Raw genomic sequence first — 144179 nt, 5'->3', positions numbered from 1 at the left:
TAATAATTACATTACATTTTTTTTTATCATAATCTAGCTTTCTTTGTGTGTTGTTTTCTAAGCTTTCGGACATCATGTTTTAGATTCTTACACTTGGTTTGTTTCTGGTTTCATTCACTCACAACAGTAATAGAGCATACATAAAACATAAAAAATTAACAATAAAAATCAAATAGCATGAATTACAGTCAGCTGTGGCTGCTGAATGCATCAGTGGACTCTTGCCTACAGCTGTGGCTCACTGCTTTCCACCATGTTGTGTTTCTTTGTGTCTAATTAATATGAAACGGAGGTGCAAAGAAATTTCCTAAAACACCGTGCAACCTTGGTCCAACTTAAGTTGAATTGATCGGAATACGCTGTAGCTCACTGTTTGACCATGGCAACCATGCCTTTACTCAATAGTTGAGGGGAAGATAAAACAATGAAACACCATCCAGATATTCTGGTTTGTAGTAAAATATCTACGATTGCTGGGCTTCTCAGACACCAAAACACTGCACAGCACGTTATAATAGTATGAGAGAGGATTTTATAACTATGAATAGTTGTCTCAGCGATAATTGACTCCCATGAAACCTGTAAAAATGCCATTCGTGACATTAGTTAACCTACCAGGATCGTCGCACATTGATCAATGCATGATGACGTCACATTGTATTGTGGCAAAAGTTAAAGTCCCCCTCCACTGAAAAAAAATGTGTTTTTATTATGTTTATGTGCCCTAAAATGTCTTGATCTTCACTTTACTGACTTTGTCACTAGGGAGGCGTTTCCACATTCCTCTATTGAAGGGCGGAGATATCTTTGCACCCTGAAATCTGAGATTCAAACGTATCCCGTATCACAGATCCAAAAGCCAGTCGCTGTTAAATGTGCAAAAGCCATAAAAGAAACCTGAAACCTGCAGTGCAGAGCGGACTGTCAGTTCAGAGTGAAAACAGAGTCTCATTGTGGCTGTCAGCCACTGCCAGTTACAAGCTAACAAATCCTCATAGTCCACCTTTTTTAAAACAAAGGTGGTGTAATTGCCAGACTCCATAGCTGCGTTGGGATACCAGGCTAAGTTAGCAGATCAAAGAAAACGCCACTTAAAAAATAAGCTCAATCTTGTAGTTTTGTCTTTCCATGAAGACCTCAGAATAGAACGATGAGAAGGCCCATAACAATCCAACAGCAAACATTACAATAACCTCATAACTCTGCATCCTAAATGGCCATACTATGTCAGAAGCTTATTATCAAAACCACAAGATTTCCTACTGCTAATATGTTAAATAGCTGCCACTATCACCATCTAATATGTTGAATGTTTTGTAATTGTGTAATAAGTTTTTATTGTTTATTGTAAGAAATGACCAAAAAGAGACCCAACACGACTACAAAGAGACAAAATCCCACAAAGAGACAAAATGTATGGGGGAATTGTTTTAGTTTTTTTAAACTGAAAAACAACATTTTCTTAGGGAAGGATGCCTAAACTCCTTGCCAGATACGCGCATCTAAGTCTTCCACAAAGCAATTTTTATTTTTTTGTAATGTATTATTAATAGCACAGGAAAGGAGGGGGTATTTAGGATAGATAGAAGCCCCCTGTAAATACCAATTGGTTCCCTTTACTTTTAATTTCTACTGACTTTGTGATTTACTCCACGGCTTTATTCCCAGGAGCGTCTGAGAAAGAGAACAACCAGAAAAGTCGGCAGCGGAACCAGATCCTCGTCTTTTGATGGGCATTGTGGGTGATTGGATTGTCTGTATCAGCTTGTTGGCGGGCGAGAGCCGCGCGATGGAGACCCTGAAGCTGATTAAAGGCTGGCGTCGTCCGCCGCCCCCCTAAACAGCTTGTGACAGGCTGGAGTCCGGCGGGCTCCACGGAGGCTCCTGATGGAGACGGGAGGTGTCATCGCTGCTTAGACTGTGTGTGACAGGCGCAGCTTTACAGGAGGACGGACAAAACTCACACAAATCAATGGCTGCTCAGCAGCAGCAGCAGTGACACAGTTCTGGTTGGTTGCTGCTGTTGCGATGCGTGCTGGTTAGCAGCAGTCTGAAAGCTGATCTGATTGTTGTTAGCTGCTGGGTTTGAGAGAGAGGAGCAGGTATATATATTTATATATATATATATATATATATATATATATATATATATATATATATATATATGAAAACCAGCTCCCCAGAACGTCCTTTTCAACCTTAGAGGACTATCTGCGCCGTTGAATGGCAGACCCACAAATAGCCGCCTTGACGGCTACATGCAACAGTAAACTCAGAACAAGGGTGACTTTGCTCAGTACAACACACAAGTCCCTGAAAACAAGTAAGGTAATGGCTGCTAAAGATATCCAAAGGCAAAATATACCAGGTATTTCCCCAGAATCAAGGAGAAAACATAATTCAGAGCCAGTAACAACAAGAGATTACCGGGCCTTTACTTTTTGACCTTTCTGGGTTTTTTGTTTTGTTTTTTAGCTTCAGGAGCACTAATTGCCCCTATTGATATTCAAAAGAAAGCATGCAGCATTTTATCCTTTTCAACCACATCATAGAAAGCAAAATACTTTGCACTGTAGCAAGATAAATGGAGCCTGGCCATGTATTTTTTTCTTTGTCATATCGTCATATATTATGCACTGAGCCACCGGGACTAGTCGTGATTTTAACACTAATTTATGCTAACAGACGTTTGATACATCATGAGCCTTTAAATGTGTCTGTACACGTGTATCAGCTAAAAGTGCAATGTTACAAATTGGAAGTGTGCATATACAGTAGCATGAGCACTGCAGAGTAAACCTTGGTTTTGGTTGGTTTTCATACATCTGATATATGTACCATTCCAATACCAGCTAGTTTGATATTTATTCCAGCTGCAAAACACCTCTCCCATAATTACATGTAAGTATAAGGGCCCTATTTTAACAATCTGAAACGCAAGTATCAAACGTGAAACGCAAGTAGCTTTGTGGGCAGATCTCTGGGGCTGTTGCTATTATACCGGCGGGATAAATGACTCTTGCGCCTGACGCAAATCTAAAATGGGTTGGTCTGAAGTAGCTAGGTGTGGTTTGGGCGTAACGTGCAATAAACCAATCAGTAGTGCAAGATAGGGCCCTAAAAGTGTTATCCCTACAGGTAACACTGAGACAGAACATGTTTACATTTTCTGGTGGAAGAACTGTATAGTTCTTACTTTGAAAATGACATTGCAACATGGGTCATGCAGTATGAATCAATTAACCCTGCCACAACGGGACTGTGCCTATGTTCCTACAGTGCTATGTTCCCACATTTCAAAGATTTTTTTTCAAAATTAGACCCTATGTTCCCACAGTTCCTTTTTCATAAATTTGTATCAGATTTTATCCCCCTAACCCTAACCCTAAAAATGTTGTGGGAGGATAGGGCTTAAATTGAAGGGAAATGTAGGAACACAAGACCTAATTTATAAAATGTCCTAGAAATGTGGGAACATAGGGCTGTGGGAACATAGGGCCTAATTTTAATAAAAATCTTAGAAATGTGGGAACATAGGGCTGTGGGAACATAGGGTCTAATTTTAATAAAAATCTTAGAAATGTGGGAACATAGGGCTGTGGGAACATAGGGTCTAATTTTAATAAAAATCTTAGAAATGTGGGAACATAGGGCTGTGGGAACATAGGGCCTAATTTTCAGTGAAAAGAAAATTCTTAGAAATGTGGGAACATAGGGCTGACCCCGCCACGACACAACACCAGCAAACATACGCTAATGTTCCCAAACACAAAGCCTTGGTTGAATGCACCACTGATTCTGTGATCAACTAGCAAAGTTTATGGCAATAATGGTGTTTAAGATAAATGAGGCCTACATGACAGCAACTGCTATACAATGCAACATTAAGTAACTCTTGACCTCTCTGTTTTGAAGTCTGTGGCTGAGGGGGTAAATCAGTTAAATGCCAGATTTGAAGCCTGGCATTTGTATAGTGTGACGGTACGCTAAGCTAACGGTGGCATCTAGAACAAAGAAACACAGCAACTAAAGGCTAACCTAGCCAGTAACATTAATTATATTGTTTCCCTTCCCTGCTTGTTGCGTTTAACGTGAGAATGAGACCTAAACTTGCCTGGATGAGTGTATACTTTCCTACCTAAGATTGGTTGTGCTGTGTTAACTGACTCACCCAGCTGTTTCAGTTCACATTCCGAAGCCGGGCCTGCTAGCTTTTGGTACCTCCCTCATCGAGAGGGCCAGCATGCTCTGATGTGCCACTCCTGCGCCTTTCCTGTAGGGTCTGCACCCTGCTGTCGTCGTTCAGGTTTTAAAAGATGAATTTTAGGGCTGCACAATATGGGTAAAATATCTGTGATTATTTTTGACTGATATTGCGATTGCGACATGATTCACCATATTGGAAGAAATTATCATTTTTGTATCATGATTCTCATTTTCATTGAAAAATATTACAATATTTTTTCTTTTAAATGATTGTAGTGAGATTAGGATGTCTGTACCAAACAAAACATTCCTTTTAGTCTCTGGGATGTGATTTGTAGGCCGGGATGTCTCTGCAGCACCACAATACTTAAGCCAGAATGGTTTGACACATATTTTTCCTTTAACAAATATTGCCTCGCCCCCCTGTGATTTGGATATTGCACTAGTCCATTTTGCCATATTTCGATAAAATCGCAATTAATTGAGTAGCCCAAGTGAATTTCTTCGCTTTCCCAAAAAAATCAATCCCCCCGAATCTATCTTCACACCTGTAGGTGGCTGGGATAAATCAGCCTCCACAACCACACCCCCTCATGTGTATGCATGTCAGGACTGACCCTATCGGCGAACTACACTTCCTGAAAGATCTATCGTAACAATAGTGACTTGCGTGAGAGAGCGAGTTGCTTGCGCTCCCTCCTCCCGAGAATGTGCAAGGTGACAGTGCAGGCCAGGCCAGACAAATGACCATTTGCACATACACACACCCTTACGCTCAGGGTCAAGTGTTAGAGTGCCGCAGATCCATTATCGAGATCAGCCTGTAGAGGATCCAGGTGTCTAGACACAGAGCACATTACATGATTAAAGAGAGTTAAGATGCTGTGTGTGTGTGTGTGTGTGTGTGTGTGTGTGTGTGTGTGTGTGTGTGTGTGTGTGTGTGTGTGTGTTGCAGATGAGTAGTACAGAGCTCCCAGATGAATCAATCCCCCAGCCAACTGTGGGGAAAAGGGTGCATCGATACAGGCTTGGGGTTTTCCACACATGGTGGTACTCGCCCACTCGCGCTGCAACTTAGCCTGACAAGCCAGGTGGTTTGTTACACAGAACCATCTGAGAAGCCGTCATTGGAAACTGTTCGGTAAAAGGGAAGACACTTACCTTAAAAAATACCTGGCTGGTGATTGGATGAACCATCTGTCTTTCACGTTCGCCATTGTTGTTTTGAACATACAGTCGCACCTGTCACACTCACTTAAACCACGCCCCGGAGCTGCCAGTACCTTTTCACAGAATGCCGATTGGTTCAGTCCGCTGCTGTTCGCACACAAGCGCTTTTACTGAGAAGCCTGAGAAGATGCATTTTTGTGTGATATGTGATCTCGTGATATCGCAAGAATCCAGATGCCGTGGAAGGTAAGCTGCATCTGCCCCTGCAGCAATCTTTTTCATCCTGTTATGCACACTGTTCTTTTTCCTCTGTATTGTTTTCGCCACAGATGAATGTAAAGTGATGCTCAACAATAAGCAGTATCTCTCAGAAGAAGGTTTAACATCTGATCCTCTGTAAGTATTGTGTTCAGACTAAACGCAAAGGGAATTGTAGAGTTTCATTGATGCACTAAAATCAATAGAAAGACACAAGTGGACACAATAGACACAGAATGGTTCTCCGTGGCACAGACTGATGCCAAGATGCATCAATGCAAGTGTAATTTAATATTTCAAGTTCAGTGAAATATTCACACTTTTTCCAAGGCTGTATGGCTGTACTGTATGAAGCGGGGAATAACAAAAAGAAGTTAGTTAGTTTCTCTCAAGCACACACACAAACACACTGCATACACACAAATCAACCGCTTTGGCATGATACCCGGTTGAACTTTTAGTTACATTGGCTGTTTGTGGAGAAAAAACCCACACTGCACAGTCGGACGGTCAAATCAGTCAATCTGAACGCACTGCAACTGTAAGGGAGCATACGGTCCTGTGTGAAGTAGGTAAAGTGAAGCCAGCAATGTTATGTAGCCGAGGAGATAGTTTTATGTTCTGAGATATCCACCACTGACATTTGTGCTACCATCCACAGTACCCATCCCAATAAATGTCAATGGATTAGTTTGTTACTTAAAGTGCTCATATTATGCTCATTTTCAGGTTCATAATTGTATTTAGAGGTTGTACCAGAATAGGTTTATGTGGTTTAATTTTCAGAAAACACCATATATGTGTTGTGCTGCACATTGCTGCAGCTCCTCTTTTCACCCTGTGTGTTGAGATCTCTGTTTTAGCTACAGAGTGAGACATCTCACTTCTGTTCCATCTTTGTTGGGAGTCGCACATGCGCAGTAAGGACTACTAGCCAGTCAGAAGCAGAGTATGAGGGCGTGCCCTGACAGTGCCTAGGTATGGACTACTAGCCAATCAGAAGCAGAGTATGAGGGCGTGCCATACTAGCAGCTAGGCGACCATTATAACGTGTGTTACAAAGTGACCCACGTTTGTCTCTGAAGTAAAGGCTGGACTACAATAGAGCTGTTTGGAGCAGTTGGTGAACAGTGTTTTCTGTTGGAGATGGTAAGTCCCTTTGGGCTGGACTTTGGGCTTTTTCACTTTGTAAACCTATAACATGCACAAAAAAAGATATATAACACAATAAAGGAAAGGGGAAAAGCCAAAAAGCATAATATGAGCACTTTAAAACATCAGAAAGGGTCTTTTGAAAGAAATGGGGCTAAAAAATTCCAGCTGTTATCCAGTGTAAAGCTGGATTTACAAGAGGCAATTTGTATTTCTGCAAATTAATCAAAATGAGTCCACTCTGACCAACTTCTGTAAAGAAATGAGATGGAAAGAGGGGGACTGAAAGAGGAAGAGATTTAGGTAAACCTCAGAGAGGGGAGAGAATCTCAAGGACAGAGTGAGGAAAAGGAGAGGCAGATCCTCTAAAGAGATTTGGTTGAGCTCATCTCCCTTGTTGAGATGCCCCACATGCCTGCTCGAATAATGACAGAAAAATACTGCCTGGCAATCAAACCACATATAAACCTTTATCACTCTCAAGCTTTTGGCATTAAAAAAGCCCCTCAGAGTAAACATCACCCCATATAGCCAAAGCTCTGTGTTTATGGCCCTGTTGGTGCTGTATGTCTTACATGTTGATCACCACCAGATTGTCAGAAAAAAATCGATCTCAATCTGCGCCTCCCAAAGTCATCCGTCTTCGCACTCGCTCATTGGTGCATTTTACGACCGACTGCAAGGGTTTGAACCTGACCCCCGATTATTTCCCAATGAGCTACCAATGATCCATAACACGACAAAGCAAAAGATACCAACATCGCCATGTAACTTGAGCTGCAAAGATTAATCGATTAGTTGTCAACTATTATATTTATCGCCAACTATTTTGATAATAAAACAGTTTTTCTCAGTCGCTTTGGTGCATTTCTCACATCACTATTTACATTTGCACAACAGTTAATGCAGTTCTCAAAACAATTCGTACAAACTGCAAAACCTAGTTGATAACCTGCAAAAGCATGTCACTTGCTCAAAATGGATAGCTCATTCCTCAAAAGCAAGTATTAATGTCAATGAAAGTGTCTGTGTCATCAAGATGAAAAGTCCTGACACCATTGTTTATGAACAAGATAGTCAAATGGCTTTGTCATGTTTTCATTATGACAGTTTACTCTGTAAATGTTTTCCAATGCAAAAAAGTCAGATCTTGGTGACACTACCTGAAAATGCTCAAGACAGCACTATATACTATTTGCACAGCCATTTGAAAAATACAATAAAGTTAAACATTACTGTATTTAGTGAGGTAAATGAGTACAAGACACTGAATATGTATGTTTCACATTTTTACTGCATATGCTCTTTGCAATTCTAATTTGTGCACGGCATTGTGCAAAAGAAAAAATACACCCTTATTTATAACAAACATAAACTCCCTTTGGGTACAGCTGTGCACAACGGTAAACAATATTACAGTACATATTTGAACTGAATATACAACATACATAGTACTGTAATCATTCATGAACATCCAGACATTCCTTTCTGTCTGGCCACATATTTTCATCTACATCGCAGCGAATATCATCTCTTGCAATGCAGCGAGGAAAGTATCTCCTCGAGTGGCGAATCCACCCTCTGCAGGACTCTGCTGTGATGTCATCACATGCTGCATCCATGGCCGCTAGCAGGGCCATTTGGGTATGTGGATGCCGGTCATATACCTTCCACCTCCAGGAAGAGAAAAACTCCTCTATTGGATTTAGGAATGGTGAGTAGGGAGGGAGATATTCCACCAGCATCCTATTATGTGCTGCAAACCACTGTCTGACGACATCTGAGTGGTGAAAACGCACATTATCCAAAACAACAACATGCTTGTTCAGATGGTCCCCAGTTAGACCCCTCTCATTCTCAGGGATTATGTCCCTGTAAAGAGTGTCTAAAAAAGTCAGCAGATGTTGTGTGTTGTATGGACCAAGACGGGGGGATATGGGTGAGGACGCCGTTTTCTGAGATGGCGGCACACATAGTAATATTCCCTCCTCGTTGGTCTGGGACATCAATGGTTGCTCTCTGTCCAATGCGATTCCTTCCACGTCTTCTACCTTTTGCCAGATTGAAACCCGCCTCATCAAGGTATATGAATGTGTGCAGCGGTTCCCTGGCCTCTAGCTCCAGTACATGCTTTATTACAGAAGAGGGAGTGAGAAAAACTATGACAACTTTTCCTGTGTAACATAACGCATTTTGGACAACATATTGCACAGTATGCACTGTGAATACACATACACAGAACTGTCATGTAAGTGTAGTGCATGACACTACACAACGTAAACAGATTACAGCACTGAGCATTAGAATATGCATAGAACACATACATGTTTTACCTGTACATACTGGTGACGGATCTCCTTCACTCTGTCGCTGTTCCCTTCAAATGGCACATTGTACAATTGTTTCATGCGCATTTCATTCCTCCTGAGCACTCTGTCAATTGTAGCGACTGAAACAGATTCAATATTCCCAAAGACGTTGTCATCCTCTATAACAGCACTTTGTATCTCTCTCAACCTTTATGGCATTGTTTGCAATCACCATTGCACAAATGGCTTCCTCTTGTTGCAGAGTAAAAATACGCCCTCTTCCAATTACAGTAAATATGGCAAATCTTTACTGTAACACTACTGTACACTACAATACACTAAATGTGTGATGCAGTAAAGCTGTACGTCTAAATGTAAAATGTACAGTGACAAGTTATTGTCCCACTGCAAGCTTCATGTATGACACAATGACAGTAGTGCAGTGCAGATTGTTTAGTGCTGAATTACTGTCCATTTATACACACCTGTTCTCCCGACGAAATGTTTGAATAATTGAATTTACAGTGGTTCTCCCAACGTTTGGCTGCACCCTACGACCAGCCTCAGCCATTGTGAGGCCGTGATTGACAACATGATCCACAATTGTAGCCCTGATTTCATCAGGGATCCACCTATGTACTTGGCCTCTTCTTCCTCTTCCACTGTTTTGTCCCCTTGCCCTTCCTCCCCGCACCCTCACCCCTCTTCCACGAGGCTGACCTTCCATTTCTGTGTCACAGTATTGTAGAAATGGTACACACTATGTCCTGCTTGGTTCATATATGCTTGTAAAGTGGGGGTTTATGGGATTCAGCTCTGACAGTGAATGTCGAGAAGTGGCTTATCATTGGTTTCAACTAATGCTTCACACACGCCTTCTCATCAGTGAAAGCTGAGATTCACCTGAGAGAAATTGTTCAATTTAGGAGACATTTTCAGGAAAAAAAAGATTTTAAAAAATTTGTAAAATTTGCTTGACAGATTTTGACAACTAGTTCAACATTTTTGTATGTAATGACTCAAGCAATGAAATGAGGACTATTAGTTTTATATGGAATGACTATTCAGCATTCACAAGTATAGTTAATTTTGACTGACATGACATAAGCAAATGATAATGTTATAAAACAGCAGAGAGTTGTATGAAAGCAATTGATGCATGTCCTAAAGCATTTAGAATTTCCAGGAATCTATGATACCCATTAGCAGCATTAGATAGATAGATAGATAGATAGATAGATAGATAGATAGATAGATAGATAGATAGATAGATAGATAGATAGATAGATAGATAGATTTTTATTGATCCCAAAAAATGGGAAATAACTGTTGCAGCAGCAAAATACCAGACACACAGCACACATACACAGTATACATTAAATAATAGGAAACAATATACATGAAATAATAATTGAATACTACACGAGCAATATTTAAAGTATATACAAATTGGAAATAAAATGTACAACTGAAATTAGCAGCACCTGTGAGTTTATCATGTGACAGTGAAAACGCAAAAGACGGGGCAATATATCCTGTATGTCCCTTACCGGCTAACGTATTTCAAGATGTCGCATGAATATAGAGCATCTACCCCAGTTCATGCAAATGTAAATGTAAAATTTCAAGCCAATGGGAATACTTGGAATTGATGGTGGAGGTAAGTTTGTGAACGGGCAACACAGATTTTGATAATGGACAACTAAACACGTTACACACTGGACCTTTAAATGTGAATGTTTTCTAGTTTCTTCTCTCCTGTGGGACAGTGAACTGAATATCTTGGAGTTGTGGACAAAACAAGACATTTGAGGATGTCGTCTTGGCCTTTGAGAAACACTGATCAACATTTTAGAGACCAAAAAAACTAATCTATTAATCAAGAAAGTAATCAACAGATGAATCGACAATAAAAATAATCACAAGTTGCAGCCCTGCATGTAACTGTAGCATGACAGCATCCACTGCAGGTGTGTGTCCAACTGGCCACCTGTTTGAATCTGAAAAGTGATCACAACCCGCCTTTGTTTGTCACCACTGCCGAAGGCGAAAAAGCCTCCACTGATGGCAGAATGTATATCCCATCCCATTTTTTTTTCTTTCACAATGTCTTTATTGATTTAAGTTACACTCACAAGATAACGCTATTGTGTGTGCAATTCTTTTTTTCTAACAAAAAACTGTAGCAGCTCCCTGCATTTTTTTTTTATAAATTGGTTAGCTGTTAATAATTTTACCATCACTGACTCTGGACTCCTTGAGGTAACAGTTGCTAAGCAGCGGAATTGCTCCTTAAGGGATTTCCTTACACAGTGCCCTCTTTTCACACAATTTTGTTTAAAACCCTGTGAGGTCTAAGGGCATTTTCTCAATTTTTTCATATCTTCTTAAATTCATCTTTTAAGGGTATTTGCATAACAACTCAGCTTTCTGTAAGTGAGGCCCAAATTTGTCTTAGAACAATGTGTAAAGAGATAATTTGGCCCTTAAGCTGAAACGTTGAAGTCCACTTTTAGAAATTCTTCAAATCTCTTGTGAAAATACACCTTTACTCATGTGGACGAATTGTTTTTGGTGCTTGAAATGAGTTTCCCAAAGTCTTAAGTTTGCAAACGTAGTGTAATATATGAATAAAATAGTAGATACATGTATTATAAATGTCTAAAATGAAATTATGTAATATCACCTTCGTTGGGATCAATGGAACGCCAAAGATTAACTTAGGGTTAGGGTTAGGGTTCATGTGTTATGACACTGTCATGTGTTCATGTCACTCTTATGTAGATACCTTTGTTGAGGGTAAGATGTGGATGAGAAGTCGTGAGCAGATGTAAACACTGAGGAGGAGTCGGAGATGAGGTTGAAAAGATGGGATTTTTATTATTTACCACAATTAAGGCCTATAAGGCAAGAATAATAATATAAAAATTAACAAAATTAAAGAGAAAAAAAAATACTTTCACGAAAATAAAATAAATTGACATGAGAGTCAAAAATGGTCAAATTACACAAAGATACAGCTGTATAGAAATTTACTTTTGAAGTAGTCACATTCAACAGACTTATGTCCTCCTTCCTTCAGCTCTCTTGAGCAAATGAAACTGCTGGTCTATATGGGCCTGAAGCACGCCTGGAATTGGAACATACCAACTAAACAGTACAATACAGGGGTGGCACAGGTGAGTAGACAATAAAAGCTTAATACAGCCAAAATTAATAAGCTAGAAATTTACAGAATATTATTTATAGGATGCAATCTAACATTTGACTAAGCCACAATATATATTGACGGCTGATAAATTATTTAGTCAAACTCCGGGTCACTTCCTATTGCCCCGGAAGTCATAGCGTCATTTAAACCCGACAATCACGGCAAACTTTCCTTTATACACAAAGACAGAAGACGCCGGTAAGACACAAAAATGACACAAATTACACTATGTTACCTTTTAAACTCAATAAACAGACACGTAGTTAACAAAGACATATGTGTTGCGTGGTCATGTTTATGAAGTAAATGGCATGGTTTTAAACAATAAGAGAATGATGTATTGATGGTTGTAGCTATAGCATTTAAATCACCGCAGTATTGGATGTTAAATATGTGCACAAGTAAGCTACGGTATTACTGTGGGGGATTTGATGAATGGCTAGGTTAACAGAGGATTTGAAATCAGTGTGATAATTAACAGCACATATTGACACGCTAGATAAACATATACAGGCAACCTTTGCACTCAGTCTTTGTGAAATGAAATAGGTAGCGCATCTCTACCATGACGGAAGCTATGCGCCCCGTCACAACCTTCAAGTAAAGTGTTACCGTTTAATGTTCTATGGCATCCTAAAAATTGCTGTTGGTTCAAATCTCAGATGTTGGAGCATCTTCAGCGTTGTCATTGTTACAGGAGACTCTTGACAGACAGTTAGTGCCTACCAGACACTAGAAGACTTTATACAGACTTTAAAAAGACTACAGTCCGACACCATCTCACATCTTAAGACAATCATCTCACATCTAATGTTAAAGACTGTCATAATATGTAAAGACAAATTGCAAGACTACATCTAGATTAGTTATGAAAAATGTAACCAAGCTAGCTAGCTACCGCTGGCGTTTGCTGGTAACTTAAGGGAAGGTTTGCCAATTTTCTGTTCTGCCGTACATGCAGATGAATGGTGGCAGTATCCGCCGGTAAAATTCCCGCTAGATGAAGCGCTTTCAGAAGGGTTGAAAGCTGAGCGCGGCGCCATAGCAACCATACACAACACTGTCTCTAGCCATTTGCTGCTTCCTGTTTGGTGCTGGAGTCAGCGCACCCATTGGTTGTTGACAATGTTCACATGATTTAACTTCACTACCAAGACCTAAAACTTAGGATAATATCAAACACGTTTGATTTTGTCTGAACGACTGGGAGTAAGTTTTATGTCCACCTTACATCAAACGATTAAGACGACGGGAGCGCCCCCAACTCTAGCAAGACTCTCAGGATTTCATTCCGATATTGGAAATTAGTCTGGGACAGTGGAATCACTTGAAAAGTCGTTTGGTTCAAGGTCAGCATAAGATGCACAAGACAAGCGTCACACATAGCTGAGCTAGCACAGGTGTTAGCTTCTCTTCTTAACTGAACTCCTTTTGTACATTGTAGCCGTCCCTCAGGGGGTATCACGCATTGTTTCCAGCTGACCCCTGTTGCCCCCCCACACAACAAACATCCCAAACAAAGAGGCATCCATACAGAGATAAAATGTATGTTTGATGCTAAACACACAGCTGTGTATTTTTTTTTTTTACAGCTGTTACCTCCGGAAAACATGCTGGAGTTGCAGTCAGTCACAATTTATCACTACCAAACGAATCCCCCGTCGGCAGGTAAACTCCTGTGGTCTTTACATGTGAGCTTTCTGTTATTTGGAGTCATATTGCAGCCATTAGATGATACATCAAACGCATCACGGAGTACAAGAGTGGACAAGAATGCATATTAGTTTCCAGATTTCTCCATTTCACACCCAGCAGCTTATTGTCCTTGAGTTTCGATGCCTCCTGGAATCTTCGCCACAATCTGCTAAAAGAGATGAGGTTCATTTATCTTTTTAAGTGGGAGAAGCACGCTGAGATGTTTTGCCACTCGCGACAAACCACCACCTTTCCCCAAAACAAACTTGCCTGCAACATTTCCAAACCAATTAAGGACGTAATTAATGAAACCCAGCACCTGTAGTGCCAGAGCAATCACCGGAGAGGGGACAGTGAAAAATGTAGCAATCAAATTAATCAAGCAAAAGGCACAGGCCTATTACTCACACCCCATCTAGAGTGGGGCGCCGCACGCGGAGAACAGGTGATAGTTATCATTAAATTAGAGGGAGATCAGCGGCTCGGGCTGTTTCATCATTTGGGACCTAGATGAACTGCGGGGCGGGCGTCGCATTTGTTGCGGGCACAGTGGCAGACAAGGCAGCCCATATGTTTGATAGTCTAAGAGGAGCGGAGGTGAGGATGTTGGGATAATGATGGATGCAAATGTGAGTGACTCTGCAGCAGCAACACAACAACATCTGGTTCTGCATCGGGCTCTTGTGTACATCCAGGAGATCGGTGGCGGTCCCGTAGGTGAGAGCACACACACACACACACACACACACACAGACACACACACACACACACACACACACACACACAGCCTGCAGAGTTGGAGAAAGTTGTTGGAATTAGAGGAACATTTGTAGCTGTCTCTCTAATTCCCTCACCGCCAACAATGGCAGCAGAAGTGGTAAAATGAAATCTACATTCTTTACTTTCAATCTGGATTCCAGAGAGACGCGGCTGTGTTCACTGATGAAGAAACCTGTGAAACAACAACACAGAACACTGAAAACCAGTGCAACAGCCAAATCCTACACTGGATCTATCTATACCTGGTTACTGAAATGTCACCTGGAAGATCATATATCATGTGGAAAGTGTGGTGAGTACAAAATGGTACAAAATATGAAAATAAAGTACACTTAAACATCTTTCAGTGTTTTGAACTGATGCAAGAAAGACATTTAGGTCCAGATTTTACCCAAACAATATGTTGACCATAGGAAATGTAACAACTTTTTTGGAATAGTCTTTATTGTCATTGTACTTGCACAACAAAATTGGATGCAGTCCTTTCAGTGCAAAACATCAGCAAAAGTGCAAAACAGGTGAATAATTTTTTTTCTTAAAGGAAGTAAAGACACAAAAACACAGACATACCACTCATACAATACATTCTATACCTGGTGCCCAAAATGTCAACTAAGGCTACGTTCACACTTGGCGTTTTGGTTCCAAAAAGCAGCTGAGAGCCTCTTTTGTTGCTATAACAGCTACTGCTACAGTATCCTAGAGCGCTATGTGGAGTGGCGCTAACGTTAGATAAAACAAAGTGGTGGAGCGAGCTAGAGAAAGAACAGAGAGAGAGAGAGCGTGGTGCTAATGTTAGATAAAACAAAGTGGTGGAGCGAGCTAGAGAAATAACAGAGAGAGAGAGAGCGTGGTGCTAATGTAAGATAAAGTGGTAGAGCGAGCTAGAGAAAGAACAGAGAGAGAGAAGTGCTAACGTTAGATAAAACAAAGTGGTGGAGCGAGCTAGAGAAAGAACAGAGAGAGAGAGAGAGAGCGCGGTGTTAACGTTCGATAAAACAAAGTGGTGGAGCGAGCTAGAGAAAGAACAGAGAGAGAGAGAGAGAGAGAGAGAGCGGTGTTAACGTTCGATAAAACAAAGCGAGTTCCCTGTACAGGGAGCACCCGGTCATATCATATAACCTGCTGTGCTCCGACTCCATTTTTTCTTGTTGTTATGGAAACAACAGGTCTGGCTACTCTGCCTGTCATTGGTCGACTGTAAAAAAAGCACTTGATGTAGGGTGTTTTTTGGGCCTGGGGCCCAATTATTCTTATAGGACAGCTGAAGACACGAAAGGGGAGAGAGAGGGTGAATGACATGCAGCACAGGGCCGCAGGTCGGAGTCAAACCCGCGGCCGCTGTATCGAGTACTAAACCTCTGTATATGGGCGCGCACTCTACCAGGTGAGCTGCCCAGGCGCCCAATGAAGGGTGTTTTTTTTTTTCAGAAAAGATGAACTTTTTTCAACTTCCAAAAGACGTTTCTGAGCTGCAGAAAAAAACCCATCTGCGCTGGTTAGTCCATAGGATTATAATGTAAAAACAGACACTGGCAGCTTCAAAAAAGACGGCGAGTGTGAACATAGCGTAATAGAATATATACCATGTGGAAAGTTACACACCTTTCAGTTTTATCTGATGCAAGAAAAAGATTTGGGTCCAGATTTTTTACCAAAAACAATATAGATAATGTCACAGCTTCTTTTGATGCTGTAATTAAAAAGGTTTCCAAAATTGGTAACGTATTTTCCACACCAAAATGTTTGCTCGCTGCTGTTTATCATTCTGTCTTTAGTATTTTGTGTGTCACTCCAAAGAAACCAATTGTTCTGTGTGGACTAAATTTGATTGAAGCGTGTACTGCAATGGTAAATAAATGGTGGAAGGCTGCTGGGGCATGAAGTGAAAACAAAGGCTGGGCTAAGTGTACTGGAGTGTGAATAGGGTTGTGCATTTCAATTGAGTGAAGCGGTGTTGGAGCTGAGTGAAGCGTGAGGCGCAGCCCATGGTGTTGATTAGTCTGGACGTGTGTTACGGATCGGCTGAATGCAAACGGCTCTGATGGACTGTGTGTAATAAACCATGATGACCTCCTGCTAATCCACACGCTGGGGCTCCCAGAGTCACTAAAGCCTAGCCAAAGACTGGGAAGTGGCCCAGTCGCCACTCTGTACCTGCTTTGGTCATGTAAACTGTAGTCTCGCTTTGCCAGACCTTCCTCCGCAGCGCTGCGGAGGAAGGTCTGGCTAGTCCACACACCATTCCGGGATGGGAGAAAAACCCGCTCTGGTTTATTGGCATTTCTTTAAACAAAATCACACTCGTCTTCGGCGGCGCTAAGCACCGGACGGCGCCACGGCGCCTCTGCAAAATAGCCTTGGGAAGGAACTTGTTTTGGTGGAACATGTGTACGTTCAAAAGTAGTTTTAGTCGTGCAACAGAAAACTCAGATTGGACAGATAGTCTAGCTAGCTGTCTGGATTTACCCTGCAGAGATCTGAGGACCAGGTAACCATAGTCCTTCTGGAGTTTAAAATGCTAACACAAAGAAAGAGGAAGGCGACGGACACCCGGGCGAAATGAATGACATGCGGCGGAATTTCCGGTGGCACCGGAGCAATCCCGGAAGTGGAACGTCGTGGATATACTAAATAAACCATGATGACCTCCTGCTAATCCACACAGTGTGGCCCCGTGTCACTAAAGCCCAGTCAACGACTGGGAAGAGGCCCAGTCGCCACCCTCTACCTGCTTTGATCATAAAAACTGCTAAATTCTGCTTTATTTTTACAAAAAAACATAGGTTACTAAAAGAGACTTTTTTAGGCCACTGTGATAAAGTGGGTGATTGACTCACCACTTGTCCCTTGGTGCTTATGTAGATTTGGCCATATTTATTTTACACATTGCTTTAGTTATGGTATTCATTTCACACACAAAAAGGCAAACGTAAAAAGGCAGTGGCCTTTTGCTGCCTAAGGAGAGGGAAGCCGTGCTGATACAAATACGTGCTTAGGAAAGATTTGAGTGTTTAGGTGTACAAAGAGAAGGAAGGTACAAACACATGCTGTATTAACGTTTTGGTACAGCCTGTAGAAGAGAAGCCGTGTTGCCACAAAAACACGCTTTGTGTTCCCACAGCCTTATGTTCCCACAATTCTAAGAATTTTTCTTTTCACTGATAATTAGGCCCTATGTTCCCACAGCCCTGTGTTTCCACAGTTCCCACATTTCTAAGATTTATTTCGAAAATTAGGCCCTATGTTCCCACAGCCCTGTCTTTCTGTTTCTAAGATTTATTTCCAAAATATAGACCCTATGTTCCCACATTTCCTTTTTCATAAATTTGTATCTTGTAATTTATCCCCCTTTCTCCCAATTTGGAAGCCAATTACACCCAACCTATTATCCAGTAGCAATAGACTACAGATGGAATGTAACTCTAAAAATCTAGGGCCTAATTTTCAGTAAAAACAAAGGTTCTTAGAAATGTCGGAACATAGGGCTGACCCTCTTTGTTGTTTCAGTTGGTACAAGTAGATTTTGGAGTTTTGGCTCCAGTTTCTTTTGATATTTTCAAGTTTTGTATTTTTTAAATATTTATACTAGTTTGGCACCTGGCAAATCTGCGCTGTTTGGAATTTTAAGAAGTCTGCCTGCCTATCTTTGACACTCTGGCTGTCCACTGCCTCTAACACAAAGGGAAATAACAACAACCAAATTGCTATGAGGGTGGTATCTACATCCTTTCTGGCATAAAGGAAATAAGTTAGTGATTAGATGGCGAACACAGTACTGCATTTAGCTGCTAAAGAGTCCGAAATTTCCCTCAGGAGTTGACAAAAAGTATTAAAACTAAATTTGATGGGTTGCAAGAAATATACTGCATATACAAGCTCAAGGTTCTCTGTGTTGCATGTGTAATAAACAATGGTTTTCGAATAACTTTATAAGGTGCAATGTATTTTAAAAGACGGCACTCACCCTGTGTATGAACAGATTGAACTACTGTTGTATGGCTTTTTTTTATTGTTTTAATTTTTACTGATGTACTTTTCTAGATTGATTTCTAGATTGCATCCAGTGGTTTAATATATTGGTTTTAGATGTATACATATTTGATTTCATTCATGTCTTCATGATGTTTTACATGATGTTGTCCATAATATTGTCTGTTGTCTGTCTTAACCCTTCTGTTGTCCTGGGGTCAAATTTGACCCGTTTTCAAAAAGTTTCTTTATCAGACATTTGGGTTTCTTCCAACCAAAAATGCCCAAAAAATAACATGGATGGTTCCCTCCAACACAATACACATGTAAAATTAAGGATCACTTTTTTGGGGGGGAATTTGGGGTGTTTTATTCAATTTCATAGCATTTAAAAAAAATAAATAAAAAAAATGGTTAGGGTTAAGGCGCTGACTCATCATATTGGCATTATCGGCCATCGGATGTCGTCGGACAGTCTGGCGACTCGAGTCTGTTCGGTGTCCCGTGCCATCGTCAGTCGGAGGAGCCGCCGGCCTTCATTTCAGTGGGCAGTCGGACTCAATGACCAATCTGATTGGTGGAGTGCCAGCCCTTGAATAGTGAATTAGTGCGCGAGAAAACCGGAGCTGACAACGCCAGAATCTTCTTATTACTAGCCATCGTATTTACATCGTTCAGCGAGTAATGGCGGCAACAACCCTTCTTGACTACTATCACCTCTCTCTGATGAAAACAATGACTGACGACAGCGTGCTCTGTGTTTACTACGTCTAGAGAGATGCTCCCTCATTTCCATTTTTTGGGGCGACAATACAGATTAGCGCCGCCTGCTGTTATGGAGACGTATTACGTCTCGCACGCGCAGAACGTACACTCAAGTCGGCGTCGCTTCGGTGTGTTCTGAGGCACTTTTTTGGACCTCGGGGAGCCGCCTGATCAAATCACATCAATTGGTGTGTCAGAGCCTTTAGGGGCTAGGGTTAGGGTTAGGGTCAAAACATTATCCTGACTAAACTGTGATTATACATCAACATATGTTCCTCTGATCTTAACTATTAGTCAAAATGATGTATAACCCTTTGACTCAGAAACTAGATATTATTTCATAGAAATAAGGTTTATTGACAATGAATTCCAAGGAGAAGTGTAAAATTAGTGGTGCTGGTGAAAAGAAAGTGGCAAAAACGTCAAGCGTGTTAAAAGGTTGACCCGCGAGGACAACATGTGCATGGTCGACAAGACAACACAATGAATAATGTTGCAATAGTCCACACCACAGTGGACAATGGAGTTTATTTTTATTTTTAAAGGCTACTTTTAAATGCTTTCACACATTTAGTAAAGCCTCATTTGATGGTTCAGAGTAGCTGTAGGAAGCAGGCATCATCGCAGCAGCACATAAGGCAGGGGGAGGGAGAGGCTTCATCCGCAGATCTCTCATCAACACGGTCCACAAAGCTGTTTTACTTCACCAAAATGTCTTGCATAAATACTTAATCCATGCTGACAGGTACTCATCAAGGTGGGTATGTGCCTGTTCAGTGCCATTTTTGGGTGTTTGTGGTACAACATCATCTGCTCACAAGTCTGATGACTTTTTCATAGTAAAATACTGCAGTTGAATTTAACCCTCTGAGGACGAAAAACGCACCGGCACGTTCAATTGATGTTTAAAGCACCCATATTCTGCTCATTTTCAGGTTCATAATTGTATTTAGAGGTTATATCAGAATAGGTTTACATGGTTTAGTTTTCAAAAAACACCATATTTTTGTTGTACTGCACATTGCTGCAGCTCCTCTTTTCACCCTGTGTGTTGAGCTCTCTGTTTTAGCTACAGAGTGAGAAAAATTCAAAAAAAAAGCATAAAAGCATAATATGAGCGCTTTAACAAAACTCTCACTCAAAAAGCGATATTACAAAATTTCATTTCAGACATTTATTTACTCTTTTATTCATATTTATCGAAAACTTTGGTAAAGTCATTTCAAGCACCAAAACAATTCATACAACACATCATAAGTTAAGGTTTGTTTTCAAAAGAGATTTGAGGACTTTCAAAAAAGTGAACATCATCGTTTCAGCTTTAGTGGCGAATTATCTCTTTACTTAAATTTAAGAAGATATGTGAAAATGCCCCTAGATATCTGAGGGTTAAGCAAAGTATTTGTTCAAACAAATGGTCCTTTCAGAATCAGAAAAGGATTTATTGCCAGGCAAGTAGCACTTTCGAAGAATTTAACCCTAATTATAGAATGACCTATGTTTCTAAGTACTTCATGTATATACTTTGTAGGCAACAAACGAAATTGTGAGATGTTGTCTTTCTGATAGATATCTTATTGCCGCGGGGTCAGCCCTATGTTCCCACAGCCCAATGGTCCCACATTTCTAAGAATTTTTTTTTCACTGAAAATTAGGCCCTATGTTCCCACATTTCTAAGATTTTTCTTAAAATTAGGCCCTATGTTCCCACATATCTAAGATTTTTCTTAAAATTAGGCCCTATGTTCCCACATTTCTAGGACATTTTCAAAATTAGGTCTTGTGTTCCTACATTTCCCTTCAATTTAAGCCCTATCCTCCCGCAACATTTTTTAGGGTTATGGTTAGGGGGATAAAATCTGATACAAATTTATGAAAAAGGAAATGTGGGAACATAGGGCCTAATTTTGGAAAAAAATCTTAGAAATGTGGGAACTGTGGGAACATAGGGCTGTGGTAACATGGGCACGCTCCCATTGGCGCCACTTGAGTACAATAGAAGTAAATAGAATGGGCTTTTTTTTAAAGTACAGAACTGTGTGTTTGTTTTGTTGTAAACATGTTTGGCTTTTTATCCACTCCAATGGTTGGTTTTATCTCACAGTTGCTGCTCAACACAGATACCAAAATAACCAAATTCAGGCACCAAGCGGTTTCCATTTTGGTTTTGGATTAGTTTCTTATCTGTACTGTACAGATGGATACTACACTGCAGACACATTCAAATTTTTGTAATTTTTGATTCATGAGGTTCTCAAAATTGGCCCAGCTCGGACACCAGAGACCCACAATCCCATTATACTGAGTCGATGATTGTGAACTACATTTGGAAATATGACTAATTCCGTTCTTTTTCTAATGTTTTATTTCTCTTTTTGCAGCTTGACTGGCATAGGAACAAACACACATCATTAAATCACCAATGTCCCACTGTCGTCGTCATTATGAAACTCAGTTTGATGCCAACATCTTTCATTAAAAAAAACATGCAGCCATTCGGGGGCCCCGACTTCCCTCGGTACGGAAATATGAAGCTAATCACGGACACAGTGCACGCCAAGCCCGGGGAAAGCAGCTCTCTGCTTTAGGAGCGTTTTCAAATAATACCATTAAAAAATAATAATTGATGAAGTCGGCTCCGAGCAAAGGCACTAAGCACTTTAAAAGCCTTCCGTCGTCTTACAATACAATTTCCAAATCAATATTTCATTAACTGGATAGAGGTGCAATGTTCCTTGTTAATAAAGAAGGTTTGGCTCAGCACAGAGTTTAGCTTTAGTGAATTTAAGGCAGGGAGTGGGCAATTATGTTCCAACAGGCCTTCACACACACACACACACACACACACACACACACACACACACACACACATAAACACGCACACACACACACACACACAAACATTCAGTGTATTCCCTGCAGAAACACACACCCTCGTCCTCCCTTGATTATTTCTGCGTTTATGGGCCATTTTATGACTATAGAGTTTTTGATCTCCAGCGTTGTCGGGCATCAGGTGACTTTCCCCGCGGCAACAGCGAGAAACAAACATGAGCTCCTCTGACTTTGGACCTAATTCAAGTGACAGAGAAGGTGCAGCTGCCACTCCGACAACGCCGTAAATACAGAGTGAAATTCGGTACAGAATTGGCTCCCAAACAGACTGTGTACATCACATTTAAAGAGCTGATTTGAATCCGGACCGATTTATGACCACTAAGAACATTCAAATCTGATTGGCTGTAGGGAGTGCATCATTTTAACCTAACCATACAGCTGTGATGGCCTCATCAGCTGTCAAATGATATGTTTAAAGAGGAAAGATTACTTGTTTCAGCTGCTCTTAATTTGTTAGTTCTATCTGATTTGACGCGGGTCTTTTGTTACATTTGGATCGCGGATTGTGCCTTTAAAGACCTGCCGTCACTTCACACTCCACATTTGTCTATTGACTTTAGATAAAAGTGTTGCAGAGAACAACGTGGAATTTAGTATTCGTGTTTGTGAAGGCAGTGTCAATGTATCACATTTTCTAACACAAAGGAAGTGATAAAAATCTAAATTATATAACAACAAATAGATTGTGTAGGACAGTTAAGAAACCCCAAAGGGCTGATAGTAAAACCTCCCCTCCAGCATTTACAATGTATCCTAATACTATGGCTATTTGTTGCCTTAACATAATGAGATAAAAGAAAAGAAGAAGGGGCATTTTATCAGCATAGAAAATCTGCTTAGAAATATAGGAGATATTGGATAGGCTAGAACAACACAATGTATTTCTACTAAATAAAACACATCCCATGTATTATTAATTTATATATATATATATATATATATATATATATCCGAAAACAATACACATTTCCTATAGGCTCAGTCTGCCACTTAAAAAGAAAAATCCAGTGCTGGTTCCATGGAATCAGGATTTTGGATAGTCATCATCGAAACATTAATTGGTCATGTGACAAGGGAAAATTGGCAGAACAGGCAGCCAATCCAATTGTCAGATTGACAGCACTGTAGCCCAATGGATTGAGGGGTGGGGGACCAATCATATTTCAGGATGGAGGGATGAGGCGGTGCCACCCGGTGCCCTGCTTCTAGCCTCATCCCTGGCGCCTAGGAATTCATTTTCAAGGCGGGCAGGCGCGGGCAATCTGACAAACTGCCGCTGCAAGAGTTGAATTGTTTAACTTTTCCCTATGCGTGCAACGACAGATTTTTGCTGTTTGTGAGTTCCCTAAAACATAAAACTGTTTTCTAAACAGGACATAGACAGAGGCGCTTTTGCTTATCGACGGCAAAAGACTTGATTTATCAGGTAAAGCCACGTTTGAACATAAATTATGCTAATTTTGCTGACTTTAGCTTTCAATAATATGGTTAGGAAAAACTAGGATTGCTATTGTTTGTTATGAATAAACGTTGATACAGTTACTGCACAGAATGCTCATGGTTACCACACACTGATCGCCTTTACTCTCGGAGCGTCGTATGCCTGTCTGATCTAGAGCCTGACGGATAAAGGATTTTTAAGGCCGATATCGATACAAATATTTAGTGATTTAAAATTCCGATATTCCGATATATTGTATATCGGCCGATATACGGTATATAATTTTTGGGAAATCCAGAAACTCGTTACAAAACATAAACGGATTTCCCTAACAATAGTTATTTGTAGTTATTTATGAGTCCTCACAAAAATAATATGATAACGCAGTTTAAAAATAAACTTGTTGGTTTTATTGTCACAACAGAACATCAAAATATATTAAAGTTCTGATAAATAAAATGTATAAAAATACAAACTTAAGATATGAAAGTTAAAGTCCTTTGAACAAAAACACAATAGCAAAAAAAAAAAAATCAAACAGTGTTGCCAACAGGAATGTTGTAGAGCGCCCTCTGGTGGACAAACTATGCAACGCCAACACTCAGAACATGGTTGAAGGGTGTTTTGTCCGTTTTTATTAAATTTTTTAAATATTCATTTATCGGCCATTATAAATGCCGATACCGATAGTTTGTAAATGCTTACTATCGTCCCGCCAATATATATGGTCGGGCTCTAGTCTGTTCACCCGAGGAGCGCAGTGAGACACCGCGAATCCAAGCGAATACGCAGGCAAAGTGTCGCTCACCGTCTGAAAAGACCTTTATACAGTTTTACGGCAAACTGAGACTTTCTTGACTTGCAAAATGATCTTTCAAATTGAAGAACATCATATGTGTAATTCATGGCTCAATTCATGGATAAAAAATGAATACGTTTCTCCCCACTCACTACTGTACACATTTTTTTCCGAAATGAGGTCAAACTGGGGTCCACTGGAAAGGGAGGGACGCCTCTCTTTAGTGTCCTCTGTTGTGTGTTGATGCAAAAACTCCACTTTACTGTTTCCAGAAGGAATCCTGGTGGAGGTGAGGTGGAACAACTGCTTCAAACTTTTATTTTTATTTTCTTTTACTTTATGCCTATAGCACTCTGCAAAATTCATTTTACTTTGATTCAGCTTTAGATGGCTTTGTGTGGAGAGGGAATCACTGTGGGGTTTTGGCATCAATGCAAATGCAGTGGTGCTTGTCGTTAAGGGCCGTGTGCCTGGACATTTGATTAACTATTGTACATCTGTAATGAAATATTGGAATGCGAACACACACAGTATCAGAATTATAGAAAGGCAATTTTACTGTAACAGTCTTTAATAGCACTTTATTTCTCAGCCTGCTGCGCACCGTCCCTGCACGGCTCGGCTCCGAGCTGAGCGCTGCAGCATGCGTGACAGATTGAAATATTGAAATTCGTCTTGATGAATTGACAGACATGCGGTGCACATACCCCGGCAGGATTGTGCCTGATTGGTTTCTTTGTCTCTGGTTTCATGCGGGATGTGATCCGTTGGACGAGTCTGCAGACATGTTAAGGGAAAGCGTCCTCTGCGTCCTGTGAAATGTGACGCTCTCTGAGCTGCTGCTGCTGCTGCTGAAGCCTCTGACGTACAGTGTGGAGCAGGAGGATTCAGATGTGATGCAACAGTGACACCAAGTGCAGATAGAATGCAGGGCAGGGGTACATATCAACATGCATTTAAAGTATGCATATTATGCTTTTTTGCATGCAGAAATACAAATTGCCTCTTGTAAATCCAGCTTTACACTGGATAACAGCTGGAATTTTTAAGCCCCATTTCTTTCAAAAGACCTTTTCTGACGTTTTAAAGTGCTCATATTATGCTTTTTGGCTTTTCCCCTTTCCATTATTGTGTTATATATCTTTTTTGTGCATGTTATAGGTTTACAAAGTGAAAAAGCCCAAAGTCCCCCCCAAAGGGACTTACCATCTCCAACAGAAAACACTGTTCACCAACTGCTCCAAACAGCTCTGTTGTAGTCCAGCCTTTACTTCAGAGACAAACCTGGTCACTTTGGAACACACGTTATAATGCTCGCCTAGCTGCTAGCATGGCACGCCCTCATACTCTGCTTCTGAATGGCTAGTAGTCCTTACCTAGGTACTGTCAGGGCACGCCCTCATACTCTGCTTCTGACTGGCTAGTAGTCCTTACCTAGGTACTGTGCATGTGCAACTCCCAACAAAGATGCTACAGAAGTGAGATGTCTCACTCTGTAGCTAACAGAGAGAGCTCAACACACAGGGTGAAAAGAGGAGCTGCAGCAATGTGCGGTACAACAAAAATATGGTGTTTGAAAATTAAACCATGTAAACCTATTCTGGTACAACCTCTAAATACAATTATGAACCTGAAAATGAGCATAATATGAGCACTTTAATCATGCAATGAATATAAAAGGCACCACTAAAAAAATTAAATAAGAATGACATTTACAAATTACATTTTAAAGTGCCGTTTTCTGCCGATATTTTCATTCAACTATGTGTTTCTTGCGCCAGTTGAGATTGCGATGACGACAATGATACATTGTGCAGCCCTAATTTGTAGCATAATTTGTTCTGGTCTGAAAGGGTTTCATGTTGAAATGTTAACTTTATCTTAGTACCCTACTCTGTATTTTTATTTTTTTTTTGCCGAATTGTAAATTTTATACTTGTACCCTTTTATGTACATATTTTGTTTTGTGTCAGCACTAGGAAAGTGTTTATTTAAAGGTGCAGTAGGTAAGCCTTATACAACTAACTTTCTGTCATATTTGCTGAAACTGACCCTATGTTCCAGTAGAGCATACAGTAGCACCACCTACAGCCTGTAGTGTGATCTGCAAAAATCCACAACTCCCTGTTCAGATGCACCAATCAGGGCCAGGGGGGGTGTATAACTTCATTTCAATCACTGCTCATGCACACACATTCATTCTCCTTTGTGGGGGGAGGGGCTTAGGAGACCGTTTTGGGCTTTAGCAGAAAGGGGGGAGGGACTAAGAAGTTGTCGATGTTCAAATTTTTTGGCTAAGTCCTGGATCTTCACAATCCTACCTACGGCACCTTTAAATGTGTCTAAATAATTCCTATAATGTGTAAGTGGCCAGACACAAAAATAAACCATTCATTCATTCATACTCTGTGGTTTGTTACTGACAACATCTAAATGATCACTTATCAGTAATCTCAATGTTTTCCGATCTGAATATGGTGTGTTAGTGATTGTATGTATCCTGAGAGCGTGGAGCCAGGAGGCCTGCTGGATTGCGTTTGTTGTTTGTATCACCTCTGTCTCCCCATGATCAAAGTTTTTCATCCAAATGACATTTACCACCCGGCTCCAGACTTGCTGAATCCAATTACCTGCCAACAGTGTTTATTAAAGCTTCATCCTTTCTTCCTCATCAATCCTCACTTGTTGTGCCTTTTGGACATTTTAGAAATCTGATTTGAGACCTGCAAACTTCTACCCGTAATTGTGTTACATAATTGTATTTTACACTCTGGTTGTCCTAATTTCAATTCTCACGTATCTGCTGTCAGTAGTGTCTCCTCTCTGAGCTTCATTTGAGTTTCTACACCTAAAAGTAACGGCATACTTTTCTCTTTTTTCCTCTGCAGGGATGTCAGCCAGTCAATCAATGACAATTTTGAATTTTGGATTTAGAGACCAAAGCACACTAAGAAAAATAAATATGGATAAAATGTAGATAGTTCAAAATAAAAAAAACAATATTAATCATTATAAAATAAATAGAACTGTATAAATCGTTATAAAAATAAAAAAACTGTCTATTAAGACACTAAAATAAGCATAAACACTAAAACTATAACTGAATAAGTAGGTTTTTAGTCTACGTTTAAAGTTTCAATATTTCCAGCGAGTGCAGACAGTTAAGTGCTGCTCAGCACCCATGGGAGCTGCAGGATAGCACCCATGATGTGTGTTCTTGAACAAAGCGTTAAGCGAGGCAGAACAGGAAGGTATAGGGTTTAAACGCAGCTCTGCTGTTCTGCTGATCTATACCTACATACAGGGGCCTATCCAGCTCTAATAACAAGGAAACAGGATCCAATGATTTACTCCTTAAGTTGTTATGAGAAGACAGAAGCTCAGAGTAGAATGGTTTAGGTGGTCCAGCTACCCTGAGGAGGTATTCTGGACAAATCCAACTAGCAGGAGACCCTGGGTAAGACCCAGAACGCAGTGAAGAGATTGTATTCGGCTGTTGGAGTCCCCAAATTGTTCCCTGGCCATTTCTGTCTCTTATCGTACAGAAAGCCCAGATGAACTATTCCCAGGTGGAGATGGAGGATGTGGCCGAGGACGAAGATGTCTTGTAGAGCTGGGCAATATATCGATATTATATCGATATCGTGATATGAGACTAGATATCGTCTTAGATTTTGGATATCGTAATATGGCATAAGTGGTGTCTTTTCCTGGTTTTAAAGGCTGCGTTACAGTAAAGTGATGTCATTTTCTGAACTTACCAGACTGTTGTAACTGTTCTATTATTTGTCTTTACCCACTCAGTCATTAGATCCACATTACTGATGATTATTTATCAAAAATCTCAATATCTCGATATCGAGATATTTGGTCAAAAATATCGTGATATTTGATTTTCTCCATATCGCCCAGCTCTAATGTCTTGTAAAGAAATTAGTAGACAGTAACAGCGTCAGAAACATTGTTTTCAACAGTGAAATTGGGGGTCTGTGTCCGACAATTGTTGCAACTTTACGAAAACTGATCTGAATCTGAAACGCAGCCATTTGCCCGGCGTGCTGAGCTGTGAAGGACAGCATTGATTGCATGTCTTTCTCAAGGTTTCTTTTTCACTTTTGTGTGTGCGTACAACACCATGAAGGACAGGTATAAACCTGAATTAGTTTGTAGCCTTCTGAAACCTTGTGCTGAGCCACCAGCTCTGTGTGTTTTCGAGCCTGCCTTGCCTACCCCCACTCCTCCACTCCATTTGGATCACCACCCTCCTACGATGAATTACTAGATTTCTGTTCGGCTGAACTTACATTAAAAAACTGTTGTCAAATCCCAACCATCTAGTCTGTGTTCGCTCTTGGGTCCAAACCTCACCCTAACACATTGTTCAATATCTATTGCTCATTGAATATGATCACCACTATTGGGCAATATTCAAATAATGTGCAATAACCCAAACTGCATATCACACTGTATATAAAACCATATTATTTTTTTTTATACAGTACAGGCCAAAAGTTTGGACACACCTTCTCATTCAAATGCATTTGCTTTTATTTTTTATTTTTATTATTATTTAATTTTTTATTTTTTCCCTGATAGGCATCAAAACGGTATCGAACACATTGGCATTATGTAACTAAAGTGTGAAATAACTGAAAATATGTCTTATATTTTAGATTCTTCAAAGTAGCCACCCTTTGCTTTTTTATTAATAAGGAAAAAAATTCCACTAATTAACCCTGAGAAGGCACACCTGTGAAGGTAAAACCATTTCAGGTGACTACCTCATGAAGCTCATTGAGAGAACACCAAGGGTTTGAAGAGTTATCAAAAAAGCAAAGGGTGGCTACTTTGAAGAATCTAAAATATAAGACATGTTTTCAGTTATTTCACACTTTTTAGTTAAGTACATAATTCCATATGTGTTCATTTATAGTTTTGATGCCTTCAGTGAGAATCTACAATGTAAATAGTCATGAAAATAAAGAAACACATTGAATGAGAAGGTGTGTCCAAACTTTTGGCCTGTACTGTATATGTATATAGCGTTTCAGAACTGTGCACCTTACCCCCCCCCTTATATTGCACTACTATTCCACGTTGTTATATTTATTTTACGTACATTTTGGCACTGTACAAGTGTATGGTGACAATAAAAGGCATTCTATTCTATTCTTCTATCTTACAGTGTCTGGAAAGGTTGTGGTTGCCTCTGTTGAGAAGTATTTGATGCTCTGGTTGTGGGTACCTACTGTATAATGAACCCCACCTGTATTGTTAGAGATTGCCTGAGAAACACGCTGAAAATGGTCGTCTTGCCTGAAACGTGTGTGTACTTTTAAAAGATTTGGAGAATTGGAGTCCTGCCCTAATTGCCTTTATATATTATTATAGATAGAAGGATGAACATAGTACAGATGGACAGCGGAGAAGTGGTTCCTGCTGCAGTAGTGTTTTTAAGAAGTTTCTTTATTCCTGCTGTGAAAAACATTGGAATACATTGTAGCTGACGTGAATTCAAAGTGACCCCATTCGCTATAAACAAGAGGGCAACCTTTTACAGCCGTCTTTCAAGCCTGCAGGCCATGTTTGATACTCAAAAGATCTAAAAGATCAAACGCGTTTAGGTGGAGTATTGTGATGAAGCGTGGGATGAGGCAACTAAGTGTTAAAAAAAAGCCTCTCAGTTGTTATTTCCAAAAACCAAATCAACTGATATTATTGACCCGCAACAACAACAACAGACAAGCGCTTGAGTGCTTTTGTTTCTGTGACTTTCTTACTCTTCTTTAAAAAACACATCCCTTTCAGACAGATGAAGACTGTGAGCTTTTTCTTCTGGGAGGAAAAAAAAAAAAAGAGGTGTTTGGCTCTGTTGGAGGCTGTCCAAAGAGCTAACAAAGTGTTTTGTGTCTGGATTTGTTTTTTCTCAAGGGCAAAGCATCCAGTGGCGGCCAGCAGGCAGGCCTGCTCTGTGCCGTTTGTGCCGAAGATTTCATTTGGGAGCTAACACCATTTTGTGACAGCACACCGGCACCACGGAAAGACAGACAGAGAGAGAGAGAGAGAGAGAGAGAGAGAGAGAAAAGAAATGGAAAAGATAAAAGGAAATGAATAACACCCTGAGGCGCTCCGCACACAACTGGCTTCTGATTTCTATTTGTTTCTCGATCCGGGGCTCCGCCGGGCCGCCCCGGCGCGTTGACCGACAACTGACATTTAAAACAAATGAAAGGAAGCATCACGACATCCCCATTATTTCATCCCGGTGTGTGTGTGTGTGTGTGTACGTGTGTGTGGACGGCAAAGGTTGTGAGGCACACACGCTTGTGTTCAAAATGTTTTCTACGCACAATTTCACCCGTCATGAACGACAAAGGCCAGAGTATTTGAATTTTTCCTCCAGTGAATTCCCCAACACTGGTAGCATGTTTTCTGGTCTCGTTGCTCGGTGAGCTCATGCTTGGAATGAGACGATACATAATTCACTTCATGTAACCAACTGGCTCCCACTGCAGAGAGAAGCTGGCTGGCCGACGGAGAGGATAGGAGCTGGGTTTCTTATTTTGAATCAATTATTTATGGGACTTCTCATGAGATCCTCTCAGGAAAATAAATGTTTTACCAAACCGGTGACTCTTGACAAAAGACATTGGGATTCCAGTAATGATATGTTAGTTTTGCGCGTACTTGCAATATGTCTACGTATGTATGTACGGAAGGGTGTTGCTGCCACGCCGAAAAAGATAAACGTATCATATTACGTGACAGGTTTATTGTTAAAACAAGTTGTTTTTCACTTTTAAACAAGGTATTTTCACATTATAACAAGATATTTTCTTGTATGACACAATATGTTCACGTTTTTACAAGATATTTTCATGTTTTAACAAGATATTTTCACGTTATAACAAGATATTTTCTTGTATAACACGATATTTTCATGTTTTAACAAAATATTATCATGTTATAACAAGACATTTTCTTGTATAACATGATATTTTCATGTTTTTACAAGATATTTTCACGTCATAACAAGATATTTTCTTGTATAACACAATATGTTCATGTTTTTACAAGATATTTTCACATTTTAACAAGATATTTTCACGTTATAACAAGACATTTTCTTGTATAACACAATATTTTCATGTTTTTACAAGACATTTTCACGTCATAACAAGATATTTTCTTGTATAACACAATATGTTCATGTTTTTACAAGATATTTTCACATTTTAACAAGATATTTTCACGTTATAACAAGACATTTTCTTGTATAACACAATCTTTTCATGTTTTTACAAGATATTTTCACATTTTAACAAGATATTTTCACGTTATAACAAGATATTTTCTTGTATAACACAATATTTTCATGTTTTTACAAGATATTTTCACATTTTAACAAGATATTTTCAACGTATTACAACATACAAAAGTTATAACGAAAAAGTAATAAAGAAATAATTTCTTGTATTGGCCATGAGCCCCGTTCCCATTGGCTGGTTCAGCGGCTGACGGTGTAGTGGGGGTGGTTAATGGCAAGATAAAAGGAGCAATTGTCTCTTGTCCTGCTTACACACACAATCACACTCACCACCTGCCTGTCGGTCTCTCCATCTATTTGTTTGTGGACGCTAAAGACGACGAGAAGATCCACCATCTGAAGCTCTTGTTTGAAAATGTAAGTATGCACACACAGGCACACAAAAACATGACTAATCCTATTTAAGATAAGGTTAAGGGCTCTGCTTCTCAACAAGGGAAAGAGACATGCTGGGTAAACACACGTTGAATGACAAGGAACTAGTGTAGAACCAGGAGCAATGTTCATACGCTATGTTGTGCCATTTGAATATGCACTATGCCAGTAATTTGTATGGCAATATTGTTTCAATACATTCTAATTAATTAGAATGTAGTGCTGCAATAGCTTCATTCTATAATGTATGTCTTGTTCCTGTTTTGCACTTAACAAATAGGCTCATAAATGTTGCTGTATCTTTTCCTTAATCATTAATTTGTACCTCGATGTTGACGAGGTTTTATGAAACTGTCCTTTTGCACGTTGCATTATGAGAGAATGAGTTTTTAACGGTCTATACAGACTCTCAACTTGTTTTAGATGTAGAAATGTTTTTTGCTATCAAGCTTTTCTAATCCTGCAAGTCCATAAAGTGAAAAGAAACTAACCTATGATAAGACTGGCTAAATGTACTTCTGTTGAGCCAGACTAGGTCAGGGTCTCCCGCAGAAAATTTGTTAGTTGAGGTGGTAGGGTGGGGTTTGCCGTCAGATGGGAGGGGTTACTACAGACTCCGTACTAAATTGAACAATTATTTATTAAACAATCTCCACCGCATGTAAAAACTGATTATTTTCCAATTCATGGCACGTTTTTTTTTGGACAATGTAGTTAAGGCGGCAGGCGTGTGTTGCTTAGGCGGCCGCCTTAGCTGCAAAGTGCTGCGGGAAACCCTGCTAGTTCATCCATGGTTAAAGTCTTTTTTGGAGTGATAATTATCAAACACACAAGTCCTCACTTGGCATCGTTTTATTTGTATTTATTTTCATGACAAAAACAATATGCAACACATAAATGTGGCCGTTACCATGTTATCAGTTATCAGTTGGCATCATGATGCAACTCTTTCCTACCAGCGAGATCAAAGGTTACACACATTTTATGTAAGAAATCATGAAAAAGGTTGAGGTATGAAGTGTTTGTGTTCTGTATTCCAGTGGTGCCATGGATGCAGCAGAGTTTCGACGCAGAGGGAAGGAGATGGTAGACTACGTGGCCAACTACCTGGCGAACATCGAACAGCGGCCGGTCTACTCCGACGTGAAACCGGGGTATCTTCGTTCCCTGATCCCCACTGAAGCCCCACTGGAGCCTGAGAATTATGAAGATGTTATTAAAGATGTGGAGAGGGTCATAATGCCAGGGGTGAGCGTATACTTTTGTGGATGTTTTGATGCACACAATGGCGTTGTAGATGCACAGTTTCTCTTGTGCTCTTCTGACAGTGCAACTCCTTCAGATAAGTGTAGAGAAAATTAGCTCGGCTTGGTGAAATAAGGCAACTTTGTATTTAAAACGTATTACTCTCTAGAAAGACACCACAATGGCACAACAAAATGATTGCTGCATACAACAACGATGCCGCAGTGAAGGAATATGAACGATATTGAAGGGATTTTAAGAACGGCAACACACAGAGACCTGAAGGTGAGGGACGTCAGGTTTATCCCGGAAATGTACTTCCGTTGATCCAGACTACTCAAAAGTGCTTTATAAGTCAGTACACAGTACTGAAAAAAGCATGCTCTGAGAATTCGATCGCATTGTGTAAACAGGTTTGCGTCACAACCAAAAACAACAGCAGTGTATTTCACATACTAATTCTGTTGTTGCTAAAGAAGTGCCAGTCAGTGAACACCGGCTGTGGAGAGTGAGGAGAATCTTTCACTATTACTAAAACTGTAATAAAGTAATCAATAATTTTGGCAACCCTTTGTTCCGATTGACAAAATAAGGTTGTTTTAAAGCAGGGGTGTCACGATTTCGATTCGAAATCGAAAAACAATCAAAATGAGCTTTCAATTTCGATCATCGAAATCGAAAGCAGGATCGGCGATTCAGACTCAGTATATCTTTTTCTCTTCACCCTACTTGCGAGCATCCGAAGGGAAAAAAAAAACACACATAGACGATACAGTGTAGCTTCCTGGCGGAAGCATGCAGCTAAAGACACGGGGTAAAGTTAGCTTATCGGTAGCCTGCACCTGCACTTTTCCAAACTCCATAGCCAGTGCCGGAGTCGGAGATGACAACAGAACTGGAAAATCCTCCTGCGTGAGACAAAATTTTGCCTTCCCCGTGAGTTATGTAGAAAACAAACGGAAAACATGTGTGGCACGGGACTTCATGGTGCATTCAGGTGCACCTTGTAAACTCTGAGAAACTCAAACTGTTGCTGTAAACCCTTCTGCCATATAGTGGCTCTTATTGTGGCATAGCCATCAGTGCTGGAAAAATATTATAAATATTTAAATCGAAAATTGAATTGAATCGTGATCTCAAAATCTAAAGTCAAATCGAATCGTGGATTTAGAGAATTGTGACATCCATATTTTAAAGTATTGCTTGTTTTCTGTTTTTCCAGGTCACCCACTGGCACAGCCCATACTTTTATGCCTACTTTCCAACTGCTAGCTCTTACCCTGCCATGTTGGCCGACATGCTGTGTGGAGCCATTGGCGGAATGGGATTCACCTGGGTAACAAACACTTTGCTGTGTCTCCGTATCTGACTCTGTACTTTATTTATTTATACACAAACAGAACTTTTGAGATTAGTATTTTGGGTATGTGTTTCCAGGCTTCCAGCCCAGTCTGTACAGAGCTGGAGATAGTGATGTTAGATTGGCTGGGGAAGATGCTGAAGCTGCCTGAGCATTTTATAGCCGGGACTCATGGCCAAGGAGGAGGTGTAATTCAGGTGGGTGTCTTTGTGTCTTTATGCCTCCCCGCAAGCAGTCCAAGGAGTCAAACCCACTTCTGCTAACATACGTACCGTATCCTCTTCTGTGGTTTGAAACATTTGTAAAGCCAATTTTATAGACTTATATGAACTAGGACTCACAACTGAGTGCCCCAAAAACAATATTCATCAGCTGTTGATATAATAAGTAACTTTTTACTTTATTTCCAACATCGGTTCATCCATGGTGAAGTCTTTTTTGGATTGGTAATACATTAATAAACATGCAGGTCCGCACTTGGTTTCATTTTATTTTGTAATTTTTAAATGTGGGGGTGACAAAGATCAGAGATATCAGTTGGCAACATGCTGTACATGTAAAGCTGGTTAATAAGTGATCAACTCATTCCTACCAGTGAGATCAAAGGTTACGTGTGTGTGTGTGTGTGTGTGTGTGTGTGTGTGTGTGTGTGTGTGTGTGTGTGTGTGTGTGTGTGTGTGTGTGTGTGTGTGTGTGTGTGTGGCCTAAATTTTACTTTTTTGGCGACCAGCCACTGTGGCAGGTGGATTTTAAAATCCACTACACACACAGGCTTTTTACCAGCCAATATTTTTGACATCATAAAGATGAAATACAGGAAATGCACAAGAATCGCTCATGAACTTAAGAATACACATTTAAGTGATTTCAAGTTATTAACAAAATCAATACTGCACTATATAAAACAATATAAATAGAACTATAAAACAATATTGCACTGCAGTACATTTGTTCTGTACTGCTGTCGTAGATCAGCCACTCACAAGAATAGACCATGCAGTTTCTGAACCATGGTTTGAGTCATATCTACATAAGTTCACAAGATCATTTTGAACAGCCTATTGTAACAAATCAGAGTTGCTTGCTTCCTGAAATACTCTATGTATTTGATATTTTCGATTTTTTTAAATACATGCCATACAAGTATCTTACAAGAAAATTAACTTGGTAGAAGTCAAAGTCGCCTTTTAGGATATTACTTGAGTAAACGTCTTGAAATATCTGGCATTTACTGTATGAAAAGTAATTTTCTGATATTATATTAACTTAATTATTAGAAGTAAAAGTAAAAACCTTTGATTGTGAACTTTATTGTTGCTTCCTTAAGGAGTAATGAAGATGCTTAGGGGAAATGTAGTGGACTAAAAGTATTCATTTTATTTAGGAAATGTAATGGAGTAAAAGTAAAAGTTTTCAGAAATATAAATAACAAAGTAAAGTACAGATACCTGAACATTTTTATTTAAGTACAGTAGGGGGTTGGTTTTAGGAAGGAGGAACAATTGAGCATATGATAGTTTTAATTGTAAATTAGGTGTGACTGTGGTTGTAAATTTGTATATTTTAATGTTTTGTATTTCACTTGCATGGCATTTTTATTGTGTTAATGACCTGTTAAGGGACTACAGGCGGAAAATAGCACTTGTGCTACAACCTGGCACAATGCATCGCCCCTTGTTCTTATACAAGGTTAATGTGAACTTGTGCATTGTCCCTGTTTAAATAAAATTTATCTGAACAAAGTATTTGTAATTAGTTACATTACAACACTGATACAAGCAACATTCAAGTTTGTTTTGTATCCACAACAGTGGAGAGGCATTGCTTTACAAGTTCCCTCTTATTCTCCAACAGGGCACAGCCAGTGAGGCAACCCTGATGTCAGTGCTCGCTGCCCGCTGTAAAGCAATCCAACAAGTCCAGGCTTCCAACCCTGGACAATCAGAGGCTGAAATCCTCCCCAAACTGGTGGCGTACACCTCAGAGCAGGTTAGAACAAAAAGATAAATATTTCCAATTTTATGTATGTCCTATTTAATGCAGAACTTTACCCACACATCTGTGCTAAGCTAGGCTAGCGGTGGGTGCATCAGACAGAGTTACGACACGCACGGAGATGAGAAGGGTATGTATGGACTTGTCTAACTCTGGGGGATACGGTGAATAAGCTGAAGTCCCAATAAGTCGCCGTGTTCCTTTAACTATTTCAGTTAAAAAAGGCATACTTAGGCTTACTCAACAACTTGGCCATGTGAACTCAGATCATTAAAGGTAACATCAGCAACAGTGAAATAGTTTTCCAGTGATTTATTGAGACGGAGGCATTAGGTCTGATCAGGTTTAATACCAAGCTGACTCTGTGATTGGGTTAGGGAGTCGCCTGAGGGCCACACAGACCTTTACAGGGAGAGCAGTGTATTTAGTTTCTACTTAAGAACACCGTTCTAATATATCTGTGTTTACATGTCTAAAGTATATATGCATTTCGGTTTTCATAGTAATCTATTGTAGATGATCAGAAATATATCATTGATCATTCAATCTCTGAGGTCGGTGCAGACTCTTATTTCCCAGCAGTATTTTTTTTTTTTAATATGAGTATTTGCTAAAATTTGACAAAAAAGTCCTGACCATAATTTAAATGTTGTTTCACATTAAAAACTTACATTTTATGGTTTAAGGTTTGATAAGGTTTGACATGAACACTATCCCACCCTAACTAACAAATTCTAACAAATAATTTCACCATATAAAATCATACAGTATCCATGAATATAAAATTAGCCATTAAGATTAATCTTCTTACCGAAAGCGGGAGGCGATTTAATCCTGCATTCTGACAACTTGCTTAAATTGCGTTTCTCAGAAATGTTGCATATATTCCCTCATAAGGCTCATTGCTCAGTGGAGCGGGCTTCTCTGATTGGAGGAGTAATGATGAGGAAGGTTCCTACAGACGACAATTATGCTGTCAGAGGGGGCATGTTTAAGAAGATGCTGGAGGAGGACAAAGCAGCTGGACTCATCCCTTTCTATGTAAGAAAAAATAGCATCCATCCATCAAACCATCACAGTGGTAACACACAGACAGACAAATACATGTCCAACATTAGATATTGTAAATGTTTCCATTGAGTTACACGCATCTGTTATGCAATCTATATAATGCAATCATATAATATATATATATATAATCATATAATGCAATCATAGCAATCTATGTATGTACATTTTATACAACCACCTACACAACCGCTCACTTAACAGCTACAATGATAGAACGTGTGTGATGCCGCTGTGCACACCCCGAGGCTTCTGCTGAAGGATAACCTTGTTAGTGCTGAACCTAATGCATGTCTATCTGGTTAAGGACAATAATCCCTGTCTCAGCTGGACCCACAGATCACTATCAGGGAACAATATCCAGGAGGCTGCAATAGTCGTGCAGTTCTGAATAGTCTGTGTATCGAAAGTGATATCCAGATCTAAGTTTGAATAAAAAAATGACATCTGTGTCTGCTTGTATTAAAGCGATATGTTACAGTGGCTGTAATGACAATGACATAAAACTGTCATTGTTGTGACAGTGAAAATAGAAAAATGGCATGGCTTACAAAGCACTTCAGGGTGTTAGTAATTTGTCTATGTCTTTCAGTTGTGTGCGACCCTCGGCACGACGCCCTCATGTGGTTTTGATCACATCACCGAGCTGGGGCCCATATGTGAGTCTTCTGTCGCATCAACACACACTAGAGATTTATATATATTTTGTTTTACAACAAGAAAAGGATTGTAAAGCCCTATTGGCTTTATTAGCTGTACAACAAACACTTTGTTCTCACATTATACGGCTGATGCTATCCTGTTGTATGTCGATTTTAAGCCTGAGGAGACTGATACACTGACTTGTTTTTCTCAATTGTCTAACTGCTAAGGACTGGATGGAAAATAACTTTGAACAACTCAACGCAGATAAGACTTTGGTCTGTTGTATCATTATCATTCACGGTTTTATATCATCTCGGCTAGACTCCTACGATTCCTTCAGCATATCATCCCTGGAGCATCTACAACTGATCATCAAAACGATTAATTTTAAGGTTCTTATTCTGATATATGGAGCCTTGAAAGATCAGGCTTTGTGTCCTTGTCTGTAAAAGGTGTTATTTTATTATTATTTAGGAAGGACGAGGATGCTAGGAAGGGAAATCCAAATCAAGAGGGAGACAGGGAGTGTGAAAGAAACTGCAATGTCCTGCAACCACGTATTCCACTTGAGTGTGTGTGATTGAGAAACAACAAAAAAGGATGCATTCAGTCAGTTTTCCAAATATCCAGTATTAACTTCCTTCAGTATTCAGCATTAACGATTCCTCAATTATACCCAGCAAAAAAATAACTTCAATTAATGGATTAATGTGTTAATATATGTATTTGAAATGCATGCATCATAGTTTTAAATCTTGATTGACCAAAGTAATTATTTTACAGATGTTAACCTCTATGTTTTCTTTTCTGTTCTAGGTAATAAGGAAAATATGTGGATGCACATTGATGCAGCGTATGCAGGGAGTGCGTTCATCTGTCCAGAATTTAGGCCTTTGTTGAATGGCGTTGAGGTGTGTACAAATATGCAAGTTCATAAAGTGCATAAACACTACAACATGGTAGGATTTCAACCTTGATCGTGGTGGTCAAAAAATTGATCAAAAACATGCACTTGGTTTCATTTTTATTTTTATTTTTTTAAATGTGGGGGTGACAAACATGTAAATCTGGTTAATGATAAGTGATCAACTCATTCCTACCAGTGAGATCAAAGGTTACGCTTGTGTGTGTGTGTGTGTGTGTGTGTGTGTGTGTGTGTGTGTGTGTGTGTGTGTGTGTGTGTGTGTGTGTGTGTGTGTGTGTGTGTGTGTTTGTCTTTATTACATTATGGGGTCCGCAATCTGATAGCACAGTCTCTTGGTCCACCTGCATGGATACATGTTGCTGGTGAATGACAAGACAACCCATGGGCATACTAAATAATACAGCCAAAATTGTTATTTGATACGCACCCTAATATGTAAAGGCGGAGGCTATTTTATTCACTTTAAACATCAGATGAAGTGATTATTTTCTCTAATACAGATGATGCTGAATCATTAATTAATTAATCAAGACAAAAAAATTATGATATCCAATGTATTTTTTCCATGTGTCCGCTATGTTAGCGATTATAATCATGACCTTGATTGTTAAATTGCTTGTCGGATAGTAATTCACCCACTACAACTAACACAGCGATTTGTGTGTGAATTGATATTAGGCTAATATTGTAGATCTCCCTTTGTGCGCCTAAAAATGATCTTATATCTGTTTTTCTTATCCCTGTCATTTTATCTGGCCAACAACACAACGCGATAGCTGTTTAGATGTGAGTTAGGTTCCTACAGTAGGTTCACCAAGCGGTCATATTATAATTATTAAATTATCTTGCGTCGTTTCGTCTTGGGCAGAAAAGTATATTACAAAAGATAGCCCACAATCAGATGAGAACAAATTAGGAAAGGTTAGTCTCTCTTTGAATAAACCTTACCAGGAAATGCTTATTTTCCTTAAGCTGTGCAAGATGTCGGCTGGATGTTTTCCTCTTTTGTATTTCTAATAAATTGTGCCTGTAGTTCAGATCATTTTGTTGGTGAAAAGGTTGTTTCTGCATTAGTAATGGTAAATACATTTGTATTATTGTGAGTGTTTTGGGCGACACATTTTTGTGTTTCTTATGTTACATGAAAAATGAAATCCTATGACCAATTCTTATTTCATTTCACTCCGGGCTTATATCTTCCCAAAAATATCCAGCAGTATAATATATGCAGACCTTTCTGAAAGCCACTGATATTTAATAAAATCGTGAATTGATGAATTGTCAATGTTATTAAATGCATCAATGCATCTTGATAAAAAAAAATTTTCTCTTCTTTCTTTTAAAGTTTGCAGACTCTTTCAACTTCAACCCACACAAATGGCTTTTAACCAACTTTGACTGCTCCACAATGTGGTAAGTTATGCGTGTCAATATACTGTGTGACACAAAGACCTGTTTAACAAAAGGAGAGTTAGTCTATCAATGTTTTTCTAGCACCTTCTGTCTTTTGTAATTTATCAGAAGATTAACCATTTACCTCAGAGTGACTCATGGTCACATAAAGATGAGTCATCCATTTAACCCAAATTTGACCCGTTTTCAATTTTTTTTATAACAGAAATATGGGTTTCTTTCAACCAAATTGCCCAAAAATGTCATGGATGTATGGAAACCATACAACATTCTTTGCAGTTAACATTAATGGTTACTTCCAATGAATTTTGGGTGTTTAATTCAATTTTATAGCACCAAAAGAGTTTTAAAACAGTATCCTGACTAAATTTTGACATAAATCTGTCTGTGATCCACTCAACATCCTCTGATCTTAAATATTAGTCAAAACAATTCATAATTTCAGCTTTTTTTAAACTAGAAAATGAAGGATAAAATGTCATTTAAATTAGGTTGATTGACCATGAATTTACAAAACATTTTGAAAAAAGTGACAAAAGCATTTTAAAAAGCGCCAAACGCATCCAAAAACAGCAACAAAAACGTTGGCAAAAGCGCCAAAAAATAAAAAGGACAAGTTTATGGTCGACGTTAAGACAACGCAAGGGTTAAAACTGATATCCATCTACACGTCAATCATTTGCATAGGATAAATAGAACTACGCCTCCCATCTGCCCCTTCTGTCAGCAGCAAACAAAAGGAGCCATGCTCTGCACAAGATGGAAACAGATATGTCAAACCTTACCATGTGTTCTTAATACCTTTTTCCATCACCTCTGGCTCAGTCTGTCACTCAGCACTAGTCTCGCATTGCCAGACCTAGCTCGCTAGATATCTCTGGCTACACTGTTTATCTATTTGAATGCCTTTATTGTCATTGTACTTTACAATACAGCGAAATTAGGAGAGCTACTCCACTGGGTGCATACAATAAATACAATAAATAATCCTTACAGGACATATGAAACAGAATAAAAACAGTGAAAGAGCAATGATCAGATAAATGCAAGTATGGAAGTGCAGGAGGTGACAGTGAGTGACTGGGTTTGTCTAACTACATTTGTTTAGGGAAACTAGTGCATTTGGGAAGAAGCTATTTTTAAATCTGGTGCTGCTGGATTGTATAGGCCTATAACGCCTACCAAGAGGGTAACAATTGAAACAGGTGGTGGCCAGGATGAGTATTTTCCTTGATGATGTTCTTGGCTCTTGAGAGAGTGTGGCTGAGTGCAATATCTGACAGGGATCAGATCATTTTTTTCTGCAATCTTGATAATTCTCTGCAGAGCCTTTTTGTCTGCAGCGGAACACCCAGCAAACCACACAGAGATGCAGTATGAAAGGATGCTCTCAATGGTGGATCTGTAAAAGGACACCAGCAGCTTCGCATTCATGTTGTTTTTCCTGAGTATCCTCAGGAAGTGAAGGCGCTGCTGCTGTGCTATTCTGGGATAGTGAGAAAAACGCTCTGGCTTGTGTGATCTTAACCAATCACAATTGTCCTGGGCTTTAAACCAGAGTCACTGACATGATACCTGTGCCGTCAGTTTATTATTTTGCACATTATATTTTGCAAGTAAACTCTTTTTTTGTGTCGTTCTGAAGGGAAATTCAAAAAGGCTCAACTGGAAAAGTATTAAGGGAAATGTCACAGTTCAAGGTGTTTTACAACGTGTGAATCTAAAAGATTTTTTGCATTATTAAATAGTGCTGTAAAGATTTTGTTGCTGCTTGTCAACACCTATCAACAGGGTGAAGAATAGAGACGACATCATTGGAGTCTTCAAGAACAGTGATCAACCGTTCTACCTGAAACACGAACACCAGGAGTCAGGTATAGAGTAAATTCACTTAAAGTATTTGAATCGGTGATCCCGGATCAGGTTGGATGAACCTGGGGTCTACGGCTTATCATGACAACAATGTTAAACTGTTGTGATCATGTTTACTGTTCACATTGTGAGGAAGGTGGTTAGTGTGCCAATATCCACACATTTCCGATTCAACGATAACTGCTGAAGCCTCGCATCAACATCTTAAAGGGGAACTATGCCGTTTTTTTAGCTTAATTTACCTTAACTGAACAGCTTCGGAGTCATTGGAATGGTTACATGACTTTTTTCGGTTTGAATGGTGGTCATGTCGCTCCCCTCTAGCGCCTGTGAGCGGAAAAACCACCCTTGCAACTTTGGGCCGGCGAGCCGGCGGCCTCAGCGTCAGGAAGTATCATGTGATATCAGGTCTCGTGATGTATCAAATTGCTTCACGGCACTGCACACATCCAGGAACCGGCTAGCTATAAGAACAAGGCAGCGATGGAGTTTTTCATACTATCGTCATGGCTGAGCCGGCAAAAAAAGAAGCAGAAAGCTAGGAAAGCATTTTCAGGCACAGAGAAAGAGAAAACTGCAGACTGACCGAGAGAGGAGTCAGACAGAAGTAAACATAGGAGCTGCCAAATATCTATTCTGAAGCTGTAGGGGGATCTCTATAGAGAAACCTGTAGGGGGGCTCTATAGAGAAATCTGCCAGCAAAAATCAAAGAAATGGCCCAAACTACATAGCGCCCCTTTAAAATGTAATGTAGTGTGTAGCCTAAACAAGATGATTACAGGCATGAAGATGACTGAGTGACAACCAGACAGGTGTGTGTTTTTCTATGTTGGTGAGTTTTAGACCTTAACCCTACTGTTGGCCTCGGGTCAAATTTGACCCATTTTCAAAACGTTCCTATATCAGAAATTCGGGTTTCTTCCAACCAAATAGTGTCAAAAATGTCGGAAAAAGCTTCCAAAACATGCGGGGAAAAAAACAACTAAAACGTAAAGTAAAGGGCAGAAAAAAATCAATAAAAACATCTGAAAAAGTGACAAAATATGTCGGAAAAGAATCGAAAATGCCGGGAAAGTGACAAACATAAAAAAAAAGTGACAAAACAACAGGAAAAGCAAGTGTTGAAAAAAAGACGACCAAAACGTTTTTTGACGTCGTTTTTGACGTCGTTTTTGACGTCGTTTTGACGTTTTTTTTTAACGTTGACTCAGAAAAACCAAAAGTTGCATGGTCGACAGGACACAAGGGTTAAGGTTTAAGGTTTTTGACTTGATTTTTAGAGTTTTCGGGTATCCATTCTGTCAACAAGAGTGACAGTAAACTGAATATCTTTGAGTTGTGGACAAAACAAGACATTTGAGGACGTCGTCTTGGGCTTTGGAAAACATTGATCCACATTTTTCCCCATTTTCTGACATTTTAGAGAGCAAACAACTAATCAATTCATCGAGAAAATAATCCACAGATCGACGATGGAAATAATCTTTACTTGCATCCCTAAGTGGAAGGCAATCCCAAATACATCAGCTTTACAATAGATCATTTTCTGAAGCTTATAATGTTCAATGTCAGAGTTATGTTGATTCAACTTTATCGGAGAAATTGCTTTTGTTTTTGTATGATAATGTATTAGATCTGACGAGATGGCACACTGACCCTAAAATAGTTTGAAAAAGCGGAATTAACAATATTAGCGTGTGATGTGACATTTTTAACTGATTTCTTCTGATTTTTTCTTTCAACAGGGCTGGTCACAGACTATAGGGTGAGATGAATCATTATTCATTTAAATTTTTTCAAGAAATCAGATAATTACAGTTAGCACCAAACTCCAAGAGGTTAAAGCTACAACCACTCCTCTCTCCTGCAGAATTGGCAGATTCCACACGGAAGAAGATTTCGCTCACTAAAGCTGTGGTTTGTCTTCCGTATGTATGGAATCCAAGGCCTGCAGGCTCATATACGCAAGGTAGGAGACACATTACAAGTTATACAGCAGTCTAGTGTTTTATTTGGTGTTAAAAGTCTGATGGAAGGTAGGAGACCAACTGCATGATCCACTATGTCTCTTTGCCCTTAAATTCCTGGTTAAAATTCAAATAATTTCTCTCTGATAGAGTTCATTTAAAAGTCCCATATTGTGAGACTTCCATGTCTTTTTTTATTATGAAGCAGGTCGAGGTTATTCATAAATACTGTGAAAGTATCAAAATGCTCAATCCACAGAGAAATGCTCACAGCCCGTATTCAGAAATTGTGCCTTTAAACTAGCTGTCCATACAGCTATGGTTGTAATGTCACAACTGCACTACATATACTTTATGTAGAAAGTGCCGCTACAGTGCTGTAACAGTCAATCCCCGGCTGCAATGACGGTGCAGAGACGCAGAGTACACAGATGCGAAAGACCCAGAAACACTGACCAATCTCACATTAAAGCATGCACACATGTTCTAGTAGAAACACAAAACTAGTATGAACCTGAAAATGAGCATGATATGGGACCTTTAAAGTCAGTTCATAGATGTTGTTGATCCATGACTTTTACAATAGTAATATGACACGTTCATGACAGTGTCATGTCACAGTTATGACAGTGTCATGTCACGATTATGTCAATACCTTCAAGTAAAGTGTTACCAAAAACATATTTAAATTCTACTTTAAATCTACTTTTTTTTCTCTTTACAGCAAGTGGCCCTGGCCAAAGAGTTTGAAAGTCTGGTGCGAGCAGACAAGAGGTTCGAGATCTGTGCCGAGGTCATCATGGGACTGGTCTGCTTCAGGCTCAAGGTAACCATATCCAACGTTATAGAACTACGATTACTTGATAAATCCAGTGTGGTCTTTATACGAAATTTCAATACCCAGTCAAATGAGCACATCAATCCCAACGGAGGGAGCCACGACCAATCCAGATCAGGGTTAGCAAACACAAAGCCAGCCATAAATAAGCAGTGAAAAAGGATTTTTAGTATCTAAAACTGAATAAAACAAACTGAAACTACATAATTAGGCCAAAGAAACCCACCAGAAAAATGAAATGAAATTCTTTTGGGGTTTTTTACAGAAAGAGAACAGACTTAACATTGGCACTCCAGGAGATGGCTCTATGCCCACAATTATGTCCTATCAGACATAAAAGCAGTGCAGAGATTAAACATCAAATACCCTTGCTATTTCTACAGTTCTCCAACTATCTCTCCGACTATCCAAACTTTAATCTTTAATCTCTGCACTGCTTTTGGGTCTGATAGGAAGTAATTGTAGGCGTAGAGCCATCTAGCTGGGTTTGTGTTTACTAACCCTGATCTGGATTGGTTGGGGCTCCCTCCATTGGGATTGATGTGCTAATTGGGGATGATTTACCCCACCTGTGCAGTATTGATTGTATAATTAAACCCACCTGTGTGTGGAGTATTGTTTGCATTTGCCTGTGCACACGCTGAGGAAGGGCGCTGCCCGAAACGTCAATAAACTCAAATTGGAGTGCTGTCCTATAGTAGCTTCATTCATGATTAATCACGTTTAGGATTCAGCACCCAGCACCCAGCATTCAAAGCTTTATTTTCGGAGTGTTGCATACATACATGACATTGACAGTTCTTTCTTGTTGTTGGTTACATAACAATACCCTTAGTGAATTTATGTAATATATAATATAATATTGTTTAAAAACCAAAATGGTCACAAAACTCTTCTTTTTATTTCTCGTTTTCCCCCCTTTAAATAAGAGGAATAAAAAAAATATTTATGAGAAATAAAAATACATAAATAACAAAAAAATAAGAACTTACTCATACATACATAGGTAAACACGTATTTGAATAGGTAGAAAAAAAGATATAAAACTATATATATATATATTTGTGTGTTTAAAGGAAATTAAATATTAATTTCACATCTTCACCATCATTCAATGAATATATGTAACCTATAGTATACGTATAGTGTCTAGTAGGCAAGACCAAAATCCTGTTTTTTGTGGATCCAAACAACATGAGCTTTATTTCGTCCTTGCCCCCTCCTCTCAGGGCTCCAATCAGCTGACTGAGCTCCTGCTTAAAAGGATCACCGAGAGCAGAGAGATCCACCTGGTGCCCTGCCAGCTCTCCGGCTGCTTTGTCCTGCGCTTCGCCATCTGCGCACGCACCACCGACTCAAAACACATCCAACAGGCGTGGCGGCACATCACGCAGCTGACCTTTGAGATCTTGCAGGAGCCCAATCATTAACCAGAAGGCTTGAAAGAGGCTGTCCACTCTGATGCTACAAATGATGGGCCAAAGTTAAGGCTGAGATTCTAAGGCTACATTTACATTGCCACGTTTTGGTTTTAAAAACGAATATGTTTTACGCCTCGTATTCACACTGCTCTGGCACTTCAGAGCCTCTAAAGCGGAGCCATTTCAAAACACTTCTGACCCCGTTTTGGTTTGGAATCTGCGTGGTTGTTGTTCAGTCTCAACGGCCGCAAACGGAGACCTTTGGCAACACCGACAATGTTTCGCCGCCTGATTGGGTCACAACGTCTCATTCTCTGAGACTAAGCTACTAACGTTACCATGGCAACTACCAGTAAACGAGAATGTTGATGAGATATTTTGGTTTGGGCGTGTTAGTTTAAAGGTCCCATGGCATGAACATTTCACTTTATGAGTTTTTTTAACATTAATATGCGTTCCCCCAGCCTGCCTATGGTCCCCCAGTGGCTAGAAATGGTGATAGGTGTAAACCGAGCCCTGGGTATCCTGCTCTGCCTTTGAGAAAATGAAAGCTCAGATGGGCCAATCTGGAGTCTTACCTTTATGAGGTCATAAGGGGAAAGGTTACCTCCCCTTTTTCTGCTTTGCCCGCCCAGAGAATTTGGCCCGCCCATGAGAGAGAGACATCATGGCTTGCAAACAAGCAAAGCATGGCAGTTGGTCAAGGCCACACCCCCACCCTCCACCTTGTCCCCCCCTCTCTCCTCCTCAATAGCTACAGACACAGAAATTGCACATCCTAAGGAAAGCTCATTGTGGGACTGTTCTAGTGGCTGTAATTCTGCACCAAGGCTGAATTTCGGGAAAGAGACTTCAGATACAGTGTTAGGGGACCACTGAGGCCTATATAAAAGAGACTTCAGATACAGTATTAGGGGACCACTAAGGCCTATATAAAAGAGACTTCAGATACAGTATTAGGGGACCACTAAGGTCTATATAAAAGAGACTTCAGATACAGTATTAGGGGACCACTGAGGCCTATATAAAAGCATCCAAAAAGCAGCATGTCATAGGACCTTTAAATGGAGATTAGTTCTTCTATTGGAGCTAAAAACACTTGTGTGCACGGAGATCGCTTTTGGCTCAAAACTCCGCTTAGAAACCAAAACGTAGCAATGTAAAGTAAATGTAGCCTAAGATTCTGATTTTAATGTTGTATTGTGTAAAATGTCATAAAGGAAATGAGCAATGACTTTACAGCCAAGTTATCCAGTCTAGTAAGCAGTGGTCATTAGTTTTACTGCTTTCGCAAATTAATGTATGTGAAATTAACAAATTTTCAATAAACCAAATGGGTGTAAAGGAAAAAAATGCAGGTTCCAAATGTTACATTTTCTGTCTGCAACTTTTTCTCTCAATCGACTTTGCTTTTTATCTCTCACTGTTTAATAATTATGTTCTTGTCCTCATCATAATGCAGCGCTTCTGTGTCTTCTATGTAAATGGGGTGATTTTTTTTAACCCATGTGTTGTCTTTTCGTCGACCTTGCAACGTTTTGTTTTTCTGGGTCAAAATTTAAAAATAAAACTTTATGGTGGTCGTTTCTGACACTTTTCCCGATGGTTTTGTCACTATTTTTCAATGTTCTTTTTTTCAAATCCTTTAAAATTGAATTAAACCCAAATTCAATGAAAGTAGTAGACTGATCCTTTATTTTATTGGGAAGAGCACATTATTATTCTTGACAATGTCATTAAAGAAAACCCCAAAATGGGTTAAATTTGACCTGAGAATAACAGAAGATGTTAAAGTCTGCGATGAAGGTGTTGCACATTGTGTGTGTTAATGAATTTTTGGGTATCCGGGTGCTCATATAGAAACTCACTCTTTCACTGTAAGTCAGTTGGATGAGTGGGGGTACATAAGCCCACGATTTGTTTCTTTACTGAGCTTATTCCCAAACATTAGAGTTATACAGAGAATTTATTAGTGAGACAGATTTACCATAATCATTATTATTAGACTTAAGACTTTAATTACACATTATGTTTCTGCGGTCAGACAGAAATAAATTATCAAATGGGTAGATGGTGAAAACATTAAATATTCTCCGACGGTCAAACCCAGATTTGATTTGATCGAATACCGAATCCTCCTCCCATCCTCAGTCCATTAACCCAATAAACACATTAATGAAGTAAACAACGTCCACAGCAGTGTATTTTTCATTTGTTAGGTTCCTTGCCACCACGAGACAAATCGGCATTGCAGATTGAACATGTAACTCGACTTGAATGGCCTTCTTTTGACTGAAAGTACTGCCAAACAACAACTTTTTCTGCTCACCAGTTCCAATTTCACTTTCTCACAGCCTACTGCATTGAACGCTCCACCTACGTAAACACCTTCCCGTAATCAACGGCGGCGTCATTACATCGTCCAGCGTAGTGCAAGCGTAGGGTTCGGTGGGAAAAAAATTCTAGGGTTAGGCAGAAACCGAACCCTGTCAAAAAGCCCAATATTCGTCCGAATCCGAATCCTAGACTAGTGTGCTGCCTCTTGTCCACATCCACAATCATATATCTGTCATTTCATGTCACTGTGGTTTCTTCACCAAACCTTGTTGTTAATTTATATGATTGTGTCAAAGTATTGCTGATCAAGGTACTTTCTCTCTGGCTTGGCTGTGTGCTGCATGCAATGGTTTTAATACAGTCTTTCTTATTTTAATAAAGTCTACTGTCATCTGCATGGTGTGTGAATGTCTCTTTAATATTCTTCATTAAAGGTTTACAGTATATCAGGGTCACGACAAAAAAAATGAATAGGGGTACTGTGGTCTAACCAATGGGCTATAGCAACGCATTCTCATAAACGGGTTTGTATGATATCGTACGCAAATGTATGCACACCAATTCGTATGATAACTTACGACTGGTCACATGACTCCGGCTCCAGGGCAGCTGTTGGTAGTTGAGTTTAGCCGACAAAAGGTGACGGTGACCCGGGGACGCAGCACCGCCAGATGACAGTTCTGTCAGGGGCCGAGTCAGTTGAGTTTTAGTCGATACCCACGAAGTTCCACTTTCTGGGATTGATCCGGTGCCGCCGGAAATTCCGCCGGATGTCCCTCTTTTCGGCTGCATGTCCCTTACCTTTTTCTTTGTGTTGGCGTTCTAACCTCTGGTGGATTTCTGAGGACTATGGTTAACTGCTCCTCTGATCTCTGCAGGGTAAATCCAGACAGCTAGCTAGACTATCTGTCCAATCTGAGTTTTCTGTTGCACGACTAAAACTACTTTTGAACGTACACATGTTCCACCAAAACAAGTTCCTTCCAGAGGCTATTTTGCAGAGGCACCGTTGCTCCGTCCGGCGCTTAGCACCGCCCAACATGATTATGATTGGTTTAAAGAAATGCCAATAAACCAGAGCCCGTTTTTCTCCCATTTCCCAGAATGCTGTGTGGACTAGCCAGAACCCTCCTTTTGCAGCGCTGTGTAGTTGAGTTTAGACACCAAAATGACTATAGCTAAGATTATGGAAAAGATTGTGGTGTGGCTTGAAACACTCTCGAGGAACTATCACAGGTTTCCTGGGTGAAAGTCTTTTGTTTTCCCCAGAAAAGCGAACTCCGCTCCCCGGCTTGTGTTTTATCACCCAAACATCCACCCTGACCTCCTTCCTCCCTACACGGCCCACAGCAATCTTATAAAGCAGCAGTCAAATGTGCTACATACAGCAAAAAAAAAAAAGTGAAATGCTTACGAATTGCAGTGCTTTACTTTTCGTAATTATGTGTATGAATGGTTCATGAGAACAGCCTGAGTATACTAAAGTATGAAATAACTCTGGACACAACTGTTGCAACCTCATAACACAACAATGGCTCAAACAAAGACCAACGCATATGCGAGCCACCACCATGAACTATTGGATGCAAGCAGTGGTCTTGATTTCCAACATATTACTGAAAATGTAAGGAGAATGCAGTTTGATGTGGTCCTGTTCTCCCTCTACAGCAGTGTGCTCAATAGAAGATGACAGTACACACACACACACGCACACACACACACACACACACACACACACACACACACACACACACACACGGCACAATATTCACCCATCCATTGCTGCTTCACTTTGCAGAAACATGCTCCTATCTGACGGAAAGCGCAGATGGACCAGGAGCCTCTGGGGTTTATTGGCCGCCGGGCGGAGGCAGTCATCTGTACAGTGCCGACTAATTGGTATAGACATTACATAAGTTGTTTATGCGTGTGTGTGTGTGTGTGTGTGTGTGTGTGTGTGTGTGGGTGTGTGTGTGTGTGTGTGTGTGTGTGTGTGCGTGCGCGTTTGTAGCTTGTCTTTTGCACTATCAGTTGAGTTGGAGAGAAGGGACCGGGTTGTTTGTGGAAAACAAAAGTCAAAGCAGTATTTTGTTGTGTTCTGTGCTTGGAAGGAACACTTTTTTGAATGCATTATTACCGACTTCCTAGACCCATCCAATCATCCAGTTAGTCTCAGTGTATTTTAAAGGGACACTCACCAATCATCCATGGATTTTCTCAGAAGATTCTTTCCAACTCAACAACAGCTGGTGGCATAGGCGTAGATTTCAGGGGGGTTGCAGGGCTTACTCACCCCCCTAATCTTTAGAAGAAGTTGATTTGTACCCCTCAAAAACTTTGAAAGAAAAGGTAAAAAATAACCATCCAGGGGGCTCAAAACACGCACGGAAAACTGGAACTGTGTCTACTTTGTTACATCTGGGGGGTTAAAGAACACAACAGGAAGTGAAACGTAAAGATAGATTTATGTAGATTTAAACTTTGCAGCTCCTGGCTTTACAAGGTCTCATTTTCTAACAGATATGTTGTTGAGATGTACATGATTCCTAAAAAAAAATGTGTGATGTTTTGAATATGCAGAAGTTTTGAACAATGCATGACAATAATTTCTTTTAAATAAATGAAGACATTTGCAGCATAAATTGATGCAAAAAATGGCACACATTGTTCAATAAAAATTCACCAGAATGCAGGAAATTAAGTGTTGACGCTTTTTTGACCGAGGCCCCCCGCCCCGATTATAATGTGCACCCCCCACCCCCCCAATGTGGAAACCAAACCTACGCCCTTAGCTGATAGACTCCATGCTTTGACTGTCCTTCTATTCTTAGTTTGTTTCTCTCATCCCATCCGCTGTGTGACCGAGCAGGTCGTACACGACCCAAAACGGCACCTCTGATTCATAACTTAATAACTTTATAATAATAACTAGTAGAAACATACCGTCATTTGGAGCTAAAAGCTAACAGTCAGTTCTGCTCATGTCTTTGGAGTCTTCGTAGCCCTTACAGAAGGTTTTGTATCCAGCCTGGAAGTCAAGAGTTTTTCGGGGTCTTTGTGCAATTAATCCATACTGTTACATCCAAGATTGATACACTTTATGTCCATAATTTATGATTTATTTGGCTGTTTATCTAGCTAGCTCTGATGCGAACCATCTATTTTGTTTCCCATGATGCTTTGAGTTACTTGTTTTTGTCTTGTAAACCAATGGAAGGCAGGTCCGTCACACATTACGCCCATATAAGGCCGGCAGTACGTCATCCGAGGGAGAACAAAGATTGTTTATTGTGAGGAGAGATCACTCGAAGTCAGAATAGTAAGATGTGACCAAAGATCGTCTATAACCGTTCTAAACCATTCTACAGAGAAGAATAGCATTACTGTTTGGAGTTTTGGCATAAATATGGACCTTTTTTGAAGAAATGTAAATAGTTTGTCCTTTATATGAGTTATTATTTTTGCACTGGATGACTCCAAATATATAGGAGAACTGTTTTAGACAACACATATGCTTGTGAAACCCGCTGTCGGAATTTCCGGCGGCACCTGAACAATCCCGGAAATGAAACGTCGTCGATATAGACTAATCAACACCAGATAAATAAATTGTAAATAATTTAAGTGCTCATATTATGCTAATTTTGAGGTTCATAATTGTATTTAGAGATTATATCAGAATAGGTTTACATGGTTTAATTTTCAAAAAACACCATATTTTTGTTGTACTGCACATTGCTGCAGCTCCTCTTTTCACCCTGTGTGTTGAGCTCTCTGTTTTAGCTACAGAGTGAGACATCTCACTTCTGTTCCATCTTTGTTGGGAGTCGCACATGCGCAGTAGCTAGGTAAGGACTACTAGCCAGTCAGAAGCAGAGTATGAGGGCCCTGACAGTACCTAGGTAAGGACTACTAGCCAGTCAGAAGCAGAGTATGAGGGCGTGCCCTGACAGTAGCTAGGTAAGGACTACTAGCCAGTCAGAAGCAGAGCATGAGGGCGTGCCACGCTAGCAGCTAGGCGAGCATTATAACGTGTATTACAAAGTGACCAGGTTTGTCTCTGAAGTAAAGGCTGGACTACAATAGAGCTGTTTGGAGCAGTTGGTGAACAGTGTTTTCTGTGGGAGATGGTAAGTCCCTTTGGGGGGGACTTTGGGCTTTTTCACTTTGTAAACCTACACAAAAAAGATATATAACACAATAAAGGAAAGGGGAAAAGCCAAAAAGCATAATATGAGCACTTAAATCTGCCACCAGATGTTTTCTGCATGTGTGTGCTCCAGAGAGGTGGAGGGAGATTAGGGGTAAAGAGAGAGACAGTCAGGTAGTGAAAGTCTAGGGGAGATAAAAGGAAAAGAAAACTGAAAGCAGATAAAAAAAAAAAAAAAAAACTTTTGCTTATTTCAGAAGTCAATGCTGCTTTGTGCTGTGGGACCGAGCCGGCCTCCGACCTGAGATTGAGGGCACTTGTGTGCTGAAATTGGGGCCATCAGGTCCCATTTTATTTGAAAATACGCTCAAAGCTGCTCCGAGCCGACAAGGGGCTTCGGAGGGCCGTATAGCGACTGGCAGATACACAAGCTCCCTCATATCAGGAGCAGGAAACTTAAAGGCCAAATTACGAACAGCAGAGGCCAGACAGCTCTGGGCTCTCGACAACACGGAGACACTGTGACCTTTAGACAAATACACATTCTCAAAGAGTACTATTTTTTTTTCTTCATATCTTGTCCTCAGGTTGGTTCCTCTAAGGATATTTTCTTTGCCTCTAAATTCAATTCACAAGCAGAATAACAGACAATAATGATGAGAAATTCAAAAGAGAAGGCAAATAATGAAATAGATGAGGACTAGAAAGACACATAATTACATCCTACCGGAGTTTTTGGATTAAAATAAAAGAAGCAAGGACTACAAAAAAAGCAGAAAATGAAATGGATAAGCAATTTACGTGTCTGTCCTCCGATACAAATTACAAAACGTTTAAAAGGTTTTGTGATGTGTAATTGAACGTTAACAAAATGACGGTTGTATCTTATTTCAAGGGTGTAGGTGCAAATGTCTTTATTTATGTAAAGGAAATGATTGTTCTCTTGCATTTTTCAAAACTTTCTGCATATTCCAAACATCACACGTTTTTCAGGGATGGTTCTTTAATAATCATGTACATCTCAACAAGTCTGTTAGAGAATGAGACCGTGTCAAAGCCAGAGTTTAAATCTGCCTTTATACAGTAGATAAAATCTACATAAATCTATCTTTATTTTTCACTTCCTGTTTGTGTTCTTTAATCCCCTAACGTAGCACAAGTAGACACTATTCTTGTTTTCTGTGCATTTTCAACCCCCTGAAAGGTTATCAAACAACACAGGACTTTCACCCAGGAGACCAGGGATCGTGTCCCGCGTGTCACGTTTCCTAAACCCAACTGTCCCGTTCTTATCCCGCATGTCATGGTAACGTAAGCCCACCACCATCTTTTCCTTAAAGGGATACGCCACCGTTTGTTGAAATAGGGCTTATCATGGTCTCCCCTAGCTGTAGATAGGTGAGCCAACGCATTTTTTGTGCATGCATTGTTTTAGTCCGTTTTAACACCGGCAGCGCCACTGCTAGTTAGCTTAGCATAGTGAATGGAATCCTATGTTGCCGGTTAGCATGTTGTAAGTAAAAGTGAGCCAACAAAAGACAAAAAAAACCACCGAATTACTTGCAATGAGACAAAAAATGTGTTGGCCCACCTATCTACAACCAGGGTAGACCGTGATAAGCCCTATTTCAACAAACGGTGGCGTATCCCTTTAACCTAACTGCGTCAAAAGTGACGCCAGTGGTCCCGACCCAGCACGTTTAGATAAAGCACGTATAGATATGACGCTAAAGGAGACTTTTAGCGTCAATAAGAACGCCAAAGGCACCTGACCAAGCGTCTGTATTTTACGAGATGGGAGTGAGAATGTGTGGAGTTTGCATGTTCTTGCAGACTTTCTTTGACATACTATACTATGACTTTGTATCACTTTTTTTTCGAAAAAAGTAGGGTTTTAGGGACCGACCGGTATTTATGGAATGGACCACCGGAGGAAAATAGGGGAGGGTCATGTCTTTTTATTCTTTGCTGGGGGGAGGGTCGCCCAACATTTTTTACTCTGGGAGGGGGGGGTCACCCAACTTTTGTATTCATGAAAAGAGCAACATTTCAAAGCTGCTTGTTTGGTGCATATTTTTCCATGTAGCTCTCAGTCTCGGCCCCCCCATCAGCAAACCAGTATAGAAAGCATCAATGAAATGTTGGGGAGGGTCATGCCTCTTTTCCTAATCATTTTGGAGGGTCATACAAAAGGTATTGTCGGTGAAGGGAGGGTCAAGTCTTTTTTGACGAAAGATCCCAAAAACTCTTCCGGTGGCCCCTTAAATAAATAATGAACAGTCCCTTAAAGAAGCCTGCCGTTACCAATGAAATCTCATTTTTAAAAATCATGAAGTTCTCCCTCTTTTTCACTAGACTGAAGCCTCCTAGCGAAGCCATCACTTCGAGCTAATCCTCTCCCGTGTTTTCTGAAGGCGCTGACGCTCTGAAGATGTCTGCAGGACAGTTTCCTCACAGAGCTGTGGTCCATGTGAAGAGATGAAGAAGAATGAAGCTGACAGGTTTGTACTACTGGGACCATCACACTCAGGCTGTGACAGTATGGAAGACACACACACTTAAGGCTCTAGTTTTGTGTTGCTGTGTGGCACAAAAACATAAAACCTTTTTTTTTTTTATTCCTGAGGTGCATTGGGATTTCTTTTCTCGCCCGTTTGGTGTTTTGGTAACTTGCTGTGTGCTGCATGTGGGAAGAGAAAACAATTGGCAAACTACAACAAACCATAAAAACAGTTTCTTACACTCAGCAGTCAGCCTTACCAACAAGGCCCCGGGCCCCCACTGCCCCCCTTAATTCCTCTATTGATTTTTCTGTGATGAACTGTGCCTCTCATCTATCAGCAGCAGACTGACCTTCCTGTTCCAACTTGGTCTTCTTTTTTTCTTCTGTTCCAGCCTATTTCCTACCTACTGGTATTTATGAATTATAAATACATTAAAGTGCTCATATCATGCTTTTTGGCTTTTTCCCTTTCCTTTGTGTTATATATCTTTTTTGTGCACGTTATAGGTTTACTAAGTTTTTAAGTGAAAAATCCCAAACTCCACCCAAAGGGACTTACCATCTCCAACAGAAAACACTGTTCACCAACTGCTCCAAACAGCTCTATTGTAGTCCAGCCTTTACTTCAGAGACAAACGTAACTTTGTAACACACATTATAATGCTCGCCTAGCTGTTAGCATGGCACGCCCTCATACTCTGCTTCTGACTGGATAGTAGTCCTCATCTAGCTACTGTCAGGGCACGCCCTCATACTCTGCTTCTGACTTGCTAGCAGTACTTACTGTGCATGTGTGACTCCCAACAAAGATGGTAAAGAAGTGAGATGTCTCACTCTGTAGCTAAAACAGAGAGCTCAACACACAGGGTGAAAAGAGGAGCTGCAGCAATGTGCAGTACAGCAAAAATGTTTTTTGAAAATTAAACCACATAAACCTATTCTGGTACAACCTCTAAATACAACTATGGACCTGAAAATTAGCATAATATGAGCACTTTAAAGGGACTGATGGGAACAACAATATTTGACATTTCACCAGTATTAAGCAAGATCGCAGCAATGTAAGTTAGTAGAGCAATCGTCCAGCTTGTATTTATCTTCACAAAAGTGCTCGTTTTGCCGCTGACAGTCTCAGATTAATATTCTAAGTGTCTGACAACATTATGGAAAGGATTTCTTAGGAGGTCGACCTTTCTGTTAAAGAGGAAGATCCTTTTTTTTAAACATAAAAACATCCGTGAAATTGCATTCGTTAAAACCACCAGACTCCATGTAAATAAACATCATTTTAGCATAGTAAAATAAACTTAATTTAAAGTCGACAGAAACAAAATGAAACTATGAAATGTCGTTTGGGCTCATCTTTCCACTTTTCCAACCATCACAACTCTAGTTTTGGTTGAAATAAACACATAGTTTACCGATTTACATGTGAAAATATGTCGGCTCTATACACGCTAAAAGTATTGCTTTTCTAAATGGAGTCTGGTGGGTTTAGCGCTAGCGACTTCAGAGCTTTTCTGGTTAAACAGAAAGGTCTCAAAGAGGTTTTAAAAGGTCTATCTCTGAAGGGATCCTTTCCATAATGTTGTCAGACACTTAGAATATTAATCTGAGTCTGTCAGCGGGAAAACGAGCACTTTTGTGAAGCTGGATAATGTCCCTATTAACTTACATTGTAGCTTGTTTCTCCGCTGCCGACTAGAGCGATCTCGCTTAATACTGGACCAATGTCAAAGATTGGTGTTCCCATCAGTCACTTAGACACAGAAACATAGGGAAATAGGGTCCACGTTGAAAAAAAAAAAAAAGGTATTTACCCTTTAAACTGTTTTTAGTTTAATTTAATTGCTACCGGAGTTAACAATGATTTCATACGAAAGCTTTGATAAAAAAAATTTAATTTAAAAAGATTTATGCTTTTGCTGAATAACAAGGAGTAAAGATCTGTTAGTCAGATTGTACAAGATTATGTTTAATGCATCCCAGGGAGGCATAGATTTTACTTAAACTCATTCTATGTAATGTCTTTGACAGATACAATTAGATTTTATTATAGAAAATGACATAAGTAACTGCCCTTTCTTAAACACTGTCGGACTTTGATCTCTTTCTGAAGTAATCATCACTTTATTTAAAACTTCATCACTGGCCGCGGTTAATATTATTTTAAAATAATGTACAAAATAACAACAAAATGAACAAAGCTATAAAAAGGTCTCATTATCCAGTCGGTCATTTTTTTATTTACAAATGTGAAAACAGACCCACACAGACACACACACAGACACACACAGACACGGTCTACAGGCTGTGGATGATGGTTCGGTTCTTCAGGTTCTGGACGTACTCCTTGGCCTGGTCAAAGCTGGTCTTCTCCTCCGTTTTGGGCGGCGAGCCCTCTACCAGCTTGACAAAGTAGTGACAGTAAACTTTGTCCATGATGCCAAACATCCCGCGGCCGTGGTAACGGATGCGCTTCAGGTACTTCCCTTTGCCGGAGTGGGACTCGGCTGCAGGAAGGGGAGACGGGCGGGGACGGTGTGATGAGATATATACAGAGAAAGAGAGAGAGAGAGAGATTTAGTTTATTTGTATTCTTTTTTTAATATATATTATTGTTTCAACGTACCCTTTGAGGGACATTCACAGAATGTGTTTAGTATCTGCATTTATATCATAATTATCCTGTTTACTAGTATTATATCAGATGTATTTACTCATTGTTGTTTATATGTATGTTTGTTCTGATGCTTTGGCAACACAGATGTCATTTTTGTCATGCCAATAAAGCAACATGAAATTGAAATTGAGAGAGAGACAAAGACAGAGATAGAGAGAAAGACAGAGAGAGACAGAGAGAGAAAGACAGAGGGAGAGAGACAGACAGACAGACAGACAGACAGACAGACAGACAGACAGACAGACAGAGAGAGAGAGAGAGATAGTACGGGATTACAGATTTAATTTTGTGTAGAGGGGCCTTTGAATGGAAACTCATCCAAATAAAGATGGCGCTTATCTTATCTGTAATAACGTCTGCGGCTCCACATCAATGACTCCCTCTGCAGTGCACACCATCTCAACTCAAATATTCACTGACGGTCAGCTACTGTTGTGTTAACAATGTGCAGTTTGTTCCCACAGTGACCCTTACCTACATACAGGTTGGATCTGTACTCGACGTTGTGATTTTTGACCGCCATCTCCTGAGCTTCCTCAAGAACCTGAACAAACAGACAGACAAACACACAGCTGTGACATCCATAAATAACCTTCTCGTGTTCGAAGGTGTGATGGGGGACAAACGGGGCCGACATACGCACGAACGCACAACAACTCAATGAATAAAACATGATCGGTCACAGTGGAAACACTGCAAGTCTTTTCTTTGGTCTGTTTTTATCTGATTTCATGGGTTTTAATTGGCATTTTAACTTGTAGACAGACACAGACACACACAGAGTAATGAAGGGTGAACATGCAGCTTTCGAACCTCTTTCATGATCTTCGCCCCTTTCTTGTCACTGAACTGCAGCTGTGCAATGGCTTCGTCGATGCTCATCCCTCGGATCTGCGAAGGAGAACAAACGGTGGGATGAAAACAACAGAAATGAACGGTTTCCTCCACAGCTGTTAGGACAGCGGGGCGCCGCGGTGCCCCCGAGGAAGCAGCAGCGCGCTTGCGTCAACCCTGACCACAGTGGCTCTATGAAGAAAACAAACAGAAAAAAGGCCGGATGCTACAGATCAGATTAACAAGGACTCAAAGGTTTTACAGGTGAGGTTATTAGCACCAATTACAAGCCAAATGCTGGTCAAATATGTAAGCGGCTGGCAGAGTCGTTTCACTCACCTGCCAGAAAAAAATAAATAAACAATGGCATTTTATGGAGTGGCTGGTCAAATTTGATCCTTTACTAGCCATTTGGCAGGTGGATGAAAAAGTTCATTTTGAACCCCATTTACAGCCATGGAGAAGTATTCATTTTTGGTGTTTTAATAACGCCAAGTGTGAAATTCTGGAACATGGGTGCCAGACAATAACGATATACATATGCCAGATGTTTTTCTTCCATCAATTAAGTGCAGTAGATCATGAAACAATAGTGCAAATGTTTAAAAAAATGCCTTCTCTCACACCTGCATGAAGCTGCCCCACCCCTGTCATCCAAACTTTATTAAAAACACTGCTATTCGTTTGTGCCGGAAAAATGATCGTTTGTGCGGTTAAGGGTTTTAAGTAATTCAACTTTACATTTTCTGGCCAGTGACATCACCCCCCCCCATTAATGTCCAAATCTCCCCCAAAATGGTCTCAATCGTTTGTGCTGATTTGTGATGTTAAATAAAACCATTTGTGCTACTATGTTTTTTAAGTTATTACGCTTTAAAGGTTACACGTGTGACGTCACCCAGCCCCCCCATTAATGTCTGAATCGCCCCAAAATGGTCTCAATCGTTTGTGCTGATTTGTGCCGTTAAAAGAAACATTCGTGCTACTTCGGTTTTTACGTTATCAGGCTTTATTTGTTACACGGCTACTATCTGCGCCGCAAAGGCTTCTGACACCAGCCATCACTCCCATGAACGGGACGTTCTAAGACGCTTAACGTGAAAACGCTCAACGTGGTCATGAACACTTAAGCCTGTCAAAAAACTAAACCGAAATCCAACGATTATAGAAGTTATCTCACGTTAACGTTTTCTTCTTCATTGGCGCCTATGGCAAGGAAAATGCTTAATGTGGTTTCATGTACCTAAACAATGATTACCAAATTTCTCTCTCATATTGGTCCTCATAACCTCTGACAACTGTCAAAAAAAATCGAACCCAAAGTCCAATTATGATGGACGTTATCCGACATTAAGCGTTTCTGCTTCACATTTTCAGCAGGGCAGCTTTGGGTTGACTCCCCACGGTTCTCATGGGCTTTATATGGGGCCAGCTTCACACAGGTTTCTCTCACAGTGTTAAGGATAGTTGCAAAATATTCCTGAATAAACTAATGACTTGGTCCTTGGACAATGGCCTGACTTTCCATCCCATTTCTTTAACCCTCCGGTTGTCTTCGGGTCAAATCTGAACCATTTTCAAATAGGTTTCTACATCCCAAATTTGAGTTTCTTTCAACCACATTATCAAAGAAAACAACGTGGATGGTTCCATACAACGCTCCTCACAAGTACGTACACTCTTCATTGAATTCGGGTGTTTTGTTCTATTTTATAGCATTTTTTTCAAATGCTTCAAAAAAAAAAAGTCAAAAGAACGTTGAAAAAAAGTGACAAAAATGTCAGAAAAAGCTTCAACAATTGGAGAAAAAAAATGGACAAAAACATTGGGAAAAGTGACAAAAACATCGGAAAAAATGAGTGTCGATAACGAAAAAAGAGACGTTGAAAAAAAAATAAAGTTTTAATTTAAACGATGGAAAGACAACACAAGGGTTAAGATCTGTTGACAGCCTTTAAAAACATTCCTGCTACCTAACAAGAGCAGATTCATCGCCACCGCTATTTTACCCCAAAATCTCTCTAATCTTCTATCGGCTGACTATCATCAACGGGCACCTCTGTCAACGCCTGTTTGAAACGTCAGCTTTGAGTGTTTGACTGAGGCGATTGGTGCAAAATAACTAAAGTGGAGATATGATTGGACTTGACTCCAAAGTATGATAATGATGAGGAATTCCCCCCGTGGTGGGCCTCACCATTTTGGCCAGGTACCACATCTTGTCTTTGCTGTACTTAATCTGCCTCCTGCTGTGATGGATCTCCTGCAAATAAAACAAAGTATTCAGATGTTTTTTTTTTTTTTTAAAGACAAGAGCAAACTTCTGCGCAGTTTAAAGCTTTAGTGCGTAACCTTTTTTTTATGTCCATCTGTGGTTAGCAAATCCAAAGAAACTCTCAAGTACTACACTGGCATTTTTTTAAAGTCAGGTCAGACTCTGCACTTCATGTTATCGGCCGAGCAAAAGACTTACTGCTGGTCTGCGGATATCACCCGGTAGCTGAGGTGGAAACACCTTCCGGTTCCTCCTCTCCCAGTCCTTTGATTCCAGTGAAGTGCTGGTGTGGAGACATGAGAGCTGCTGGGGACCGCCACCCAAAACCTGCAACCTGGAGACACGTTTAAGAAAGGGGGAAAAAAGGACATTACATTTTATGTGTGTTCCAAACCAGCTCAGACACTCCAGACACACAGACACACACAACTGAGTCCAATTGTAAAAAGATCATCCAAAGTAATAGCCCCCCTTCCATCAATTGAATCACTGTACAGTAAGGGTTGCACAGACTAGTTGACTATACCAGTGTTTTTCAACCTTTTCTGAGCCACGGCACATTTTTTACATTAAAAAATCCCGCGGCACACCACCAACCAAAAATGTTACAAAATGACACATTGTAATAAGATCAGAATCTGCATTCTTCCTTTTAAAAAATGTATCCATCGCTGTTGCAGGCTTACACCGATGATCTCGGCCCTACTGTGTACATCCTGTCACTGCCACCTTTCGCGCGAAAGGTGGCAGTAATTCTTTTTTTTTTTTTTTTTTAAAGATAGATTATTTTTAGGCCTTTATTGACAGGACAGCTGAAGACATGAAAGGGGAGAGAGATGGGGGGAATGACATGCAGCAAAGGGCCGCAGGTCGGAGTCGAACCCGCGGCCGCTGCATCAAGGAGTACACCTCTATATATGGGCGCCCGCTCTACCAACTGAGCTATCCTGGCGCCCAGGTGGCAGTAATTCTATTGTCTTAAATCAACAAGGTCATTATTGTGCTATACTGCCACCTACTGACACAATAGTATTTCATTTCTCTGCCAGTCATCACATTGCAGGCACAGATGCGCAACAATTAAATTAAATATTTGCAGTAACTCAATAAAAAAATTGTTGGACCAATTAAGTAAAATCGGATAATTTCCCACGGCACACAGGACGATCTCTCACAGCACACTAGTGTGCCGCGGCACAGTGGTTGAAAATCACTGGACTATACTTCCTCCACAACGACGTTTTGAGCTTGAAGTCGACTAGTCGCTGATCATGTGGTTTTGTCTAGAGATGCACCGATAGAGCGGCCGGTGACCGGAATTGGCCGGTTTTCATGCGCTCGGCCATGACCGGCGACCGGCAGGTCAGTTTGACGTATGCCGATTTCATGTTCATTTCATGTTTCTGTTCAAAATGTTCTATTAAAGAAAAGATAGAAAATAAATATTTGCATGTGCTGTAAAGTGGTTAGAAAAAAGGAAATCGGAATCGGCATCGGCTGGCCTAACTCAAAGAAAATCGGAATCGGCCTAGCAAGTTGTAATCGGTGCATCTCTAGTTTTGTCACTAACAACAGAACTGTAGTGCTTCTGTTTCTTGATTTTAGGCTGCCAACCTTACACCTGGCCAGAGATTACAGATGAAAACTAGCCTCCTGACTAATTTACAGTGATGTTTTTTAGTGTGAGCACTGTCCCTGAGAAGTAGACTGAATAAAACAAATGTAAGTTGTATTAACAAATGGGTTAATAAATAACAGAGTCACCACTTACATAGACATTAGGGCTGCACAATATATCGGGTTTTTTTTTTTTTTTAATCGTCATCGCAATATAAACTGGCGCTATATACACGTTGCGAAAGGCTAAACTGATTTTTTTGTGTTAGTTGAAAGAAAATATCAGAAGAAAACTGCACTTTAAAATGTAACTGTCATTCTTGTTTTAGTGGCGCTTTTATATTCAATGTAATGTTCAATTTGTCCATAAAAGAATGTTGAAAATGATTTTACTTTTATTTGCTTTTAATTCAACAAGCAATTTGTTGTAGTGTGAAAGAATACTTTTTTTTTTTTTTTGAAAGAATACTAAGAGCAGTAGAAATGCAGAACTGAGCACACGTTAACATCTGTTTATGTAATATCGTTTAGGTAACATCGTTATCGCGATATTCAACGACATTATCGCATATCGAACATTTTCCTCATATGGTGCAGCCCTAATTAGACATCCATTAAGGCTCAGAAACTGACACCATTCACAGCAGAGTCACACTGCAGATCTGTATTCCCTAACCTTGAAGTTACTGGCCAACAATTTGTTTTCTTTCAAGTTTTTTCTAATTCAAATCAAGTGGTTTCCACTGTGCTGTGCTGGGCTTAGCTTAGCTAACGTTACTTAAAGCAGCCCGCAGACGTTTGTCCTTCTGCAGAGACAGTTGGGATTCTACTGACATCGATGTAAACTTTCTTACCTCGAGCTCAACACCCCCGATATATTCCTAATAAAGGCCATGCCTGAAAAACAAGTACGAATCAGTTAAAACAGCGTCGGCAGACACAATAAATGTTATAACATGGCAAATGTGTAGATAATTGGGCTGCATTTCTCTTACCACGTCCTGTCATTGCAGTCGCCATGTTGCATTTTTTACGACGCTAGTGTTCGCTGACGGTAGTGATGTTTACAGTAATGAGAGCGAAAAGTGTTTCGCCGTTTGTAGTCTTCACTGCGTAAACGACCTATTACGTTTGGTTCTAGGTTATTATTTGTAAGTTGTCTTACAAGTCATAGTATAAGACAGTGGTGAAAAAGGCAATTTTGCTTTGGGGGAAAAAAAGCAAACTCGTCATGGTTTGACCCAACTAGGATTCCGTACTGGGCACTTACGACACCACGCTGGCCGTACGGCCGGTAGTGTAGTCGCTACGACAGTGCAGGTAACATGTGTGGAGTTTGGTTTAGCTTTATCAGACTTTATTAGAAATTTAATTAACTTTAAACGACCGGAGGGCGTCATGCACGAAAGGTCGCTTCCCGCCTCGCCCAACTGGTACTGCTCGCGCTGCAGTGACGTCAACAGCAGCGGTTTACTGGGCGTCGGAGCCAAAAACATCATCTATCTGATTGATGTGTCTGCATCCTCCTGCAGGGTCGTAGGTAAGTCTGCTGCTGCCATACACACACAGGGGGGGGGGGGGTCACTCTGGTACTCATCCCTAAGCTAAGCCCATATAGAAGGATACACGTCATGTTACACGCATGTTTAGCCCAAATCAAGGTGATCAGATCCCCTCAGGTGTGATGATTACAGCTCCTGGAGTCGTGTACTGAAAGAGAAGCAGATATCTGGTAAGATGGACACTCTAGTTCAGTGGTTCTCAACCTTTTTTCATTAATGTACCCCTTTTTGAATTGTTTCTTTAAGCCAAGTACCCCCTGACCAGCTAAAGTCTATATAAAGAGAAACAGTACAGCACTGATAGATAGATAGATAGATAGATAGAAAAACATTTAAATGCTGATGAGAAAAGGAGACAAAAACTGTAAAAAAGTCAAAACCTTGGAAAAAGATGGTAGAAAGGAAGGAAGGAAGGCAATAATAGGTCAAAAATAGTATCAAAAGCTTCAAAAACAGTGACATAACTTTGAAAAAAAGCGAGAAACGTGTAAAAAGTAGGACAGTAGAAGGAAGGAAGGCAGGATTAGGTCCAAAGAAGGCGACACAAATGTCACATTTTTGGTAGAAAATAAAAAAAAAAGTCTATATAAAGAGGAACATTGTTCTGGACAACAGCTTCGGAACTAGGGCTGCTCCCTCTTAGTCGATTAGTCGACTAATCGGTCGTTTTGGTCTTAGTCAACTTAGATTTCTTTAGTCCATTAGTCATGTTTTATGCTTTTTTTCATGCTGAATGACTTATTTCCAAGAAACGTACGAGCACATCTCTGGTAAACACAGGAATTAAAGTGGTGCTTTTGCGTGACTCTTTGCGGAGAAACTCAGATTTACAGATCTGTCGATTAAATCAACTAATCGATTAGTCGATACAGTTGAATGAGTATTAGTCGACTAAAAATTTCTTTAATCGAGCACAGCCCTACTTGTAACTATTAAACATTTTGTTAAATATCTCACATACTCTCTGCAGTCCTCCAAAGTACCCCTGGGTACTTCACTGCCTAAAACGGGTACGTTCGGCTGGGTTTATGCACCGATCCGATACACGTAATGAACCCTAAAAAAATCTACTTAAAGTAGTTTATTTATGTTCTTTATTATAACTATAAAGAAAGTTCTGGGGCATTCCTTGTTTGCTTTGTTCTGCACAAAGAGTTTAACCTGAGAGACCGACAACAGAACTACACATCCATACAGAGATAGTAGTATACAGATGTTAAACATAATGAAATATATGACACGCTGGTATCGGATCGGTACTCGGTATCGGCCGATACGCAAGTTCAGGTATCGGAATCGGTATCGGGAAGCAAAAAAGTGGTATCGGACCATCTCTGGTACACGTACCCCCATTTGAGAAACCCTGCTCTAGTTGATTAATCTCGAGCAGGGGTGTCAAACTCATTTTCCCAGAGGGCCACAATGGAAAGAGAGAATCACACCAAGGGCTGGACATGGTGAGTTTATTGGCGTGCTTTTGTTACTGTATGTCACTTTTATTTTATTTTTTTTTACATTTTGGTAGCTTTTTTCCTCATTAATGTTGTTTTCCTTTTTCTCAAGTAAAGTTGAGAGAAAGGAAAAAGAGGCCGTGTGCTGTGGCGTCCGTGTGTGCGTGCGTCCTTGAGAACTGTAACTCGTATAACTTATGTTGTCAGTTAATTGTAGCGTTGACCGGCATGAAATCGGCATTTCATTTTTTTTAGTGTGATATTGGATGTGAAAAGAAGGAAATGGTTCTACCGTTGCGCTTTAGATGTGTGTGAATGTCCCACACCAGGAGTAATTTATATAGTTCTATTTTATAGTGATCCATTATCTGTTCAACAACACGTTCTATGTTCTGTGCAAAATGTTCTATTAAAGAAAAGTATAGTATAGAAAAGTAAATGTTTGCGTGTGCTGTAAAGTGGTTCGAAAAAATGAAATCGGAATCGGCTAAAATCGGTATCGGCTGGCCTCACTCAAAGAAAATCGGAATCGGCCTAGAAAGTTGTAATCGGTGCATTCAAAACGTAATCAAGTACATTCTAAATTATCGATTTTTAAAAACTACTTGAAAAATACGAAATACACAACAAAACTACTCAATACAGTAACGTGAGTAAATGTACTTTGTTACTTTCCATCTCTGGAAACGATGTATCGATTAAACGACTAACTTTTGCAACCCCTTAAAATGTCTCTTAGTTTGGTCGTGTGTTGATTCAGACCCCAGACTGTCGTCCCAAATTGACTGTGATTCAATCAAGCGGAGACGGCAGAGGCTTGTTCCTCCGTTTTTTGGGTATTTCGTGGCCTCTTTGCTGTATGATGGCCCGCTGATCAGCCGTCTGTGTTTGTGTTTTTCAGGGGAGCTCGTCGGCCATAAAGACTTTGTGTCGAGCTTTTCGTTCTGTCAGCATGCAGGCCAGGGCCACGTCTGCGTCAGCTCCTCCAACGACGGGAGCGTTCGCTTCTGGGACTCGGACAACAAGGTGCTCCTAAGGGAGCACGCGGCTCATCAGGTGAGTGTCGACTTTTCCTTTTCCGGCGTGGCGTTAGGCCCGTTCGAGATGAGCCGGGCCTGCGCAGCATCGATCAGCGGCGATCGCCGCCCGATGCTCGCCGGTTAGGTTTGTGTCCGACTCGATCCCGACTTGCTCTGACGTCATTCACACGTGGCAGGGGCTTTCCTGTAGGGCTGGGCAATATATCGATATATCGATATATGAGGCTCGATATCATCTTCAATTTTGGATATCGTAATATCCTTTTCCTGGTTTTAAAGGCTACATTACAGTAAAGTGATGTCATTTTCTGAACTTACCAGACTGTTCCATTTTTTTTTACCTTTACCCACATAGTTATTATAGCAACATAACTGATGAATATTTATCAAAAATCTCATTGTGTAAATATTTTGTGAAAGCACCAATTGTCAACCCTACAGTATCGCCACAATATCAATATCGCGGTATTTGGTCAAAAATATCGGGATATTTGATTTTCTCCGTATCGCCCAGCTCTACTTTCCTGCATAGAGGATGTTTTGGCACTTATTGCTGCAATTCATATCCATGTTCTCATCCCTGCATAAGAATATAGAGCAGTTTGGATGGTGTCTGGTGTTATAATGCTCCATGACATGTTGTATATGTTGCACAGTGAATATTAAACATTAGCTATACTTAAAATAAAAAAAAAAAAAAATCGAATCTGAATCGCAATATCTGGCTGAAAAAAAATCACATTTAGATTTTTTATTTTTTTTTCAAAATGGTTCAGCCCTATAAGACACTAACCCTTTCTACTTGAGCCTGACCGGTGAAATGAATGTGACGTACAGTATCAGCAGGATGTCACCCCCCCCCTCCTTTGTTTTCCCTCCGCACACAGAGCCCCGTGGCGGCGGTGCACTGGTCTCCGCTGGATAAGAACCTGGCGGTGTCGGGGGACGAGAAGGGCGTCGTGGTCTGCTACTGGCACAACACGGGAGACACGGCCAGCTTCTTCCCAGAGCCCAGGACCATCTTCTGCCTCTCCTGCTCCCCCCACACCTGGAGCTCTGTGGCCGTCGGGTAAGACCAGCCCCCAGGGAGCACACTCGGCTCTGCCGGATCACAACGCTTCACACAAAGTCCAAACATTCAAATCTGAGCCACAAATAGGGCTGGGTACCTGGGATTATGTACCGATCCCTGACCGATAGCAAAGAAAGAGAAAACCCCGCACCTGCTCCTGCTGCAGCATCACCATACTCTTGCCGAAATGTCCAGGGAGGCCGAAACGTCAGATTTCTTTAAAGCTTTACTGTGTAACGTTTTGATATCAATGAACGTCCGTTACATTCAAGCCATTGCCAAATGAGTTGCTACAAAGCTAATTAAGACTATCAGCTCCACACAACTCTCTCTGGATGTCTCAGTATGACTATGTTCAGAACATTGTCGTCCGGCGACTTTCCCGCACAGAAACTCGAGTGAAGATAATGACCTCTTCTGAAGAGTCCATGTTTTTTTAATCCTCCGTGTCCTCCTTGGCTACTAGCAACTGCGTGGAGGAGGGGGGAAGGCTTATATCATCTGGACTTGCAATAGTTTTGTTGTTATTACTTAGAATTCCTCATGGGGGCGACAAACCACACACTATAGCTTTAAAGTGCTCATATTATGCTCATTTTCAGGTTCATAATTGTATTTAGAGGTTGTACCAGAATAGGTTTACATGGTTTAATTTACAAAAAACACCATATATTTGTTGTACTGCACATTGCTGCTCCTCTTTTCACCCTGTGTGTTGAGCTCTCTGTTTTAGTTACAGAGTGAGACATCTCACTTCTGTTACATCTTTGTTGGGAGTCGCACATGCGCAGTAGCTAGGTAAGGACTACTAGCCATTCAGAAGCAGAGTATGAGGGCATGCCCTGACAGTAGCTAGGTAAGGACTACTAGCCATTCAGAAGCAGAGTATGAGGGCATGCCCTGACAGTACATAGGTAAGGACTACTGGCCAGTCAGAAGCAGAGTATGAGGGCATGCCCTGACAGTACATAGGTAAGGACTACTAGCCAGTCAGAAGCAGAACATGAGGGCGTGCCCTGACAGTACCTAGGTAAGGACTACTAGCCAGTCAAAAGCAGAGTATGAGGGCGTGCCACACTAGCAGCTAGGCGAGCATTATAACGTGTGTTACAAAGTGACGCACATTTGTCTCTGAAGTAAAGGCTGGACTACAATAGAGCTGTGCACAAAAAAGATACATAACACAATAAAGGAAAGGGAGAAAGCCAAAAAGCACAATATGAGCACTTTAATAAATGGTGATGCTGCAGCAAGAGCAGTTCGCAGGATTTTCTCTTTCTTCAAGTCCTTGTTTTTGTCCTACGCACCTTGCACAGAAGAATTGTTTGGATGTGCAAATATTTTTCCTTAAAAGGTACCAATTTTATTATAAAATCCATGTTTTTTTACAAAGAGAAATTACAACATTTTACATTACGGTAAAATGTTTAGCTCCATAGCTCCTTTACAATTATGTGACGCACACACACACACTGTAGTCAGGCCTCTCAAAATACAACAACGCACACAGGAGCGCCGTCTCTGTGCATGACACAACGATTTTCCTGCGTGTAACGTCAGACAGCCGATCACACAGTGATTTGCACTAAGGTCCTTCCTTTTCTTTCAAATGTTCCTGGTCTGTCCCAAAAAAAGGTACCGGTGAAAGTGCGTTCTGTCTTTACGCCCCTAAACTGTGGACCTCACTGCCTTTTTAGATCTTAGAATGGCAAGCTGGCTCTGTATTTTTAAAAAGAAACAAAGACCTGTATATATATTTCATCTAGGTTTAATATGGAGTGTTTAATGTGTAAATGTTTTTTTGTTTTTTTAATATATCATTTTTTTTTAACTCTGGTGTTTATTTTACTCCGTTGGTTTTATTTGTCTTAACATGTTATTGTCTTTTCTTTTCTTTTTTTCATCTGTGTTTTAATTTTGCTTTTGTGAAGCACTTTGGGCTGCATGCTTGCATGAAAAGTGCTATATACAAATAACCAAATACAGTTGAGTTGAAAAGAGAGAAAAAAAATTCCAAATCCTAAAATGCACAAAACATTTCTTTACTCTTGTGTTAAAAAGCAAATCTGACCAGTTCAACCTTTTTGGCTGCCGTACCAACGGTGGAATATAAACCGCCGCGATTTGGGATTGTGACAGTGCTGTCGTCGTTCTGCCCAAAGGTACAAGGACGGGATGATCGTGCTGATCGACGTGAGCAAGAAAGGCGAGGTGACGCACCGTCTCCGCGGACACGAGGACGAGATCCACTCGCTGGCGTGGTCGCCCCTGGCCGGCGAGGACGCCTTCTACAGCAGACCGGAGGACAGAGAAGGTAGCAGTGGGCCGTCATTGTGATTTAAAAAAAAAATAAATAAAACTACCGCAGCCTACATTGGTTTGGTGCATGACAGCTATTTTCTTTTCTTTTTCTTTTTCAATCAGTGCGTTTACACGCAGTTTAAAGAAACGATTAAGTTAGGGTTATAGGAACACGCCACCGTTTGTTGAAATAGGGTTATTCACCGTCTCCTCTATATTTATATAGGTGGGCAAACACATTTTTGTCTCAGTGCATGCATTGTCTTAGCCCGGCAGCGCCGCCGCTAGCTTAGCTTAGCATAGTGAATGGAATCCTTTGTTGCCGGATAGCATGTCGTGCGTAAAAGTGAGCCAACACGTTGCGTGAACAATGTGCTACGTGTGACAAGAATGTGTAAATGAAACATTACGTTGTTACATTTGACTAATTTAGTGGCCGGTGGGTGTAATGTAAGTAAGTAAGTAAGTAAGTAAGTAAAATTTATTTGTATAGCACATTTCACAGATAAAAATCACAAAGTGCTTCACAACAAATGGGTGGATACACAACATTTATACATTGCAGTACATAATCAGAAAAGACACTTAGGACACAATAAAACCGGCCTAATCACCCTATGGTCTATTGAAACGCCTCTTTAAAAAGAAGAGTTTTCAACTGAGTTTTAAAATTTGTCACTGAATCCAAGCAGCGTACGGAAGGAGGCAGTGAGTTCCACAGCCTAGGTGCCAAAGCTTGAAACGAACGGTCCCCTCTAGTTTTAAAATGTGTACGGGGGGCAACTAAAAATCTCTGACCTGTTGATCTCAGACTACGTGCGGACATACGCAGCTGTATCAGGTCAGAGATGTATGGGGGCGCCTGACCTTGTAGGGCTCTAAAAGTTAGAACCAAAATCTTGAAGTGTATTCTAAATTTCACTGGTAACCAATGAAGTGAAGCTAAAACTGGAGTGATGTGTGCCCTTTTACTAGTGTGGGTTAAGAGCCTAGCCGCAGAATTCTGGACAGTCTGGAGGCGACAAAGATCTTTCTTATCAAGACAAATAAAAAGACTATTACAATAATCTAAACGGGACGAAATAAATGCATGAATAATCATCTCCAATTCGGCCTTTGACACCAAAGCTCTTATCTTTGAAATGTTCCTTAATTGAAAGAAACAGTTTTTAATAAGTTGCTTCGAGTGTTTCTCTAGAGACATGGAAACATCAAAAACAACACCTAAGCTCCTGAGACTGGGCTGCACAGACAAGCCTAAGGCACCGAGATGCTGTTTTATCTGAGAGATGCTCTGCTCTGGTAGACACAGGTCAACCGGAAGAAAAAGCCAGTTGTGCGTTGGCAGAGCGCCGCCTACTGTAGCGGAGGTAGAGTTGGCGTAAACCTGGTTATTCACCGCTGCTGTGCATGTTAACACACGGACTGTGTGTTAATTCTGCACAGACGACAACTTTTTGACAGGAAAAATTTTTTTCTCATAGAAACTTGTAATGTCAAAAGTGTACATGTATTTTAGTTTTTTTATTTGATTCATTCACACAGATTAATATACACACAATCAATAATATTAGGAGTTCCATGGGTTGCTTTACAAAGACATCCCATGGGGACAACATTGCACAGACAAAAACAAACCTTTTAACAGCTTTCCTAAATTGTACAAGTGCTAGCTTTGAAAACAAATCGGACGGCGAAGCGTTGCACATCACTGAGCCTCTGTCATTTAAACCAAAGACAGATGGGAGGCCCGAGTTGTTGTTTTTTTAAATGAATTTTTATCATCCTAGCAAACGGTGGGGTGTCTGCAGGAGACGCGGGCGGCTGCTACCTGGCGTCGGGGAGCAAAGACCAGACGGTGAGGATCTGGAGCTCGGCGAAGGGGAAAGGTGAGACGGCCAGGGGTCTGTGCTCTCGTTCCTTACTTCCTCCTGACATCTATTCATGTCAACGTGGAAAAGGCTTTACAAGGTGTCCAGAGGTCATTAAGAAGCCCCAAAACATCTCTTCACGTACATAAAACATCTAATGATATCCTATATTATTGAACACTAATATAATAGACATGGGACAAAAGTGCTGATGTAGTTATACTAATATTCAATCATGTTATTTGTTTATTTAAAGATTACAATTGTACTGTTATTTAATTCTTTTTTTTTTATTCTGGTCTAGTATTTTTATGTATTCAGTTATTTATGTACTTATCTTCAATTATTATTATTATTGTCTCTACCACAATTATTGTTACATCCCACCCTACTAAAGTTCCCTAAACATGTACACCATGCCAGGCGTGCGTGCCTGTGTGCGTGTGTGTGTGGTTTACCCTATATGTCACCTTTTTGTTGCACACTATCTTCACAAATGAAAAACAATTATAAAATAAAATGCCCCAAAACATATTGACCGATTTTTAAATTGTTCATTTATAAGAATTTCTTTCATTGATTTTTCATCCTTCAGACTTTATTAATATAGCACTTTTCAGACATAAAAATGTAGCACAAAGTGCTTGATACAACACACACACACACACACACACACACACACCACAATTGCCCCCCATCCCCGGCCCCATTCACCCACCTACCCAAGCACCACTAAATTGAGAGAAATTATGTCTGTCCTGTCACCTGTTGGCCTCAAATGTGAATTCGATTGTACGAGAGTTGCTTTAAAAACAAAAGAAAGAAAAGCTCGATGAAATCATCGAGATGGAATTGTAGTGCAGACTTTCAGCTTTATTTTGAGGGTATTTACATCAAAATTGCTTCCAAATGAGAATGTCACGCCTGAAATCAACTCCAGAGCTTTTATCTGCCTGATTGATGATGACACAATGAGGGAATAGCCCATACCTGCTCATGAAACAGCTTTTGACTCAATTGTTCAATTACTTTAGGTCCCTTTTTGAAATAACGGGACTATGTATGAAAATGTGTGTAATTCCTAAAACCTTCCTCCAATTTTGATGTAAATACCCTCCAAAATAAAGCTGAAAGTCTGCACTACAATTCAATCTCGATGATTTCATTTCAAATCCATTGTGTTAACGCACAGGGCCAAAATTAAGAAAATTGTGTCACTGTCCAAATGTTTCCGGAGCTAACTGTACCTCCGGTGATCTCACGTAATCCTCTCTGTATGCTCTCACCCCCCCCCCAGCTGTGATGACTCTGAAGCTGCCGTATCTGAAGAAGAGAGGCTCCGCGGTCGACCCCGGCGTCAAAGAGAGACTCTGGCTCCACGTCCACTGGCCGAAGGGACGACCCACGCAACTTGTGTCCAGCTGCTTCGGGTACGCACGCGTCTCCATCGGTCAGGCCATCGGAGCACGCCCGCGGAAACGTGACACCGGCGTAGCTCAGTAGCGTTTTTTTCAGCATTGTTGGATTTGACACATAAATATGACTAGTCGCTTTGCACTTTTTACCCCTTGAGTGATGACTTTCCGGCCTTAAGGCGAAATTTATGGTTGTACAGATGCTTGACGCAGAGCCGACGCCGTAGCCCCAGTAAGTGGCTAGCGCCCTTGTGAGGATTTATACTTGTGCAATGGTGTGTCTGCGTCGTTCTAGGGTATCTCTTTAAAGGAGAAATCCGGCGCAAAATGAACCTGGCGGTTAATAACGCATGTGTACCGAGTCGACCGTTCTCTGGGATGTGTTTTCATGCTAATCAAATGTGACCAGTTTCAGCGCAAACCGCTAATTAGCTTGTAACGCTAGCCGTCGGGGCAAAGGGTAAAGTGAAAAGAAATCGCTATTTCTATATCACTAACGAGGCTCAAAATAGCACCACACTTCCACGGTAGCATGATCAGGGTCCCTACATGTAAACCGAAGCATTGAGAAGTTTGTAAGTGTACAGACCGTTTATTAAAAAAGATAGTTTAGAAAGACAGTAGGCGCCATCTTGGGACCAGTCGAGCGACGAACGCCGTGCAGCCAGTAACCAGCGACATAGCTCAAGCACAGCGTTCGTCGTTCGACTGATCGTGACCGTGTTCCCAAGATGGCGCCTGCCTGTATAGGTGACAGTAGCGGCGCCGCCATCTGTGTGTGCGTGGGGGAGCGTGTGGTAGAGCGAGGGAGAGAGCGACAGGGTTGGCGACGGAGCGAGTAGCGACTCCGGCGGTAGCGAGGGAGAAACAAAGCGTCTCCCCTGTTCTTTCTGACCACGGTCGGAAGGCTGTGGCAGGAAAAGTTAGCTCTCTCCTGTTTATTTCATGTGGTTCACGGAGAAGGAGAACCCCGGAAAATGAGTCTGACTCTTCAAAACCCAGCCGGGCGGACCAATCGCGGTTTTAGCGGCCTGCGTCGCCGCGACATGTAGTTCCATTTCCGGAGAGGTGCACATCAGGTTAGGGTTGGTATCTACGAGTACCTACGTACAGTACGTACCTAGGGCGTAGATTCAACGCGGAACCACCGATCAGGACTTGACAGTAGCCTCCGGTTATAGTGTGAAAACATCACTGCAGAGACTTTGAAAAAGGGAAGTCAACGTATGAATTTGGTCTTGTGATGCAGTCGCAAGCAGGGCCTCATAAAGATTATTCTCAAGTTGTAGTTGATCAGCCGACTCGCCACTAAGTGTTTAAACGTTTGCGCATTCAACCTTTATTTTAGCGGGATAGTCTCCTGGGATCCGGATGTCTCTTTCTCACTTGTCCTGGCTAATAAACAGCAAGTGATTTTATAAATTTAGTTTTATTGGCTTTTGTGTGTGTCTGTGTCTGTCCCCCAGTGGTGAGTTGGTGATGTGGGACCTGACCCGGACAGGGAAGCAGAGGTGGACCCTGTTTGGGACTTCTTCGGAGGGTCAGAACCACAGCCGGATCGTCTTCAGCGTGAGTTCGGTCCGCCTGCAGGACGACCGAGAGCTGCTCATCAGCACCTCCATGGACCGAGAGGTGGGTCGCCTTCTTTCGTCTCACACTTAACTGGAAAGATGACAGTTCTTCCCCCACCACCCCCCCCCCTGTGTTTTCATTCGTAATCACCAGGGGTCTCATTTATTTATGCACATTTTCAGCCCCGTTTTGTGCGTACGCCACTTCCCACGCAAAGGTTGTGATTCATAACAAAACTGCGTTGATGGGAGAATGTGCGGTCAGCCACGCAAACCCTGACCCATGCGTACGCACATTTTGGAGACGATGGGAATTGGCGACGCAGATGGTGAGGTGGTGAACTGATTACACGGGCTTGCACAATTAGTTGTGCAACCCTATTGTGAACTCTGCTGAACAAAATATATTTGAAAAATGTCTTACTTCACCGAAATGTCCCATTAATGATGGGCGTATTGAAGTGTACCACACTCTTTATTACCGCCGAAAGGGCCTTTTGATTGGAAGCCGGGTCATCTGACCTATTGGAGTGGTGGTGGGTTTAAAAAAAACAAAATGAAAAGCCCTGACTTTGACTTTTTGACTCTGCAGATAAAATGCTGGGACCTGGCCTCTCTGGACTGCTGCTGGACTCTGCCCACCCTGGGCGGCTTCGTCTACGCCCTGACCTTCTCCCCCGTGGGCGCCGGGTGTCTGGCGCTGGGCGTCGGCGACAACATGATCCGGGTGTGGAACACGCTGACCACCCAGAACCAGTACGACACGCGCTCCTTCTGGCAGGGCATCAAGTCAAAGGTCACGGCGGTAAGACGAGTTTAAGTCTGTGCGTGCGAGTGTGTCATCGTAAAATTTTTGTCTTGACTTTGTCTTGGCAATAAAGTTTTTTTTCAATTTAATATAGGCTATTTATCAGTTTTCTGGGTTAAAATGGAATTACAGGTTGTTGTTGTTGTTGCACTGTTTCAGATTTTGATCAAATCATGAATGTGTCCCAAAACCAAGGCCTGTAAAATATTTCTGTTCAAATCCTATGTCTTCATATTTAATTGTTTTTACATTGACTCAGGCAGGTTAGATGGCAAGCAAAGTCTACTTACACAGTGATCCATTTTGAAAAATAAAACTTGTGTTTTGCTTAAATATCTGATCCTTCTGCTTAGGGGTGTCACGATTCTCCAACTCCTCAATTCGATTACATTTTCCATTCTAAGGTCACGATTCGATTCTCGATTTCTGATTTCCATTTTTAGACTAGACTTGTATGGAATATAATATCCGACCTTTGTTCGCAATTTACCACATTACATTGTCAAATTTAAAACATTTATTAACAACATAATGTAACAATAACATATCTTCAGTCAATTGGAAAGTTGACAATTTGTCAATAAAGTAAAAAGAAGAAAAAAAGTTTACCGACAGTCCCGAGGGCAGACGCTTCGCACCACACGGAGTTTGGTGTTAAAGCCCCCAACGTCGTCTTCCAGGCGACGACGGTCGCAGCGCTGCCTTGAAGGCTTAGTTGGGGGCTTAAAACACCATCGAGCCAGCACGGCAGCTGAGCAGACAGACAGCGCAGAGGGCGACTCGGGCAGTCCGCTAACTTGTTGCTCTCTAATATAACCGATATAAGCTGCTCTGTTTAGGCTACAAAACGTGCATGCAGGCCGAAATTCAACCGCGCGGTTCTGTTGGGATAAAGCTATAAGCAGAAGCAATATCCGCTAGCGGCTAGGCTAATGTGCAATGGTAAACACACAGAATATGGTACACGCACATAGCAGAGCTTGCAAACTGTGGCTTTTTTTTGTCGACAACGCAAACGTTGTCAACATAACTCACTGGAAATCCAAAATACTTCCACACTTTCACACACTTCAGTGAAAGAGGAGGGGGCTCGAGTTCTGTCCATGGGTCTCCAGCATATGTAGCTGCCATGCTATCTTTTGACTGACTGTAGCTAAGTTACAGGAGGTTGTCTGTCTCGCATCACTTCAACACGTGTTTTTTTAATTTTTTTTTTTTTCCCCGCTTGACAAGCCGACCGGACGTGACACGGGGGCGTGGCAGTATCGACGATTCCATTTTTTTTATTCGATATTCAAGATTGTGACTTAATTTCGTGACACCCTTACTTCTGCTATTACGAAACACAATTTTGGCTCTTTTATAGCATTATCTCTTTTAATGTGATTAAAAACACTAAATAATTTTGACTATGTATTGGTATGCAATTTACGGTGGTGTAAGGTGCTAGAAAAAGCTTTAAAATTGACCTTAAAAGTGCTTGAATTTCACCTTGGAAAAGGTGTACCCACTTAGTCATTGTATCCACATTATTGGTGATTATTTCTCGAGACTCATTGTTTTAATATTTTGTAAAAGCACCAATAGTCAACCCTACACTATCGCCGCAATATCGACATCAATGTCTTTGGAGAAAATCAAATCTCACAATATTTTTGACCCTATCGCCCAGCTCCACTAGAGATGTTAACAATTAACCGTTTAACACTTTGGCGCTCAGAGCGGGCCGAGCATCTGTGAGGAAGTTTGTGGAGAGGATTATTATCAATAGGTTAAACTTAATTTGTTTTGAAAGTAGAGCTGGGCAATATATTGATATTCTATCAATATCGTGATATGAGACTAGATATCGTCTTAGATTTGGGATATCATAATATCGTAATATGACATAAGTGTTGTCTTTTCCTGGTTTTAAAGGCTGTCATTTTGATGTCATTTTCTGAACTTACCAGACTGTTGTAGCTGTTCTATTATTTGCATTTACCCACTCAGTCATTATATCCACATAACTGATGATGATTTATCAAAAATATCATTGTGTAAAGATTTTGTGAAAGCACCAATAGTCAACACTACGATATCGTTGCGCTATCGATATCGAGGTATTTGGTCCAAAAATATCGTGATATTTGATTTTCTCCATAGCGCCCACCCTATTTGAAAGTGTCCTCCATTATCAACAGCAGTTACACGTTGATGTGACAAGAAACGTTTTCCTTCACTGCAGCTGGCGTGGCACCCCCAAAAAGAAGGATCCCTGTCTTTTGGAACGGACGATGGTAAAGTCGGTATCTACGATGTCTTTTCTAACAGGTAAGAGTCATTATTATCATAAGCTTTGAATGGTTTGAATGATGAAGTTATGTAAGTTTCCTACACTACGTCACACCACTGTAGTTTCATACCGGATAGTTTTTGTGTCCGACTGAAATGAAATGGCGTGAAGTTTTGTTTTTGCAATGGTGTACAGAGCTGCTCTGCAAATAGTGCTGTAACAATTGAAAATTTTACTGAACAATTAATTGTCTCAGAAAAAATTACAATTAATAATGTAATTGTCTCTTTGAGTCAAGTTTGAAAAAAATGTATTAAATTAATTCAAAAGTTTTAAATGAATTTTTCTTAAATTTCCCTAAAAAAGACCCAACCATCAACAGTCATACCCCCATTGGACCTAAGCTATGGTTAGCAAATCATTGCGGTTAAACAAAGGAACTGCGATTATTTAAAAAATATTGCAAATAGACAGTTATTTAGTAATTGTTGCAGGCCTATCTGCAAATGGCATGCCCGGTGCTAAATGTTAGGCAGAAAAGAAAAAACGTACCCAGCATATTTTTTAGCTGATTCAAGTTTATCACCAGTTTCATGCTATTCCACTGACGACTGGTGGCGCTAACACGCAAAGCAGCGTAGCAACAAAAGCAGCGAAGAAGAACGCTAGCGCGCACACATGGATGTTAAGAATGCATTGTTTAATGTATTAAAAAAAAATTCTTTGTAAATGTTGTATGGAGAAGGAATCAAGCATGCGCACAATGCAATTTGTTCCAAGAAACTGAAAATATTTTTTTTTTTAGATGAACTGTTTTTTACAACATATCAAACATAATATTTGCAACATGAACAAAAGACCAAAAAATCAGGAAAAGATGACTGCGTAACTATAATATTCAAGACCACACAACTAAATAGTAACAAAATAGACTATAAACCGACTAAACATATGTATAAATGCCAACAAGGCTTCTTAGGAACCCTCCAGAAAGTTCAGCTACTTTCCCCATTTTCTAGTCTAGACATCCAATCTGGCAAACCGTTTATATGACAAGCATAGGTTACTCTCCTCCAAAAACCTTTTGTAAATATCAAATGGAGAAGGAATCTTGCATATGCACAATGCATCGTTCCGAGAAACTGAAAACCAATCAAACTTTTGTTTATTTAAAATAAAACGCCACATGGCACCTTTTTGTTTAAAAATGACTACGGTCACGTTTTCTAACTGCAAAAAGGGATGACTGTTGTGATTTTTGAAAGTGAAACCACACAAGGCCTCCCAGCAAAAAACAAATAAAGTTATTTGCTGCGGGCCACATAATCCCTTGAGGCCTCGGAGTCCTGTTGTTGCCGGTGTTCCTGACTGGCCGTTTGTTCTGCTTCGTCTCCTCCCAGGCCGCCGCAGATATCGAGCTCCTATCACAGAAAAACGGTGTACACGCTGGCCTGGGGGCCCCCGGTCCCCCCAATGTCGTTTGGTAAGTTCCTAATGAGCGGTTAGAAAATGCTGCCGTTTCTCTCTCTGAACGCTCTGACCCAGCAAAGACGCGGGGGGCGGTGGGGCGCCAAAAAGAAATAACAGCGAGTCAGCGCAAAAAGCCCAACCGTCTCCGCGCGCCCTTTTTGTTATCGACTCTGTAATTGAATAAGCCGGGGAAAACACTTTTTCCGCCCCCCCTTTCAGCCGCTCGTGGGGAAATCAAGACGTAGGAAGTTAATTGTGGCAGCTGTCGGCAGACGACATTTTAATTAGGGTATCGGCCGCTCGGCTGCAGCGCCGCAAACCTGATTGCTGCCAACCATCTGCTGATGCTTATTCAGCTTATTTCTTTACCTCGCAGCCATTTATTTATTTATTTATTTTTTTAAGATACATTTATTGGGCTTTTATTGCATTTATTTTTTAAATTATATATTTTTTTAAAGATTATTTCTGGGGGCATTTTAGGTCTTTTATTTTCTTAGGACAGCTGAAGACATGAAAGGGGAGAGAGAGGAGGAATGACATGCAGCAAAGGGCTGCAGGTCGGAGTCGAACCCGAACCCGGGGGCGGGGGGCGCTGCGTCGAGGAGTGAACCTCTATATATGGGCGCATGCTCTACCAAGTGAGCTACCCAGGCGCCCTATTGCCTTTTTATTTTTGATAGGAAAGATTAAGACAGGATGGTGTGAGAGAGAGAGAGAGAGAGGGATGACAAGCAGCAAAGGGCCGCCACAGTAAGGACTGAGCCTTGGTACATGGGGCACACGCTCTACCAGGGCGTTTGGTTTTTTTTGCCTTCATTTACAGGACAGATTAAGTCAGGAAAGTGGGAGAGAGAGAGAGGGGGGGGAATGACACACAGCAAAGGGCCGTGCGTCGGAACCAAACCCGCGGCCGCCGCGCCAAGGACTGAGCCTCTGCACACGGGGCGCGCACGCTCAACCAGGTGAGCTAACCAGGCGGCGGCAACGGAGCAATCGCGGAAGTGTAACGTCGTGGATATGGGCAAGTAGACGGGTAACCCTTCACCCAGAAACCAGCTCTAGTCCTCTGTTTGTTTTTGTGTGTGTGCGCTGTGTTCAGGCGCCGCCGGAGGAAAGCCGTCCTACAGCCTGTACAGCTGCGCCGGCGAAGGCGTCATCCTGCAGCACGACCCGTCTCGGCTGAGCGGAGACGCGGCGGACATCGACAGGCTGATCAGAGACACCAACAGCATCAAGGTGGGAGGGGTGACGACGTCATTCTCTGGGCCATTTAACCGTTTGTCATGTCTTTTTCAAAGCGGGTTGGTTCCGTGGTCTACTCACCGAACCGCACGGCATGTTATTAGATGCTCCCATCCAATCAGGTCGTACAACAGCCAAAGTAATGTACCCGTTCAGCCAGTCGCTGGTCGCGCTGGGTTTGTTCCTTTCTAAAATCCTGAAGCGCTGAAGTTCTTTCGAGATTCATGCTGGTGGTTCTGCAACAACTGGGCCCTTGTGTGCACACACGCACACTATGCTTGTTACACACACAGGGACGCACAGCAGCACACACACATGCAAAAGATTATAAATAAAAATATTACGGTGCAAATCCTCCATCATAACAGCAATGCTCCAAGGTCCAAACGCGCCTGGCTTTTAAAGGGAATGGGAGATGATCTCTGATTGGTTGATTGCATGTTACGCCCAAAACACACCTCTGATTAATGAAGACACTAAGTACAACCCTTTAGAACCAGGCGCCCGGCGCACGGAGCCTTTTTTTTCCACCGTCAAACTAGCAAAAGTGGATTGGGACACGGCCCAAACGCACCTGCGCCAGGCGCTTCACGCCGTGTGCTCGGATCGTTAAAATGGGGCCCATGATGTCATCAAATCAAATTTTCAGCCCCAGCAGAGCCTGACCAAAACGCTCCAGGTGTAAAATAAACTGACGTGGGATGTTCACAGACTCCAGGTCCCGGCTGCGACAGTTTGTTTCCCCCCTTTTTTTTCTCTCCGCTGAATGTGAGTGATTGCAGGTGATTTATGAAATGGGTTATAACGGCGAGCTCTGCTTCCCAACAGCACAAGCTGTCTCCACACACCGACCTCCGCTGGAAGCCAGATGGGAAAGTGGTCGCCATCGGCAACGAGGACGGGTGAGTGGCCTGTCTCACGTCCATCTGTACACCAGCAGAACTAACGTTTTGTAGCTGCTTGAATCCGCCAACGTAGAGAGAGATGAGTAAAGCTTCCTTCATGATTGTTTCCCAGTGATTACGTTACGTTCTGGCACAAATAAATAACCATCCAGCACTTCTCAGATGATTTCGTGCGCCGTGATTTCTCCTCCTCCGCCATATTTATTGCAGCCGCTGGACAAGGAAGTAGGTTACTCTGGTATCCAGGGGAGGGCATTTCTCTTTGTCGCATTTCATTAAAAGTAAAGTTGGGCTTTGCTGCTGGTTTCAAGACTCATTTTTAGACCTAAATGATTCCCCAGCAGCTGCACCCAAACTGTGGGCTGGAGACGGGTGTCTCGTGCCACAGAGAGGGGAGTAAGAGCTACGCTGCCAAGAGAATTAAACACAACTTATTTTCGTACGTGTAAGTTCTAACGCTGGGTATTTACAGGAGGTTTTAGTGACCATCTGGGCACCCACTACCAGCGCACTGTTTGGTAAACGAATTGAGTCGGATTAACAGATGTTAATTCCTCCTAATTCCTTCTTCCTAGTTTATCCATGTCTTTAAAATGGTGCACTTTTGAACTCCTAATGGAAGTTGTCGTGTTCCCTTTATTTTCGCCCCCCCTCCGTATGCTTCCCTCCGCTCTCGCAGCTGCATCGAGCGGTAATGCAGGCCCCCGCCCTGAAACTGCTGTGCAGCATCCAGCAGCACCACAAGATGATCAACACGCTGCGCTGGCATCACGGCCACGGCTCCTCGCCGGAGCTGCACTGCCTGCTGGCGTCGGGCTCCAGCAACGCCACCGTCTACGTGCACGACCTCCGCCCCGTCATAGGTGAGGGGGGGGGACACCTCACGCACATTGCATTATTCAAACCTGCCCTGCATTTATTTGTGAGCTCGCCTGAACATGAGTATTAAATAACATGACATTTTAGATGTGTAACATTTTAACCCTCCTGTTGTCCTCGGGTTGACCATTTTCAAAACATTTCTATGTCACAAATTTGGGTTTCTTTCAACCAACATAAAAAAAAACAACAATGTGGATGGTTCCATACAACTAGTAAAGTAAATTATCAGTTCACTACTTTCATTCAATTTGGGTGTTGTATGCAATGTCATGGCAAAATGATAAAAAAAATTGTCAAAAACACTGGAAAAAGTGCCAAAAAAACTTGGATAAAAGTGAAAAAAAGTGCCAAAAACATCGGGGAGTGACAAAAGGGTCAGAAATGACGACAAAAAAAGTTGACCAAAAAAGTTTGAATTTTGACCCAGAAAAACCCAAAGTTGCTTGTTGGTCGACTGGAAGACAACAGAAGGGTCAAGAGCTCGGTGGGTATAGACACTGGTGCTTTTATTTTTAATTTTTTTTAACCTTTTGCACAGAGAATCCTCCAGAAAGCCCCGTGGTGATGACGGAGCCGTTTCGCAGGCTGTGTGGTCATACCTCTAAAATCACCAGCATGGCCTGGAGTCCTCACCACGAAGCACGGCTGGTCACCGTCTCCTATGACGCCACGGCCCAGGTCAGTCCCAGGCCAGCGTTCTGGCTAAACGCACACGTTCCCGCCAGATGCGCCAGACTCTGTCTTAAGCTTGATTTATACTTCTGCGTAATATCGACGCCGTTGCGAAGTACATACAGAACAGGCCAAAAGTTTGGACACACCTTCTCATTGAATGCGTTTCCTTTTTATTTTCATGACTATTGACATTGTAGATTCTCACTGAAGGCATCAAAACTATGAATGAACACATATGGAATTATGTACTTAACAAAAAAGTGTGAAATAACTGAAAACATGTCTTATATTTTAGATTCTTCAAAGTAGCCACCCTTTGCTTTTTTATTAATAAGGGAAAAAATTCCACTAATTAACCGTGACAAATTAGATTAGCTGCGGTGCGAGTAGCGACTTTGGCGGCGGAGGCGGAGAAACAAAGAGTCTCCCCTGATCTTTCTGACCACGGTGGGAACTCTGGAGCAGGAAAAGTTAACCCTTGATTTCACGCGGTTCACGGAGAAGGAGAACCCTAGAAAATGAGTAGGGAGAATGGCAACGCTACCAAGCCACGGCCGAGCGGACCAATCACAGTCGCCGCGACGTGTAGTTAACTTTTTTAAGAGGTGCTCGTCAGGCTACTGCATAGGGACCGTATCTAAGCTTTTAAATCTTGAATCTGTACGCCACGTGCTCCTTCTTCAGAAATGACTTGATTTTTGTTAGCTAATGCATCAAACATTTTCTGTTTCATGTTCCATACTTTTCTTTCTTGTTTTCTTTCTAATCCTCCCCTCCCCTCCCTCCCCCTTTGTGATTTGTGACGTCATTGGATGCTTTTGTCCCGTCGAGGTGTGGGACGTGCTGCCCGAGGCGGCGGTCTGTAACTACCGCGGCCACAGCGGTTACCTGCTGTGCGTGGACTGGTCGCCTGTCGACCCGGATGCCATCTGGACGGGAGGGAAGGACTTCACCCTGCAGGAGTGGAGGGTCTCCAAACAAGAGTTTAAAAAGCCCCCCAAAGGTGAAGAGGCCCAGGACCCACGTCCTCCCAACACCCACAACAACGGGTTAATCGGTGTAACCGGCAGACGGTAACCTTCACATGCTTCTCCTCTCAGGGAAAAAGATGGTCGACCTGAAGGAGAAGATGAAGGCCAACCCCAAGCAGAAGAGGAAGAACAAGAAGGCGTCTGCGGGCGGAGGAGCTACGCCGCCGGAGATGAACGGCGAGCCCGTTACAGGAGGCGAGAAGGCGGCGGGACAGGAGCTGTCTGGGGAGGAAGAGGAAGATGAAGTCGGCTCTATTAACAGTCCTGTACCTCCATCAGGTAACGGAGTAGTTGTTACTAGGCCTGTAACCATTATTACATAATCGGATAATCGCAACATTTTTACGTAATCGCTGTTTCTTTGTTTGAAAAAAAATACAATATTTTATGATAATTAAGAGGCGTTGCTTACTTTATAGGCTGTGTACCTGTCGTATTACATTATCTGGGTCACATAACCGGGATCTAAGTTAAATATGTATCCAGGGATTCAGTCAAAACTTTAATTTGTGTGTGTGTGTGTGTGTGTGTGTGTGTGTGTGTGTGTGTGTGTGTGTGTGTGTGTGTGTGTGTATATGTATGTATATATATATATATATATATACAGTGCCTTGCGAAAGTATTCGGCCCCCTTGAACTTTTCGACCTTTTGCCACATTTCAGGCCTCAAACATAAAGATATAAAACTGTAATTTTTTGTGAAGAATCAACAAGTGGGACACAATCATGAAGTGGAACGAAATGTATTGGATATTTCAAACCTTTTAAACAAATTAAAAACTGAAATATTGGCTGCAAAATTATTCAGCCCCCTTAAGTTAATACTTTGTAGCGCCACCTTTTGCTGCGATTACAGCTGTAAGTGGCTTGGGGTATGTCTCTATCAGTTTTGCACAGTAGAGACTGACATTTTGCCCATTCCTCCTTGCAAAACAGCTCGAGCTCAGTGAGGTTGGATGGAGAGCGTTTGTGAACAGCAGTTTTCAGTTCTTTCCACAGATTCTCGATTGGATTCAGGTCTGGACTTTGACTTGGTCATTCTAACACCTGGATATGTTTATTTGTGAACCATTCCATTGTAGATTTTGCTTTATGTTTTGGATCATTGTCTTGTTGGAAGACAAATCTCCGTCCCAGTCTCAGGTCTTTTGCAGACTCCATCAGGTTTTCTTCCAGAATGGTCCTGTATTTGGCTCCATCCATCTTCCCATCAATTTTAACCATCTTCCCTGTCCCTGCTGAGGAAAAGCAGGCCCAAACCATGATGCTGCCACCACCATGTTTGACAGTGGGGGTGCTGTGTTCAGGGTGATGAGCGGTGTTGCTTTTACGCCAAACATAACGTTTTGCATTGCTCCGTTGCCAAAAGTTTGATTTTGGTTTCATCTGACCACAGCACCTTCTTCCACATGTTTGGTGTGTCTCCCAGGTGGCTTGTGGCAAACTTTAAACGACACTTTTATGGATATCTTTAAGAAATGGCTTTCTTCTTGCCACTCTTCCATAAAGGCCAGATTTGTGCAGTATACGACTGTTTGTTGTCCTATGGACAGAGTCTCCCACCTCAGCTGTAGATCTCTGCAGTTCATCCAGAGTGATCATGGGCCTCTTGGCTGGCATCTCTGATCAGTCTTCTCCTTGTATGAGCTGAAAGTTTAGAGGGACGGCCGGGTCTTCATAGATTTGTAGTGGTCTGATACTCCTTCCATTTCAATATTATCGCGCTGCACAGTGCTCCTTGGGATGTTTAAAGCTTGGGAAATCTTTTTGTATCCAAATCCGGCTTTAAACTTCTCCACAACAGTATCTCGGACCTGCCTGGTGTGTTCCTTGTTCTTCATGATGCTCTCTGCGCTTTAAACGGACCTCTGAGACTATCACAGAGCAGGTGCATTTATACGGAGACTTGATTACACACAGCTGGATTCTATTTATCATCATTAGTCATTTAGGTCAACATTGGATCATTCAGAGATCCTCACTGAATTTCTGGAGAGAGTTTGCTGCATTGAAAGTAAAGGGGCTGAATAATTTTGCACGCCCACTTTTTCAGTTTTTTATTTGTTAAAAAAGTTTGAAATAGCCAATGAATTTCGTTCCACTTCATAATTGGGACCCACTTGTTGTTGATTCTTCACAAAAAATTACAGTTTTATATCTTTATGTTTGAGGCCTGAAATGTGGCAAAAGGTCGAAACGTTCAAGGGGGCCGAATACTTTCGCAAGGCACTGTATATATAAAAAGTGGACTAAAAGACAATTATATTGTTAATCGCAATTATTTCTGGGACAATTAATTGTACAGCAAGATTTGTAATTGTTCCAGCTCTAGCTGTTATGGATAGTTGGGTGTGGCAGGAGCTCAGTCAGTAGGGAGTTGGGTTGGGAACTGGAGGGTTGCTGGGTCAAGTCCCCATACGGACCATAGTATGGTGGTGGACTGGTAGCTGAAGAAGTGCCAGTTCACTTCCTGGGCACTGCCAAGGTGCTCTACTCTTGAGCAAGGCACCGAACCCCCCAACAGCTCGGGGCGCCTTTCCATGGGCAGCCCCCTCACTCTGACATCTCTCATGTATAGGTACTGAGCATGTGTGTGTAATAACAGAGTGAAAACATTGTAATTTCCCCTTGTGGGATTAATAAAGTATACATTATTATTTATATTATGTACGTTTGTTGGGACCTTTTTTTAACTGAATAACTAACTTAATTCTGAAATTTTAGTTTCAGCTGCTTTTGAGACGCAACGGAAATCTTTCACCGCTGTAAAGAGCAAAGACAAACCAGGTACGCACCGAAAAGTTACGAAAACTAACTTCAGCTGAATGTGTGTACGTGGTTGTGTGTGTGTGTCTGTGTAACTGTACGGGTGTTTTGTGTGTTTTTGTATCCAGACTTGGCCCTGCTGAAGAAGAAGAAGCCCCGCTCCATGCTGCCCATCAGCACCTCCATGGACCATCGGCCCAAAGAGGATCTGCTGCAGGACTGCGTCACTCTGGCCTCGGTCAGACACAGCGCTGGTAAGACTCGGCCCGCTACGGAGCACCCAAACAAACCTACGCAGAGGGAAATAGTTATAGTGAACTAAACTAAACTAACCCTAACAACTAAAGCCTTGAAGAAAACTAAACTACAACAATCCATGTATCATTCAAAGTGTGTGTGTGTGTGTGTGTGTGTGTGTGTGTGTGTGTGTGTGTGTGTGTGTGTGTGTGTGTGTGTGTGTGTGTGTGTGTGTGTGTGTGTGTGTGTGTGTGTGTGTGTGTGTGTGTGTGTGTGTGTGTGTGTGTGTGTGTGTGTGTGTGTGTGTTACAGCTCCCCCTGCAGGGTGTGTCCCAGGCCAGGGAGAGCACGTCCACCTGGGCCTCTTCTCTGACAGACAGGCTCTGTACCGCATGTTTGAGGCAGAAGGTACGTTGGTTTATCTTAGCCTGGAGTAAAGGCTTTCCTGCTGTCGTATGTCCACTCTCTGACTAACACTAGATCAGGTGATGAAACATGTTCATGTGCTTGGGGGATTTCTTTTCTTCACTTTGTTAATCTGCCCATTTCACAAGTTTAATTAAGCTCCGGACGCAGCGACGGTGACTCTTCAAGATAGTCTCGGCAAGGAACTTGCACCCCGCAAAAGAAACCGTCACATACAACATTAAATGAAGTGAACTGTTGACACAATACAGTAACGTGAGCTATTTAAGTTAGCTGATACACCGCCACCAGTTGGTGGTCCCAAAACGTCTCCGTTAGAGAGGAAATGCCATAAACATATTCTATCTAAATCTTTACAATCATTCCCCGAAAGAACCGAGCAGGCCTGCCTTGTTGCACCATCCAAATTTTCTTCAAAAGTTGCCATTTTCGGCGTGTAGCTCGCTAGCTCGAAGTTTGTTGTTGTTGCCCGAAGTGTAAATCGCAGCACTAAATCGTGGCCACGTTCAGCCCCGACCAAACGTAGCAAGACGTTTTGTTTTTTGTTTTTTTTAAACAGAAACGAGGGTGCTGAACATCCTGTTGTGCGCGCAAACGCTCTGCCTTTTTATTGCCACGAGTTTACAGACACGTCTCTGCTGATTGGGTATCGCCTGGGACACAGCCAATAAACGAGAGACACGCCGACGCAACGCAAGGCCCGTTTCACACCGCTCAACCGTAGCAAACTGTGCACACCGTTTGGCGATTGAACACGCCCCGCTTTTCATGTCAGGAATTCTAATTCTAACGCACCAGGTTTCAGCTCTTGGAAAAAGCCTTTTTTAAAATGGAGCGAGATTTCTGATGTTGTGATTGGCTCTGCTGTTCTTCAGAGGAGGGCCACGTGGAGGCGGGCCACTTTGACTCGGTGGTGTACCTGCGCCTGTGGAGCGGAGACCTGCAGGGGGCGCTGCAGCTCGCCACCGAGAGAGGAGAGCTGAACGACCACCTGCTCTCCCTAGCTCCTATGGGTAACGACTTGTGTTGTGTTGATGAATGCTGAATTATAGAAATATTCTGCACGTTTCTGACTGCAGTTTACAGTTTTTCCTAAATAAAAGCGCATCAGATGTGACCCTCCTGTCTGTTGATGTTGTCCTCGGGTCAAATTTGACTCGCTTTCAAAGTTCCCATATCAGAAGTATGGCTTTCTTCTCAACCAAATTTCCCAAAAATATAACCTGGATGGTTCCATACGCTGATTGATGATCACTACTTTTATGGTCTACCCGGGTGAAAATCTGTGATCATCCTTAAACCTATGTTTCTCCTAGTCAAGATAATAACTAATTTCACATTTAGAGAGGATTTGAATCCCTGTTTTTATTCTCAATTCTCATCGTCTTGGTGCTGGTGGTTTTCCTTTGGGGCTGGCGCCCAAAAAATCCTCAATGCAGGAAAACCCCTGACATAAAACATGGATTGTCCAAAGCCGATGAGGGACAAAGGTCAGGAGGCTTCCGGATACGTTAACGGTACTCGTGTGTCTCCCCTTGCAGCCGGGTTCGAGGTGTGGAGCCGGACGGCGGAGGCGTTGGCCAGGCAGCTGTGTCTGCAGGAGCAGTACCTGAAGGCAGCGTCCCACCTGCTGTCCATCAACCGGCTGTACCCGGCCGTCGACCTGCTGCGCTCGCACAAGCTCTACAGGTTCACGCTCTTCGTCTTCTGGGGTTTTTGAACGAAGAGAAAAGAGTAGGGCTGCAACCAGGGCCGCACGATGTCAGGAAATATATTTAATTGCGATTATTTTGACTGATGTTGCGATTGCGATATGATTCACGATATTGGAGGGAATTATCGTTTTTGTACAGTTATTCTCCTTTTCATAAAAAATTAACATTGGAAGAAATTAAAATGATTATAGTGTGACTTTTGCGAGGATCTGTATCAAACAAAGATTTTTTTTCTTTAGTCTGTAGGATAGGATTTGTGTGGACGTCTCTGCAGCACCACAATACTTTATTCCGAATGGTTAGACACATATTTTGCCATTAACAAATATTGCACTAGTCCATATTGCAATTTCGATACAATTGCAGTTAAAAATTAATAAAAGCGGTTCTTTTCATAGTCGAGGAATCTGTCGATTTATTTTCTAATGGATTAGTTGTTTGGTCTCTAAAATGTCATAAAATGGTAAGAGGAGAGAAGAAATATTCACATTTAACAAGCTGGAATCGGAGACCTTTGACTTTTTTCATTTAAAAAAATTAAAAAAGACTTGAAATGATTAATCGATTTATCAAAATATTTGGTGATTAACGTTTCAACAGCTGGAAGATATGCGACTGCAGAGGTTTCCGGAAAGCTCTGTTAACAATCGAGAGGCTAACTGAGCCATCATCAGTCATCATCCAAAACGGTGGCGGTACATTGTGAACAAGGTTTTCCAAACTAATGACTTGTGTCCAGTGGTGGAAGAAGTATTCAGATCCATTACTGCAGTAAAAGTACTACCACCACACTGTAAAACGTACTCTAAGTAAAACTCCTGCATTGAAAATGTTACCTAAGTAAAAGTCTGTAAGTATCATCAGGAAAATGTACTTAAAATATTGAAAGTAAAAGCACTCGATGCAGAAAATTCCTCCCGTTTTTAGAAAGTGGAAAAGGCTCCGAACAGTTGTGTGTTTAATGGTCTAAAATGTGTTTTGTGTGCAACATCGCATTTAAGAAGCTGAAATCAAGAGAATATTTTACTTTTTTTTTTGTTCATAAAAAATGACTTGAAACCATTAATCGATTATCAGAATAGTTGGCGACTATTACCATTAAGCTCTAGAAGTGAAAGTTATTCTATGCGCTTCTGTTAGTCACAGTGTTACGCAGCGTTTTGTTTACTTGGCATTATAAAATGAAAGTGCTTCTTCTAGTTGAACTTTTGCAGTGTTTCCCATCCAAATGAATGAGACGATTCTTTTCGTTGTGAAACGTGTGTTGCCAGGGAGGCCATAGCTCTGGTCAAAGCGCGGCTGCCCGCCGACGAGCCGCTCCTGAAGGAGCTGTACACCTGCTGGGCCGGCGTGCTGGAGAGGGACGGCCATTTCTCTTCAGCTGCCAAATGGTGAGTAGGCGAGGGCAGGGGCTACTTTTATGTTTTACATGTAAATGTTCTTCTATCCAGCACCTTTTTAGTGCTTTTTTTTTTTTTGTACACCACTTTGGTCGTCTTAAGCTGTGTTTAAAGCTTAACTCTCGCCAAAATGCAACCTAGGATCTTTTTGCCAAATATACTGAACGGGTCCCGGGGACCCGAAGGACAACACAAGGGTTTAAGATTGACCGTATTTTCATTTTCGGTCTAATGGCCTTTTGAATGGGATTGCTAGTGGCACTGCTATGATCGCATCAAAATCACTATTTTTAAACCACTAAGAAGGCTCGACACAACATGAGACTTTGCTCCAAGTATCACCGGGGGCTCTACACCTGAACTCAGCATTGAGAACATTGGTTGTGTACCCAGTTTACTAAACAAGGTTTTGAACAACTCACTGTAGCTGTTGGTTTTTCAGCTCGCCGCCATCTTGCCAGTCAAAGAGTCGATCTCCGAATGAGACGTAACGGGGAGGAGAGTAAAGATGGAAAGCTCCTAAAGTTTAGTTCCATAGAAATGCACGGATTATTTGTTGTTTTGTCGTTAGTGAAAAACAATATTGACCTTGTAGTTGAAAAAGGAGCCTCCATATAAGAATATTTCCTCATATGGAATCCGTTCATTCGCATTCGGAGATTGACTCTTTTTGATTGGCGAGATGTTGGCGACCGGAAACAACTACTGCTAAAGTGAGTTCTCAATGCTGAGTTCATGTGTAGAGCCCCTGGTGGTACTTGCAGCAAAGTCTCAGGTTGTGTCGAGCCTTCTTAGCGGTTTAAAAAAAGTGATTTTGATGCGATCACAGTAGTGCCCCTAACTCTACCATTCAAAAGGCCATTAGACCGAAAACAAAAATACGGTAAATCTTAAAAGTGGCGCTTCCGTCCTAATTATGCTTAAACGAAAGTTTGACTCGGGTAACATTCACACAAAGACCCTAGGTTGCATTTTGGCGAGAGTTACGCTTTAAGGGTGCTTTCACACCTGCCTCGTTTAGTTCGGTTGAATCGCACTAGAGTTTGTTTTTCCCCTTGGTGTGGTTCTTTTGGGCGGGTGAGAACGCGGCAATCGCACTCGGGTGCGCACCAAAAGCAAAGACCTGCTTGATGAGGTGCTCTCGGTACCCTTTCAGTCCAACTCTGCAGCGGTCCGTTTGTGGTGAGAACGCGATCAGACCCCGAACCAACCTTTGTTATGCGTACTCCGCAAGTCTGAGCTAAACCGCTTCTGTGGTCAGATCTGCTTTGCAATCTGCGATGCAGCAGAGCGGCAAACTGTGGCAGCTCGCGGTGTTTCTCTCCCAGAAACCCATTGCGGTCAAGCTCGCCGTCCCTCACAGCTCCGTGGTCAAACCAGCCGACGCTAAATTTGGAGACTGACACCGGCAGAGCAGAGTCTCGGTTACAATGTCTGATTATTTAAAGGAAATGAGCTGGTTTGACCATGGAGATGCAAGAAATATTCACTAGTCCAGAACACAGAACCTTCTTACTGTATTTACTTTCTTGCTCCGGCCCCCGACGCCTTTTGGTACGCTTGTATTTTTCCGGGTGTGAAATGAAAGCGAACCAGGGGGAAATCGCTCCAAGTTCGGACTAAAGCAAACTGGCTATAGGCGTGAAAACGCCCTAAATGTGCTCTGGCACTGAGCTTGACCTACGTACTAACTCCCATTGTTTGTTTTCGTCCCGTCTCCCAGCTACCTGGCTGCTGGGGCCAGTTTCGACGCCGCCAAAGTCATCGCCAGGAAGAACGACGTCTCCTCGCTTCGGACGGCGGCCAGTCTGGCGAGGCTCTCGGGAGAGGCGTCTCTGGCTCAGTCGCTGGCGCTGCGCTGCGCTAAAGACCTGGCTGTGGCCCAGGACTGGACTGCCGCCCAGGACGTCCTGAGCTCACAGGACAGCCTGCTGGTCAGTGGACAAAAACAACCCTGCAGTCGCATTAGCTACAACAGACAGCGGCACGCACTCGCTTGATGGGCGCTCCTGGGCGTGCCTAGCCTACTCCTGGTTGCTTGGCAAAAGCAAACCGAAATTCTCTGGTGCTACCTTCAAGCACGTCCCCTAGGTCTTACAAGTCACTACAGAGGTGTTTTCAAGTCACAAAAACGAAGTTTTTGGATTTATTTATTTCTCGATAGGGGTAACAAAATATATAATAATGATGATAATAAGCTATACTTTATTAATCCCACAAGGGGAAATTAAAATGTTTTCACTCTGTTGTTATTACACACATTACACACAGGCCTGAATTACACACACATGCTCAGTACCTCTACATGCACTAATGGAGAGGTGTCAGTGAGGGGGGGCTGCCCATGGAAAGGCTCCCCGAGCAGTTGGGGGTTCGGTGCCTTGCTCAATAGCACCTTGGCAGTGCCCAGGAGGTGAACTGGCACCTCCTGCAGCTACCAGTCCACCACCATACTATGGTCCCAGCCCAACTCCCTACTGACTGAGCTTGCTACCCCCAAATATGAGATAAAATGCCAAACCTATTAGATATATACAGAAATGCAAATTTCAGGCAGTTTATTAAAAAGATAGTTTAGAGAGACAGTAGCTCCCAAGACGGCGGCCGCTGTCTTTCTAAACTATCGTTTTAATAAACTGTCTGTGCACTTACAAAGTTCCCAATGCTTCGGTTTACATGTAGTGACCCTCATTATGCTTCCGTGGAAGTGTGGTGCTATTTTGAGCCTTTTTAGTGGTATAAATAGCGATTTGTTGTCACTTTCCCTGTGCCCCAAATACTAGCGTTGTAAGCTAATCAGCGGTCCACGCTAGCTTGTTTCAAGCTACAAACACATTCGATTAGCATGAAAACATGTCCCAGAGAATGACAGAGTGGGTACACATCTGTTATTAACCCCTAGGTTCATTTTGCGCTGGAATTGTACTTTTTAAACATAAATTTAATTGACTACATGTATCCACTCCTTCCGGAAGCATCCGACGCCTTGTGAGTGCTTTTTTTGTATTTAATTTTTTTGACTGAAGGTCTTGACTCTGAATCTAAACTGTTTGGACTGTGTGCAGGTCCACCGGCTGCATCTTTGCGCCGCCGAGCTGCTGGCCGCTGAGCTGCTGGCCGACCCCCAGCCCTGCGTCTCCAGTCACCCGTGGGCGTCGCCGGGCCGGCGCCCCAGCAGCATCCTGGACCGCGTGAGGGACGTGTGGGAGGAGCAGTTCGGGGTCTCCCAAACGTCGGCCGGACAGCGCGGCGCCGCGGCTCTCCGACAGGAGCTGAAGTCTGTGGAGAGTCCGACGCCCAGCGCCAACATTCCTCTGAGACAGGTGCGCAGTCTGTCCCCATACAGCGTGTTTTCACGTGTACGCTGGGTAAAAAGGGCAAACAAGGCGCGCCATTTTGATATTTACGAGAAGCGACTTACAAGTTAGAGCAGAGATGAAGGAAGGCCATGGTCACACTTGGAGTCTTTTTTTTTTTTCACAAGAAAAAGTTGACTAGGGCGCTTTTGTAGTAAAGAAAGAAGAAGCTGGCTGCGTTTTGGTTCCAAGAAGAGCATCTTTTGTTGCTATAACAACAGCTACTGCTACAGTAACCTAGTGTAGAGCGCTATGTGGCGCGGTGTGAGATGAAACCAATCGGTGGAGCGAGCTAGAGAGAGAGCGCTGCTACTAACGTAAAAAAACAAAAAAACAAGCGAGTTCCCCTAAACAGGAAGCACCCAGTCATATATAACTCGCTGTGCTCCGACTCCATTTTTTCTTGTTGTTATGGAAACTAGGGCTGCACGATATGAGGAAAATATGCCATTTGCGATAACGTTGAATATTGCGATACCGATATTACGTGCGATAAATAAACTGATATTAAAGTTTACTCAGTTCTGCTGCTTTCAGTATTCTGCTAAAATACAACAAATTTCTTGTTGAATTCATAACAAATGAAATAATTTCCAACATTCTTTTATTGAAAAAAATTGAACATTTGAATTAAATATAAAAGGCAGCACTAAAAAAAGAACATTTTAAAGTGCAGTTTTTACTGATATTTTCTTTCAACTAACAAAATGGTGTGTCTTTCGCGATATGTCGCAGCCTTTTGCGATATGTAAATTGCGGCAGTTGATATTGCGATGACGATTAAAAAAAATCTATATATTGCGCAGCCCTAATGGAAACGACAGGTCTGGCTACCCTGCCTGTCACTGGTCGGCTGTCGAAAAAGCGCTTGACGTAGGGCGTTTCTTCAGAAAAATTGAACCGTATTGGTTGAACCAGAAAAAGCAGTCGGCGGTGGCGCTCAGCACGGTTTACTCCACACTAGGATTTGAATGCAAAAACAGTAGGGGTGGGGGAAAAAATCAATACAGCATAGTATCGTGATATTTTTCGTGGCAATACCGTATCGATACACAGACGCCAAGTATCGATCTTTTATTATATATGTCTTGGTCAGTCTGTCTGCTTGACAATCTGATTTTGCAGCAATAAAATTGAAGTGAGATGAACAAACAGAGAAATGTATCTTTTTAGATAAAACAGATGTTGACAAAATTGTCCTTTGGGGACATCATTTGAAATTGGGAAAAATCTGAAATTGGAAAAAAGGTAAATACATTGCAATATATTGCAGAATATTGCAATATGTTTAAAATCGCAATAATATCGTATCGTGACATAAGTATCGGGATGATATCGTATCGTGAGGCCTCTGGTGATTCCCACCCCTAAAAAACAGACGCTGGCAGCTTAAGAAAAGACGCCAAGTGTGAACACGGCCTTCGTCAGATTCCTTTGTCTGACTCGGTCCTGTCCTCCTGTCTTCCTTGGTGCTTGTGTCTCACCTGTCCTCAGGTCCAGCTGTATTCATCCCTCCATCTGACCCGCGCGGTGTTGAGCTGGTTGCTGGACGACGGCGGCCAGCTGATCAAGGAGCTGTGGCAGGCGGCGGCCTGGCTCCGAGACGCCGGCCACTTCTGTCTCTCTGCAGAGCTGTGCAGGCTGCTGTTCCCCGACGGTACGTCTGTCGCTCCAATCGGACAATCCGATTTGAACTTGGTGCTGCATAGGGTTGCCCGATTATTGACAAAATGTGATATTGGACCACGATAAAGGGCCAGGCCGATAATCGGTCGACCCCTGGTTTGGACTCTTTGTCAGACAAACCAAGACATTTGAAGGTGTCGCGTTGGGCTGTTTCACTATGTTCTGCCATTTTTAAAGGACTAGTGCAGTGCCCGTGCAAAATCTGTTTTTGTGTGTGTTTTTAGTAACTGTTGGTTTGGTGTGTTTGAGTGCTCATTGTTACAATTTAACAGCAAACGTTCTGTGACATTTTTATTTGTGCATGATAGAAAGCAACCTGCTTATTGTCCCTGTCAAAGTGGCCAAAGACTTTTCATAGATTTTTGTTCACATTATTCACTTAGACACCAATGCATAAGGAAATGGGGTCTAGATTGAAAAATACAGAAATTACCCTTTTAAGCCTAAACAATGATTTGATCAATCAATAGATTAGTCGATAATGGAAAGGATATGGAGCCATAATGTATTATCATGTGTGTTTCGGAGCTGTAACTAGAGCTGTCCCGTCACCGTTTTATCATTTCCCACCAGGCGACGTCAGCGTTTGTTCCAGGAAACACCCCAAAACACTCGCTCACACCGAGGGAGAAGCCAGAGCGGCCGCCGACAGCCTGCAGGCGCTGGTCCATTACCACCGGCTGTACCAACACTGGTGGACGCGCTCCGCCCAGATCCAGAGCCGAGTTCCCCTCTCGGCGGCCGGAGACGGCGCGCAGGACGGAGCGGTGAACGGAGGCGTGTCGGCGCCGGAGGGGAGCGCCTGCCCGGCGACCGGGAGCGTTGGTGAACTGGACTTTGACGCGTCCGCGCTCCTGTCCGAGCATCACGCCGCCTGCCAGGCCACTCAGCGGTCGGTGCGGGAGATCCAGGAGCGGCTGGCGGCCATGGTGCTGCAGCACAGCAGAGCCCAGGGAGGGCAGCTCCACCCTGGGGAGGAAGAGGCAGACGGGCCCGTGGTGCAGACCTCCACCGCCAGCGAGTCATCAGACAGCCAACGGTGAGGGCTCTCTGTTATTGATGACTGGTTGTTAAAGGAGCACGGCGACTTATTGGGACTTTGTCTTATTCAGCGTTATCCCCCAGAGGTAGATCAGTCCATACATACCCTCCTCATCTCTGTGCGTGTCCTAACTCTGTCTGACGCACCCACCGCTAGCCTAGCTTAGCACAGATCCTGGAGGTTCCTCCTCCACAGCGCCGCGAAGGAAGGTCCACACAACACTCTGGGATGGGAGAACAACGTGCTCTGGTTTATTGGTTCATTTATTGGTTCATTTCTTTAAACCAATCACAATCGTTTTGGCTACCAGAGTCTGGTAGGACCAGGCTAGTGGACCAGAGTCTGGTAGGACCAGGCTAGTGTACCAGAGTCTGGTAGGACCAGGCTAGTGTACCAGAGTCTGGTAGGACCAGGCTAGTGTACCAGAGTCTGGTAGGACCAGGCTAATGTACCAGAGTCTGGTAGGACCAGGCTAGTGTACCAGAGTCTGGTAGGACCAGGCTAATGTACCAGAGTCTGGTAGGACCAGGCTAGTGTACCAGAGTCTGGTAGGACCAGGCTAATGTACCAGAGTCTGGTAGGACCAGGCTAGTGTACCAGAGTCTGGTAGGACCAGGCTAGTGTACCAGAGTCTGGTAGGACCAGGCTAGTGGACCAGAGTCTGGTAGGACCAGGCTAGTGGACCAGAGTCTGGTAGGACCAGGCTAGTGGACCAGAGTCTGGTAGGACCAGGCTAGTTAGATATGGCCTTAGTGAGGTACTAGGTGGTTAATTTTTGCTCATTCTGAAAAGTAAAGCTCAATCTGGGGAAGCTTTGAAGATTTGAGGCGTTTCAGCTCGTAGTGTCCGGCCGTTGTGTCTGCTATTTACTGTACAAAAGTATCAAAAGTAATTTTATCCTATTAAATGTACTTAACTATTAGAAGGAAAACTTTTATTATGAACTTCATTGTGCCTTCCTTGTAGTGAAGCATCATTTTCAGGGTTTTTCCAGCCTCTTAAACATCAAGTCTGACATCGTCAAAGAGAAAAACAGATTCTTTTTTGTATGAGTGAGAATCGTTCACTCCGACGGATGGAAACATTTCTCGCAAGTAACGAAGCTGCTCAGGGGAAATGTATCGGAGTAAAAGTATACATTGTATTTAGGCTATGTAGTGGAGTAAAAGTTTCCGGAAGTATAAATAACAAAGTAAAGTACAGGTACGGTAAAATTCTACTTAAGTACAGTCCAGGGAGTAACAACGGAGAGGTTGAGGTCTCCACTGTTGAGCCACACTGAAACGTTGAACGTCAAACACTTCCTTTGTCTACATTCTGCTGAATTCTTCTGCAACCATTTCTGGTGTAAATGTCTTCTATACTATAATATGGTTTTTGGGGTGGGTTGCACTGGCCAGTAGCCCCGTAAATTACGCCTGTGAGTTCAGTAACGTAGCATTTGTACTTGGTTACATTCCGACACTGCCTTTAAACCTCTGTGTTCTCCTCCCCAGGCCAGAGGAGCCCGAGACTCTGCTGTCTCTGTCTACCAAGATGTCCCAACAGCAGAAACTGCTGGCCGACCTGCCTGACACCGTCAAGGTACAGAGTAACACACACACACACACACACACACACACACACACACACACACACACACACACACACACACACACACACTTTACAAGGACAGAAATGTCAACAAACTGAAGGATTTGGGTGGTGAAGTGCTATCCTCCTGATGAGCGGTACCATCTTTTGTCTGCCGTTTCCCTCCCCAGATGTTTCCTCATCCAGACGTGGTCGAGTGCTGCCTGGTTCTGCTGCACCTCGGCAAGGCTTCCCCGGCCGTCTCCGAGTCGCTCCGGCAACGGGCCAAGGATCTGCTCCGCCAACACGGGACCGGTCCCGCCGTCCTCAAAGCCTCCCGCCAGTTCCTCCCCTGACTCTCTCAGCAGGAGCCCTGAAAGAAGCACTTCTACTGTACAGCTTTTTTTTGTTGTTGAATTAAAAGAGAACTTATTACAAAAATGATGTTTACACATGTTGATTCTGTTTTGAGTCCAGAAACGGCCTGAGGGGAGCTCAGACCGATTTGTGTCGGGCAGGACATTTTGGATAAATTGTTAATTTTTTTTTTTTAATTTGGTAATTAATGAATTAATCATTCATCAAGCAAGAATGCCACATTCTCTGCTTCTAGCTTCTCACGTGAGGATTTGCAGCTTTTCGCTGGCGTTTTATCATTGAAATTAGGGGCTGCACAATTAATCGCAATTTTATCGAAATCGTTAATCGTTAATCATATGTTAAACGCAAAATACTCTGACCTAAAGGATTATTAGGAAGACCATACTAAGGACCCTATCCTATCAATATGGGCCAACATTTCTAAAGCAGGGATCTTCAACAGGGGGTCCATGACCCCTAGGGGGTCCTCAGAGGCAATGTAGGGGGGGCTCCAAATTATGTTTTAAAAGTATTTTCTTCAAAAATGGAAAAAGTCCTAAAATGAATCCAACATATCAAATATGAATCCCCACTGATGATAGCTTTACTGGCCTATAGGTTAGGATGTCAGTAAAGCCATCCCCAGATACAGTATAAGGATCCACAGTGCTACATGTATGTTTAACATTAAAACATGATATATAAAATCATGTTAAAAATGAACAGGCTATTTTAATATCTTAGTATTCTATGCAAAAAGGTAAACGTTAGTGTAGGCCCAGTTTAATATGCAACTTCATTTTATACAATATATGTAGCAAGGGGTCCCTGCTCTGTCTTTCTGTCAGTTAAGGGGTCCTTGGCTTGAAAAACATTGAAGACCCCTGATCTAAGGAATGCTTCCAGCACCTTGTTGAATCAATGCCACAAAGAATTAAGGCAGTTCTGAAGGCGAAAGGGGTCCCCCCCACCATTACACCCCCACCCCCACCACCAGCCTTCCCAGTGGTAACAAGGCATGACAGATCCATGTTCTCATTCTGTTTACGCCAAATTCTGACTCTACCATCTGAATGTCTCAACAGAAATCGAGACTCATCAGACCAGGCAACATTTTTACAGTCTTCAACTGTCCAATTTTGGTGCACTCGTGCAAATTGTAGCCTCATTTTCCTATTTTTAGTGGAGATGAGTGGTACCCGGTGGGGTCTTCTGCTGGTGTAGCCCATCCTCCTCAAGGTTGTTCGCGTTGTGGCTTCACAAATGCTTTGCTGCATACCTCGGTTGTAACCAGTGGTTATTTGGGTCAAAGTTGATCTTCTATCAGCTTGAATCACTCGGCCCATTCTCCTCTGACCTCTAGCATCAACAAGACATTTTCACACAGAGGACTGCAGCTTACTGGATGTTTTTCCTTTTTCAGACCATTCTTTATAAACCCTAGAAATGGTTGTGGGTGAGAATCCCAGTAACTGAGCAGATTGTGAAATACTCAGACCAGCCTGTCTGGCACCAACAACCTTGCCACATTTAAAGTTGCTTAGATCACCTTTCTTTCCCATTCTGACATTCAGTCTGGAGTTCAGGGCCCAGTTTTTCAAAAGTAATCCAGCGGGATTTCAGATCACGGATTGGATCAAATCTTGGAAATGGGTTTTTCAAAAGCTAAAGAGGGACTCCGAACTAAGATCAGATCACGTAATCCGATCTTACATTTGACACACTGCCCTTTGGGTTTTTCAAAACTTTGAACTCTGTTTGGGACTTATTTGATCCAAAAAAAACAGGATTATCCTGATCCCATCAGAAGGGTGGATTCAGTTGGGATTTTTTCGACCCAAATACAAAAAGGAGAGTGTTTGTTTTATTTTTAAGTGAATGATCACAAAATCAATATTTACTGATATATACATTTCTTCATATTTGAAGCATATGTGAAGCATGTAACATCTAATGAGATATGGTAAACAAAACAAAAAAAACATAAAATAAAGAATGTAAAATGTTTGTTTATTACAGTTTTTTTTTTCTGTTTCTTAAAATTAAAACAAACCATGGCTATTGTGGCCACCGGTATTTTGCCTACCTGTTGTTTGCTAAGCCAGTAGGCTCCACTGTTGGTTCTGTTTAAGGCTCTGGTCAACAGGATTTGGTAATCCTGAAATTTGGCATTTGGATCACAGTGATCCAATCCAATGTTCCTTTAAAAAAACTGGCATAAAAGTAAGCTGGGTCAGGTGATCCAGGATAGCTTAACATGAGATTTCCAAATCTGTATATCAATTTGATCCAGATTATATTTTTTTGAAAAACTGGGCCCAGGAGATTGTCTAGACTAGGGGCCTCATTTAGAAAACCGTGCGTAGATTCTATTCTGAAAGATTTTGTGCGCCAAAGTCAGAATTTTTGTACGCAAAAAAAAAAATTCTGATTCATAACACCTTGCGACGCACACCGCTACGCACTCTTCTCGTTATGAATACGAACGTGCGTTACCTTATGCGGTCCCGCACGAGCCTCACGCTCCTCCCGAGGTCGTCCTAATAAGGTCCATGTTAATCAATCAATGAATACTCCAGCCTTGTAAAGAAGCCCAAGATGACCAATCATGAGACGAAAAAATGGGGAAAAAACACAATTCAGTGGTTGTGAGATGGATGTGCTCCTAACAGAAGTAGAGCATTACATCTTGCGTAACACGTTTTATAAATGAGGCCCCTGGACCACACCCCTAAATGCATTGAAGCAGCTGCCGTGTGATTGGTTGATCAGATAATTGCATTAACGAGAAATTCCGTTCTGAATGAAGTATCTTGGGGCTACAGAAACGTCCCGGCCTACAAAAAACCTTTGTTTGGTACAGATCCTCGCCAAAAAAATAAATAAATCACACTACATAACTATAGTACATTTTTATTTGTGTTTCAATGAAAATGAGAATGACGATCCAAAAAAAATTAAGCCAAGTGGCGGGTGATCTGTACGCATTTTGAGCTATCCGTGTGTATGGCTACGCTGGATACAGCCGATGTAAACATACACACCACGTGGCGTGCTATCGCGAGAACGTCACACGCGTGTAAAAAAAAATAAATAAATAAGGTTGGGTTTAGGAAAAGAACATTGGGGAAAGCTTTATTAAAAAAATAAATACAACCGTTGATAAACGCCACACGTGGGACACGTTCCAGGCTCTCCTGGGTGGAAGTCCTTTGTTTTACCCAACAGCCACCCCAACTGATGTCCCTCCACAGACTTCCGTCCTTTCATCACTACGGCGATAATTCACACATAATGGAGGCCGAACGGCGTTGATAAACACGCTAAAAGGCGATTAGGAGTCTTGATAACGCGCGAAAACGGCGTACGAATTGGTTCGTACCCAAGCGCTCTTTGGTGACGTGGTCGATTACGTTACGGTTGATCATCGTATGAAGTCCACCCTGACAATTTGATTGGTCCAAATTTGGTTGGCTAAGTTTGGCTGGCATCCAGGCTAACGCGAGGGTTAAGCGGGCCAAAACTGCCAAACTTTTCAAATCCGTTTGGGACTTCAATTGAAATGTTCTAACACTGAAACAAAAAGCTGAAAAGGCTCTCATTTGAGCAACTGAAGCTTGATTAATAATTGATACATCTGTCCCAGCCCTATTTTTTTCAGATTTTCTTTTTAACTTAAAAGAATGTAGAGAACTTTTCTAAGAGTTTCTAATGACCTAAAAATGAACCCTTTCAAACTTTCAAATGTTAAAACGAGCTGTGTGTCAGTGTATGGCTGGTAGAAAGTAAACAAAACAAAAAAAAAATGAAATACTTTAACGTTTACATTCAAAATACAAAACAATTTAATGTACAACTGTTCAAAACAATGTAGAATGTAAAAACAGTACCCACAACATGTGTAAACCTGGCGGACAGTCGGGTTTGGGGACTGAATGTACAGAAACGACAGTAGTTTGCCCCCCCCCCCCAAAAAACAAAACAAAAAAAACATGCATAAACCAAGCACAGTTAAACAACTTGATGCACACTGTTAAAAGGTTCTGAAAGTGGAAAAGAGCTAAAACATTTTTATTTTCATCAAAATTATACATTTTAAATTTACAGGCCCTTCCAACGTTAACTTAAAAAAAGAAAAAAAATGAAATCCCTGCAACAAGAGACGAGTCCCGCTGATGAGAAAGGCGAGTCGGAACTGAAGAATCGGGGCTGTTTAGTTTTTGGCAAAAGTTTGGTCTGAGATCACAGTATGATACAGGCGCTGGTCCCATGCTGTTAAAGAAGGGGGGGGGGTCACTAGAATGCTGAGTTTAAAAAAAGTGTTCTGAATATATGAACATATACTCCGTAAAAGCGACTAAAAAGAAACGACTGAGCCAGTGAAAGGATCCAATGTCACTGCGAGTCCGTTTTACAGTCACTCGGGAGGAAAAAAATTTGAAAGAATTCTATTTTAGTTTTGGGTTGTGTGTCGTTCCGAGTGTTGCAGGAGATCGGGGGGCGGGGGGGTGAGAAATCTGCTGGTTGGGTGTTTTTTTTTTTAAAAACAAGTGTGCATGTTCCACTTGGACAACGGGAGCGCTCAGTCAGTGCTTGTTGTTGGTCTCCTCCTGGCCCGAGCTGGAGATGCCGTTCTGGGGCTGGGTGGAGCCCGAGCCCAGGCCGTACAACCTCCCACAATACTTTGCGTCGTCAATGTTGTCTTCGAAGAAAAGCTGAACAAAACAGATTGGGATTAGATCAAACCAGCTGTATTATCTAGAGCACACCTTCCATTCGCACATGCTGTAGCTTTACAGGTCACACGAAATTACTTCCTTGATGGGATTTTTTTTTTTTTATTAAAAAAGAGTGGGACATTTAAAGCCTCTGAACACCCACTCAGTTATAGACCTTTTTCACAGCAGACATGTTGACATGTCATAGTAGGAAAAAGCACAGGTGTATTCAAAACCATTACTGATGGCTGCATTCCACTTAGGAGAGGCCCTGGTATTAAACCATTAATGATGGCTGTATTCCACTTAGGAGAGACCCTGGTATTAAACCATTAATGATGGCTGTATTCCACTTAGGAGAGACCCTGGTATTAAACCATTAATGATGGCTACATTCCACTTAGGAGAGACCCTGGTATTAAACCATTAATGATGGCTGTATTCCACTTAGGAGAGACCCTGGTATTAAACCATTAATGATGGCTACATTCCACTTAGGAGAGACCCTGGTATTAAACCATTAATGATGGCTGCATTCCACTTAGGAGAGACCCTGGTATTAAACCATTAATGATGGCTGCATTCCACTTAGGAGAGGTCCTGGTATTAAACCATTACTGATGGCTGCATTCCACTTAGGAGAGGTCCTGGTATTAAACCATTACTGATGGCTGCATTCCACTTAGGAGAGGTCCTGGTATTAAACCATTAATGATGGCTGCATTCCACTTAGGAGAGGTCCTGGTATTAAACCATTACTGATGGCTGCATTCCACTTAGGAGAGACCCTGGTATTAAACCATTAATGATGGCTGCATTCCACTTAGGAGAGACCCTGGTATTGTGCATGCTGACTCACTGAAATATCTTACTGGGACACTTGATTGAACTAAGCCATCGTTAAGGTTATCAATTTCAGCTGTGCTTCTCCTACTATGACAAGTCAACATGTCTGCTGTGAAAAAGCTCCATTCTGGCTGATCAGACCTCTGCTCAGGTTGGAGGTGGGCCAGAGCTTCGACGGGAACATATTACCCCTCGGGGTCAAATGTGACCCATTTTCAGAAAGTTTAATAACGTGGATGGCTTTGTACAACGCTCTTCACATGTTTTATTTAATTTTATAGCATTTGGAGAAAAAACGATAAAAGAACGTTTTAACGAAAAAGCTTCAAAAACGTGGGGAGAAAAAAACGGTGTAAAAAATAAAATAAAAATAAAAGGACAAACGTCAGAAAAAGTGACAAAAACATTGATGGAACGCCAGACGACAAAAACGTTGAAAAAAAAATAAAAGTTAAATTTTTTGGCAGGAAGACAACTAAAGGGTTAAGTCAAATTTCATCTCCTAATAACAATGACCCAGCTGTCCTTTGCCCCGCCCTCACCGGTACAACAAAGCGAACAGAAGGCTCAGAAAGAGGTCAGTCAGTCTGTACACACCCACACCGTCCTGGGAAGAGGTCTGATCAGTCAGGACGATGGAAAACACTTGTCAGAGGTGAAATTTAATGAGACAAATACATCTGATTGACTGAGAGCTCGACAAGTACATTTTGATTGGCAGCTTTTTAAAAGCCTGAAGCTGTTTACAGCCCGACATTATTCAAATGTGCGCACGCACACACAGCTCTTTAGCCTTTTGTCAAGCATGAGTGATTTCTCATTATGCTCAGACTTTGCTTTCTTTGCCGGTGCAACCAAAATGTAAATCGGCAGAGGCTCAGGCCAGCCGCCGTTTCACCTCCTCGGCATCCATTTTCGCGCTAATCGAAACGCCATCACCTGACCGCTCATTTACCGCGCAACCCGGAGCGCTAGCCCAAGCTTGAGCCCGGCCTGAGTCCGTGTAAAATGATAGAAATTAAGATCTTCAGCTTTACTCTGGTTGTGAGGGCAGTACATTATTTTCTAGCAATAGGTTAAAAGAAAAGATTGTCTGAAAATGTGTAGATAAACTACAATTTGTATTAAAAAAAACAAAAAAAAACTGGATATTTGTGCGACTGTACCTCTTTCATCCTGAAGAAAGCCATGCCGGTGAGTAGCGAGTCGGATCCAGCCTGATGCTGCCGCCCGATCCTCTTCAGCTCCAGCTGGTCTGCTACTTCCTGTAGCCCTCCCTGCACAAACACGCACACAAGTCAGACGTCTCCACATTTGTTTTGACAAGAGTTTGTTAAAGGAACACGCCGACTTATTGGGACTTTAGCTTATTCACTGTATCCATACTGGGAACTATATTCTCAGAAAGGCGAGGCAGCTGCTACTTCTGCTGCAGAGAGTAGCAGCGCTTCGCCTTCTGAGAATATAGTTCCCAGTATGTACACGGTTAGAAGACGGCTGTGTGTCATGTGACCTTGTTATTTGTACACACTGTGACTATACACATCACAACATGTAAATACAGGCTTCATACGCATTTTAACCAATACTTTCTGGCAAATTTCCATGACTATGTGTTCCTGAAAATGTCAGTTGACATTATACAATAAGAATACAAATCTGTGTTTAAGTTTACCCTCAGAGGTTTAACTATAAAATGAATGACAATTCATGTGGTTCATAGTGGATTCATAATATCGCTCCCTGAATATAATGTTGAGGTTAAGACGACGTGAAAATACATTTATTAATGACATATTATTATGCTGTGTAAAAAAAAAATTATTCCATGACTTTTCCAAAACTTTCTAGGTCTTTTTATGTTTCCAAAACCTTTCCAGGCCTGGAATTTGCATTTTTCAAATTCCATAACTTTTCCAGGTTTTTTCAAAATGTATGAACCCTGTAAATAGGAACATGTTGTCGTTATTTTGTCACTTATTGGGAGCAGTAGGCTAGATGGAGCCGGTTACCTCCAGGATCTGTGCTAAGCTAGGCTAGATGGAGCCGGTTACCTCCAGGATCTGTGCTAAGCTAGGCTAGATGGAGCCGGTTACCTCCAGGATCTGTGCTAAGCTAGGCTAGATGGAGTCGGTTACCTCCAGGATCTGTGCTAAGCTAGGCTAGATGGAGTCGGTTACCTCCAGGATCTGTGCTAAGCTAGGCTAGATGGAGTCGGTTACCTCCAGGATCTGTGCTAAGCTAGGCTAGCGGTGGGTGCGTCAGACAGAGTTAGGACATGCACGGAGATGAGAAGGGGATGTATGGACTTATCTAACTCTGGAGGATACGGTGAATAAGCTGAAGTCCCAATAAGTCGGCGTGTTCCGTTAAAGTGGAGGATTAAAGAACCTGAGCCCCCCCCCCCCCCAAATCACCGACTAGGGTCTAAAACTGTTGAGATGAATCAACGCCTCGGAAAGGTTTTCTACAAGACTCCTTCTGTCCAGCCGCTGTATATCTGTGCCCAGTCCAGAATACCTTTAGGTTCTTGCAGCTCTTCATCAAGTATTTGACGTCGTAGATTGCGGGGAAGAAGAGGTTGAGGATCTGGAAGAAGTCGTGTTCCTCCTCGGGGAGCCGCGCGTCCGTCAGGAGCTTCACCAGGTAGCCGAAGTCGTAGCCGCTGAGAAACGCAAAACAGGGATTTGGGTCAGAGTTAAGTCTCGCGTTGCCAGACCTTCCTCCGCGGTGCCGCAGAGGAGGGTCTGGCCACACACCACACAACAATCCGGGACGGGAGGAAAACGTGCTCTGGTTTATTGAGGGTGGCTCTGCAAAATAGCCTCGGGAAGGAACTTGTTTTGGTGGAACATTTGGACCGCGCAAAAGCAAACGCCACGTCCAATATTAAATGAAGTCCACTGTTGACACAACACAGTAACGTGAGCTATTTAAATTAGCTGATACATGGTTACACCTCATTGGCTCTTACCAGTGTATCTCCGTGTGTACTTCGTCCACAGCAATCCCACCAATCAGTCCAAAATGTCACAGTTAGAGAGGAGATGCCCTAAACATATTCTATGTAAATCTTAACAATCGTTCCCCGACTGAACCAAGCAGGCCTGCCTGTTGCTCGGAGGTTCCGGTTACCGTTGCTCAATCCGACCGGAGTTTAAAGTTAATTCGTGAGGAACGTGAGGGACATCCAGCAGAACCGAAACTGTCCAGTAGACCAGTGTTTCTAAAATGGGGGTAAGTGTCCCCCTAGGGGTACTTGGGAGGACTGCAGGGGGTAACGCGAATTTTTTTTGCTAAATGTCTTTTTTTCTCTCCAAGTTTGACGCTTTTTTTCAAAGTTTTCGTCGCTGTTTTTGAAGTTTGTCACCTTCTTTTGAAGGTTTTGTCGCTTATTTTGACCTATTCTTGCCTTTCTTCCTTACTTTGTTCTACTGTCTTTTTTTTTTCTCCCTTTAACGTTTGTCTCTTTTTTTCAAAGTTTGTCGCTTATTTTAATTTTTTGTCCCTTTTGTCACCCTAGTATTGTCTTACTTCTTTCTACAGTTTTTTTTTCTTCAAAAATGTTGGTACTGTTTTGACCTATTCTGGCCTTCCTTCCTTCTTTCTACCGTCTTTTTTCCAAGGTTTTGTCATTAAAAAAAAAAAAAAAAAAAGTTTGTCGCCTTTTTTCATCAGCATTTAAATGTTTTCCAGGTCCAAGGCTGTTGTTTAGTCGCTGACATCGCTGTATTCTTCCTCTTCATACAGACTTTTTTTTCTACCAAAAATTATTCGCACTGGTACATGGCTTAAAAAAACATTGAGAACCACTGCCGTAGATAAACTGTCAGTGATGAAGACTAAGTCGAGGTGGACTGGATAAGCGGTCACCGTGGCTCAAAGCGGAGGCCAGTGTTTGGGTACAAGAGTTGAAGAAGAAGACTCCTCTGAACTGGGACCAACAATGCAAACGCTGAAAACAAAACAAACAAACTGACCTGTGGAAGGAGAGCCACTTGACGTTTTCACACAGCACCAGACCAGACGTCATGAGGAGCTCGGCGAAGTAGAGCGTTTCGATTCCCTCCTCTTCGTGTTTTTTAAACTGGAGGCCCGAGTTCTGGAGCAGGTCTATGGAGTCCTGGGAGTACATGTCTTCTCTGCGAGGATTAAAATAAAAAAGGGACAGACAGACATTCAGGGAGTGCCATCATAAAGCTCAACCATCGATTAGATTCTAATCAGGGTGTCAAACACACGGCCCGCCAAAGGGTCCAATCAGGCCCACTGGATGACTTAGCAAAGTGTGAAAATTGCAGAGACGTAATTCATTCCAATTCCAAATTTACCACTTTGATCACAGAGAATATCAGAGTTCCTTTTCCGTAAATTTACAAATGTAATGTTAGAAATTCTGGAGTTTTATTCTGTGAATATCACCCACCACTCTCTCCCAGGTCCGTAACATTATTATTTTTCCCTATAACGGCCTAAAAGCTGCTTCACGCTTCTGCGTCAACTCCACGCCGTAGCTACGGCGTCGTGACCCTTTCGGAGTTCTGCGTCGGGGTTACTTTGCATCGCGGTGCATTTCAGGGGGTGTCGCCTGCGTCTGTGTCGCTCACCACCGAAGCGGTACTCGGAATGGCAAACCCCATAGACGGTCGTGCTAAAATATTAATCTGATTTGTTTGGCCTTTTCTTGCTTAGATTTTGTAAAAATATCGAGAAATAGACACCGTAAAATCCATTGACCTAGTTACTGGAACCAGAAAATAAGTGAGATTATTTGCGAGGTGTCTGCCAGCCAGGTTATGTTAGCAAGCTAACTTTAGCTGCCTAGAGCTGGGCAATATATAGATTTTATATCGACATTGTGATATGAGACTAGATATCGTCTTAGATTTTGGATATCGTAATATCGTGATATGACATAATTGTTGGCTTTTCCTGGTTTTAAAGGCTGCATTACAGTAAAGTGATGTCACGGTCTGAACTTACCAGACTGTTGTAACTGTTCTATTATTTGCCTTTTCCCCACTTAGACATTATAGCCACATTACTAAGATGATTATTTATCTAAAATCTAAGTGTGAAGATATTTTGTTAAAGCCCCAATTCCCAACCCTACAATATCGCCGCAATATTGATCTCAGGGTATATGGTATTGATCTCAGGGTATAGGGTATATATTACTGACATATAGACACTTTATAAACTGATAACCAGGTTAAATTTCATCGTGTTAAATTTCGATTCGACACAGAAGCAACGTTTGCCAACATCAACCTGACGAGAAACTCTGTAGCAGATAACGTTTCTGATCTTTCTAGAATGGTATACTCGTCTGGCCCACTTGAGGTCAAATGGGGGGGGGGGGGATGTGGCCCATGAACTAAAAGGAGCTGGACCCCCCTCTAACCATTAGAAAGGTGCATGGAGACGGTGCGCCTACGTGAGGTTGAATTTGAAGTTGAACTGCCACGTGGTGGTGCCAGGGGGGTAGTCTCCGTCCTCGTTCATGAACGAGAGGCCGAGCTGGATGATCTTCAGGAGGTCGACGTTACACCTCAACAGCTGGTACTGGTAGTCTACTGTGCTCCGAAACTCGCCGATCGGCCGGACAACCACTCCGGGGAATTCTGTGTCCTGATGGGAAAAAAATAAATTAAAAAAATAGACATTAACACAAAACTTTCCCCCTTCAAATGTTCCTGCACGGTCATTTCTCAGCAGCGTGTAAAGATCCACTAGAGTGGAACAGGGATCAACCAATTATCGGCCCTGGACGATTATTTGGGCCGATATTTGGCAAATTGCAGATTGTCTGTATCAGTGTTTTATTTTACCGATAAGCGATAAAGTTAGTTATTATAGAGAGCGCTACTTTGGCTCCGCTACAGCTCTGTAAGCAGTCTGCAACGCTTGCAATAAACTGGTAGCATGTTTAGACTTTTTTTTTTGACTCTGTATTCTGTTTAGAGTTTCAGTTGTATTACATTACTTGCTTAAAGCATTTAAACTAACTTTTGCGTTGGAATTTGTAACATTCCAAAATGTTAATTTTAGATTTTTTTTTAAAAAGAAGCAAATCGATTTCAAAAGATTTTCATCCAGTTTACAGAGATTAGGTCCTCTAGCAATCAAGACAGAGACAAACGAGCTGCTGATTAACAACTACAATTGATCAAATGTAGGCGTTTCTGCTCTAAAATGTATTTTAATATTATGTTTACCAGTTTACATTTAAAATAAACACAATTTTGTGGTTATAAAAGATAACAATATAAAACATTAAGTCTGACCAAGAGGAGTGATATTCAAATGTGTCGGGGGTTTATCTTGGTCTGGCTATCACCAGACCAAGCTCAATCTTCTAAGACTGAACATTAGTCTGGGGAGTCTGCTCTGGATTTTCTACTGCACAAGAGGCGTGATCAACGGGCGTAGTTCACATGACTCTGTACGCAATTGGATAGTCCTTCAACCAATCAGAACCAACGATCTGGGTAACATAGCAGCGTCAGCGGCATCAACGGGTTGCTGCGCTTCGGTGGCCGCTACGTTGAATGTAAACAAGAAGCTGCTTATTCGCTTCTCTATCGTCATCGTGTTAAACCCGCCAATAGCGCGCCAGGTGTGTAATTGGTCCCCACAAAATTGTAACAGAAGCAGGATAGATAAACGTACAGCTTTCCAGCCTGAGCTGCAGGATTGGGCTGGGTTTACCCAGTCTAGGTTTATCCCATTACAACTAACTAACTAACTAACTAACTAACTAACTAACTATCATGCAGCGTTAAAAGGCTTTAGAAAACATCTAAAAAGGCCTAATGCCATGTATTTGAGTTAGAACATAGGCTGATCAGCAACTCTGCTGTCAATGCATGCCTTTCCCATTTATATCACCAACTCATCTCAAACTTGCCCATCACTTACCATGGCGATGAAATTGTAGCTTTGAATAATCTGCCGGATCTTCCTCATTTCCTCCTCCACATTGCTCGCCCAGACTTCACAGATTATTTGGCTGGAATCTGTAAGTGCGGCAGGCATGTTGGCAGGTCAGGAAGAGAGCTAAAAACCCCGACAATCCTGCAGCACTGGTGAAGGGGGGGCGGAGGGGAGGCAGTGTGACGAAGAAAGAACAACTCTGGGAGAGGATGGAAGGAAGAGAAGGTGGATTACATCTCACTGCAATGCTGGTATTGGGATAACAATGATGAAGATTAGTGTTAGTACAAGTTAACGGTGGGCCATATCACATCGTTCACGATTAATACCGGAACAATTTTAAAATTGTGATAATGGCAATATTCCGACCGATGTGCACTTAGTTGTACTATTTATATTTAACCCTTGTGTTGTCTTCCCGCAACTTGGTGATTTTCTGGGTGGAAATTTCAACATTTTGTTGTTCTTTTTCTACACTTTGACGTTTGTGTTCCAATTTTTTGTCACTTTTTTTTTTTAATTATGTTTTTGTCAAATTTTTTCGATTGTTTTTCTTTACTTTAAGTTTTTGTCACCTTTGTCGAAGTTTCTGATGTCACCTTTTCCGATTTTTTTGGTCACCTTTACAGCTTTTAAAAAAAAAAATGTTGGTCGATTATTTTCCTGCGTTATTTTGTAGCTTTTTCCACAATGCGGCACTTTTTTCAACGTTCTTATGTCATAGTTCGAATATAGAAAGTTTTTGTAAAGGGGTCACATTTGAACCGAGGACAACAGGGGGGTTAAACAGAATCTGAATCTCACTCTGAGTTACTGTTTACAAACTAAAGAACTGACCGATTATTGATTTTTACTTCATATTTGAAGGCAAACTTTTAACATTAATGCTGACATGTAAAACGTGTATGTTCTTGAAAATTAATAGCAAAATATTTTTTGTCATATATGCCCTGAAATATTGTGATATTATTTTAGAAAGGTTCACAAATTCACAGAGCACACCTTAACACACACACACACACACACACACACACACACACACACACACACACGTTACAAAATACACAAAGCAACTATATGAAAAAACCACAGTCTCACTTTAATAGCTACATCACCTATCTGAGCTAGTTTTACTTTACGGTTTTTATTTTTGTATTTCATAACCGTAAGGATTGATCTTTGCACCGTTTTTTTGGTCTTATTTTCAACAATTTTACTCTTGTGAAGCACTGTGTTCTGTTAAATGTGCTATATTAAATAGTTAAAAAGTTATTATTATCATAAATACTAATGCACTCTGATACTTTCATTGAAATAAAACCAACCTTAATGAAGGTTTTAAATGATAACCTTTTTAAGACATACAGGAGTTATGTTTAGTTTATGTTGAAACTGTTTAAGATAGCTATGTGTTGATTCAACTTTATAGTCATTGTGGAGGCTGGCGTATCGAGTTATACTGACGTGTTTTTTTTTATATATTTAACCTCCACGCTAATTGATTTATGACTATTTTTCCTTTTTCATTAACTGCAACGACTCCTTGAGAATAAATAGGTATGTAAGATGATTTCCTTTTGAAATGAACTGCGTTTACCATGACAACAAATTAACCGTGTACACATTAGAGTTGTGTATATTATCGGGCTAACTAACGTTAACCCAACAGATATCCGACAGAAGGACGCCATATATGATAAGTACTTTTCTTAACTCTAAGTCTTTGTGTTTAGCAACTCTGTGGGCTGTAGTAACCGCACAGTTTGGTTACTAGCTAACGACGTAGCAGCGAGGGACTGAAGCGCTAGCTGAGTGCTTAGCATTAACGGCTAACGTTTACAAGCTAATCCTCGCGTTATCGGGAAAGCTAACAACACCGGAGCAAAGTATAAATGAAAAGGTTCTTGCTTTATCGCCTCTCAGTGTGTCACAGCAGCTACGCACGCAGTGTACTTGGCAGCGTGTGACTGTGGAAAGTATAAAAGTGTACAAAAAAAACAGGTTTACCTCAGAATTTCCTCGACGTAACCTGCCAAGCTAGCCGCTAGCACATCTGTTCGTTTTCGCCTTCTCCTTCTTCTTCTTCTTTGTGTATATTGAAGATCGCAATCAGACGGTAAATGTGCACACCGCCGCCTACTGTGTTAGATGTGTAACGACCGGGAAATGAGATTTCATTTTTTTATTTTTTATTTTTAAATCTGTTTATTGATGGAAATTACACAGGAAATACATAGAATAAAATGTATATCAGCAGAAAAATAATAATTTCCATTTTTTCTAACCTTTTTCTTTAAACATCATTCATAAAAATGCCTTGAACTAGCATTACAACACTACAAGTAAAATACTAAGAATAAAGAATAAAGTAAAATCTAAAATAAAATAAAATGTAAAAAAAAATTAAAATAAATACAGCACAACAAGTACCGAGCAGGCATTATTTTCAGTTTTAAAGATGTGTTTAAAAGAATAAATATAAAATAGATTGAAAAAAAATGACAATACATGAAAAATAGAAAATCTAATGAAAGAATTTGCAATAAAAATAATAAATAAATGAAAGAAAGATATGAATAAAAGTAGTATGAAAGTGTACCCCGTGAGAGAATAAAATAACAACAAATAAAACTAGAATATGCATTTCCTGCAGTCAATGCTGAAAAGCTAAATTGCTGAAGCTGAACTGGATTGCTGGCATGATTGCATAAAAATTGCATATCAAAAAAGTGTTTAAAGAAAGTCATAGTTTAGTATGTCGAAAAAAAGTCAGTATAGTATGTTGAAAAAAGTCATAGTTTAGTATGTCGAAAAAAGGGATAAAAAATCATGATATAGTATGTTGAAAAGAATGAAAAAGTCATAGTATATATAGCATGCCGGGAAGAAAAAGTCAAAGTATAGCATGTTGAAAAGCAGTGATAAAGAAAGTCATAGTATAGCATGTTGAAATAAGTGAAAAAAGTCATAGTATATTATGTAAATAAAAAGTCATAATATAGTATGTCAAAAAAAAAGTATGTTTTCTCTGCATGAATGTGTCCCATCCCTTGTTTTAAAGCCAGTGTATACCAGGCTGTATTAACGCCAATGATGAAATGATCATATATGCATATTAAGTGTGTGTGTGAGCTGAAAGCTGCTCTCCTCTCCTGGTCCTCAGGTTCACAGCAACTACAGCAACACAGAGCATCAGCAGCAGGACACTGAGCACTGAGCATCGCACTTTGAAGAAGGTGGAGTAAATCCCAAAGGGCTCCATGTACACTAACACACTTCTGCTGGTTGACACACACTGATAATCTTGGTCAATAACTGCACACCAGTACTCCCCTGCGTCTCCCACCGAGATATTAGAGATAACCAGGCTCCGATTTTCAAAGTACGTACTCACTCTGCTCCTGCTCTGATACATTACATTAAAGATTCTTCCCTCTGTGTCTTTACAGGTCTCCCCAAAAAATCAATCAGACAGCTGCAGCTGATTCAGAACGCTGCTGCTCGAGTCCTCACTAAGACCAGGAAAGTGGATCACATCACTCCAGTACTGAAGTCTCTACACTGGCTTCCAGTGCCTCAAAGAATTGATTTCAAAATACTTTTACTGGTTTATAAATCACTAAACGGTTTAGGGCCAAAATACATTTCTGATCTGCTACTGCACTATGACCCACCCAGACCTCTCAGGTGGTCTGGGACAGGTCTACTTGTTGTCCCCAGAGTCAGAACTAAACAGGGGGAAGCAGCGTTCAGTTTTTATGCTCCACATATCTGGAACAAACTCCCAGAAAACTGCAGGTCCGCTCCAACTCTCACTTCTTTTAAATCTAAGCTAAAGACCTATCTTTTTGATGTTGCTTTTCTTTAAATAATCTATTTTATTAACTTTAATTTCTTATACTGCACTGTAACTTTTATTCTTATACTGCACTATCAATTTTATTCTTGTCTTTTAATGTTTTTAATTTGTTTATTCATGTTTTTAAATTGTTTTAAATTGTTTTCTTACTGCTCTTTAATGTTTTATGTAAAGCACTTTGAATTGCCCTGTTGCTGAAATGTTCTATACAAATAAAGCTGCCTTGCCTTGCCTCTGTTCGGTGTGACTTGATAAACCATTCATGCACCTTAACCTTTCCCCAATCTCTGCATCTGAGAGGGACTTCTTCTCCCTCTGAGAAGAGCTCTACAGCAGGGGGGCCAAATTTGGGACACACCACCAGATCATACTGTTGCTCTCTCCTAGAGGCTTCACAGGAATACCAACCTGAGTGATTTAACATTAGTGATGAAAACACCAGCGAGTAGTTTTGGTCTACTGAAGGCACAGTCTGGTTGTGTAGTTCTTGGCTCTACTCTACAGCGTAACTGCTAACACACTGCTGTTGGTTCATCACCAGACATTTGTACTCTGTAAAGTCTGTTTTTGTGACGTTGGAAACACGAAGAGCTGATGTGTTTGTCACCACTTGGTATCTTCCTCTAACATTGTCCATCACTGATGTCGTATTGTCCCCAAAAACTCTGCTCCATGTTTTTTTGTTCATATCCAGACTCCTTGATTGTTTGAGCCACTGGATATCCAGATTATCAGCTGCTCCCTCACAAGGCATGTCCACTGTTTCTCCAAGTCTCACTCCAATAAGTCTCCGATCTATTGAAGTACAAACAGTAATAGTGATGTTGTTCTCATGCGTCACGTTGCCCTCAGTCCAACACTCCTCTCGGTACGGCCCGGAGTCTGAATGGGTCAGGTGGAGGATGGTGTAAGAAGTATTCTTGGCCGTGCTGACAAGCCATTGTTTCAAGTCTCCAGGTAGTGAGGAGCTGTTGGACCAGAGGTCAGAGGTGTTCCACAGGCCAAGCTTCTCCTCACCAACAGATCTGGAGATCAGGCAGGAGTTGGTGTTCTTGGAGATGGTTGAAGGTGTAAGAGGTCCTTTCCTCTTGGATGATGATCCGTTCTTCAGCATGGATGTTGTTGATGAGAGCAAACAGCAGGAAGGAGAGCTCTGTGACTGCAGCCATTCTGCTCCGAGGTCGACAATCAGCAGCTTTTTAGACCAAGGTCATTAAATACCAACCACTCCTAAACACTATCTCAGAGTCAGAGCGAGGCTATAGGTGCCGACTTTTACTTTTCATATTTAACAGCTTAGGACGCACACACAGGCTGGTGTGCTAAATGGCTAGCAGAGTACTGTGTTCTGTCTGCTCTCATAGGAAGCCGCCATATAGGACGCTGTTACTTCTACCTATAAGAACAGAGGGGTATGCTTAAAAGTATGAAGACCTGCTGTATGCTAATGGACCATGATTTTGTATATGTATTTAACTGCGTCTATAATATTTATGTCCCTGCATATTATTGTTTTCAACTGGACTTAAATAAATTGTTGAAATGTGTGTGTCTGTGTGTATGTGTTGGGGGAGAGATAAATTAGCATAAATAAACAGAACATTTCAGAAAGTGTTTTGCATTTGGAATAGAAGTGTTTTCCCAATGATTGCAAGAGTTGTTGTTCTTGAACAAAGTAAGAAACAGTATGTAGTGTGCAAAAAGTGTGTTGCAGAATTGGAAACAAAGTGAAAAGCAGAAAATGTGTTTGTACTTTTGGCGTCTTTGTTTAAGGGATGGTTAAAGTGATGGTTCGGAGTAATTTCACCCTAGGGTCCTTTGCACCATGACCTCGAGCCAAACACCCCCCCAGAAGCTTTTTTCACCTGGGTCTAACATTGGGAGAGTTAGCGTAGAGTAGCGTTATCAGCTGAATAGCTTAGCGCAGGGGCTAACGGACCCACGTTTGTATCTCGTAAGTTACCCCACTAATAATGCACGAAATGATACCAAACGTCTACAAGTAGTACAAATAGGTTATGTTCTCATAAAACGATGGATTGGAAAGTTTGTAAGTACACCAGAAGTTTATGTAAATAACACTTGCCTGTTCTCTTCTGCTAGCTGCTGCTACCTGCAGTTAGACGAGTGCTTAGGGCCGTCTACAAATTACAACACCGAAAAGAGATACAACGAAAATATTTATTAATTTAATGATTAAATAAGGTAATGTCTCCAAACTTACCTCAATAACTTGTCTCCTGCTAGTTATACTAAAGCACTTCCTTTAAAAAAAAAAAAAAAAATTAAATTAATAAATATTTATCTTTTTAATGCTTCTTAAGTGTCATTTGGTTTTTGTCATGCAAAGTTATGGTTAGGGTTACTCTCTAGCTCGCTCGACCACCAAGCCGATACTACGTATTCTACTTTTAAGACCATTTTGAAAATGATACTGACACACAGGGTACAGAGTCAGATTTCGGAAACATTGGTGGCTGTAATTGTCACTAGCACACACAGATCACAGATTGGGCATAGAGCAAAGCCCATTTATTTGAAAAAACATCTCAAATACCTGATACACAGTACAGCGTATTGCTTTACACAACACAAAGCTGTTAGCAGTTCAATACCACAAAACTGAAAGTCATGGGCTAAAAGACAATCACAATCTTTATGGCAGATAGAAGCCCCTATTGGTGATTAATAAACACCTGAAGTTATGCTGAAGTTTCATGAATAAACAATTTGATGGCAATAAAGAATGAGCTTAAAATGGCTGGAATTTACTATCTGTATGTTTGCAATTTTCCCCTAACTGGACATGTAAGTATTAAACCGAGAGATAACAGAGCTGTATGTTTTCTCAGGGATAGAATGAGGTTACACTTTACTTGAAGGTATCTACATAAGAGTGACATGACACGGTCGTGAACGTGTCATAAACATTATAAACAAGTCATAAACGTTTATGACATAACGCTTCTTTTAGTAAGTGTCATTCGCTTTTTATCATGACAAGTTATGGTTAGAGTTAGGGTTCATGTGTTCATGACAGTGTCATGTCACTCTTATGTAGATACCTTCAAGTAAAGTGTTACCCAGAATTATTAAAAATAGAAGTGGCCAAACAAGTCCTGCCTGTTACACATTTTTTTTTGTGTTCTGCAATTCCACCGAATGGTTTTGCTTTCAATTATCAAGTCATTTATGATTCAAAGTCCAACACAAGTCCGAGTCTTTAGTCTTTAATTCTGGGTCTAGTTTAAGAGAAACAAATCCAGCCAGGGAAGTGATTTGAATATGGAGAGCCACGGAAATACATGAGGATGCCTTTTATCGGCATGCAACAGGAAATACTTATTTAACGCTGATATTGTGGTTTAAAACAAGTGAATATACAAAGTCAGAGGCAAAAGAAAGCTGAGTCGGATTCACAAACAGACATCATTAGATCTACAGTAGTGTAAACTATACATGACAGCCAGTCTGCTCATGATTTGAGGATGATACCAAGGTTGCCCAAAACTGTAAGAACAATAATCTGTGTTAGAGATTGAAAGAATAAATTCAAGGCTTCTTGAGATAGCTAGAACCCCGTTTGCCGGATAAAAGGTGGCCTGCCGGACACAGAAATTACCAAAAGTCCCAACACTGTCTGTTTGTTAAATACCTGTCAGTGTCCCCAAACTGCTCCAGGACCAGTGTTTTAGAGTCTGCTCGTTGTCTTTTTAAATGAATGTTAAGCACTTTGCAACTTGTTTTTGAAAATCGCTTTATAAGTAAAGGTATTATTATAATTACTAGAGAGATATGCATAGAAAACTAAGTAACCTATTATTCCCTGTGCAGTGAAGAGACAAATACATTATAAATATATCTTTCTATTTATTATGAGACACACAAATTAACACTGGTGTTGGCTTCTTTTAAGTGTTCTCCCGAGGCAGAATTGCGATTTTGAAGTTAAGAGGACAAGTCGGAAAGAAATAGTGTTCATGTTAGAGTAAAAAGAACAACAATACGTTCCTCCTTAGCTGGTAGAGAGCGTGCCTATGTTCCCACAGCCCTATGTTCCTACATTTCTAAGAATTTTTTTTTGTCACGGAAAATTAGGTCCTATGTTCCCACATTTCTAAGATCTTTTTCAAAATTAGGCCCTATGTTCCCACATTTCTTTTTTCATAAATTTGTATCAGATTTTATCGCCCTAACCCTAACACCCCTAACCCAGGATAGGGTTTAAAATGAAGGGAAATGTAGGAACACAAGACCTAATATTGAAAATGTCCTAGAAATGTGGGAACATAGGGCCTAATTTTAAGAAAAGTGGGAACAGGACTGTGGGAACATAGGGCCTAATTTTAAGAAAAATTTAATAAATGTGGGAACATAGGACTGTGGGAACATAGGGCCTAATTTTCAGTGAAAAAAATAAAATTCTTAGAAATGTGGGAACATAGGGCTGACCGTCGACTGTGTCCATCGACTGTGCTAGCGAGCAACAAACGTTAACACTGTTTCACAAAAACACACTTTTCCTCCCAGGTGTGAAGTTGATTTTAGCCCTGAGCTGAAAACTAGACGTAGTAAAAGAGCCGCCCGCCGCAGACGATTAAACGGAGAAAGAAACAAGTTTTAAAGATGTGTCAGTTCTCTGCTGTGACAGAGTCCCAGCGTCATGGCAGCGATATAGGGAGGAGAGGGGGGATGCCAGCTGGTCACTGCTCGGTGGATTCAGCTCTCCTCTGGATGTGGGAGATCTCCAGGATGGGCATCAGCAGCTGGAAAGCATCCTGGATGTAAGACGCACTGTTGGACGCCTGCGAGGAAAGAGGATTCATAATGTGTCAACAAGAGGCAGTATTTTAATATCATTCTCAAATGTTTGGCTTTGTGTAAAGCCCAAAAGAGCTCAACAGTGACCGTCCACTATTTTGAACTGCTCTGTTTCCGGAAGTAGGTTTTTTTTTCCCCCATTCAATTGATCCACTGACTTTACAAAAATTGCCAATATAAAGAGTTTTAACCCTTAGGAGTCTTGGGCTACTTTGGCCCTTTTTGAGTACTTTTTATTTTTCCTTTATACACGACATAAACAAAGGTTTACCATACCGATGTTTGGTATCTCTTTTCAGCACAACACATCACCTATATGACCTGACCGTTAGTTTTTCCCTTTGACGTACTGTATCAACATACTGGACGCAAAAACACACAAAATCCGATTAGAAAAACGATAGCTTTTTTACTATAAAAAACACAAGCATGCTCAACCAAGCATTGTAAAAAGGTTCAAAATGTAAACACAAGTTGCAAATGTGACGCTTGCATGACATGGAGCTGCAGGTCATTTCTCCAAAAAGCGACGCAGATATTAGAATAAATGCAACGCCTGTCGCAACCCATCTTGCATTCTTTTACGAACGCGTCAATACGATTTGTATATCAAATTGAAATGATCCCATCTCCGTTTTTACTGGGTCTATCAACATAAAACAAAAAATAGAATGGAGTTTCAAGCCAGCACTTTCGACAGAAGTGGACGCCAGCGCTCAACGTGACTTTCGTTTTTAGGCTTCGCCGTCTTAAACTGGTCGTGTGAGTTGATCACGCCGGCGTGATCGGCGACCCGGAAGAGTTAAAGGCCCTGAACACCCACACAGGTGGTTATAGTTAATGTGGCTGACTGGACCTTTTCCCAGGTCTGTGTGGGTGTGGTTAGACTGACATCTTCCTGAGTCCACTGTTAGTGTTGTTGCACCTGTTAGGGCGGGACAAATGACACCTTTGTCATCCTTTTTGGTAGAAAGAATTTGTGACCTAATACGTTCCCGTCAAAGCTCCGGCCCACCTTCAACCTGAAAAGAGTCTAATCGGCCAGAATAACTGAAAACACCTGAGGATTTAAGTCTGGAGCTGAGCCAATCAGCTAAGAGAGAAATCGCTGACATAAAACATTTGATTCGGCACAAAAAAAAACCATTTTGAAAACTGTCAAAAATACAAAAGGAACGAGACTGTGTACAGAAACTATCAGACTTCAATGGTAGAAGCTCGATCTAGCCGTTCGTGGGTTCATTCAACGTTTTCATGGTAACACGAGTTGCACCAATCAGAGACGCCGCTTTTACTTCTAGGATTGTGGGTAGTGTGGGGTTCTCCATAAGATCGTAAATAAAACATGTTTTTCATTAAACTAGGTTGATTTCATTTCACACAGACTTCACTCCAGCTTCTACAGGAGCAGAAACCTTCGTTTCCCAACCTCTGAGCTCGTGGTCAGTCTACCTCGGATGGTTTAAGACATTATTGCTGATAATCAAAATCCTCATGGAGAAAATAAACGGGATTTTGACTTCCAAACTCTATGACACACGCATCGCGTCATACTCTGAAAGCCACGCCCACCGCGTGGCGGGCTTGGGGCTGGGAACAACTCTCCACTGAGAAGGTTTCCTCCTCGTCAATTTCTTCTGCTAGCAAACAACAGAAACATGCCTAAAATATGCTGTGTGGTGATATTCTCTACCAACAATATAAATAACCCAGAACTTAAAGGGTAACTACTGTTTATTTTCAACCTGGACCCTATTTTCCTATGTTTCTGTGTCTAAGTGACACCAATCTTTGACATTGGTCCAGTATTAAGTGAGAATGTCCAGCTTGTATTTACCTTCACAAAAGTGCTCGTTTTGCCACTGACAGACTCAGATTAATATTCTAATAAGTGTCTGACAACATTATGGAAAGGATTTCTTAGGAGGTCGACCTTTCTCTTAAAGAGTAAGATCCTTTTTTTAAACAAAAAATATCCGTGAAATTGCGTTCGCTAAACGCTCGATGGTGTTTTTTTGCCCCCAACGTCTCCTTCCAGGCAGCGCTGTGACCGCTGCCTTCAAGGCACCTAACCCTAACCCTAACCAGTGCCTCCCAACGGTGCCTTCCAGGCAGCGCTGCCTGGAAGGCACCGTTGGGGGCAAAAAACACAGATAAACTCGCTAAACCCACCAGACTCCATGTAAAGAATTTTAAGTATTTTAGTAATTTTAGCATCGTAAAATACACTTCATTCAAAACTATGAAAAGCCGTTTGGGGTCATCTTTCCACTTCTCCAACCGTCTCAACTCTAGTTTTGGTTAAAATAAACACATAGTTTACCGATTTACATGTGAAAATATGTCGCCTCTATACACGCTAAAAGTATTGCTTTTTTAAATGGAGTCTGGTGGGTTTAGAGCTAGCGACTTCAGAGCTGTTTCGAGTTGAACAGAAAGGTCTCAAAGAGGTTTTAAAAAGGTCTATCTCTGAAGGGACATCGAATTAACTAAAAGTGAAATCAGCCAAAATGTGAAAATAAACCTTCAAATGTCCAAAAGGAACAACTACACATGCAATAAATAAATAAATGATGGTGTGAAAACGATGGTGGTATTGTGTCTTTGCATTTTTCAGTCAATCAAAAGTAATTTTTAGAGACTTAAGCATTTCAAGGAGACACGGTTACCTGTTAGACAGGCAATAAAATGGATAGAAATAAAACTGCAACAGTGCAATAGTGTGACTTAATTACAATGTGTGTGATCGTGCTGTGACACAAACCTCTAAAAAGACTCCCGTTATCAGCGGGTTCAGGACATCTCCCTTCTCGTTTGACTGTAAAACAGAACGTTTAGATCAAATTACACTCAGCTCTCAGGTGAACAAACAGCAGCAATGATGACGTGTCAAAACGGAGAACAGCAGCGTGGATGATAATGGTCCAAAAATGAAGTCAAATTCCTTATTTTTCAATTCAAAAAATGGAACATTTAGGACACCTAAGCCCCTTTGCAAATTACGCGCACCTAAGTCTTCCACAGACCTAGGGAAAACACAGCTGGATCCTACACTTCCCATGATGATAATCATGCTGAAAATACTGAATATATAAAACTAAATAATGATAGTGTCTCCTCTATGTTGATTTTGTAGTGGCGGTCTGCCATGGCAAAATTTCTGTCGCCACGGTATCAGAAATAGGGCAGACACACAATGTAGTCGCGGTTGCCTTTTAAATGATCCTGCTGACAGTTGCAATGTGGCTGACGCTCACATTGCAATTTAATTAATAACAAGTAGAACTACTCAGAGGTTATTGGGCCCGTCCAGTTTAACTCCACATACAGCGGTGCTCATAAGTTTATGAACTCATGCTAAAGTTGACTATAAAGAGGAATAAAAAATAAATAAATCATCTTTTGGAAATTTATCTTAATGCCTTAATTAAAAATATTTGAAAAAATCCAACCTTTAAGGACACCAATTGTCTTTGTGAATGAATAATGTATCGTAAATAAATAAATGTTTTCCTTTAAATACAGGAGGCATAAGTATACACACCCCTATGTTAAATTCCCATAGAGGCAGGCAGATGTTTATTTTTAAAGGCCAGTTATTTCATGGATCCAGGATACTATGCATCCTGATAAAGTTCCCTTGGCCTTTGGAATTAAAATAGCCCCCCCCCCCACCCACCTCATCACATACCCTTCACCATACCTAGAGATCGGCATGGGTACTTTCCATAAAATCATCTGCTAAAAACAGAAAATCCTAAAAAGGAAACACTGATGATGATGATTTGATCCTCAATAGATTCAGTAGTTTGGTTGGCAATAGTCTTAAAATAAGCAATGGCCTTCATGTTTATTTTCCATATCCAGTTCTACTTTCACATTAAAACGCAGTCAAATACCAAACTCTTTGACGACCAGAGCTACGTTAGAATCCTCACACTTACCCCCACCGTCGTTAAGCAGGAGGTGAACTTCTTGGAAAGGAGCGAGAGTTCTTTACACAGGACGACAGTTAACCTGAGGACAAGACGACATGAAAAACGCAGACGTTTCATTCAAATGATCACGTATGTGCAATAATATTACAATAATCATACATCATGTGCAATATTTTCTGTCTCGTCCTGTTTTATGTCTTAAATTATTTTAGTTTTTAGCTATTTTATTTTAACAATGTCTTCATTGATTTTTGTTGACTTATAGTAAAACTTCTATTTAACAAGTCTTTTAGCTATTTATCTTGTCTTTATCTGTAATGCACCTTCAGTTGTGGCACTCAAAACGTCATTGTATGGGTATCTGTGCAATGACAATAAAGGTTTATCTGATCTTATCTTATCTAAAGTATAGATGAAAGTGTGAATATGTACAGCGTGGCTCCCACAGGCATCTTACTGGGAGAGGAGGCTGGCCTCTGTGCTGCCGTTGTTGGAGAAGAGGATCATCTCGGCCAGTTTGTGGAAAAGCTCGATGGATCGAGCCGTCAGCTCCGCCAGACTCCTGATGGCTGCGGCATGAACCTCCTGACAAAATTCCAGACAGACAGGACATGGACATTTAAAAGGGATTCAATCTATTTCAATGGCCATGTATTCTGAATGTACAAGTGCACTTTGAGTTTGTTAACATTCTGTAATTGTTTTATGTGTGTACGGTGTATTGCAACTCTAAATTACAGTATATATTAATTACTATGTTCAGTAATTTTTATATGTCAGTGTTTCCTCTATGTTGATTTTGTAGTGGCGGCCCGCCATGGCAAAAATTCTGCCCCCACGGTATCAGAAATAGGGCCGACGCACAATGTAGTTGCCTTTTAAATTATCCTGCTGCTGCTCACATTGCAATTTAACAACAAGTAGAACTATTCAGAGGTCAATGGGCCCGTCCAGTTTAACTCCACATACTGTTGCGTTGATGTAGTTTATTGTCAAAACGTTCGCTTTCTTCCAACTCGACTATTAAACCAACAGCTCCACCAAAAACGTCACCGCGGCCACCGTTCTAATTGGACAACGTTCAACTTGTCACTCTTGTCAGCTCATCGTCCTGATATATGTTGTTCGGAGAGACCTGCCCCCACCTCTAAAACAAATCCTAAAGGAAACACCGTATGTATTGTCATTTTATATGGCACGTAATCAGGGTGTCATTGGAAATGAGAGCTTGCCCTCAATTGGCCCACACCTGAATAAATTAAGGGGACATATATCAGCATACCTCTACAGTAAGGGTTTTCTTGACATTGTCCGCGCTCTCTTCCTCTTCCTCCTGTGGTCGGCTCATGTCAGTGATCTGGCTGCAGGTGCTCCTACAGGCCTGTTGGGAGGTTAGAGACCATTATATTAACAAAACAATCGGACTAGATTGCTTAGGTTTGTGAAACACCAGTTGACCACTATAAAAACAGGAACTGAGCAATCTAATGGAATCCAAAACAACAGACTAATCACAGGCCCTGGCCGATTATCTGGCCGATATTTAGCAATTTGCAGATTATCTGTATGGGGGGAGGGAGGGGGGTTATTTTACCATTAACTGATAAAGTTAATTATTAAAAAGTGCGCTACTTTGGCTCCGCTACAGCTCTGTAAGCAGTCTGCAACACTTGCAATAAACTGGTAGCATGTTTAGACTTATTGAACAAATTGAACATTGAATATAAAAGACACCACTAAAAAAAGAATGACTTTTTTAAAATGTATTTTTCTACGGATATTTTCTTTCAACTAACACAAAAAATAGTGTTCATCATGATATGTCGCAGCCTTTCGCGATGTGCTTGTTGCGCCAGTTGATATTGTGATGACGATTAAAAAAAATAACTATATGTTGTGGTGTGTTTGGCGTTTTAAGCCCCCAATGTTGTCTTCCAGGCAGCGCTGCCTGGAAGGCACTAGGATTAGGCAATGGTTACGGTTGAGGTTAGGGTGAGGTGCCTTGAAGTCGACGGTCGCAGCGCTGCCTTGAAGTCGACGTTGGGGGCTTAAAACACCATCGAGCATATTGTGCAGCCCTGACTGGTACCTTGCTGAGTTTGTCAGCCGTGGCGGTGACACTGAGACCCTCCAATGCCTCCGTCAACTCTCTCTCAAACTCGGAGCCGTCTTCGTCTGGAATCAGAAATATCTCAGGTGTTACATTAGTTCTGGTAAATATGTTTTTTTTTTTTTTTACAGTTTTACAGAGATGTTACCTTTCTTCTCATCCACGTCCTCATCATCAAACTCCACCAGGGAGAAAGAGTCCTTAATGAGAACCAGCTCTTCTCGGAGCTGAAGCAGCTCTTCTCCTGATAGAGTGGTCAGCACTGACTTCACCTACAGCACACACACACACACACACACACACACACACACACACACACACACACACACACACACACACACACACACACACACACACACACACACACACACACAATATCGTCACATTATATTTGACATTTTGTGGCCATCAAAACCTCCTTCCTTTTAAAACTAAAGTGTGTAAAAAAAATGTCAACGCAAGACTGATATTCCTTTTTCATCAGCCATGAAAAGTTATTCAAACTATTTAGGTATAACGGTTCTATGGCATTAACGGCGTTCTTCAAACATGCCTGACTTTGATGGAACATGCCATTTATCTTAATAATAATAATAATAATAATTGTATAATTATAATAATAATCTAAATATCATACAAACGTAAAAATGTCACCTAAGAAAAGCCTCAGCAAAACAGAAACACAAACAGTCTTGAAGACCGAGTCAAAGTCAAGTCGAGTTGTTTATCAATGGAAGTCAGGTGAGTCTCAAGTCCTCAGATTTGCGACTCGAATCCCCCACCTCTGATATTTAGCCACAGTAGGTGTTCTGTTTTGGCACGAAAACTCCCGTCGTACCTTGGCCTCGCTGTCTCGAGACAGAATCTCCAGCGCTTCGAGGTGCGAAAGGCCCTGAAACTCATCGAACAGCATCCCGTAGTGAGCGTCCGCCTTCTTGTGGGAATCTGAAGACTCTTTTTCGGCTGTCTGCAGCTCCTCGCGCTCCTTAGCCTCCCTCAACACCTACGAGAGGCAGCAAGATGACAAGTCGAAAGAGAAGGTCTGTATTTCTCTATTTGCACAGTGATTTAACGCAAGAAATTTTAAATGTGTTTCTCTGGCTACTTAGGTCTTTGTTCGGTCTTATTGTTTTGGGGCTACAAACAGGTATAAAAAAGGTAAACGGTATGTAGTCTCAGCTCATCTACATGTACGTCCATCTTGTCTTTGAGCTCCTCCTTTACATGTTTGCAGTTTTCCTTGGATCGGGGTGGCACCTAAATCATGGTTTCAGTGGCCACCATGTTGTCCTGCTCTACGCCCTGCTACGCCCTGAACTGCTACAACTATTATTTCAAGTCTTAGTTCCCATTACCTTTTATTGTTACTATAACTACTGTTCATCATTCCAACTGCTATAATTCTGAATCATATTTCTCTATATCTGTATCAGTGTCTCTGTGTCCTAACCGGCAGCGGTAGATGCCCGCCCACCGAGAGCCTGGGTCGCTACTGTTGCACCAAATGCTTACTCTTGGGGGGAATTGTTGGAATTTTTGGCTCTTTGTAAATGATAGAGTGCAGTCTAAGACCTACGCGGTCTTTAGAGGGTCTTGAAATAACTGTTGTTATGATTTAATACTATACATTTTGACCCCAGTCTGCCTACCTGAGACAGAGTGGAGTTTCTGTTCATCAGTCCTTTGGTCTTCTTAAAGCCGGGATCGCCTTCTGCTATCACGTCCATCGTCTTCTTCCCGATGAACTCCAGAGCGTCCAGACCGCCTGTGATCATCGTTTTACCCTGAGAAGAGAAGGTCACATGAATTGTCTGAAAGGTTTTGGAAAGGCTTTTACACACCAAACAGGTTGGGAAAATATTCTCAACCCATAAAGGAAAACTAAATGACGCCGTTTTCACCTCAACCCGATCATGAAAAACTGGATGTTTGAGCTGCATTCTAAGTACGTGAACTTCTCTTTTTCCTCCTATTCCTTCAAGGAAGAGACAAAGAAACGCAGAGGCTATTTCTGCTTACTGTGCTCTGGACGACGCTGGTGAGCGATGACAGCATGCCCATCGCACTTCCCGCCGCCGCTAATCCATCGTCTGGCGCTTTGTCCGTCTCACCGCTGGATTCACCTGCAGGAGAAACAAACAAGGTTACCACAATATGGAGGGGGAAAAAAAGCATAATAATAATAATAATAATAATAATAATAATAATAATAATAATAATAATAATAAGAAGAAGAAGAAGAAGAAGAAGAAGAAGAAGAAGAAGAAGAAGAAGAAGAAGAAGAAGAAGAACTTTATTCTGGACACAAATGGAAGGTCCATAGTGCATTAAAAATTACAATATTTACAAACCTATAGCAATAAATACACAGTACAATTCATAGAAATTAATAAAAAAGGTCAACAACCTTCACCTGTAATATACAAACAGGAGCGCCAATGTCTCCACAGTCTAGATGCATACCTGACAGAGCTAAAATCCATGTGGGCTAAAGCTTGTATAATTCTGTTTTCTGAGACAGACATTCTACACGTATGTGTCGATAAATAAGGTTTCTTATTAAGGCAAAACAGGTAGGCACACCAACACTAACAAACGTTTGACTAGCACTCCACCATCAGTGACATTTTCATGCCATGGGATCTTTAACAATACGATGGCCAAGATATTTAATCTCATCACACACTTTAAGGACAGATACATTGACTCATATTCATTTATCTTTGTGTACCTGAGGGGTAGATCCACGTTAACCCATGCAACATACTGTAACGCCTAAAGGCCAATTCATGCTTCTGTGTGCAATCAACGCCGTGGGGACCTATATCTATTGCAGGCCAAGTGCTCTATCGTCCTCTGCTGGAGAAATGTTAACTGTCCCTCACTGTGTATGTGGTTGAAAAACTTGACGACAAGTCTGGCTCTTATGAAACTCACTTACATAGTTAGGAAAAAAGCTTCTGAATTTCACAACATCTGATGAGAGATGTTATTGAAATTTGTTCAAAATGGTGACCTTGAGGCGGTAACGGAAGGGTGTGCTTGGAAATAAATAAATATATGACTTGATGTAAACGATGATACTATGCCTAGGACGGTTGCTATATTTCAGGTGTTTTATCGGTTTGTTTGGTTTATTTCTTTTCTTCAATTTGTGTACTCTATTTTATTAGCATTTCAATTATTAATCCGTAAATATTTGTCTGCTTTTAATATATTCCTGGTAAATATGTTTGTGTTATAATATGTTTATTTTGTTTCTTTTTTTATCTATATGGTGCCATAAGGGGGGAGGGGTTTGTTCTATGTTTATTGCAAAAAACAATAAAAATATGTAAAAAAAAAAACAAAAAAAAACATAGGTACATGGAGATACGGACCTTACGCTCTCAAAAAGCAACAGTGTAAATAGTTAGTGACCTAGTTCCGCCTTTTCTGCGGAAAAATTGGTGGATATATTTATTTTATTCTGTATTTACATCCATAGGACCATACAGTATATACAACAGTGACCCACAGATGTAAGAAGACTACACACACAAAACTAGGTCTAAGACCACATCTGAAAGCCTTTATCAGGTTTGTGCTGAAAGACACACACACACACACACACACACACACACACACACACACACACACACACACACACAGCTTTTCTCTTAAAGAGATCGACGCACACACTAACGCACAACTTCAGGCCACTTATGTAGGCTACGGCTGCGCGGAGCCTCCACGCGACCATAAATCCTGCTTTTACCTTGCTCTTTCTGCTCTTCCTCCACTTGGGCCGACAGTTCGGTCGGACTGGGGATTCCCAGCGATGTCTCTGCCTTCTCTATGACCTGAGTGAGCCCTTGGCCTGGACGGACAGGAAAGACAGAGCTTCAGACGTAATATTCAGAAAGACGGTGAGGTGAGACAGCGGATTATCCCAAAGAATACACAATGTAGGGGAAAGAATAAGACACTTTTTAGATTAAATTCAAATGATTTCTTCACAGAAACGTGTTCACAGCTACATTTCCCCCCCAATAAAATTTGATATTATATCTGAGGTAGCATCTGGGATTTCACATAACTTGATGATTACATTATTTAAATGAAGACTTCTAATGTTACATGGCATGCTGCTCTGCTTCAAATTAGGATGCAGAACCAAGGCAAGACAAAGTTAAGTGTGGGATGAGATGACGAGTGGCCGTAGTTCTCAGAGTAGATAACTGAAAAAACACCAAACACTAGGGCTGCACGATGAGGGAAATATGCGATAACAATGTTGAATATCGCGATAACTATATTATTCGCGAAAAATACATACATATTAAAGTGGACTCAGTTCTGCCTTTTTGCTGCTTTCACAAACAACAACAAACAAATTTTGTGTGTGTGTGTGTTAGGGCTGTTGGAACGAAATACCGAAAGTCGAATAGTAAAAAAAATCAATAGTATTCGAATGCTGAAATTACTTTTTTTAATAATATACATTTAATTATTTTTTCGAAAAAAAAATTAAATAAAAACTTTATAAAATATAAAAATAAAAAAACACCAAAGGAAAAAGAACAATATCTATAACGTGTTACAAATAATATAAAAAATACTATTACAGTTCATTTTTTCAAAAACTGTCCGAAAAGGAGCAGGATGAAGCCGAAGCTTGTGATATTTCCCACCCCCCTCATTCAACTTTAACTCATTCCTTTATATATCATATATTTTTACAACAGGATAACCAATATACACAACAATACATCTCTAATTTTACACGTACCAAACCCTTTCATTTATTTTTTTACATTTAAATCCACCACCCTATAACAATCCGTGCACTAACCCACCTTCACAATCATCTCTCTTCCCAATCATATCCTTTTAATAAAGTGTTTTTATATAACTTTTTAAACCTTGTTATGTTTGTACAATGTTTAAGCATATGTTGGCTAACGTTAGCTAATCTCCATCTTCTCGCCTCGGCCTACCCGCATGGGTCACCCATGTCACGTCTTATAAACAATAAGTTAGCGGGAGGCATTGTGAGGTCTAAGCTAACGTTATGTACCGAGTAACGTTAGTAGAGGGTGGGGTGACAGGCTGGGGCTAGAAATCGGAAGAAGGACAGGAAACAGTTTTAACAAAATGAATGACAGTTAGATTTTAAAGTGCAGTTTGCTACGGATACTCTCTTTCAATTAACTCAAAACATCTCTGAGCGTCTTTCGCGATTTGTCGCAGCCTTTCGCGATGTGTTTATTGTGCCAGTTGCTATCGCGATGACGATAAAAAAAATAACTATATGTTGTGCGGTGTTTGGCGTTTTAAGCCCCCAATGTTGTCTTCCAGGCAGCGCTGCCTGGAAGGCACTAGGATTAGGCAATGGTTATGGTTGAGGTGACTTGAAGTCGACGGTCGCAGCGCTGCCTTGAAGTCGACGTTGTGGGCTTAAAACACCATTGAGCATATTGTGCAGCCCTGATTGAAAAAAAATATTAAAATACGAAAGATTGTGCAGCCCTACCATACACATTGTATATAACACAGTTACAGCCGGTGGTCCATACTCACCCACAGTGGCCACAGTAGCTGTTGCTGTGGATAGGATGGATTTGCCCCAGCTGCCCCAGTATCCCCAACCTCCCTGAGACACAGTGGACTCACTGGGGGCCTGAGAGAGAGGACGTGAGGATGAGGACGGAAGCAAGAAAGAGAGAGAGAGAGAGAGAGAGAGAGAGAGAGAGAGAGAGAGAGAGAGAGAGAGAGAGAGAGAGAGAGAGACCTTTGCAACAAAACTATCGCTCATGCTCCCCATTAGAGCCCAATCGATATATCGATCGGGCCGATATTATCGATCGGGCCGATATTATCGATCGGGCCGATATTATCGGCCGATATTAGGCATATTTTTCTAAACTATCGGTATCGGCATTTATTAAATGAATATTTAAAAACTAAAATAAAAACTTAGATTTTAGGACTTTAAGTTTCATACCTTGAGTTTGTATTTTTATACATTGTATTTATCAGAACTTTTATATATTTTGATGTTCCTCTGTTCTGTTGTGACAATAAAACAAACAAGTTTATTTTTAAACTGCATTCTCATATTATTTTAGTGAGGAGTCATAAATAACCAAATATTTGTATCGATATCGGCCTCAAAAATCGGTTGGGCTCTAGTCCCCATATCTGGAACAAACTCGCAGGAAACTGCAGTTCCGCTGCAGCTCTCAGTTCTTTCAAATCAAGGCTGAAGACTTTTCTTTTTGAAGTAACTGTTCTTACACTGCATTTCATTCCAGTCTTGTTATATTTGAGCTGTTTTTTGACATTCTCTTTTACAAATTATTTTTTACTACTCTTTGTAGTTGAAGTGGGATGTTTTGGTGGAGAGTGGCCTGTGGAGCCTGCCAGGGGAACATGTAGTGGGAGCAGGGTGAGAGACTTCAGATATGATTTTGCAAGCACTTTTGGTCTATGTTTATGTAGTACAATAGTATTTTTTGGCTGTACTTTAGGGTGTGTGACTGTCTTCAATAAAGTGAGATTACTTGCTAGCTTTTTAAAGCGGTTATCAAAAATGGTTGACATTTTCGAAGTTTCTGTCAATTTGCTTTTCCCATGTTTCTGTCACTTTTCCTGACGTTTTTGAATATTATCCTGACGTTTTTGTCCTGACGTTTTTGAATATTATCCTGACGTTTTTGTCACTTTTCCTGACATTTTTGTCACTTTTTTCCTACGTTTTTCAACTTTCTATTATCATTTTTTCTTTACATGCTATAAAATTGTAGACTGGGTAAACCCAGCCCGATCTGCCGTAGACAGATCTGCTAGTAGACGATAGAGAAGCGACCAAGCAGCTTCCTGTTTACATTCAACATAACAGCCACCGAAGCGCAGCAACCTGTTGACGTCGCCGTCGCTGCTACGTCACCCGGATCGTTGGTTCCGATTGGTTGAGGGACTATCCAATTGCGTACAGAGTCGTTTGAACTATGCCCGATGATCACGCCTCTTGTGCGGTAGAAAATCCAGAGCAGACTCCCCAGACTAATGTTCAATCTTAAAAGATTGAGCTTGGTCTGGTGAGCCAGACTAATATAATTGAATGAAACACCCAAATTCAATGGAAGTAGTGAACTGATCATTTATTTAACTTGTGAAAAGCGTTGTATGGAACCATCCACGTTATTTTGTTTTAAACCCACGTTTCTGATATAGAAACTTTTTGAAAGTGGGTCAGATTTGACCCGAGGACAACAGGAGGGTTAACTAATGATGTGTTTATTGTGCCAGTTGATATTAGGATGGCGATAAAAAAAACAAAACAACATATTGTGCAGGCCTACCGACCAACACAGAAAGGCTGAGAAAATGTCATCCGACGTATGTCTAGTTAAAGGCTTACTGCTCTCAAACAATCGGCAAGGCATGCCAGCAGAAGTCATGCTCCCATTTCTAACCAGTATAAACACTAATCATCTTACCGGTGCCTTTGCTGGCATCTCCTCTACTTTGGGCGTCTCCTCAGCTTCGGCTGCAGGCGCGACGTCCGGTCTCCTCCTGGCTTTCCTCGTCGGCGCCACATCAGTCGAGTTGTCCGCCGTGGTCAGAGAGGAGCTGCCGGGCGGCTCTGCAGGAGAGGCATCTCGAGTCTCTGGTGCCACCTCTGGACCCTCCGCCGCTGTAGCTTCGCTGTCTGACATCTTGATCTCTTAGTACATGCCTTCAGAGTGAAAATATGACAAATAGGGGTGGGAGAGAAAAAAAATCTCATTTTTTTCCAAATGTGACCTTAATATCTTCTGTTACTGTACCGCTGACCGCGACTATGTCATGTCCGTTTCCAGCATAACAGACCGAAAGCAGAACATCCATGTTATGTTCTTCTTTACACGTGTAATGGTGTGTGTATTATTTTTAGAAAACTACTTGTTTAGGTATGTCTCATGATATATTGTCTCTAGAAGTGTATTCTTCAACTCTACCTGATCACTTACTATTGCGACAGAAAGTCACTTGGTTTTTTTACAAAAACGTCTGCTACGGAGCCATAACGTGAGCTACAAGGTAATGGAGCCTTTTATACATTGTCGTGTTTCATTAGAAATAAACAACGGACAAATAGAGTCTTTAAACGCTTCAGATGTAAAGTTATTCTCTGTCAAAGTGACGTCAAAATGAATGGGAGTCAATGGGATGCTAACGGGAGGTGATGGCTTGTTAGCCTCAGAATCTCCCCATAGGAGGTACGCTTTCCGGATGCTCGCTTACCCCCCCCCCCTTGGGTATCATACATTTCCCAGAATGCATTTCAACAACACCAAGGGAACAGCAGTCAAGGCGGATCATTTCGGGCATGTGAGACCATGCCTTTAAGCTGTTGTTTATCTGTGCAGCTGAAGATAATGTTAGTCTAAAGTCCAGTCTGGGCTTTGTTAAAACTCATACTGCAACAAAAGGGGGGTTCAGTTCACAAAAAGAACAGAGCATATTGTATTTATATCCACATAAAGTACAGTAGCCTAACGTTATCTCTGTGCATGCAATTATTTCCTTAAGCATACACAACAACAAGAACAGGAATGTAAACTATGAAACACGTTACATAAACCTTACATTTACATCTGTAGCGGGAAGTCACATATTCCATTAGCAATTAGTATTCCTATTACTTAACGTTAGTTTAATTGCTATGCATGCCTATCTAACTATGCGATGCTGCTATATTAGTTTGATGAGCTAATGACTATTTGGCAATATGGCTAGGAGGAGCGTTATTTGTTATTATCAATATGCTGTTATAATAATTACCAACGCACAATTTAGTCAGAAAAAAACAACCTAATGTCATGGTAACGTTACACTGTAGCTAAATACTTTGGGTACAAACTCACCTTTTCTCCTGTCAAAGTCTTGATGCTAGCAGTTAACGTTGACGTCACCCCAGCCTGCTAACAGTTTCCTTCCCAAAGTCAACAACACGAAAGGTTTGTCTTCTTTATTTCGGTTTGCACGTACGTTTCTTCACGTTAAACGCCTTTTCGTTTCCCAGTAAACAGTTTAATGAGTCAGTTTTTCCTCCTTCTTTTCGTCCACAAAGATTAGCCACGTCACATTTTGTTTTCACTGAGCAGGTGTCACAGCCAAACTGAGAACCATTAGGTTCCGGTTACCGTCTTCAAAATAAAAGCATTAGTTTGGGCCCTCGAGGTTTCAAACTAAATACCGTATAATGCGTTTAAGTGGGATTCTGTATCGCGATACGCAGAATTTAAAGGAACCTATAGATTCATTTTTTAAATGATTTGAGACTCCTGAGACGTTTGGTGTTACATTTAAAGATATCATTTGACTTCTCCAAGGGTGAGAGGCGTTACGGATTTATTTTGAAGAAAGACAGGCCGTACTACCAGTCTCTCGTAAGCCAACTTGACGCACGGATTAGTCGGTCAAGCAGTACACACTATGGTCAAGTAGTGCAAATAAAAGCAAAACAATTCTTCCGAACAGTCAAAATAAAATAATTCAAACTTCCGGTAAAACAATTTTGATAACTTTGATGACAAAAATAAAAGACATTAATGTTTATTTGTTGTTTGTATGTCCGTTCAAAGTAATTCATGAATTCCTTTTTCTAGAAAATACAGATACAAATAACAATTAGAATAATTAAATAATTAAAATTAACATTGTAACAATAAAATCATATAAACTTTATGTATGATTTAAATCTGTCCCTCTGCAATCAGTGCTTGGCAAAATATTTCCAAGGTTGGGCCTGGAGTCAGTGCATTTTTGTTTTGTGAATCTTTTTAATAACAATGTGTAAAAAACAAAATCTTGTCCATCTCACAGTTTGTAAAAGAAAGAGAAGCCTCTATACATCGTAGTTGTATTGTTTGTTCAGCCTTTGTACTTCGTAAAATGTCAAATATCAAGCATCAATCCCAAATGTTTTGTGTATAAGCAATGAAATAAAGACAGAAATAGTTTGAACATTTGTATTATGCAATATCCCCAATACGTTTAACTAGATGCAAATAAATAAATAAAAGAAAATGTTAGTTGATATTAGATTAAAAAAAGAAATACCAAATACAAGAAATCATAATTTTTTAAATTTTTTAATAACAAGTCATCATTTTGAGAATACGGTCAGAATTTGGAGATTGAAGTCAGGCTTTTTTCTTAGAATTCTGACTTTAAACTCAGAATTCAATAAAAAAATGTCACATGTGGCCCTAATCTTCTTCCGTACCACAGATAATTAAGGCACATTGTGATTGTACAATTGTTGAAAAGTGTTGACAGCTTTGCGGTGGAGACAAGATATATAACAAAACATGACAAATAAAGATAAAACAAAAGCTAAAACTTCTATTTTAAATTATTTTTGTATTCTTTATTGTATAATAGTGATACAAACAATCAAGGCACAATGTGTTTGTACATTTGTCAAAAAAAAGTGTTGACAGCTTTGAGGTAGAGTATGTACACAATATATACAACAAAGCATAACAGATAAAGAAAATAAAGATAATGGGGGCCTTTTTAGTCAAGTATGGGGAATGTGAGTCTCTTGGCGTTTGCCTTTGTCGTGCATTGAAGAGAGGTAGCAAAAGGCAAAAGCTCAGTTTTCCAACCGTTGATGTGGGGTTTGACCTTTAAATACTTACACCTATGAATAAAATGTTTACAATGTTCAATCAAGTTATTTATCAAGAATTCTTATCCTTCAAAAATATTCCAGCTTTAATTGACATTTCATTCAATGGGTGCAGCGGTATACCTTTAGATCAGGGGTCTTCAACGTTTTTCAAGCCAAGGACCCCTTAACTGACAGAAAGACAGAGCAGGGACCCCTTGCTACATATATTGTAAAAAAAAAAAAGTATAAAATGAAGTTACATATATAAATTTTGCATAGAATACTAAGATATTAAAATAGCCTGTTCATTTTTAACATGATTTCATATATCATGTTTTAATGTTAAACATACATGTAGCACTGTGGATCCTTATACTGTATCTGGGGATGGCTTTACTGACATCCTAACCTATAGGCCAGTAAAGCTATCATCAGTGTGGATTCATAATTGATAATATGTTGGATTTATTTTAGGACTTTTAAATTTTTGAATAAAAACAATAACAATAATTTGGAGGCCCCCCCCTGCATTGACTCTGAGGACCCCCTAGGGGTCACGGACCCCCTGTTGAACATCCCTGCCTCAGATTGAAGCCAGTATATTGAAAAGACAGCCAAAAGTCAATTAATCGGTTCACACTGAAGGAAAATGTGTGCAGCCACCAGGTGGAACTGCACCTGCAGGGGAGAATACAGATGAAGCCACGCCCACCCACTCACATGGTTCCTTGACCTGACATGAACCAACGAAATATGAACCAGGAAGTGGCTCCTCGTGCCTGTTTTGCTAAAACTCTTGCGTGTTAAGACGTCACTGTATGTTAAAGCTAAGTAAAATAGGACTACAAAAAAAAAGGAATATCTTCATACTACATTAACATCGAGCTACAAGATGGGTTTTGGACGTTGAAGTCGGTCGAGGATCGCTTGTTTTGGTCGCTGTCCGAGCAGCAGGTGGGAACAACAGCTGACTCCGAGTCAATATGTGTTGGTTTCTTACTTTTATTTTTTATTTTTTAAATGTGCTCGATACACCAGTGTTATGCCAGATTATTTTCCTAATCCCTGCCGGTGCGTAACGGTAACTATAGGTAACTGTCGGCTACTATTCATTTAAATCAACAGTTCCTTACGGCCTATTTGTTATACTTTTTAAATCTATAGTAGGCGACCCTATCACTAAATAGCAGCATATATAGGCTAGTATATAACCCCAAAACAGTCACAATTTGTAAATGGAACTGCTGGATTACATAATTGCAGGCTACTCTTATTTCTTCTACAGAGTTTTAGTTCAATACAACTTAATTAGCGTCTGTGTGCTATGAGAACTAATTCAAATTTAGCTATAGTCAAAGTGACTTTATTTTTAAGGGACATCAACACCAACCGGCGATTTTATGAGGCATTGAAAAGTCAAAAGAGAACAATCAAATTAACATGATTTCAGGTAGACAAAAAACTGTTTAGTGTGTGTGTGTGTGTGTGTGTGTGTGTGTGTGTTGCGCCATCCACTTTTATTTGACTTCCTCTGTCGTAGTATAAACTGAAGTGATGACAAGGCAGGTTGTTTTTGGGAAGTCAAGGGAAGGCCAGTTATGTATTCTATACCGGAGTTATGTCTTGTGTACCATTGACTAAAGTGTGTGTGTGTGTGTGTGTGTGTGTGTGTGTGTGTGTGTGTGTGTGTGTGTGTGTGAGCGCGGACTTACTCAAGAGCGCAGATAGGCTGAAGCTTGCCCAATAATGGACAGGACTGTAGATTATGAAGACACTTAAGTGTCTACACTCCTGTGTTGCTGCGCGAGCCCTTTACCGTCGCCTCTTCTTGTTTTGCAGGTTTGTCTCGTCTAAATGTGAGCCGAAGCTGGAACAGCTTTTCGACATGTCGCCACCTCAGAAACATCACCTGTCGCACCTGCTGCTTCTCGCAGTCCTGCTGCCCTGGACGGCCGACGGGGCTAACAACGGGTCCGAGGCCGAGGCGGTGTCCTCCGCGCATCTGGCCGGGACCGGCGTCCACTCCGGCGGGGACGTTACGGTGAAGGAGGGATCCAGCGTGCTGATCGAGTGTAACGTGACCGCAGGCTACGATGACATCAAGTGGTACAACTCTAAAGGGCCTCTGCTTGGTGAGGACATGGGGTGGGGGTGGAATGCTGGGCTGAGGAGACGCCCATGAACAACTTTTGAGTTTTTTTTGCTAGGCCTGGGACGATGTGCTTTTGTCCCGATTTTGATTATTTCGCGATACATGGATGGCGATTGGATTTTTGTACTGCGATTCGACAGTTGCAGAAGCAGTTTGTTGTTTCAGCTTTCACTCAAAAACAGTGATGACAATTTTACAATCTCCTTTAAAAGGAACACGCCGACTTATTGGGACTTTAACTTATTCACCGTATCCTCCAGAGTTAGATAAGTCCATACATACCCTTCTCATCTCCGTGCGTGTCCTAACTCTGTCTGACGCCCCCACCGCTAGCCTAGCTTAGCACAGATCCTGGAGGTAACCGGCTCCATCTAGCCTAGCTTAGCACAGATCTTGGAGGTAAACAGCTCCATCTAGCCTAGCTTAGCACAGATCCTGGAGGTAACCGGCTCCATCTAGCCTAGCTTAGCACAGATCCTGGAGGTAACCGGCTCCATCTAGCCTAGCTTAGCACAAATCTTGGAGGTAACCGGCTCCATCTAGCCTACTGCTCCCAATAAGTGACAAAATAACGCCAACATGTTCCTATTTCCATGTTGTGATGTGTATAGTCACAGTGTGTACTAATAACAAGGTCACATGACACACATCAGTCTTCTAACCGTATACATACTGGGAACTATATTCTCAGAAAGGCGAGGCACTGCTACTTCTGCTACTTGGGCGGAGTGATATGCTCTCAGCACCTGAGAAGTCCCGTGGTGAGGAGGAGAGAGCAACAGCGTTGCTTTTCAGGTGTCGCGCTAATCACTCCGCCCAAGTAGCAGTGCTACGACACGCACGGAGATGAGAAGGGTATGTATGGACTTATGTAACTCAGGGGGATACGGGGAATAAGACAAAGTCCCAATAAGTCAGCGTGTTCCCTGTTTTCTTAATTCTCCACTCACATCTCTCAAGTTTTTGCTAAAACTGTCTTATTGCCTTATATGTGTTGTGACTTTAGGCGGGAAGTGGCAGATTCAGGAAGACGGAGCCCTGAACATCACCGAGGTCTCCTTCGGTGACCGCGGCCGCTACACCTGCGTTGCCTCTGGCGGCGCCGGCGTGACCAAAAACTACACCGTCACGCTCCGCGTGGCCCACAACACCAGCACCGGCCTGGGCCTGTACTACGTGATTGTCTGCCTGGTGACGTTCACCATCATCATGGCCCTCAACGTGACGCGCCTCTGCATGGTCAGCAGCCACCTGAAGAAGACCGAGAGGGCCATCAACGAGTTCTTCCGCACCGAGGGCGCCGAGAAGCTGCAGAAGGCGTTCGAGGTCGCCAAGCGCATTCCCATCGTCACGTCGGCCAAGACGCTGGAGCTCGCCAAGCAGACGCAGTACAAGACCATGGAGTTTGCGCGCCACATGGAGGACCTGGCCCGGAGCGTCCCTCTGCCGCCGCTCATCCTGCACTGCCGCACATCGGGGGAGGAGGGAGCCGAGGCGGGAAACCCGGGGCCGCACCCTGCGGAGCAGGCCGGGCCGTCGACCTCTAGGAACAGGCAAGCTATAGGCCCTCCCCACGCCGACAGGAACGGAGAGGGCGCGGAGGTGTGTCAGGCGCTGCTGTCAAATGGAGGGAACAGCGATGTCATAGTTTCAGTGCACACCGTTTCCGTGGAGGCGGACAGCGAGGATAGGGCGGGCCTCCGCGTGCCGGGCTCGCAAACAAGCGCGTCCTATGAGAGCAACGTATAAACCAGGGGTCAGCAACCTGAGGTGCGCGTCCCACCATTGGCTCGTGGTAGCGCAACCAATGGCACACCAGCAACAAAGTGGGGTCTTGAAAGAGGTCATTTGGCATGCGAATTGTGTGAATTAGAACATTTCCAAAAACGGAAATGACCTCTTTCAAAGCCATTAGCAGTTGGGATGGGTACCAATACCGTGACTTCGATAACGGTTCCTAAACGATACTTTTTTTCAATACAAATTTTATGAAACAAAAAAAAAAACAACATTTCAGCACAAATCTTTGAATTTATTTTTCAGCTCCTACTAAATTTTTTTTTTTTTGGGGGGAATTTTAGGCCTTTATTGACAGGACAGCTGAAGAAATGAAAGGAGAGAGAGAGAAAAAGAGAGAGAGAGAGAGAGAGAGAGAGAGAGAAAAAAAGAGAGAGAGAGAGAGAGAGAGAGAGAGAGAGAGATGGAATGACATGCAGCAAATGGCCGCAGGTCGGAGTGGAAACCGGGCCCGCTGCGTCGAGGAGTAAACCTCTATATATGGGCGCCCATTCTACCAACTGAGCTATCTGGGCGCCCAGCTCCCACTACATGAGCCCCGTCTCTGTGGAACGTAGAGTATTTCCTGCGTGTCTCTGCGACGTTAGACAGCCAATCAGCAGCATTATTAGATCTTGGTAGAAGCATGCTGCGTGCTTATTGGCTCACTGGCGCTGATGAGATTTACTCCTTAGGTTTTGAAATTGGGTATTGAATTTGGCATTTTTTCGTTACTCGATACTAAGGAGGCAATTCAGTCGGTGCCTAAAAAAAGTATTGAATTCGGTACCCAGCCCTAGCCACCATTGGTACCCAGTAGCGCAACCAATGGCACACTAGCACTATGTGTGCAAGAGTTTTTTGGAAATGTTGCAATTCGCATGCCAAATGACATCTTTCAAAGCCATTAGCAGTAGGGCTGGGTATCGTTCAAAAATATTCAATACCATTACCGATACCAATACCGTGACTTCGATACCGGGTCCTAAACGATACTTTTTTCTTCCAATTCGAATGCCAAATTACCTCTGTCACAACAGTAGCACAGCTAGTTATTTACAGTAGTTTGATTGGCTTCCCCATGCTCATTTTATGAAGACTCGCCCTACTCTGCCTCTGATTGGCTGATACTCGTTGCCTTCTTCACAGAATGCAGCACGAAGGGGGAAAAGAAATAACCCTGCCTGAGCTCGGGCTCAGTATATGATGGCAGGCTTAATCCTGATATGGCACACTGATTAACAGGAACATTTTAAAATGGCCTTTGATATTAAAAAGGTTGCCGACGCCTGGTATAGACCATCACAGCCTGAAGCCCATCCGAAAGAAACGCATCTTCGGAAGTGTAAGGCGTCTAACTGCAAGTGCTAAAAAGAGATTTAAGAAAAAGGTGGGGTTGGTTATTGTTTAGAGGTGAGCTTATCTGGTTCTGCTTATGGGTTCTGGTTCTTATCGAATCCTGTCTCCAAATCGTGTCATTTACTGTTACCAAAACTTGTTGAAAACAAAAGCCAGCTATCTTGCCATGTACAAGTTTGATTGTAGCAGGGCTGCAACTATAACGTTTATTTTCATTGTCGATTCATTTGTTGATCATTTCCTCAATCAGTGGATTAGTTGTTTGGTAGGGCTGCACGATATGAGGAAAATATCTAATTGCGACTATTTTTACTGATGTTGCGATTGCGATAGAATTCACGATATTGGAGGGAATGATCATTTTTGAATCGGCCTTATTTTCATTGAAAAAAAAATCAAAATTTAAAATGATTATAGTGTGATTGTTGCGAGCATCTGCACCAAAGAAAGATTTTTTTTTTTTTTCTTCTTCCATCTGATGGATAGGATTTGTAGGCCGGGATGTCTCCGCAACACAACAATACTTTAATTTAGAATGGTTTGACACATATTTTGTCTTAAACTAATACTGCGATTTGGAAATTGCACTAGGCCATATTGTGATTTTGATATGATTGCGAATAGTTGCAGCCCTATTGTTTGTATTGGTCTCTAAAATGTCAGAAAATAGTAAAAAAAGAAAAGAAATTGTGGATCAGTGTTTCCCAAAAAGCCCAAGATGACGTCCTAAATTGTCCTTTCTCCACAACTCGGAGATATTCAGTTTACTGTCACAGAGGAGAAGAAGGCAAAAAGCTGCAATCCGATCATTTTGACAGGTTTTTTAATTTCAATGTATCGATTCATCTTTGCGACTCTAGATTATGGCTGTTATTTTTCCACTTGTTTCTTTCTGGTGATGGTTGGCTAGCTTTAGCTGATCTAGCACATTGTGACTACATCTGCGGTGATCAGAATACTGCAAAAATACATGCTGAGTCATGTTACATTTTACTAGTCTTTTGCCGAGTTTACAGTAGTCTCACTTCAGGAATCGAAAAGCAGTTCAGGAACAATTTCTCAATTCGGTAACACTTTACTTGAAGATATCTACATAAGAGTGACATGACACTGTCATGAACACATGAACTCTAACCCTAACCCTAACTTTTCATGACAAAAACCAAACACTTACTAAAAGAAGCGTTATGTCATAAACGTTTATGACTTGTTTATAATGTTTATGACTCGTTCATGACAGTGTCATGCCACTCTTATGTAGATACCTTCAAGTAAAGTGTAACCCTCAATTCTTATAAAATTGCCACAAAATGCATCAACAGAGCTCTGAATTCTATTTTCTCTCGTCTTAAATATATATTTATTTTCCATGTAT

The 144179-nt window shown here is 41.4% G+C and overlaps 6 protein-coding genes across 7 annotated transcripts; 3 read left to right on the top strand and 3 right to left on the bottom strand.

The window, feature by feature from the left end:
* Window positions 1-32241: 32241 nt before the first annotated feature.
* LOC120575570 (aromatic-L-amino-acid decarboxylase-like) lies at window positions 32242-47510 on the top strand. The gene is made up of 14 exons (XM_039826350.1): window positions 32242-32340; window positions 33399-33606; window positions 34826-34939; window positions 35041-35160; window positions 36818-36952; window positions 37856-37999; window positions 38619-38685; window positions 39488-39582; window positions 40942-41009; window positions 42801-42883; window positions 44628-44647; window positions 44753-44851; window positions 45574-45675; window positions 46917-47510. Exons 2-14 carry the CDS (start codon window positions 33406-33408, stop codon window positions 47115-47117), a joined length of 1449 nt encoding a protein of 482 aa, XP_039682284.1. The 5' UTR covers window positions 32242-32340; window positions 33399-33405; the 3' UTR covers window positions 47118-47510.
* A 10800-nt stretch (window positions 47511-58310) lies between these two features.
* Window positions 58311-64656, bottom strand: mrpl22 (mitochondrial ribosomal protein L22). Its single transcript, XM_039826348.1, has 7 exons — window positions 64503-64656; window positions 64362-64404; window positions 62089-62224; window positions 61813-61878; window positions 59595-59672; window positions 59256-59325; window positions 58311-58611 (listed from the first exon to the last, which is right to left on the bottom strand). Exons 1-7 carry the CDS (start codon window positions 64525-64527, stop codon window positions 58403-58405), a joined length of 627 nt encoding a protein of 208 aa, XP_039682282.1. The 5' UTR covers window positions 64528-64656; the 3' UTR covers window positions 58311-58402.
* A 120-nt stretch (window positions 64657-64776) lies between these two features.
* Window positions 64777-99722, top strand: gemin5 (gem (nuclear organelle) associated protein 5). The gene is given in 28 exon segments (XM_039826349.1): window positions 64777-65047; window positions 67422-67576; window positions 68448-68629; window positions 70795-70946; window positions 72724-72822; window positions 74102-74234; window positions 75686-75851; window positions 76383-76595; window positions 78826-78911; window positions 80274-80356; window positions 81446-81582; window positions 82417-82501; window positions 83183-83356; window positions 83914-84053; window positions 84882-85053; window positions 85151-85360; window positions 87806-87868; window positions 87976-88101; window positions 88397-88492; window positions 89386-89523; window positions 90052-90199; window positions 91497-91616; window positions 93349-93559; window positions 94691-94948; window positions 96476-96638; window positions 97241-97706; window positions 99206-99293; window positions 99473-99722. Coding segments are annotated over 28 exon segments (4371 nt in total). The 5' UTR covers window positions 64777-64905; the 3' UTR covers window positions 99638-99722.
* Window positions 99723-103462: 3740 nt separating this feature from the next.
* cnot8 (CCR4-NOT transcription complex, subunit 8) lies at window positions 103463-114264 on the bottom strand. The gene is made up of 7 exons (XM_039826346.1): window positions 114149-114264; window positions 112127-112340; window positions 110643-110836; window positions 109186-109347; window positions 107726-107870; window positions 106372-106482; window positions 103463-104356 (listed from the first exon to the last, which is right to left on the bottom strand). The coding sequence occupies exons 2-7, from the start codon at window positions 112241-112243 to the stop codon at window positions 104228-104230; spliced, it is 858 nt and encodes a 285-aa protein (XP_039682280.1). The 5' UTR covers window positions 112244-112340; window positions 114149-114264; the 3' UTR covers window positions 103463-104227.
* A 5589-nt stretch (window positions 114265-119853) lies between these two features.
* Window positions 119854-136011, bottom strand: fam114a2 (family with sequence similarity 114 member A2). Of its 2 annotated transcripts, none has more exons than XM_039826344.1 (14): window positions 135764-136011; window positions 134354-134592; window positions 132432-132531; window positions 130627-130728; window positions 128889-128995; window positions 128519-128653; window positions 127708-127872; window positions 127018-127141; window positions 126849-126934; window positions 126042-126140; window positions 125217-125344; window positions 124766-124838; window positions 123586-123639; window positions 119854-120805 (listed from the first exon to the last, which is right to left on the bottom strand). In XM_039826344.1, the coding sequence occupies exons 2-14, from the start codon at window positions 134570-134572 to the stop codon at window positions 120704-120706; spliced, it is 1494 nt and encodes a 497-aa protein (XP_039682278.1). In that variant the 5' UTR covers window positions 134573-134592; window positions 135764-136011; the 3' UTR covers window positions 119854-120703. The 2 variants fall into 2 exon arrangements, with proteins under 2 accessions (XP_039682278.1, XP_039682279.1); XM_039826345.1 differs by having other exon boundaries at window positions 128889-128992.
* A 2233-nt stretch (window positions 136012-138244) lies between these two features.
* On the top strand, window positions 138245-141663 carry LOC120544211 (microfibril-associated glycoprotein 3-like). Its single transcript, XM_039777827.1, has 3 exons — window positions 138245-138471; window positions 139357-139649; window positions 140676-141663. Exons 2-3 carry the CDS (start codon window positions 139403-139405, stop codon window positions 141416-141418), a joined length of 990 nt encoding a protein of 329 aa, XP_039633761.1. The 5' UTR covers window positions 138245-138471; window positions 139357-139402; the 3' UTR covers window positions 141419-141663.
* The last annotated feature ends 2516 nt before the right edge of the window (window positions 141664-144179 follow it).

This window comes from Perca fluviatilis, chromosome 16 (assembly GCF_010015445.1).
Source record: "Perca fluviatilis chromosome 16, GENO_Pfluv_1.0, whole genome shotgun sequence".
Taxonomy (NCBI): Eukaryota; Metazoa; Chordata; class Actinopteri; order Perciformes; family Percidae; genus Perca; species Perca fluviatilis.
Note: the sequence above shows the minus strand (reverse complement) of the source record. Positions and strands in the feature narration are given on the sequence as shown.

Excerpts from the sequence above, each read along its gene's own strand:
- LOC120575570 (XM_039826350.1), top strand. The coding sequence starts at position 33,406 with ATGGATGCAGCAGAGTTTCGACGCAGAGGGAAGGAGATGGTAGACTAC. Across the intron at positions 38,000-38,618 it reads CTGGACTCATCCCTTTCTAT|TTGTGTGCGACCCTCGGCAC; the intron begins GTAAGAAAAAAT and ends TATGTCTTTCAG. Across the intron at positions 42,884-44,627 it reads ACACGAACACCAGGAGTCAG|GGCTGGTCACAGACTATAGG; the intron begins GTATAGAGTAAA and ends TTCTTTCAACAG.
- mrpl22 (XM_039826348.1), bottom strand. The coding sequence starts at position 64,527 with ATGGCGACTGCAATGACAGGACGTG. Across the intron at positions 64,405-64,502 it reads GACTGCAATGACAGGACGTG|GCATGGCCTTTATTAGGAAT; the intron begins GTAAGAGAAATG and ends CTTGTTTTTCAG. Across the intron at positions 62,225-64,361 it reads TCGGGGGTGTTGAGCTCGAG|GTTGCAGGTTTTGGGTGGCG; the intron begins GTAAGAAAGTTT and ends ACGTGTCTCCAG.
- cnot8 (XM_039826346.1), bottom strand. The coding sequence starts at position 112,243 with ATGCCTGCCGCACTTACAGATTCCAGCCAAATAATCTGTGAAGTCTGG. Across the intron at positions 107,871-109,185 it reads AAGTGGCTCTCCTTCCACAG|CGGCTACGACTTCGGCTACC; the intron begins GTCAGTTTGTTT and ends TGCGTTTCTCAG. Across the intron at positions 104,357-106,371 it reads CTTTCTTCAGGATGAAAGAG|CTTTTCTTCGAAGACAACAT; the intron begins GTACAGTCGCAC and ends TGTTTTGTTCAG.
- fam114a2 (XM_039826344.1), bottom strand. The coding sequence starts at position 134,572 with ATGTCAGACAGCGAAGCTACAGCGGCGGAGGGTCCAGAGGTGGCACCA. Across the intron at positions 132,532-134,353 it reads AGATGCCAGCAAAGGCACCG|GCCCCCAGTGAGTCCACTGT; the intron begins GTAAGATGATTA and ends CCTCTCTCTCAG. Across the intron at positions 124,839-125,216 it reads GAGGCCAGCCTCCTCTCCCA|GTTAACTGTCGTCCTGTGTA; the intron begins GTAAGATGCCTG and ends TCTTGTCCTCAG.
- LOC120544211 (XM_039777827.1), top strand. The coding sequence starts at position 139,403 with ATGTCGCCACCTCAGAAACATCACCTGTCGCACCTGCTGCTTCTCGCA. Across the intron at positions 139,650-140,675 it reads CTCTAAAGGGCCTCTGCTTG|GCGGGAAGTGGCAGATTCAG; the intron begins GTGAGGACATGG and ends TTGTGACTTTAG.